This window comes from Rhamphochromis sp. 'chilingali', assembly GCF_963969265.1.
Source record: "Rhamphochromis sp. 'chilingali' genome assembly, chromosome: 2".
NCBI lineage: Eukaryota > Metazoa > Chordata > Actinopteri > Cichliformes > Cichlidae > Rhamphochromis > Rhamphochromis sp. 'chilingali'.
Window position 1 is genome coordinate 21,245,483 of NC_137930.1, and position 144,179 is coordinate 21,389,661.

At 40.5% G+C, this 144,179-nt stretch overlaps 4 protein-coding genes and 1 long non-coding RNA gene across 13 annotated transcripts; 2 read left to right on the plus strand and 3 right to left on the minus strand.

The window, feature by feature from the left end:
- Window positions 1-7,651: 7,651 nt before the first annotated feature.
- Window positions 7,652-73,897, minus strand: nup214 (nucleoporin 214). 7 transcript variants are annotated; one of them, XM_080870000.1, is made up of 36 exons: window positions 73,725-73,897; window positions 72,838-73,033; window positions 72,540-72,694; window positions 72,212-72,410; window positions 72,048-72,118; window positions 71,891-71,954; window positions 71,582-71,685; window positions 69,137-69,243; window positions 68,899-68,965; window positions 68,291-68,414; window positions 64,969-65,127; window positions 61,550-62,066; window positions 61,332-61,459; window positions 61,127-61,215; window positions 60,590-60,676; window positions 58,763-58,912; window positions 58,359-58,517; window positions 58,116-58,219; window positions 57,828-58,001; window positions 57,464-57,546; window positions 57,273-57,359; window positions 56,629-56,937; window positions 56,294-56,458; window positions 55,836-55,947; window positions 53,811-53,874; window positions 52,998-53,067; window positions 52,790-52,874; window positions 52,213-52,265; window positions 50,595-52,118; window positions 49,835-49,902; window positions 49,546-49,720; window positions 49,190-49,342; window positions 44,546-44,717; window positions 43,201-43,379; window positions 42,282-42,315; window positions 7,652-7,806 (listed from the first exon to the last, which is right to left on the minus strand). In XM_080870000.1, the coding sequence occupies exons 1-36, from the start codon at window positions 73,764-73,766 to the stop codon at window positions 7,794-7,796; spliced, it is 6,042 nt and encodes a 2,013-aa protein (XP_080726126.1). In that variant the 5' UTR covers window positions 73,767-73,897; the 3' UTR covers window positions 7,652-7,793. The 7 variants fall into 7 exon arrangements, with proteins under 7 accessions (XP_080726126.1, XP_080726125.1, XP_080726123.1 ...); XM_080869999.1 differs by lacking the exon at window positions 7,652-7,806 and adding an exon at window positions 39,647-40,743 and having other exon boundaries at window positions 60,590-60,673; XM_080869997.1 differs by lacking the exon at window positions 7,652-7,806 and adding an exon at window positions 39,647-40,743.
- Window positions 7,822-26,093, plus strand: fam78ab (family with sequence similarity 78 member Ab). The gene is given in 4 exon segments (XM_080870064.1): window positions 7,822-10,308; window positions 10,311-10,676; window positions 15,890-16,193; window positions 21,688-26,093. Coding segments are annotated over 4 exon segments (1,368 nt in total). The 5' UTR covers window positions 7,822-10,136; the 3' UTR covers window positions 22,214-26,093.
- A 1,091-nt stretch (window positions 73,898-74,988) lies between the features above and the next one.
- nacc2 (NACC family member 2) lies at window positions 74,989-107,335 on the minus strand. 3 transcript variants are annotated; one of them, XM_080875826.1, is made up of 7 exons: window positions 106,787-107,335; window positions 84,814-84,995; window positions 83,936-84,706; window positions 82,276-82,452; window positions 80,822-80,927; window positions 80,496-80,593; window positions 74,989-80,401 (listed from the first exon to the last, which is right to left on the minus strand). In XM_080875826.1, exons 2-7 carry the CDS (start codon window positions 84,923-84,925, stop codon window positions 79,878-79,880), a joined length of 1,788 nt encoding a protein of 595 aa, XP_080731952.1. In that variant the 5' UTR covers window positions 84,926-84,995; window positions 106,787-107,335; the 3' UTR covers window positions 74,989-79,877. The 3 variants fall into 3 exon arrangements, with proteins under 3 accessions (XP_080731952.1, XP_080731954.1, XP_080731953.1); XM_080875828.1 differs by lacking the exon at window positions 106,787-107,335 and adding an exon at window positions 86,045-86,521; XM_080875827.1 differs by lacking the exon at window positions 106,787-107,335 and having other exon boundaries at window positions 84,814-85,375.
- Window positions 107,336-111,637: 4,302 nt separating this feature from the next.
- Window positions 111,638-114,017, minus strand: tmem250 (transmembrane protein 250). The gene is made up of 2 exons (XM_080874945.1): window positions 113,813-114,017; window positions 111,638-113,558 (listed from the first exon to the last, which is right to left on the minus strand). The coding sequence occupies exon 2, from the start codon at window positions 113,399-113,401 to the stop codon at window positions 112,982-112,984; it is 420 nt and encodes a 139-aa protein (XP_080731071.1). The 5' UTR covers window positions 113,402-113,558; window positions 113,813-114,017; the 3' UTR covers window positions 111,638-112,981.
- Window positions 114,018-121,485: 7,468 nt separating this feature from the next.
- LOC308391657 lies at window positions 121,486-122,962 on the plus strand. The gene is made up of 3 exons (XR_013970680.1): window positions 121,486-121,573; window positions 122,662-122,754; window positions 122,898-122,962. It is a non-coding gene; the product is annotated as an uncharacterized lncRNA (long non-coding RNA).
- Window positions 122,963-144,179: the final 21,217 nt, after the last annotated feature.

Genomic DNA, 144,179 nt, shown 5'->3' on the forward strand with positions numbered 1-144,179 from the left:
GCTGAGAAACTGTGCTTCAGAAACGCAGGATGCTGGAGGGATGCTGAACTGCATGGTGTTAAGGTATCCCACATGGTGATCACGCCATTTTATCAAATGGAGGCAACTTGCTTAAAACAGGAATAACTCATTGTTTGAGTTGTAACAGACTGGACCCAGATCCAGTCACCCTTAGACCAGAAAAGTAAATTCAAACTCCAGAATGAAATCACTGAAGTTTGATCAGTGCAACTGTGTATGATGTGGGTGATGAGTTTGTGGTGTCCCTCTAACTTATATTTCCAGGATGTTGGTTTGTTTGGATGCCAAAACCGCAGTGATATATCTGATCCACCAGTCACCAACCTCGGAAATGATGAGGATCTTTCAACACACGCGCAACTCTCTTAAAAGAACCATTTCTTACAGACTGTTTTAGATATGCTGGGTTTGGTGAACACAGGTGAGAACAGCGAAGCTCGAGCAAACAATTGAATCATGCTGCACACACTGATGAAGATGGGAATCCTAATGTACAAAAAAAGACTTAAGAGAGATTCTTTAAGAGTGTTAAAGGATATGCGCCTCTGTATGATGGGAGATGAGCACAGACAAAAATTCTTTTGAATCGCCAAAGGAAATAAAAATCCCTTTGAGGCCACTGGATCAGCAGTGCATGATCACCACTGGGCTGTCCTGCTTGATAATGCAGTACTGTATTTCAAACCGATGAGGGAATTCATTCCACATTGTCGCGAAATTGATCAATGTAGAGCAGTGTCACAAACCACGGAGGCCCCCCAAAATACATGTTGTGGACACTTATAAAGCAGTGGGGTACACGCCCGCCCCCCCCCCCCCCTGCCCCCCCCCCCCGCCCCCCCCCCCCCCCAATGGCATCAATGACAGATTAAAAGTTGAAAGAGGTTCCAGACATTAGTCACAGTTAATCGTACATCTTGTGCATCTTCAATAGCTATAAACAGACATAGAACTTCTCTTTTCTATAACACCTTCCATACAAAGTAATAAACTTCAAGCCCTCTGACTCTGGTCATCTGTTGCCAAGTAGAATAAAATATAGTGAAACTCCAAATGACACATTCCTAGATTATATGTGTTGTAAGCATGCATTGCAGTTATCCTTCTATGTTCTAGTTTCCCTCAGCATGTATCACCTGGACAGTCACGCCAGTGAAGCTTAAGACCCTTAATGAACCGAACATCAACTCAAAATAAGCACAAATATGCAATGTGTATAAAATACTTCTAACCGTACTTGTAATAAAAGTTAACATAATGGAAGGATCCTCAAATGGACATCTTCAATCAACAACTTTAATGCAATATCAATACTGTAAGAAATATTATTAAATGGAATAATGCTGTAAAGAATCTTATTAATGCAGTTATAATGATGCAGGTTATATAGCAGCAATAAAAGAATTTCTGTATCTCCACAACATGCACAATATTGGGTCTCTGTCATCACACCATAACTTTGTTATGCCATATCATCATCATCATCATCAACATCATCATTTATTTATATAGCACTTTAAAAACACACCTGGTAGACCAAAGTGCTGTACAATACAAATATGCATATAGTAATAAGATAGCAGAAACCAGACATAGCAATCAAGTTAATAAAACAAATGTCAGTAACCCACAGAGTTAAAAGCCAGGGAATAAAAATAGGTTTTTAATAAAGACTTAAAAACTGGCACTGATGTAGCCTGTCTAATATGGAGAGGAAGGTTATTCCAAAGCATCAGCGCTGCAACAGAGAACGCTCGGTCTCCTCTAAAGTTTCAGCCGTGACTTTGGGACCGAAAGCAGCAACAGCTCAGCTGACCGAAGGGAACGAGTGGGGACGTGGGGCTTCAACAAGTCAGACAAATAAACAGGTGCCAGACCATTTAGAGATTTAAAAACCAATAAAAGGACTTTAAACGGATTCTAAATTCAATTGGAAGCCAGTGTAGAGAGGCCAAAATCGGAGTGATGTGATCAAATTTCCTTCTCCCAGTTAAAAATCGTGCCGCAGCATTTTACATATGGAGAGATACACACATCTCTGACTCTTTCTGGGATGTTTTGAATTTTTGGAGTTGCTATTTGAACTCCTGGTAAGAAGCTGGTTTTTATAATCATGGATCGCGGATATTCATTGATGAGTTCTTGGAGTCTTCCAGCAGAAGGCAGTTTCTGAAACTCAGAAATTCGAATGAGATCCATATCAAACATAAATCTATAAAATTGAATTCAAATTTAAAATATGGTATAAAGCAGACTAAAGACAGCCGTGGCCCATATACGCATCTGAAAATCTCCCTCCAAACCTTCACTGAGGAGCCCTTTTTATGTGGCAGGTTTCCTCTGCATGCTCTGTTCTCCTCCTGCAGTCCAGAGACATACATGTTAGGTTAACTGATGACTCAGAGGTGGCAATATGTGCAGATGTGAGCTCGATGAAGCTATGAGTGAGCAGTAAACCTATAAAAATGCAAGCCCAAGTGTGTGAATTAATATTATAAATACATAAAAAGCTAACATAGCATTAGGGTTCAGGATAGGTGTGTGGGGTACAAGCCACAAAGATAATAAGTACACCTTCACCAGGTTGTCCTTGCATGACACAATGTGGTAAAACTCCTGGGATCAAATCTGAGATGCACTTTTTGTATCCATCTGTCTGCACAGTCGTGTTCAGCAAAGTCAGATTCTCTGAGCACCACAGTTCTCTTTTCCTAAGCCCTTTAAATCGTTTATCCTGACCTTTCCCATCACAGTCAAATAAAGGTGATTTGGAAAAGGTTGGACTATATTCCACCACAGCCCACTGTGTATTTGGATATGACGTCCTGGAGTGTAGTCAAGGAGAGTCCTCTAGAGGGCGCACCTGTCTAACCTGTTACTTTTTATTAAAGCTGCACAAAGCTGCAAATGACCCCATAGCTTCTTTTCATTGCCTTGCAGTATTATTTTTATGGCCTATTGCACCGCAGTTGTTTTTAGTCCCCATGCTCATGCTTCAGTGTATAACATTCACAGTCACACACTGAAGCATGACAGCATTTTACCCATAATCAACATATATGTCCAAGAAACTATTTCTGTCTGTTCTGCACAACACTTACTGTCTTAAACTCTTGGTTAAATATTCAAATAGCACATATAGTTTCACAATAGATCCTCAGTTCCAAAAACATTAAGGTGAGAATCTGATTGATTTTGAAATCAGTTTTCATTCCTGCTTTTGGTTTCACAGCGCACTCCTTTGCATTGGTGCGGTTTCCTATAAAAATCCTCTGAGGTAAGAACAGTGTGACAGGAGAGCTATAAGGGTATGAAGTATGAACAATAGTCTGAATCGGCACATTAAAGTGTGCTTTCTGGATAAAAACTCTGTCGAGTAAGCGTAATCTTGGATATTCCTGTCTATTTTTGGTCCCATTTAATTTGTGTAAATTAAAATATTAATTTATGTCGCATATTCAGTCGTGCAATTTCATTTTATGGCTTTGCGTGATTGAGTTTATTATACTATTAAATACTTCATTAATATTTAAAGGCAGACTGTGGCCTGCCATACACCCAGAGCATTTTAATCTATAATTGTAATAATACAGGAAAAATTAATTAAAAAATTAAATCTCTTTTTCATTAAGTAATTTTAGGTTGATGGGAGGCTGTAGTGTCCATGTTATACACACTCATCAGCCACACCTTGCAAGTATTGGAATGCACCCCCTCTTTCAGCCTTCAGAACTGCTTTAATTCTTCATGCTATAGATTCAGCAAGGTGCTGGAAACAGTTCTCAGAGTTACGTCCATATCGACATGACAGTGTCACACACTTGCTCCAGATACAGGCCATTTATTTACCATTTGTTGGCTGCACATCCTTGATGTCTCTTGTCCCACCAGATCGCAAAGGTGCTCTATTGGATTGGAGACTGTGGAGGCCATTGGAGTACAGTGAACTCACTGTCATGTTCAAGAAACCGGTTTAACCCTTGGGGGTTCCTAAAAAAGACATCCACTTTGGTCCCTAATGGACATAAATGTCCATTCCCCAAAAAGTGCAATAAAAATATTATATATTAATATTTTTTTCCACTTTAAATTGGTCAGTCTTTTAAAACTACTTCTCCCTGAAATATTCATATAAAGTTTTAATTATATTTTCGTTGTTTTAACCCTTTAAATTACAAAAAAACTAAAAAAAAAACTAAAAAACTAAATATTTTCCCAAAAAAACATTTGAAGTAATATTTGATTGTTATTATAATTAGGCCTTTAGATGGACTAAAGATTGGCACCAAGAGTCATTTCGATCGCCTTTTATTTTTTTTTCCAGAACCAGAAAATGGTCTCCAGGCGGCAAATGCTGCTCGTCGAGGCCGAAATGAGTGCATTCTCCCGGGTTAACTCGCGACGATGATCGGGGCATGTTGCGTCGGACTCCTTTTTCCAGCGCACACTTCCGGTACCACGTGACAACAAATACGTCATTTCCTGTTGACTAAAAAAAAAAAAAAAAGCACCCTCTCATGGTCCTAGGGACCAAAAAATGGTCCCCCCGATCAGCGGGCGAAGCCGCTGCTGCACGCCGGAAAAGAGGCGTCATTTCCGGCAGGTCTGTCCAAGCAGCCCGCTGTTTTCCAGCAGAGGTCAAATGTGAAGCAAGGGCGCCACCCGGTGGACAAATAAAAAAATTACAACTCTAAGGCCTGTAGTCCAAAACGAAACCTAAGCTGGAGACCTGACGATCCCTTTGACCGTAATTTTTCTGGCGTGAAAAATAGCGTTTATAATGGGTTTCAATGTGGACATTTTTGTCCAAAGGGCCTAAGGTGGATGGATTGCTGTAATTTAGCCATTTTAGGCTGATTTAATGAATTGACACCACAATTAAAAAAAATAAGTAAAAAAAACATTCTTTGACAAATTTGGCTATATTCCACTCAACACAGTGAAGATGGTTTAAAACTAAAAATGAAAAAGACAATAAATGTCCTTAAGCTTGAGCTTTGTGACGTGGTGCGTCATCAGCAGAACTCAAGACTCATCCAATCAAGGAAGTTTGTTTTGTTTATGTTTTGTTTCTCCAGCCTCCTACTGTCTGGTTTCGTGAGCTTGTGTACCAGTTTCTGTTCTAAGCTGACGGGAGTGGTCTACTGCTACTGTACCCCAGCTGCCTCAGGGTTTGGCGTGTTGTGCGTTCCAAGATGCTCTTCTGTGGTGAGTGGTTATTTGAGTCATTTTGTCTTCCTATCAGCTCAAAGCAGTCTGACCATTCTCCTCTGTCCTGAACTGGCGCTAACTGGATATCATCATTTTTCAAGCCATCCTCTGTAAACCATAGAGCTGGCTGTGTAGGAAAATCCCCGTAGATCAACAGTTCTGAAATGCTGAGACCAGCGTGACTAGCACCAACAACCATGCCAATTTTAAAGTCACTTAAATTCTGATGCTCAGTTCGAATGTCAGCAGGTTGTCTTGACTATCTCCATCTCATCTGTTGTGGATGGAGGCAGTGTGCAAAATGTGTGGTGTAACTGCTGGCCAGAGGGGCCGATATGGCAGCCTCGCTTCTGTCAGTCTGCCCCGGGGCGGCTGTGGCTACAACTGTAGTTTGCCTCCACCAGTGTGTGAATGTGAGTGTATGAATAGTGGAATTGTAAAGCGCTTTGGGTGCCTAGAAAAGCGCTATATAAAAGCAATCCATTATTATTATTATTAACTGGTCTGTGAGCCCCTCATGCTTTTGCTGTTGTTTATCCATTGGCAAGTCACAGAGAAGAGTAAAGTTATAACATGTAAAGAGCTGAGGTTGAAAAAGAGTGAAACGTGTCCACTGTATATGTATATATATAGTGGGTGCAAACACCCCATCTGGAAAGAAATGGTGTAAAATGTCTTTCCAAATGAATAGCCCTCTCCGTATGACATCCCTATGGAAATCCATAACTTAATTTTCTTGAGCTGTGGGGCATTTTACAATCCTTGTGAAGTCTGAAGTAATAAAAACTACTTTTTTTGGAAAGTTGTCTTAAGAGCAGACAAATAAGCTACTGGTAAACAGAAAACAACATTTATCCTATTAATTGTAATAAATATTTTCCCCCACATTCTGCTTGTGACATATCTGCCCAAATCTTTAATCACAGACAGAATAGAGCAGCAATCCCAAACACCCACAGGCACATATACATGAAAACAACAAATTTGGACTGCTAGTGGCATCCTCTTACCAAAACTAAATAAAACACATTTACATTTTCCTAACGGTTCATTTCATTTTATTGAGATAGAACAACATAGTAAAAACATCATATACAGATCCCTGTACAGCACATACTCGCGTACACTAAACTGTTTAATCATACTAAACCAATGAAATGATGGCAGAGTTCATTCAAAGCCATAAAAAAAGGCATAACATGTCCACAGCTGATATTTCAAACCAAAGTTTGCTTCTGCTTCGTATGCATATGTTCCCACACACATGCACTTGTTTTTAGTGAGGCATAGAAATAGTTTCACTGCCATAAACAGTTTATGATCAGCTAATTTAGAGATTTTAATGAATCATTAATGAAAGTGCTGTGGAGAAATATTAGCTTTAAAAATGATTTAAACTCATTAAATCACAAATGGCACATTGATAGAAATTAAACTTGAAAGGGTAAGAAAAAAAATTCTGGGTGATAATTGTACATAAACAGATTAATTAAAAAAAACTTCAAATATGATAAACATATGAGCAAAAGAAATAAGAAATGTAGACTATCCAAACTGCCTTACTTTCATATATACTTGAATGTTACATACAACAATATAACTCCAAATTTCAGTGTTCAGTTGTGGCTTCTGTGTTTAACTCTCCTAAAATAAAAGAGAGAAAAATGAGATCCAATGGAGTTTGGTGTCCTTGATAGAAGTTAAATAATAAATGAATATGAATGAAAGTCTTTTGAAAAAATCCAAACCACTTTTCCTTCATGTACACTTTCAAGAAAACCTGTAGCCAGTCTGCAGATATTTTATTTTGCTTGTGGCTGTTAGTGTTTTGTTAAAACTATGAAGCAGTGTCATACTAGAACTTGTAAAGCGTTATGAAGGTCTTGCGAGCTTCCTGGTTTAGGAATTGCATGCAAGTCAGCATCTGGATCCGAATATTAGTGGGTTCCTGCTTGCAGCCTGCAACGAAAACCTGCTTTGCAACTTTAACCAACGCATAGGTGACAATTTAAAGGAAAACCCCAAAGACTTGAGCCTTCATCATGAACAGAAGAATGCAAGTCTTGTTGAAACAAAGCCGAGGTGCAATAAGGCTGTTCTGGCACCAAGTGTTTCCTTTAATTTGTCACCCGTCTGTGTGTTTGATATTGCAAGGTTAAACAAGCCATGTGTGCTAGTAAAAAGCTCAGAAAAAGGGGCTCCAGCTCAGCGTGCTTATGGAAATAAGAGTCTGACAGGTGTTTGATGAGAGCCACACCGTCTCCATTAGGCTAAAATGGAGCATGCCAAGCGCAAAGCCGCACACCATATCTGTTAGGTGGTGCTTGCCCAAGAGCACCCGGGACATGCCCACTAGGAAGGCCCACAGCACCAACAGGATGCGAAGCGGCACAGCCAGCACCAAGTGGGACAGCAAGAACTTGGAGACCATGGCAGCTCGGCTGGCGTGGGCAGCGGGGAAAGAGTACACGTCCATGGCGATGCAGTCCAGGAAGCTCGGTGTCATCTCCCAGGGTCCTCTCCGTTTCACCAATCTCTGGACTCCAGCCACGGTCATCACGTCAAGGATGAGGGCTATCATGAAATAAAGAAAGCAGACAGTTAGTATGAATATGCAGTGAAAGTCAAAGAAAATGGTTAAAGGAGTACCTGACTTGAATCATGGTACAAGTAAAAGATCATCGCTTGAAACCATATTCAGAGAAGTATAGAGGTGTTACTGGTGATATGTACATTGATTTTAAGGTAAATGTGATCATTTTGTGGAAAAACAACCACTGTGAGTGGTTTTACTTTGTCTCCCCTAACTGGACATCTCTAAGGTGTGAGATGATTAATGGGGATGGATGTAGCTTTTAAAAAAAATCAAATGGACATCAACTCAATAATCAGTTTTATAAAACTATTGGTCCATTTGTTAGTCTTCACATAAAACAGAACAACTGTAGTAAATGTGTAAGTAGATATTTCGGTGACTAGTACTAACCAGCGAGTAACATTTGCTTCACATGACCAGACATTCGGAGACGCCTTTTATAACTCCACAGCACTCCTCAAAAATATTTCCACTCTGACCATCAATAAAGCCATTTAAAGCCATCTTCACACTCACTAAACCAAGCCTACGCTAAGTAACTGTCAAGTGTGTGAGGTACTAGTTATACTGCTCTAATAAATAAACTCCGATTCTAGGAAGTGTAGCAGGCGTGAGCAGACAGTAGGTCAGGCTGCTACGCGCTGCTGAGAAACAGAAGGAGTAGTCAGTCTGTCGCGTATTCTAACATACACACTGTGGTTAGTCAGCTCACATGCACTTATAGTCCTGCTCTATATACTCTACATAGATGTAAAACACAGTAATGACCACAGCAAGCCATTTTTCTATGTTTGCTGTTGTTCACATTTACTTTTCAACAAGGGAGGTTACATGTATTTATATAAGGTTTTTTGTATTGGAGGGGGCGGCATGGAGGCACAATGTTTTTTGTGCCATTTTTGCCATTATTGGAAAGTACAATGCGAGAAAGACACGAAATACAAGAACAAAGGAGCAGGGGGGTGACATATAGTGAAAGTCGAGCTGGTAATCAAACTAAGAGCTTTGGGGAATCCACCTAAACAGCTAAAAGTGGAAAGATTGTTGAAATTTCCGTTGTGAAAACCAGCGATATCTCATATTTTCATCTCAAACAGACATACCCTGCGCTGCAACACTGAGATACTTCACAAATGCTTTGTCTATATGTGTTTAACATCAAAAAACACCATTCATTTATTGCTTCTCAAAAGACAAAAAGAAGGGAAGGAGGGCTACACAGGTAAGCCCCTTGAAACATAAAGCTTAATACTGAGCTATCTGTTCCATCAAGCATGATGAAAAATTAATTAGAGACAACAGCTGGGTGAGCATGACCTAATCCTGTCTGTTTGTTACTGTCACCCTGCACACAGGCCTCGGCACAGAGAGATGGTTATTCAGAGCACACCGGACTCTCTCTCATTCATCCTTGTAATAGCAGCGAAATGGATGCTGACAATAATGTTGCAATCTTACCTGCATGCTTAACAGAACCATATAGATGATAATATAACATGAAATAAACTTGAGTACTTTAAAAGTAGAAACAAAGCCGCACACACACACACAAACCACACCTGATAAAAATAGGAACATCCCCTCCACAGCTAAGACACGTCTCTGACATGTTTAATAGTCTTTGAGAAGGTCCCAGGTTGCGTGCGAGTAAAACAACTTAAAACCTAAAGGAGAAACATTTCTACGCTGCACAGCACCACGTGTTTGCAACAGTGGGCTGAATCAAACTAATCCCGACAGACCAGTCATGGCCGATTAGTTTCCCCGATAGATAAAAACAAAATATACTTTCAGCGAGTATTTAACATTAATTCCTCTTCCCTCTGTTGACCATGTTGGGATATTTTCTCCTGACAGACTTCAACAGACCAGAAATTATCCTGCAACCAACAAATATTGAGCAAGCACTTAGGGCAAAAAAAAAGTCCCAAACACAATTCAACAGTGTCCCAAATCCAAAGATTTAATAGCTCCCACTCAGAGCTCAATGCAGCTACAGCTACACAAGATTTGTGTTTCTGTTTGGTCTTTAATCTGTGTTTGGGACTGTGTTTATGTGTGCATGCCTGCACATGAACAAGCATACACACAGGTCCCCCAGACTTTCAGAAAATTCTGATCTGATGTAGTGAGATCAAAATTTTGCTGCAGGATAATATTAAATGTGCTGTAGTAAAGCTTTATGTAGTTACTGATGGAAACAATAACCCAGTACTGAGTCAGTAACAGGACTTGTAAGAGCAACGTGTGAACCCATTCTTAGGAACCTGGGCCTTTGCATTGTTTGTACATACTGTTCCACTGTACCATGACAACCCTGATTGGAAACATTGATAAACTGCTCATGAACACAAATAAAAACTTCAAAAGAGGATATTTGAAGGGTCTCGAATTGAAAGAACTTAATGTGAAGGACTCACTGTTGTCCAGCTTCATAGATGTGACGCATGGTCAAACTAAAAAGTCTGCTTCACTCAATGCAGCCAGGACACTGTGCTGTGGGACACTGTCACCGGTCCTGAGCCCTCCTCCTGCTCGATATCTACCCATCAGTCGTCCCGGGCTGAAGTGATGGTCCATAGCTGCCTGAGGGATCAGAGTGGTGCTGTTTCTCCACCCAGCCTGAACCTCTCCAGCTGCTACACAGCAATGCCTGATGACAACTTACTCCATGTGGACGGCCAAGCGGGTGTGGACCCAGAAACAATGCCTGATAACACTGCAGCTTTTCCACCACTGGTGGCTGATGACACCAGAGCGGCCGGCAACCCCATCATGAAGCCAAATAAACGGACCTCATCCCAGCGTAGGATGCTACAGTTACAGCATTCTCCTTTCTGGGCACAAAGTAAGGACTATGCACTTCTCTTGCGTAAGAACAAACAGCCTTAATCTGTCATGCCAAAAACTGATTTTCCCCAATTTGGCAAAAAAAAAGAAAAGAAAAGTATTTAAATTGTTGTAAATGACTTGTTGGTATATAATCTGTCTAACATATAAAGTTATTTTGGGTCACAGAGCAAATTCCTGTCACAAGACAGAAGCTGCAATCAGCTTTTGGCAAAGTGACTTTTTTCTATCCTGCATTTATCCGGGTTAAAAGTTTCACTGGCGTTAGAAATGTCCCTTTCAAGAGTGAGCCGGCCAAGAGGGCAACAAATATAAGATAATAGTTCCATAAAGATTTTCTAATTAGCCAAAAAGGACTGGATAGATTATAATGTCATGTCAGAATCATAAAGACGCTTTCAAAACAGGCAGTTTTTTAATTTTATATATAACCTCTTTCTTAATCTTGTTCACTACAGCCTATTTGCCATTATAAACAACAATATTACACATGAAAAACACAGAAACAGAAATCACTTTTTGGCATGACAGCAGCTAGTCTGGTAATGATTAGTTGTGTTTTATTTAGCAGCTCCCCTTTCAGGCCTCACCAACTGAGTATGCCGGATTGCCCTCCTGTGTTCATAATGCCCATTATCCGTTTTAATAAACCAAGATCACAATTTAAAACAAAAAGACCCAGTTATAGTATTTCACCAACCTCATATTTCACTGATGCTGCTGTTTTTTTTACCAATCCCTGTAATTATAAAGGCACAGAAGCAAACTGTCTCATTTTCATCAAATTTCTACTTCCGGACTTAATCATCTAATTCCTTTGCCCTCTAAATCACAGCCCTCAAAGCCTCTAAGTCCAGCAGTTACTGCCCTTCTTAACTGCAGATCTTTAATCTTCTGCCCATTATCTGTGACCTTCTGTTCTGCTAACATGTGTGTATGTAGGAATGAATGAAAGCCTGTGGGCTTGACTCTGTGTTTGCATGTGTAACCATTTAGACTTTTTTAAGTGTTTTTATCCAAATTGTGAAGCACTTTGTAACTGTTTGTTTTAAAAAGTGCTATACATATAAAGTTGTTATTGTTATGTATGACTGCTGATTTTGCCTTTGGGGGCATGGGTCAATTTGTCCGGGCTTTCAGTACAACAAGAACTTCCTGTCTACTTCCTGTTCCAACGAATGCAGACAGATCAAAGAAAGGAAGTTTCCAGGTTGAGTTTCAGCAGATGAAGTCTCTCTTTTGCTCTTGCCACATACAGTTTAACTCTATATGCAATCAGAGGCACCTCAGACGTGGTTGGTCAGTTGATTAGTCTACTCGAACTACAAACAGAGTACAAATAGGAACCAGAAAACCTGCAGTGGAAAGAATCTTGCCCACAGATTTCAGATTCATATGTTTTAATGAAGACGGTTCAGAAGGTTCTGAGTAATCATCACTGAGTGATACAATTTGACAGAAACGTACTGCAAAAGACAACTTTTGCTTGAATGATTGACTGCTTTGACAGTATTGGACTGTGCTGTGTTACCAGTTTGATTCGAATATACTTGAAAGTTAAATCCAAACCAGAAAACTGAAGATTTACTAGATGAGAAAATGATAAAGGTTACATTGCCTGCATAGGAACCTCAATACGCAGTTGTGACTTCACTAAAAAAAAAAAACTGAGACTAGGTGATATTTTGTCTTTTTCTTTCTGAATTTGCAGGTTTTCCTCTCTGTTGCTTATTGATAACTGGGAAAAGGTATCAAATGTTGAGATTCTCATTGCTCTACTATAAAAGCAGCAGTTCAAGTAATATTAAGCAGACGTGAATCAGTCTATAAACACTTGTGAAATGTGCCTTCAGAAAATGTCACCCACACTTGTTTGTCAATAAACCCCTGCACTGGGAGGACGAATACACTGAAACTCATTTGGCAAGCTCATTTCTGGCACAGCTGGCTGGTTTCAAGTGTGAGAAGGACAGAAGCGGGAAAGACACTGTGTCACTGTGGGTGCCAGGTATGGCTGCGTGGTGCATTTTGGGTACTGAACGACAGAGGTTGGTGAGTGTGGTGTGGCATTTACCCAGCAGCAGGTTGACTAGGACCTCCTGTCCAGCCAGGGTATTACTCCGTGTGAGACACACGATAGTGCCAATGATCCACGTGATGCCATGCCCCGTGAGAGCCAACAGGGCAACCATGGAGCGGCAGCCTCCCCAGGAGGACGACGTGTAGGCGCACACCCCCATGCGCTTGGACAGGCAGATGTCAATGGCAAGCAGGGAGTTCATTGCTATTCCTTTGAAGGAAGGGTTCAGCTGCATGCAGTCTTCCTCTGGCATTTTGGTGGACTCTCTTCTGTCCCTGCTGCCTCTGTCGGTAGGTTCTTCACTCTGCTGACTTGTTTGGTGCTTGATTTGACCCAGTCGCCTTGAGCTGCCTCGGCTCTCAGCGGGGGCCCCGCCGCTACAGAGGGGCTGATGGTTGAGGGACATAAACTCAGGTCTGCCCAGGACGCTGTTTCTCTCCCGCGCCCTGGATCTCACACTGGAGGGCATACTGGGGGTGTTGGGGCCAAGTTTTCTTCTGTGGCTATAATAACCGATTGCCAATCTCCAGAAGATAATGCAAGTGGTGCAAGACAGTGAAATGTCCCAGGATAAACCCCCCTCCCCTCCCTACACCACTCCTCCCCCACCTCCTGTGGCCTTAATAGATATATTTAGACACGCTGGAATGCACGTTGTCTGTGGTGTTTATGCCATGCGGGGAGGAAGAGTGTATTGAATAGCATCTGCTCCGTCCAATCCAGAGAAACACGATCTAAAGCACGGAGATAAAAATTACAACATGAACATTTCGTTACGCACCGATACACCACTAACAGGTGCCTCACTGCGCGTGCTTTTGGTGGAAATCAAGCTCAGTGCAAATTTAAAACAAAAGAAGAAAGAAAAACACTGTGTAAAGAGACTACGAAAGACACGGCGTTGTCATCTTACCGAGCGAAGAAGGGAGAGCACGGGAGCGCGCACATCTCTCTAAATCCTCTCCGATATACAGAGAGGACGTTCACGTATATAAAGCGATCCGCGCAAAATCAGAGGAAAGTTGACAATCACCAAACCGTCGACAAGAAAAGGGAAAAGACAAGGCAGCGCAGCGCAGGCAGTGTAGCGTTTGATTGTTCCTGGCGGATTTGACGTAGCTTACGCACGATTCCCGATTCAGCCTGGGCGCTGCGCTCCAGCGCCAACAGCGGAGTTCTCCAAGGTGCTTAAACAGACAGCGCCAGGACTCACAGAAACCCCGCATTCGGCTTTATTACACACAAAGACAGGGGGCAGGGCTTATGGAGGGCCACGGAAACAATTTCAAATGTTCAGAAATGGTTAAAAAAAAAAAGAGAAAAGAAAAGAAAAGAAAAGAAAAAGCGATGAGCACACAACCTACATTTTTACAGAATTTATCGCACCGATCAGACCATTTGTTGTCTGCTACTGCCACACTACAGCAAAATACATAAATAAATCAAAATTTATCAATCATTTATAATTTATTTAAAGCTGACTGTGATCCACTGATTAGTCAGTGGAAAGACATTTCCAAAAACCCCACAAAGATGATTTCATTTGTCTGTGTCCAAATTTTCAATACCACCCAAAGAGAGCGGACACGCGTCTTAAGTTACCTGTGGGGGCTCTTTTAGGCTCTCAAAAATCACTTACTAATTATATGTTATCAGTTATAATTATAACCTTCTCAAAATGAGGGACCTTTAGCCTCCATTTCCCAGCATGCTTGCAACACTCGCAGAGCGGAAGTGTCGTCAGGAAGACTACTAAAAGCTGCTTCCCAGGCAGCTCAGATAGACCAATGCGTGTCGGGGTGAACCTGCCGAGGCAGAGATGGGACGAGCGCGGAGAAATGACAGCTTGTGCAGGAATTTAGGCTGAACTGCAGCCCATCTCTCGGAGCACTGCAGCTGTCCGCTCGGTCGAACTATGTAACAGTTGGAATTTCTTCCATCAGAGCTGCATTATACATATTTTGTATCTATATATTATTATTATTATTTTTATTCAGTTTGACACCTGATCCCGTGGAATGGTCGCAAAAGTTGACCCGGCGCCGTCCTTTTGGATGTTGCGGTGCTCAGTCTCAAACTCGACCAGACTGTCAGCGCTCGGAGAAATGCTACCTCTGTTAACGGGACGCTGAAATTGTTTGCAATTGGAAGGAAAAGGGAGAGAAGGGGACGAAGAAATAAATAACGGGATCGGTTGTGGAAGGAGATAACGGAATTACCTCTGTGACCGGAGAACTGTGCGAGCCGCCGTTTACGCTGAATTTCTCCAGGATTTCGCCCCAAACAATTCAGTGGAGACTTTCCAGTGAATTGTTTTATAGGTAGACTTTCTTTCTTCTTCTTTTTTTTTTTTTTTTTTTTTTTTGCATGTTGCTTTGTCGGCTTTAAAAACGGGAAAGAAAAAAAACAGACCTCAGTTCGTAATTGTACTGCCAGAACCTCTGTTTCGCAGATGTAGCGTTCAATGGTACTTTTCCTTATGAGAAACTGAAGCCAATATTTTAAGTTTGGTGGAACATTTTACGCTTTTGTTAAACGGACTTTCGGCTGCTCCGCGTTACACTAGAGGCATTTTAAACTGTGGGCGTCCACTCTTGAAAACCTCCAATATTTGTGATTAGGATTCTCGTCACCAGCTGGACGCAGTCACAGGGTTATATCTTTTGAGTGCACACGCAAAGGAGAATCTGATGCCAAGCTGTAACACAAGTAGTTTTTTTTTTTTTTTTGCGTGTGTTAATTATTTAGCTCATACATGCCACGAACCTTTCCAAATGGACCCACTTTGCCCAAAGGCCAGAACTTTGTGTGGCAGTGTCTTGTAACTTTGGCAGCATGAAAACATCTGCGCTCGGTTAAGAACATTTCTGGTGCCAGAGCCTGTTTTGGTGAAGCTGCGTTCACGCACTGGGAAGCATGCGCTCTGTTGTGAAGATTTTCTAGGCCTGCCTTCTTTTGTAGTTTTGGATAAAAGAAAAAGAATGCATGGCTTTTCGTGAGAAACATTGCTTCATATAAATACTTTCTTTGTGCTGGTAAACCATTTTTTCTTCTCTCTGTTGGGGAAACATGATGTGGAACCAACTGTGGTGATCGTTTGCTTGTTTCCATGCGTCTTTCCTTTCCTCCAGACTGCTGGACGTTCTTGTGGACTGTGTTGCTATTTAATGCAATGGGCTGCATCCAGAGTATCAGATGTAAGCCCAAGAGTTTCCGAGACAGCATCGTCATCCTGGAGCTGAACGCTACTATCGACTCCAACCCCACCAGCATCGACGAGACATCCGGCGTGGTCTTGCGCTACCGGACGCCGCACTTTCGAGCGAACGCCCGAATACTGGTGCCACCAGTAGCAGCTAAGGAGACGTGGACCATCGGCTGGATCCAAGCCTGCAACCACATGGAGTTCTTTAACACGTATGGGGACAAAGGAATGTGAGTATCCTCGGGTCTTGTTGTTGCTTGGTCAGGTGTAAGGGATGACAGCGCGTTGAACGCATGTGGATGAGATTCAAATATGAAAAAAAGAAAAATCACCTTTGACATCATTCCAGCTGATGAATAAATATGTCATTTGAGTTAGTTTGCAAGTGGCATTTTTTGCTATTGACACTTTTGGTCAATATTGGCTCTTCTACTTTTAATTAAATGAATTTTATTCCAGTTAGCCAACTGTGAGCTTGGTTTCCAAAAACTATTCAGATTATTTTGCCATTCTAGATTTAATCCACGACAAACCCCAAAGAAAGTATCTAATGCTCACAAATGTTAAGGAACTAAATGTGCTTTCTAATGTACGACCCCAACACAGGGAAACAATCACAGCTTCACTACTTGTCTTAGTTCTGAGCAAGTTCTGAGCAAAAGCTCAGAACTTGAAACTATTTAGCTCACAGATGTGACAAAGAGAAGTTAAAATTTAAGAGACTTAAAGCTGACACTGTTATAACAACTTTTTGGGAGTGCTTACATCTTGAAAATGTGAAGAGTCCAAGTAGGAAGACTTTAATTGGATCAAAAAATCTGCCAGGAACAGTTACTGAAAGGACGTCTAGGTAAAAGGTTTAACAAGTTTAACATAAGCAAATGAGCTTGAGTTCTTTAAGTACGGGCAAAGACGAGTAGCAGAAAGAGTTAGTGCCAGCCACCCAACAGAGCCAGAACCTTAATTCCTGTGTAATTTATGGTTTAAATTGTAAGAATATCTCAGTTTCTGGTTTATATTGCAAATAATGCTAAAATTACTTCTTAGAGGAAATATTTCACAGTAGTGAAACTAGCCTACGGTTGCATGTGGTTCTCCCAGTTCAGCAAGGGCACACGTGTGTCATGCAAGCGGAACGTCACATATTAGCATCAGTTTTAAAGAACTTAAAAGATAACTGTGAGTGTGTTTTAATAATCAATAGCTTGACTGTCCCCACAACACATGGGCTTTAAGCATATGCTTGCAGGCTGCAAACACCTTCAAGAGCTTACACGTGTTTGAGTGCGGGACACTGATGAGAAATAATAGTTGCTGTAACCTTTCTGATGCCCCCTCCTTGGAGTGGAGTTATTTTTTCATCAGTCGTTATTAATAAAGCAAACATGAACAAATGCTGCTTTTAACTGTGCTCATCTCACCCAGGGACTATAAAAAGGTCTCGCTCGCTCTTTAATTAATAAAGTTCTATCTAATCTAATCTAATCTAATTTCCTTTATTTCTCAGAACGAGTGTTTACATACGTAGGGTTTGTCTTGTATCATGTGATAGGCAAACGCAAGTTGATCCGTGTGCTTTATCTGTAGACACGGCAGCAGAGGATGTTTGGGTGCTGCACGACTAAGATTAGAGTCCCGTCCCGGACACCCCACACCCCAGTATGGGCCTGTATGACACAGAGAGAGGGACAGAGCCCAATTACTTTCTGAAACTCAGTGTCACTGGGTCTTATTGGCCCTTTTATCTGGCTAGATTTTACACTTTCCATCTTTTGTCAAGTTCTTTTTTTTTTTTAGATAATGGTATACAAATACATGCTGAGAAGAAAACCCACATTCAAAACCATGCATGCATTTAAAAATGCTGAACTTGAAAAAGACGTTTTTCGCAATACACCAGTAATGAGAATGAAACATAGATGAAATGCAAATACATGTATGATCATTTAAACTAGCACCTGTAACTATCTGGTTACGCAGCATATAAGTGGTGGTATTGTACCCCTGTGTTTGTCACCTCCCACCATAAAAAGACAAAAACATAGACACTATAAGCTCGCTGTCACCAACGCCACGTTCCCGAAACAGACAGAAAACAAAATAAATGATGCTGAAGACAAACTGATGGCATTATGCTTTTCTCAAATTTTCCATAGCTGTTGAGATAATATCATTTTGGTAAATTTTGTTTTTGACATTACTGGTAATGTCTGATATCATGACTATATATAATTCCACTTACCACATTTTTTAGTCTTCTCAGAAACCACATAAGGGTACACTCACAACCATTTCATTAGTTCTACTATGCTAGTACCAGCTTGGACGCATTTTGCCTTCAGGATTGGATTGGATTCAAATTCTACCCAAATGTTGCAAAGAAATCGAGGCTCATCAGTTCAGGCAATGTTTCTCCAATCTTCTATTGTCCAGTTTTGGTGAGCCTCAGTTAGAAGTTAACAGGAATGGCACCTGGTGTGGTCTTGGCTGCTGTAACCCATTGCTGTCCATGTTCAACCTGTTGTGCATTAAGAGATGCTCTTCTGCAAACCATGATTGTATCAAGTGGTTATTTCATTTACTATGGCCTTCCTATCAGCTCAAAGCAGTCTGGCTATTCTTCCAAACTCAGGAATCAAAGAGACAAGTTCGCTCACTGCTTTTCCTTTTTTTCTCAGACCATTATCAATAAATCCTCAGACCAGCCCATCTGGCACCAACAACCATGCCATGTTTAAAGTCTTCAACGTGACTTAAATCACTTTTCTTTCTCTTTCTGTTGCTCACTTTGAACTTTAGCAGATTGTGTTGACCATGTCTACGCACCTAAAAACACAGAGTTGGTTCTGTGTGGTTAACTGTTAGATATTTGCGTTAATGATCAGTTGAACTGGTGTACCTGATGAAGTGGCCAGTGAGTGTGTAGTAAATGCACTCTTGACTTGAATTACCCTACATGACTGTAACAGATATGGTATATGTATATATAGCACTGCGCTGTATATAGGGGTGTTAGAATGTGCGCACCCAGATGTACAGCAGTGTTTACAGAGGGAAAATCCTTGAATCTCGTGCATTCGAACATTGACTTTAAATCATTGTCCAGTGTTAGGAACGCTAAGCATTTCTTTCCTGCAAAGACAAACAATGAAAGAAAAGGCTATTCCTTATGTACATTTTTAAAGGCACACTTAGGTTGTAAGAGATGAGTCTGCTACCGCTGCTGAGACTCTCATACTAAGTAGCTCCTTTGATGCTAATAAAACTTCAGTGTACTGTAATTGGACAGAACAGCCGAGGATGGTAATGCTGCTGATTTCTCTGCTGGCTTTGGATGATGTGCTCGGGATTCTGTTTGCATCCATCACTTCTTCTCCCCCGTGCACCCATGGGCTTTTAACGAGGTGCAGTTTATCGAGTTTGAACAGTTTGTGTGTATTCAGAAAAAAAACATAACAGACATGCACAAAGAAAACAAAAAAAAAATCCAATTTATTATAGCTACGTCTTGAAAGAAATCGTATCCCTGTTGAATATAGAACATAACAGTCATGGGAGGAACATTTATTTTCACAGAAAACGGTGAAGCTCGATGATGCAATTATCTTGTTGATTGCTCTGACACCCTGTTGTCTTTACTTTTGTTCCTAGTCTTCAGTCTCCGTGGGGGAGGGGGGGAAAAGAAGCATTTCCTGGGCGTCTTTATCATTTCTTTCTTTCTTTTTAAAAAATCAAACAGACTGCTTTCCAAACTATTTGCCCGCAACATGCAAACGAGTGTGAGAGCAAAGGTGCAAAAACAGGAAATAAGCAATTCCACTGCTTGCTTTTGTTCGCAGTTGTGATGGGACCTTTTCAGTGCATGGACAAATCCTCAAAAAAGCTTATTTAAAATCCTTTCTTTCGGCATAAAGCTTCAACTTTTCATATATAATTCAGTTTTAAATAGATTCTTATTTAGAACACATTTTGGTAGGCAGCTTTCAGTTTTGACATGCAGCGTACGAGGCCTAAGACCGGAAGAATTCTAGGTGAGAGGGAATCACAACTATCTTTATGACAGCAGCGGTTACAGGTTTTTTTAAGACTTGCCACATGAGCTAAACTACCTCTTCTGTAACATCACACAATTCATTCATTAGAGGTGAATAAACCAGATGTCATTTACTGCATACTCAAAGTGGGGGTTTTTGCAAAGAATTTGTCATACAGTTAAACTCAGTATCTTGGTCAAGTTGCTCAATTTTCCACTGATCCATTTCTTTAAAAGTTTTTTTTATTGCCCTTCTATCACCACGCATTCAGTATTTCTGTAATGCTTTTAGCCATTTACACCTTTTTAGCCATTTTCTCAGACATGGATTAGGCCTAAGGCTAGACTGAACGTTTAAATCCAGCAAGCTTCTCCTTTGAAACGAAGTTTTTAGTCTAACACTCATCTCAATCTATGTCTGGGAAACAGAGTCTGTCTTTATTCACGCTAACTCTGAGAGTTACATGTTAAAACTTTTCTGCTTTCCAAATATAGATGATAATTTAGATATTTGTATCTATGGTCTTGCACACTTAACATTATACAGAAACTGACATGCTCACAAGTCACGGTGTAAAAAATGGCCTAGCAGCTCTTTAAAAAAGAATGAAGAAAAAAAGAGTGGGTGAATCATTTTAGCGTGTCTGCGGTTGTGTCACAAACACGACCTATGGGAGGCCATTTGCTTGTGACAAAGCAGGCAGTGAAGGCGCAAACAGGAAGTAAGCCCTATCTCTGCAGTGCTTTCCCCAGGCGTGATCAAAGTTCCTCAGCGTGTAGATGAGCCCGCAGCTCTAGGTTAATCCTCCTCCGATACATGTGCTCTTTTTACACTCAATGAAACACAAGCTTGAGGTTTACCGTAAATCATACAGTCATAAATGATGAATTGGAAGAATTTTCAACAGAAGGTGTCAAATAATTTGAATTGAGGAAATGTGTGAGTTCATGACAAAATGGGGAGTTGCTACAAAATGTTTGGGAGGCATCGTATTAGAGGATGAAGGGATCCTTCAGAACAGAAATGCACATTTGCACACAGACACACACGGGCCTGCTATTACCATGCCTGACATGCTAATCTCACCAACCCCCCTGGGTGAATTCATAAATCACAATGTGAGGCCAGGCGTAGCAGGCTAGTAAGTCATGCGGGCTGGTGATCGCACTGTTATCTCTGTTCTGCTGAGCCTCGGTTTCTTTGAACGAAAGGTAATCTTTTTCCTGCTGCGGGCGGAAAGTCGATAGGTGGACAGAGCAGAGGTGCAGGGTCGCTTAAGTCGTTCGGTGTCGCCCGCTGTGCATGTCAAAATATTTCATCACTGTATTGGGTTCCAGCTCAGCAGGACGTTACTGCTGGAAGCATCCAACTGTGAGACTTTGATCCAATTTACTGTTCCTGTCCTGTGTTTGGTAGATAGACCGAAAAATCTATCAACTGAGGAGGCCACACTTGTGGTTCCATTTATTATGTATTTACTGTTCTTCATCATTTTTATCAGTGTTTTAAAGGGGTCAAATGACCTAAGATAAAAGGTCAGATTACTGTGCTGCGTCTTTCATACCCTGTTAAGCATTATTATATAACATTTTACATGTGCTTACATCCAGTTTTCCCTTCAAAAACAAATGATTTTAAATAAAGGATCAGTGTCTGTGAATCCTCATCTGTGCTTCCTTTCAACTTCCAGGTCAAGTTGGGAACTCCCTGATCTACGTGACAGCAAGATCCAGGCCATCAGCGACTCAGACGGCGTCAACTACCCGTGGTACGGAAACACTACTGAAACCTGCACCGTCATAGGCCCCACCAAGAAGGACAGCAAATTTGTAGTCAGTATGAATGACAATTTTTACCCCAGCGTGACTTGGGGAGTGCCCGTCAGCGACAGCAATGTGCCTCAGCTCAGCAGCATCTTCCGCGACCAGAGCTTCACGACTTGGCTCGTGGCCATCAATCAGGCCACCTCAGAGACGCTGGTCCTGCAGACGATCCGCTGGAGGATGCGGCTTGACATAAAAGTGGACCCGGAGAAGCCGCTGGGTCAAAGGGCCGTTCTGAAAGAGCCCGTGGCCCAGGTACAGCCACAGATTCTGGGAAAGAATGAGCCCATCCCCCCCAACGCCATGGTCAAGCCCAATGCCAACGACGCCCAGGTGCTGATGTGGCGGCCAAAGACTGGTGACCCTGTGGTGGTCATCCCACCTAAATACTGACCCGTTTTCCCTCTGACTTTCACTGACTGGCCTTGGATACCTTAACAGTATCATCTTCTTTAGTTTCTTTCTTTTACTCCTGCTCCTCACCAGCTCTCACTGCTTTAACTCTTCTTTTTTTCTGTCTCTATATTCTCTCATGTTTGAAAATGAAACCAGCTCTCAGAAAACAAAACAAAAGACCAGCTGTTGCTTTGAGCTACGGGCTTGAACACTTTCTAAAGGCACTTTTGAAACCGGAGAAAATGCAACTATTCTACCTTCAGACTTGGTCGGGTCTCACTGTGCTAAACTGCAAAAACGAAAGAGAGCATTTGTTTTATTTTTTTACAGTACTGTATAATTGTTTGAGCCAACCGACGTAGGGTTTGGGAGTCCAGGGCAGATTGAAGTTTTTCTATGACCGTGCGTGTGCAGGTGGATATGCACAAAGGTCATGAACAAGCATCAGTTGTGTTTTGTTTTGTTTTTTTAATTTATGGACTGGAAGAGAAGCGTATTTAATTGTATTTGATGTTATTGCTGTGTTCTCTACATGACACATTGCATTGGGTGACATACTAGATTTTAGTACTTTTTAAAGAAAAAAACAAACATGCAAGACATTCAATCCATGCTGCCTTACATTACATTGCTTTCCACTGCGAACTTCTTAGCCTTAAACAAAGTGCAATGCAGTATGTGGTAAACTCATGCCCGTTCCTTCCAGACTGTTGGCGCTGGCACGTGTGGGTTTAGGACAGGAACCACAGCACTGAGGAAAAACTCGGGTTTCAGATCTTGGCTTCTGGGTTTCATTTACCTGCTGAATCTATTGTCTTAACAAACGCAACTGGCATTATGCACAGACACAGTTACACAACTGAGCTAACTAGCTGAGCTGTGTTTCAAGTGCTTTATGCAAGAGAGGAGATGCTCTGTGCAGATGGACATACAGAGAGGCGAGTCTCATCAGCAGCCCTCAGCACACACACATAAACACAAAAACATGCAATAACAACTTGAGCATAAAAAAAACTCCACAGCTGACCTCATTTCACTTATTTTACTCAAACCTTTACTGTTTTAGCAAAGTAGCAGAAAACAAGTTCTCTTTTCTCGATATTACGCCATCTCAGGGCCCCTTGTTACTTCCTTCCCTTCTCGAATCTTTTTTTTCCACCCATCCTGTCTCGCCTCCTCCTTATCACATTGCTCACATTGAGCAATCAATATCTGTTATAAATAAGAAGGGAAATATTTTTTAATAAGTGGTCAATGAAAACAGCAGTCTGTCTTTTATTTTTTGCTCCTGCAATCTTTTTGTCATCGCATTTTTATTGCTGCTGCCATTAATTTGCCTTCCATCTAATTTAATCCAATCATTTGTCTTCTATGTTAACAGATTTTTCTGTTTGTTCCCCCCCCGTCCCTCACCCTCAATCACTTTTAATCTTTATCTACCACCAGTGCTCCTCCTCCCACTCGCTCACTTATTCACTTCCTCTCTGCCTCTTTTATTTTTTTTTTTCATCTGCTGTCGAGGCTGCAAAAGCAGAGCAGGAGGCATGCGAGTTCGATGCTCAGTTGGCATATAGATGACCCACTTCTCCTTAGCTCTCTCCTCGCTGCAGAAATGTGGGGCCCGTGTTTTTTTTATTTCACCGCTGGTGCACGACCCCCCCCCCCCCCCCCCACACACACACACACACACACACACACACACACACACACACACACATAAGGAAGTGGCTCTGGTCAGCTAAAGATCGACGGTCGATGAAACGATGCGTATTTAAGTGCTAATCTTTGAGAAGGGCTTTGGTGGTGAACTGAAACTGCTTGCAAAAGCGTGAAGAAACAGGCTAAATTTGGCAATAAGGGAGGAGGGGGACAGGGGTCATTTACTTATCAATGGTATCCCAAATATACTATGGGTTGTGTAGACAGTTTTTCACTTCCAGTTGTTCGAAGCATCTTGCAATTTCCTTCCGCCCCTCCCCAGTCTGTGTGTGTTCAGCGCCAACTAAAGAAATCATCTGCATTCAAGTCTGATCTGCTCGTGCATTTCACAAAGGTCACTGGGCTGCTGTTTCAGAGTCCAAGCATCATACGCTGTATACCACCAGACTTGGTCCGGTCCTTCAGTGGCCCTACATCAGCCACTTTCACTGAGAAAGCAGGCACACACAAACGTAAATAATCACGATCTGTTCCACATAGGAGTGGAGTTTAATTAAGGTGACGGGTAACATCTGCGTTTACCTCGAGCAAAGAGCAGGCGGCTGGGTGGAGGGGTGGGGAGCGGGGGACGCTGAATGTGAAGGTGACAACAAACCGGATCCAACTTAGATCTTTGCAGCAGCTTAAAAATAACGCTGGCATTTTCAGAGAACTTGGATGTCAAGTTGCTTCAGCTTGTGGCTTGTAGTGAAGGTGATGCCGCTCATGCTGCGAACCCACCGACCTCTCTCGGGCAATAAGCGGCCCGTCTGCTCCGCGGAAAGCCGCGCGATGACCGGTGGACACCGTGGATCGTACTCAAGTTGGACCACGTGTAATGTAATTAAGTGCTGACACACAGTCACTGACTTTCAGTGTGTGCGTGTGCTTTAATTCCCGCTGGGAGGATTTAGGCAAGATGAGGAGTTTCACTCGTGCTTATGCTGTTGTTGAGTCATGACCCTCCCTCTGTCTTTCTCTCTCTAGTCACCCATCTCACTCACACACATAAGCAGAGGGCAGGGAAGGTTGTGTCCTTGTCATAAAATGAGCTTGCCCTCACAAACACACAAAATCACCCCGAGGCGAAGGGACCAGCCTGGCTTGGTATCTGTTTGTCACAGCAGTGTCACATTGGCAGTGAGAACTCATTTATCAGCCCGGCACGTGGACCGTCTGAACACATGCACAAGCCATATTCAGCAGCATGCCTGTTTACTAGAAAACAGGAAATGCTTCGCAGCATGTAAACATTGTATTGTAATTGTATTGTATTAAGATCCGAGAGAATTAAAGTACTGGGCTCACCAAGTGGGTGCCTGCCAGCTATCAACAGCATTTATGTAATACTGAAGGCAAAGGGCACCAATTGTCTTCTGTGTGTGTCTCAATCTTTTGAGCTTTGTGTAGATGAAAATGTGTGTTTTGTGTTTGTGCGGAAACTTCAAAAATGCTGTATGTGCTTCCTTGACTAAGCCACAGAAAAACAAAACCACAATGTTGTACTTTTGCTGTACAAATAGTGAAAAAACAAAGGTGCCAAAATTGGACAAAGCCAAAACTATGCATTGTTTTTAGAGACACGTGAACTCAAAAAGCTCTTGGCACTTAGTGACAGACCTGTTTCTTTGGTTGTTTTTTTATTGAATGCACGTTTGTATTTCCAGAGAAACATTATGAATATAGCCATGCTAGTAGGGCTGTGCCAAGTGAGTGTTTCCTCTCCTAAACCCACACCCTTTACAGTTCCTGTGAGGACTGCTAGCTTTGTTTCATTTCCTTATTTAGTTATCTAGTGAACTAAATTCAAATTGAGTTCACACTCAGGACCACCTGCCTTCATTTTCCGGCTTTTACTTTTGGCCATACCCCACGAAAGTTAGTATTCCACAGGTGCTGCTCCATTGTGCTGTTCTCCTCGTGTCAGCGATTATAAGTCGTCATTTTAAATGTAGCCCAAAAGATAATAGGAGCAACTAAGTGTGTCCCTCCTTTCTTTTTGGTTTGTTTTCTGGAAATACAGCACTGAAACAGTTCAGGCCGAATGTGTTTTTTGGGAATTTTTTTCTGTTCCGCTTTGATTTTTACACCAATACTTGAAAATGGGTCAGTTCTGGTAAAATATTTAAAACTGTGAAAATGCACACCACTGGGGAAACAAACCCTCAGAAAATAAAAATATATATATATAATATAAAGAGGTCTTTTTCATGCCTAATAAAATGTAGAAATATTATGCACAGTCTGGCTTTTTTTTTTATTTACACGTGCTATTCGTTACCTGCAGATGTTGAAAACTTATTTGCAAATTATAATCTTTATATACATTTTAATTCAGTGAGGAATCCTATATAGTCACGGTAAAAAGAAAGGACACCTTAAAGTTTGATATATAAGGAATTAATAAAGGATTATCTGGTCCTTACCAGGTCTTACGATAAGGTAAATACAACCTGAGATGAACAACACACATCACACAATGTCACTTTATACAAATTTCTTAAACATTTCAATCAGGTTGAGATCTGGACTTTTTTAAGCCACCCTGTTATAGTTTTGCAGTTCGGGATTCTTGTTCTGCTGTAATTTTGCCAAGCTTTAGCTGCCAGACAGACGGCCTCACATTTGACTCTAGAATACTTTGGTTTACGGAGTTTATGGTCAACTCAGTGACTGTAAGGTGCCCAAATCATCACCGCTCCACTACCGTGCTTTATAGCGCTGATTTTTTGCGCTGATATGCTGGGTTTGTTTTCGTGTCAAATGTGGTGCTGTGGATTAAGACCAGACATTTCCACGTTGGCCTCACTTGTTCAGAGAACAATGTTCCAGAAGTCTTGTAGCTTATTTGATGCAACTTTGCAAACATAAGCTGTAAGATGGGTTTGTTTTGGAGGAACGAATCATTTCCTGGCAACCCTTCCAAACAAAAAAAATAAAAAAAATGTATTCAGTCTTTTTCTAATTGTGCTGTCATGAACTTCGGCATTTAAGATGCTAACTGAGGCCTGCATCTCTTGGGAAATTTGGTGTCTTGAATATTTTCCACTTGTGAATAATCTTCCTCACTATAGAATGATGGACGTCGAACTGTTTGGAAATGGTCTTATAACCCTTCCAAGATTGATGGGCACCAACAACTATTTCTTCAAGATCATTGCTGATGTTTTTCCTCCTTGGTATTGTGTTAACACACTCCTGAATACTCCAAAGTCCCCAAAATTCTGCTTTTATAGAGATGCATACACTGGTTCAGTTAATCAAGTGCATTTGATTTGCAGCACCTGGCCCCTACTATGAAAGTAATGCAATGCTTCTGCAGGATTTATTTATTTTTTGTTAAATAAGTAATGACATAAGTTTTGTAGTTCATCTCAGGTTGCATTTCCATAATCATAAGACCTGCTAGTATTATTCGTATTCAGTCCTCACATGTAAAAACCTTCACTTCAAAGAGGGTGTAGTTTCTTGTACTTTTTACCATGAAAGAAAAAAGAAGCTGATTATTTCCACTGATAAATGTATTGATTTTATTAGTAGACCACTGAGCTGATGGTTCCTTGCTGCCCAGCATACATTCATCCATGTGTGTCACTTCGGGGTGTTTTTCTCTATGATGGATGGTGTTTTCTTTCAATGTGTACAAATCAAAAGGACCAAGCATGCTCTGAATCAGAACAAAGAACGGCAGAATTTAAGAGCTGAACTGAAAAAAATCTTGAAAGCCTGCATGCATACGCACAAATCCCCCAGGCTTCACATACACAGCTGAGCACACAGTAGATTCTTGTAACACTGGTATGGATATTACTACTTTATGTATGCAATTATGTCACATTTTGCTGATGGCAGTAAAGCAAAGTAAATATGGGACATTAAAAAAAAGGACAAGAAGTGATTTAAAAAGATAAAGTCCAAGAATGCAGTTAAATATGGCATGGGCTCGTGTGCTCAGACAGTATATCATTTTCACTTGAATTTGATTTAAGAAAGCAGCAAACACAAATGTTTTCTGTAGATTCTTTGCAGTCAGTAGAGCTGAAACTACTGAACACCTGGGGCCAGATGTATAGACAGACACAAATACACACAAAAACCAGTGTACGCCTTTTTCCACACGTATACTGGTATTTAGAGGAAAAAGTGGGTCGAAAATGTTCTTAACTACCTCACAAATACTTTGTGTACACAGAATCATCCATATTAATATGCTGAATTTTACAAATCACAAACTGCATTGTAAATAATTGAGTGTGTACTAAATTCTCTCAAGCCATTTTGTATTTTACTGTTGTTTAGTGCATGAAGCTCATGCTTTTTCTTTTTTTTTTTTAACCTCTAGCAGGGGACTTTGTTCTCAGCCTGCAGAGTTGAGAGCTCTTTCTACAAATTGCTCTATGTATCCTATAGAAAAATCCGTGTGCATATTTCTAACTTTTTGTATGCACAATATTAGCTCAAAAAGAATTTTGGAAAGACTCCAAAACTGCATAAAACGATAGGAATATTTTCACATGAATGGTGTGCAGGGGTATACATCGTACTTATTCCCGTTGCAGATCAAAAGCTCTCCGATGCAGACTGTTTGGATTTGGAGACCACAGCTGCACACGGATTTAGAAATCTGAGATACAAAATGAATGAATAAACCCACTTTTTAAATATTTTCAGTTATAAAATATTAAGCTGGGAATATCTGTGTTTTTCATTTTGTCAGTCAATGCCATCTCTTAATTATTTTTTTTTTACTTTTCTCCTGTCTGCGTCACACAAATCTTTAAAAATGGGTCACTGTCAAATAGTTGCATTTGTATAAGTAAGAACAGCTAGGAACCTTTTTTTTTTTTTTTTTTTTTTTTTTAAAGATGTTATTTAAATAGGAGAAAAACAAGTGCACTGGTTAGGGACTACTTTTGGTTGCTTATTAATGCATATTTGGTGCATTTGAGGATTTTGCAGCATGAGGGATTGACTTGGAATAAACTATAATGCCCAAGGACAGAATGAGTGTTATGCAGTGCAACAACAGAGTTCACACAAGTGCTCTTACAAGTGGGGCTTTTAGCTGCGTCGGCTATGCAGGTAAAAGTTACTACTGGTTTCTTTCTTTCTTTTTTGTGTCAATAAGACAAATTTTATCTTCACCCTTACTCATTTATGTGTTCGGTCATCCAAACTGGAGGTATATATGCATAGACATAACCCAAATTCCAAAGGATTTCATCTTCAAAGCATATGAAACAGTTAACAGAGAAATAATCAACTTAAATTCTGACATTCAAAACTCTCATTGGATTTGGAATTATTTTTCTATCCCATGAGCACAAAATGTGCGAGTTTAGTCAAGTAATTTGTATGCAAGAGGACACATATGCTGAACAGTATGGATTTTTCCCCTTCTCACCTCCGCCACGAGTCTCACAGGACATCTCACAGCCCTTTGTTGGATTCTTTTAATTTTCTGTTCATCGCTTGTGACCCCATATCTCAGAACCACCTCTGCAATGGAGGACACTGACTGTCCAGCTTTAAAATAACAAAATATGTCCATTTACGAAACAAAATCTTACACGCGGTGTCGGGAGACTAAAGAAACGCCAGAGTGACGCGTGGAAGGCCATGTGTAAAAAAAGGGTTTTGTCCAGCAGCCTCTGTGTGTGTTCAGTTACTTGAGTCAGTTTGAGCCTCAACTGTCAATGCTATCCCGGTCGCATTCCTGAACTGCACATTCACAGCTATATTTACACGGCTCAGAGTCTCTGTGAGGGTGCTGCAGTATCCACCTGTCCCTATTTGTAATACCAAATAATCACTGCATCGCTTTATCTTTGGAACCAGACATTTCTATTAATAGTCCAACGATGCCAGCGTTTAAGTATGGAGAGATTGTCAAGTCGACCTGACGATTTTCAAACTGACTATCAGAATGGAGAAGAAAGGTGATTAATACAATTCTGAATGTGGCATGGTTGTCGTTGCCAGATGGGCTGATCCGAGTATTTCCGAAACTGCTGATTTAGTGAGACGTCCCTGCACAAACACATGGAAGTACTCTCGATGAAAATGCCTTGTTGATGCCAGAGGTCAGAGCAGAAAGGCCAGACTGCTTTGAGCTGATAGAAAGGTAACAATAACTCAAATAATGCTTTATTAAAACCAAGGTATGCAGAAGAGCATCATCACCACAGCCACCAGATCTCAAACAAATAGAGCAACTCTGGGATGAGGTGAAATGAAAGATTCACATCATTGATATACAGCGACTGTGTGATGCTGTCGTGTTAATATGGACCAAAGTTTTTGACAAATGTTTCCAGCACCTTGTTAAATCTGTGGCACAAAGAATTATAGCAGTTCTGAAGGCAAAAGAGGATCAAAGCCAGTCCTAGCTTGGTGTACATATTTATAACAACTGCACCATGTTGATTCTCATGGTTTGGACACACTAAATGCTTTTCTACTCTATTGGAACACTCAAACATGTCCTATTCACACAAAGTAGGCTTTATCTAAGGAAAAACAACCACAGATTTAATATATAATAAAAGAAAAATACAAATAAAAACAAATGTTATATGTTACTTGGGATTTTTTCCCACAAAGCTACGGCTTTACACAACAAAGGGCAACGGTTGGAGATATACCTAATATTTAAAAAAGCTCCAGGGTGAGGAGCTGAGACACAACAAGGACCCAGATATGCCAAGAAACCTAAGCTGTGTTTGTGAGCATCAATTAATACTGGCTCATTTTTAATCTATCACTTTAAGATGCGGGGTCTGCTAGCTGCTACTAGCAACATCAAAGCATATAGCTGACCCTTATGGAGGAAGCTTAATCTAGTACTTTTTAAGACTTTTCAGTGCCTGCAGGAACCATCCAGAAAATATTACGTAACATCTATTTAAAAACAAAATGCTGCAACAAAGCAGATAAATCACTGCTAAGCTTTAGCCCTGACAAACACACTGCAACCCCTACAATTATGTAAGAGATTGATTTATAAACATGTACATCTGGGCTGTCCAGCTGAGCCTTGAATGAGGACAATTACTGCTTAGCATATACCATTGTGGAATTTTCCATTTAAATTAATGATGCTGTTTGAGTGCTGAACATCGCATAAAATAAACCGGGCAGGGATACATAAGTACAGGGCAAGCTTTAACTGTCTACTGTGTAATTACAGCATGTGACAGACCCCACACCTCCAACATGTTGTAGTAAACTCGAGCAGGGAATGCATCCAGAGCCTTTGTGCAATTACGAGTTCAACTTCTAAACACCTCATCAGACATGTCCATCATTAACTTCTGTTAATATTAAAACCTTAAGCTCACATTAATAAAACACGAGACTCGCTCCGCTTTGATGTCATAATTTTTCTCCTCACGGTAGCTCAACTTCATTGACCCCAACAGAAGGCCTGGAAATCCAGTAGGTAGGTGATATAAACAACTATAAACGACAGCACATTGTGAGTGGCCTGGGCTTTTTTCTACCTTGTAGTAATTCAATTAAAATGTTCTAATGAAAAATTCAACTGATGAAACGTTCATTTTTAAATTAATTTAACATTTGCAGTTAATAAATAGACGATGCGCCACAAGATAAATGATTGAACCGCTCAGAGGAATGACTCTCAGTCTGGAGAGGTCTTATTACAAGATTGCTCATTTATAACCAGTAAATTAATAATGCATTATTTAATAACAGAAACAATAATTTATATAATGATATATATAGGACTTGTACAGTTTATTATAGTACTTACAAAAGTGAATCTTGATAACATTGTGAGAAATACAAAAGGTGAATAGGGCTTTCAAAGTTTTTCTTTGCACATTGGATAGCAAAGACAATTTTAAATTTTATCTTTAGGCATTTTGTTACTAGCAGCCTGTTGCAAAAACACATGATTTGGTCCCACTCTTCAGTTAAATCTGTGAAACATGACAAATGTAACACATTTGGACAGGCAAAGACCCAACACAGGACTTGAGAGATGCATCTGGCTCTTCAGTTGAGCCATCTACAATGAAGCCTCATCAGCAGTGTAAAGGGGGCTGTCAAAAAGCCATCCTTAGGGAAACGAAACAGGATGAAAGGGCAGAGGAATCCCAACTCACATAAGAACTGGAATGAAAATCGGTGGCAACAGATCATATGGAGCAATGAATCCAAATATATGACTTCTGGTTTAAACTGTCAGCGAAACGTGTGTTGTTTGGGGTTGAATTTTAGGTCAGTGGACTATTGTCAAAACTGAACAAATTATGTGAAAAGTGTACACATCCACCATGCAGGACCATGTGGAAAACAACGGCATAATTTTCATAGCACCACTGCCAGTCAGACATGGCAATGATCCTAAACACACCGTCAATGCAGTAACAGCAAAGCTAGATTGAAAAACACACGGTGGAGCACTATTAGACATTGACTGGTCTCCCCAGAGCCCAGACATCAACATTATTGAGGCTGTGTGAGATCCTTGAGACAGAAAACAGACCAAAAAAAAAAAAGACATCCAAACAAGAGCTTTGAATATAATTCAAGAAGCCTGGAACACTATTCCTGAAGACTTTTTAAAGAAATTACAAGAAAGCTTGCCTGAGAGAGTTTTATTGTGAATAAAATATGGGTTTATAAGATCTGCAAATCACTGCATTCTGTTTTTATGTGTATTTTACACAACATTCAATCTTTTTTAGAGCCGATTTTGAATGACTTGTGTGTCCTCTCTTTTAAAGTTCAGGTCACAGAATAACGTTGTGACCTTTGTTTAGTATTTGCTGGCAATAATTCAGAATTACATAATACCATTATTACACCGGCTGGAACAACACAACACCTTATACATTAGAGGGAATATTATTTCCTCAAGTATAAAGTTCTGATTAGAGCTGGGCGATAGAACGATAACGATATGTATCGCGATATAACTTTTACTCGATAGAGAAATTAAGCTATCGCGATAGACCTCGCCGCTCTTGTCCTCAAAGAAAAAAAAAAAAAAAAGGGGTCAGCCAATCCAAATTAAGTAGCGCAGAGCCGAACCAATCACAGCCGCAGCGTCACGTCGCGTGGCTTGTTACGTACAGCACAAGTGCCAAGCCGCACGTGTGTTTGTTTGGGAAGTAGCCAGCGGGTAATGGAGGAAATGAGTGTGCCGACTAGAAAAATCAACCGAGCGTGACCAAAGAGAAAACAGATGATGGTTCCAATGCCGGAGAGATTGTCGAACGGAAGAGCCATAGAAGTTCCGTAGTGTGAAGGTATTTCGGCTATTTCAAGTCTGACAAAAATAGAGTAGCGTGCACTGTAAATTGTGCCGAAAGCAAGTCTGGAAATACAATAAACTGGAGCATGCGTCACACTGTGCGCCACGTTATTGTTTCGGTGAAATGAATTTCTACAATACTGTTACTGTTAATTCTACTCTCTGCAGTGTTTAAATGCTTACATATACACACAGTTACTGTCCGTCCACACATACGACTCGGTTCTGCTTCTATGCCCCAGCTTTGTTTACTTTTTCCCACCGAGGCTTCTAGACTTCTGATTGGCCAACATTTCGGCACGGTTAGGAATCTAGCGCCACCTGCTGCTTTGGCATGTTCATAGCAGCGTTTTCCTTGATTTCTCTCTTTATGTGCGGACGGGATTATTTTTCAAAACGAAAACGGAAAATCTCAGTTTTCAAAAATACCCGTGTACGTGTGGACGTAGCCTCAGTCTCTGACTGGAAGCGCTAATTCGTCATTCGGCTTTTGTCAGACTAAAGTAACTGTTAAAACTGTTTGAAAAGCTAAGCTATACAACAAGGAGAGATTGAGAATTTCCTTTTAGTTCTCAGTTTATTTGATATTGACAAAAGTTAGTCAGTTTTGTCTGTTCTTCTGTTAAACAAACTAAGATTTATTTTTAGAATTAATATTTTGTTTCTAAGTGGAATTGACAATTTAGTCTGTTTCGTTTGTTCTATTTTGAAACTTAAACGCTTTAGCGGCTGCCTTTTGTGTAGTTTGCAATATTTGCCTTTATTTATCTGAAAAAGTCTCATGTTCCTTAAGTACATCTACCCTGTTGAACTTATTATGGGAAATAAATATTTAAATAAAAACAAGCTGCTGATTATTTCACATTTTACTTGTGAGCAACGGCACATTTAAATCTTACAAATATAGTTATTTGGCTTATATCGTGATATATCGTTATCGCCTGAAATGAAAAAAACATATCGTGATATGAAAAAATCTCATATCGCCCAGCTCTAGTTCTGATGAAACCAAAAAGCTCTGTTTTGGTCTCATCTGCTCAAGAACGATTCCCCAACAGCCTTCTGCTTTGTATGAATGACAGACGTTTAGTGTTCTCTTTATGATTGCCCCATCAAAACATACATTTGGTGTTTTAAGAGAGGCCTACAGCTTTTTACAATTAACCCTGGTTTTCTTTGAGATCTACACACCTTCCTCTTGAAGTGGGTGTGCCAAACATAAGATCCATGAGCCGGTATTGGCCCGGCAAAGACTAATCTTGGTTATTGGGTGGCTTTAGACAAAGGGGAAGGAAGACATTTTTTGACTTTTAACTGTATCTTCACAGGTTTTACAGCTTTTCCTGCTGATAAGGACCTCCCCCATGTCCATTCATAATAAACCAAAGTCATTAAATTATTGATTTCGATAATTTTACACATTTATGTCTTACAATTTAAGCCCAAAGAGTCATGCTGACAGGTTTCTTTCATCTTTATCATGTAGAAAAACGGAGACATGCTGCTGAAATTGCTCTTAGATGAAGATCTCTCACCGACTAAATGTGTAGTTAAGCTTTTCACATAAAAGTAAATGTGTAAAAGTAAAGATGTAAAGTGATTGACATTCTTGTCTTGGAGTAATCTGAAGTAATTTTGGGTGCCCAGGGAGAGTAACAATGGTCTTCAGGTTTCTTTTTTTGGATCTCTGACTGTGAAATGGTGAACTCTAGACTCTTCGAAGATGAATTTGTAATGTCTGCTGATCTGATGAGGATCCAGTTCACCAAAAAAAATTCTCCTGTCTTCATGTGATACACTTCAATAAAGGTGTTGAGAAGGTCATATTTTGATAGATCCATGCATATGCTCCAAATAAAAATTCCTGTAACACCAGATCACTTGCAGTGGCTCCTCAAAATATCTTAAGATTCTATTTAGGATTTTTAAAAAGAGGGTGAGAAAGACCCAAAAATAAAGAATACTTTTTGGTGGATATATTTCTAAAACATTCATATATTAAAACCGGTGAGGTCAAAATGATGTTTAAAGGGGAACACCAGAAAGCTTCACTGCAGCAGCTGTCATAAGTAGCCGTTACAAGCCTTTTGGCCTTTCTGAAAAACCTGAGTGCCTCTAACATCTGATGCAACACTGGACATCCACGATCATGTCTATTAGGTAAGAGCTTAAAGCCTTTCCTCACTAATCCACTCACATGCAGTGTAAGTGTTGAAATTGTGGTTTCACATGTTACTGATCTTTTCGGCTAAGGCGCTGGCCTGAATACTTTGGATGTACTTGGAAGACTAAGTGAAATTTGCATGAATTTAGAACTTGGAGAATTAAAAAAAAAAAAAGGAAAAAAAATCCTTTGAAGTATCAAGATAAGCGATTAAGCGATGACACAGGCCTTGCATAATCCCTGCGAATGAGTTAAAGACAGAGAAGGGGAAAAAGGAGAGGAGATTTGGAGCTGAAGTAGGGAAGTAATAAAAACAAAAAGAGATAAACCCTGAGAGGTTGGGGGGGGGGGCTCAGATATTGTTTATCACTCATTCTGTTCATCGGTGTGCTGCTACAGTGCTCAAAGCGGTTGTTAGCATTTAAGAAATAGGCATAAAGTGACCATTGCTTTCTGCCGCAACTGCAGGACAAAAACATCTGGAGGTGATGAGAGTGAAACAAAGAGTAGAGTGTTCAGTGGTGTACAAGTTGGCTCCACACACCGACGCTTCAAACTATTTAACTGTGACAACATTCAAGAAAAAATGAAAATATCTAATATAATCAGAGTATGAAGTAAAAGCTGAGCTTGTACCAGTGAGTTGTTTTTAAAAAACGCTTAATCATTCTTGCAGTCTACATCAATGACTGCAAGACTTATTTAGGTAAAGAATGAGACAACTTTCAGCTATAAGCAGAAAAAGCTGCTAAACAAGACCAAGAGCCTACAGTCACGCTGGCAGCTTTGAGAGTTTGCACTTTTCAACAAGTTTTAGTGCTTATATTCACCAACTTATTTCGCTAGCGGGAGAATTCTGGCTTTAGGCATCTCTGACAGAATGCTGTCTTTTCTTCAGTTTTTAGTCACAGGTTGATTTGATTTCAGAAAAAGTCTTTATTTTGGTTTTACAAAGTCCCTTGTCAGTAACAGTAACCATGCCCTGTTGAGTCCGTCTGGCTTCAAGATTTAAATGAAAAATTGTTACATGTACAAATATAATTGTATCATCTTCAGACATTTAGTCACAAACTAAGGCATCAGGATGTGACATTTTTAACTAAGTTTAAGGTTTTATAGAATCACAGGCCATTTCTTTAGGTACATCTTCCTATTAGGCACCTCTGTCAGTGCACCCCAGGGTGGCTGTGGCTACGATGTAGCTTGCCATCACCAGTGTGTGAATGTGTGTGTGAATGGGTGGATGACTGGATGTGTAAAGCGCTTTGGGGTCCTTAGGGACTAGAAAGGCGCTATACAAATACAGGCCATTTACCATTATTTTTTCCCCCTAGATATTTTTATTAAATTTTCTGCATCCACTTTTACAAAAGACAAATTGAACAATATGCCGTTTTCTTTTTGAAGAACATAAGACAATATGGAACATACACTCCCACCTCATAAGTATAAGAGTACCAGTGGGTGTACACACACAAAAAAAAGATCCAATCTAATAATACAAATAGTAAACCCTGGAGTACAAGATAGCAGTTCCTGAGTATACAAGAGAGATGTGCAGAGTTTCAGAACCCACACCCCTACACAGACTACATCTTCCTATTATTGGGTTGGGCTCCTTTTTGCCTTTATATCTGCCTCAATTCTTTAAGGCACAGATTAAACAAGGTGCTGGGAACATTTCTTGGGATTTGGATCCATACTGGCGCGATAACATAATGCCGATTTGTCAGGTAAATATCCATGATCCGAATCTACCCGATTCACCACATCCCAAAGGTGCTCTGTTGGATTGAGATCTGGTTATTGTCGAGGCCATTTGAGTACAGCGAACTTACCATCTACACAAAGCTACTTTGAAATGATTTGAGCTTTGTGCTTAAAGCAGCCATCAGAAGATAGGCACACTGTGTCTGTAAAAGAATGGGCATGGTCAGCAGCATTACTTGCATAGGCTGAAGCACTTAAATAATGATGAACTGGTACTAATGTTTCATGTTGTTTACACCAAATTCTGAACTGACCATCTGAATGTTCCAGCAGAAAGCAGTCTGGGCATTCTTTTCTGATCTCTGGCATCAGTAAGGCAGTTTTATGCAATGTTGTTGTTTTTTGGATGTTTCCTCTTTTTAAAACCAGTCTGTAAACCCTGCAGATTGCTACTCTGTCATTTTCACACACACAACTTCTAAAGTAGTCAGACCTGTGGCACCAATCATTTCAAGTCACATTCAAAGTGACTTTAATCACTTTTCTTCAACCTTTCTGATGCAGTTTGAACTTAGGCACACTACCCTTGACCATGTCTACATGCCTAAAATGCATTTTTATAAAAAGAAAATATCCAATAGTTATTATGAGATTTCACTTGAATTGATTTATCTTGAAATCCTAAATGTCTGTAAAAAATTTGGCACTGATCTATGGATGAAAACGTTTATGTCACTGCTGGCACAGGAGAAAATACCAAGGAATCACCACAGAGATTGGAATGGATTGAATCCCTTCAAAGTACTATCGATATCTGTGCCCTACTTCATGGCTGTTCATTGGATAGCTGTCAAGATATTTTAGTGTGGAACAAAATGTCAGACTAACACACCAACATTGCGAACTGTTGATGACAGCCGTTACAGACAGATCCCCTTTAACATAACATAATGAATATGGTCCAAGTGGTCTGTTTTTGATTGTTTCTCTGTTAAATACTGAAATATTTCACAATAGCATAGTTAAGGAATAAATCCATTGTGCACCACAAAGTCAGCAAGCATGCAGAAGGCAGGAGAAATAGGAAGTGAGGTCTCTGTTGTCTGTTAGTGGATTATTGGATTATCTGCAGAAACACGATTACCCATTAGGGCATATTGTGCATTCTCCTTCAGTAGAGATGCTGCTCACAAAAGCCTTGGTTAACCCTAACCTTGCAAAACAGGGACTCAAAACAGGCTAGCTGCTAAAATATGCACAACTTGGGCCACTTTAGTGACCGAAATCAGCAGCATTTACTGTAGAAATAGCACTCTGTTCATAGATATGCCTAAAGACTCGAACGAGCACACACCGAGGCTCATGCAGCAATGATGAATATGTGCTCAGGAGCTGCTAATCATCACTGAATGGGGGGTTGGGCTGGGAGACAACAGAGAATGAGGGTGGGGCTGGGGGAGGGATGGGTGGGTGTTTGGTTTGGACTAAACTATTTTTATCCGGATTCCATGAAGACAGCTGCCAACCTCCCGAGTGTGAGACTCTCCTGCCCTCCTTATCCCCAGGAACAATGACATTAGACACCACCTCTGAGTATTTCGGCTAGGCATGTGGTAAAATAATAATAATTACAATAAAGGCTCCTCTTTTAATGCTTTCATTGAGGCCAGTTGTGGAGTGGGTGCTGAAAATCTCATAAGCTCATCCGGTTTAGCTGAAAGCATTACAGACTTCAGGCTCTGCAACAGCCCGTGTGCTGCTGTAATCTGCCATCGTGTCCAACTATCAATCTTTACCTGAGATGTCAAAGAGGCTTCGGTGCGATCATGTGTGTAATGCTGATAATCGAATTCTTCTTCAAAATAAAATTGTAATTGCTGAATATTTTCTTTGGATCTTCATTGTTCAATTGTTCATTAACCAATTACTTGCATATAAAATCCATTTATAGCTACTTATTCTTCACTTGTGGATGCCAAAGCCATCAAAGGCTCCAGCCTGCTCTTTTTATCTATTGAGGACAGAATATGGGCTTTTCTTTTTTAGCAGGTGTCTATTACAGGCCACATGCCATGACCCTGACATTCCCATGCCACTTCAGGCCCACCAGGACTTCTGCCATCCGTTTGCAGAGAGATGCAAGATAAGGGCTGACAGAGTGACAGTGACATCCTCCACAGCCATAAGCTAACAATGTTACTCTGCTTCCTGGGGCCACATGCCACAAACATCAGGGCTCTGATACCTCCCTCAACATTTGCCCACAGCCACCTTCAGCTCCTGTATGTGGAATCCTTCCAGAAGCAAAGAAGAAAATAAGGTACATATCATGGTTCACTAATTAATGTTGTTCTTCATGCCACCCACTCGTGTTAAAGTGTAGCTTTATGTTTTCTCCTCACAATTATATTGTGGTCAGTGTACGTCAATGAACGTCACTGAGCAGAGAGACTGATGTTCAGATGATGCCTGTTTTTATACTTATGGCATGAGAGTGGAAAGTTCCTCTCAGCTATAATCATATTACAATTTGTAGACAAGTAATGGGCCACCTGTACATTACTCCTACAGAAGATGCTCATCCATGGAAACGCATGCCATTAAGCTATTGGTGCAGTTTTTGTGCCGATGTTAATGTCAGAAGATTGAGTCAGCAAAGCGCTGCAACTTTTAGATATTCTGTGACTCCAATCAGTAAGTTTATGTAGTCTGCCACTTCATGGTTGGGTTCTGTAGCTCCTTAACGATTCTACTTTGTAACAATAGTACTTGAAGTCGAATATCGCGGAATATCAAGGAGGGCCTAAAATAAAGGAATCCTATTACAGCACCACACTCTTAAGAGCCACACATTCTTTCACAAATCCTTGTAAAAGGCAGGCTGCATGGACCGGTGCTCGATTTTACACACCTTTAGCAATGGCACTGAAACCACCTTACATCAAAGATTTCTATCCAGGCAGCTACAGTTATTTTCATGGGAAAACAGAGCAAGACAAATTATTACCAGTGCTCACATTAAGTGTAGACAAAAAAAAAACTTGAAATATTTGGTTTATTCTTAGTTTTCCATGTAAAAATACACATCCGAGGGATGGATTTAGTGGGGGGGAAAACAAAACAAAAAACAATTTTTTTTAAACGTCTTATTTCAACAAGTCAAAATTTAAAATCAGTTTTTGCTATTAAATACACACCTCCAAGTTTTGCATTTTTCACACATACCTAATCTGTCAAAGTCTGCATTGGCAGCAACGTAAAAGTAGACTGGATGTTGTTTTAACAGCTTTACAAAGTTAAAGAGTGAAAGTAAAGCTCAGGGTTTTTTTTAAGTCATGTTTTCAAAGTGCAAAAATTGTACTTGTAAGGCAACAACCCTTGATGTGTGTATATTGTGACAATGAAGACAACCATACACTCTTTACTTGTAAACATGTCAAAACTTGATTCAACTGTGTCCAAGAAAATATTAAGATCACAAAAAGTTATAACATGTGTCTGCTCTATGAGCAGCCAACCCAAACACAATGCAGCCTTGCGCTTCTCCCAATGTATGGCCCAGAGAGCTTTAAGTGAAGAAGAAGAAATGTCGCAGTGGCATCTACAGTAGCTCAAGGTGGTTTAAAAGACAAAAACTAGCTTCTCCAACTGGAAAATGTTTGAGAATTTGATCTGTAAAAAGAGATCAGAGAGAGAGAGGGAGAGACATTACTGAGAAAGAGTTTTGAATGTTTAAAAAGTCAGCAGCAGGACTATTAAAATGACCTCTAACGAGCAAATCAAAACACAGACACCATGACATCTTGTCCACCCACGCACCCACCCAGTGTTCTTATAGATTTGACATCATGTCGTCCTAATTGCTTTCCGCAGCATTTTTCCAGGCAGGTTGTGAAATAAATCAAATGAAAAAACGCGTTGAATTCAGTGAAAGTGTCTGATTTTGTACTCCTGCATTTGCCTTTTGTCTTGGCAGCAATGACAAGTGCACATGATGAATGGTTTTTACATTGGAGAGAGCTGCTGTTAAGAGCCATATTTTATTGTAGGATTATGATTTATTGTTAGCAATGATTACACTTTTCAAAACTGGTTTTAGAGTTGTCAATGGAGATGTTTAGTTTTTCACAGCACAGGGTAATAAAAACACTGGAATGTTTCTGTTCGTTCTTTTTAAGGTTTAAACACAAATCCAAGGTTCCTACAAATAATTTCTTGATAATCATGAATGGATTTCATTTTAATTCAGGCTTTTTCCCCAGTGTCATTGTAGTAGAAGGTTTTTTTGTTAATATTATTAAATCAAAAATTATAACGCTTGTAGATTTGAGAAATAAAAGTAAAGGCAATTTTGACTTGGCAACAATCCTGTCTGTACAAAGAATGTAATATGCATACAGTTTTGAAGGCAGACACAAGAGAAAAGCAGAAAAGACTGAAAGAGAAGGATTATTAACAGAATGTGAATGTGTCCAATAGACTAAGCCTTGTCTTCACACACTCCTGCACACTTCAGAGTGCATTCCACTGGAACACACCCCGGGGAAACACTGGCTGCCATGTGACACATGGAAAATGAAGCGAGAAGCAGTATAAAAAGGTAGAAAGTGAAATTGAAGGATGACAGGAAAGAAGAGGAGATAGAGAAGAGGAGGTGAAGGAAAAAATAATCACTTTAATTAGTTTTAGGTTTAATTAGTAAGAAAGCTCTGCTTGAACATTTAAACCATGCACAGCCAAGTAAGGAGCACCAGCTTCACAGGGGCTGAGAATGAAAAGCCACACCCACACACCCTTCATGTGCTATAGATTTAGCAAGTGCAGCATTGGGTAGTTTTTAGAATATCTTCTAAATATGACTAAAAACAATATTTTCCTATAATAATTGCTTTCAAAATTTACTGTAAGACAATGCAGTGAAATAATGGTGAATATGAGCGATTATGAGGAACAGAGGAAAGAAAGAAGATGGAAAAGAGGAAAGAAATGAGGTTAGATGAGGTGGTATTAAACCTGAAAGGTTCTATAGGGAGCACTGCGGTGCAAGATGGAAGCTTCAGCAGAGTTCAAATACCACAGGCACAATGCAGTGCTGCCAGCGAGGAACAGAGAAATGTGGGTCTGTCTACTTATCAGTTCACATTAACACACACAAGAAAAAAAACCACACAAAAAGACTAATTAAAACTAGATGGATGGACCACACTTACTGGTTTGCAGACCCAAAGGTGTTTCCAGAGAATCCTAAAAATATAAAAAATAAATACATGATTAATTTGGTAATTGTTACTGCAAGTGGGAAAAAAAGACTAATGGAAGTCTCACTTCACAGCGTGAGTCACATGATCTGTGTGCCTATGTGTTGGAAGTGGGTTAGTGGACAGTCCTATGTACAGTATGCATATTGTGTATAGTGTGCATCCACAATACCATTAAAACTTCAGAAAAAAAATAAAGCAGAGGACTGAAACAAAGGAGAGAAATATCAAAGAAATGAGTGCATGGAAAAATAATTTGGATCTTGCATGCATGAAAACTCAGAGGGATGCACACCAGTCATCTCGGCAAAGAAACCTGTAACAGCTGTAATGCAGTGAAAGTTTATAGATGTGCAGGACAGGCAAATTCACCATACAGTGTGTTACAGTGAACCCCTTTCTGTCTCATTAGCCCATGAAACATAAAATGTATTCATCCATCCTTTGTCATCCTTTGTCTTTATCATGTTTGAGAGGGAAGTACTCCTTGGATATGTTTCGCACAAACTTGCATTGTGTTGCCAAATGAGGAAATTGACCACTTTAAAATCTTCATGTGATGCACAATCTACCCTAAAAGTGTAATTAACACAACAAAAACACTTGTTTGGTCGCAATACTCAGGAAATTTCTATTGCACAACAATAAAGCCACCTTCCTTTTTCAAGTTTGAAAGACAGTTAAAGTAAAGAAACTTGTGATAAACACTGTACAATGGCTAAAATTGTACAGTTGCTGGAAGAATGGCGCTGTTGAGTGACTCACTGTAGGGAATAAACTAGAGTGATAGCAGGCAAGATGGCAGCTGAAGATGATGAGGAAGGGGGAAAAAATAAAAACAAAAATAATTCAGGTAAAGTAGTAGTCTCACCTCCTGGCTGTGGCTGTTGTCCAAAACCTGAAAAGCTGCTGGGCTGACTTCCAAACCCAGGTCCCTGCTGGGCCAGGCTCCCGAATGATGGAGCGCTCTGACCGGCTAGCGCACCAAAGGACGGAGTGCTAGGAGGTGGGGCAAACCTGAAAACCGGAGCAGGTGCTGAGGTTGTGATACTGTAAAACGCAAAAGTTACAACTGAAAAAAAGACAGCCACACCTGAATGGGGCTGGTAAGACAAAATGCTTGACAATATTAGGTTACTGGTCTGACAGTCATAAATTCATAATTAAACACACATACATGTGAGCAAATAGTTTGTCCAAGATGTTTTTATTGGTTAGTTAAACATGTAAACAAAGCAGAACATTCAAGATAGTGAATGTGAATTTGTTTAGCTTTATTTTTTTATTTTTTTACTTGTTTGGCATGTGAGGATTGACAGGCTGGGATTTATACATTAATCCTTTCTACAGGACCCAACGCCCGCTCACTCCCAAGGGAGAGAAAAAAAGAATAAGCAAAACAGTGAAAGAGAGAGAGAGAGAGAGCATGTCAGTTTAATCTGCAGGCTTCATGACCCCAGATTGAGATTATCTGGAGGGAATAATCTAGTCTGGCACAGAGCTGGGTTTGTTTTGTGCTGGCAACCATGGTTGCTGGTATCAAAACACATGCACATGTGAACACACCAGAGGTTAATGCAAATCATTAGAGTATAAATGATAAGGAGGAGGGGAGGATTAAAAAACATAATAATCAGGAAATCCTGCCTGAAGTCAGAACTGCTGGAATTAGATTAGATAGAAATGTGTGTGTTTAAAAGTAATAAAATTAAGCCTCACTTCCCAAATTTGCCTCATATAACTCTATAGACCAATAAAAATGTTTTGTTTCTCTACACTTAAATGTTAATGGGGTTTTTAATAGTGTTGTTAAATGCTGCTTTCAGCTGGTTTGTCTTGTAGTGCTGAGAACACTGAAAGGCGCCTATTATGACAATAATAGCCTGATGACAATGACATTTTCAAATACTCATTGTCTGCAACAGTGGGTTGAGAAAAAAAACAGTTCTCTGTTACACTACTTTGTCAATGAAAGGTTGTTCTACTGAAAATATTTTCCGCTTTAATTCCGCTTGAATATCAGAGCAGGCAAAGAAAATAGATTACAGACAAACTAGATGCAGATAGAAGTTCTATAAACAAAGTTCAGCTAAAGGTTCAGCCACCCTGAATCAAAGTGGCTGAACCTTTAGGTTGCTCTAAAGTCAGCTTTAATTACACAACGATGGATTTTTTTTCCATATCAAACCTTTCAAAAAAGACTTCGTCTTGCTTACCCAAATCCTCCCATGTTGGCAGCCGCGGTGCCCTCTCCGAACACTTTGCCAGCCGATGATCCAATAGGACTGCTGAATGAAGGGCTTGAGCCAAAAGATGCTCCAGCACCAAATGCTGGGGAACCCCCAAAAGAAGGAGGACTCCCAAACACCGGAGCACTGCCAAAGCCACCTGTAGGAAGGAAATCGGATAACAGAGCAGGAAGTTACTTGGTTTCCAGCGTTCTTTCTACAAAGAAAATACAGAAGAAATGTGAGTCATGAAGCAATTTCTGTAACTTTTATAACATTATATGCTAAGTGGCTTATTTACATCAGGCATTACATCCATGTAGATGTTTTTTCCCTTTAACAAAGCTACTGCAAACACTAAAATTTAATCTAGAGTTCTTCTTGGACTCATATGAAGAAACATAAATTGAATTTAGTGCTGGCACTTCCAAAAAGGAAAATAAATTCCTAGGTAAAGACAGAAAAAGTATTTTAGCTATGTTTTAAATTTAAAATTTTTTTTAAAAAAATTGCATATCCCCCTATTGTAACTCATCAGAAGCTACCTGAGTACACGTGTGGGCATTTACAGTATTGTTGTGCACAGCCTCTGGAGCAGTAAACTGTTATAAGCATGATGAGTACTTCACACCAATTCAAAGCCTCTGATTGGCAGGAGAGAAAGAGTGTACTGAAATTACAGCCTGGCTAGCAGCATGCCCCAGTAAATAATTGATTGAGCTAATGTAACAAGAATACATTCCCCCTGCATGGCCAGTGATGGAGAATTAGTGTGCTGAGGGTTACCAATATCCCAGAGGCTCTGAGGTACAGCTTGAATAGCTGCTACTACTATGACTACTCATGGCCACGAGCAGCAAAGTATCAGCATATCGGTTTTTAAATTTACATGATGTTTTCAGACAAACTACAATGTGATGTAGACAGGGTTTCTCCTGGTTTAAAACAGCCCTCTAAGGGCGAATTTAACTACGCCTGCACTGGTTTTTATCCATAGCGCCCCAGCTCTATTCAGAAGTGATTTACACAATAAAGACCACTTTTAAATGTATAATAATGAGTTCTCCAAGAATTGACTGAAAATAATCAGCGCATCATCTCGATAGATTAAGAAAAACATGGTGGGGTTCACCAATGTGTTGAACCATTTAAAATGTTTCTCAAAGTAAGAGTGCAAAGAATATGAGGAATTCAACTTTTACAGGAAATTACATTATATATCCAAGACATGTATGAGTTTAAGTTAGTTGGTGTTTCTAAATTTGAAAGTAGGTGTGAAAGTGAGCGTGAGTGGTTGTCTCTTTGTGTTAACACTGTAACAGATTCAGGCCCTCAGGCAGCGCAGCATGGAAAGCGCACATTTCTCGGGTGGAAATCAGGAACCCTTTGAATGCTGTGATCAGTCACCAATTGATCAGTCACCAAAAACCATATCTAAATGAGGGTCGAACGCAGTGCTGCCTGTTAGAGGCTGAGCTTAATTTAAGATGCATTGAGCAGAAGTGGAAAACTATCCCATGGTCATGGTTCTTGACTAAAATGCTTTAGAGGTTCATCCAGTGAGAACAAAACACAAGGATTAATAGATAAAATACGCTAAAATAAAAATAGAATAAAAATAGGAATGCACTGAGATGTCTTTACTCAACTCGAGCTAAAAGCCAGGAAGACCAGGTGAGTTTTGAGTAAAGACTTGAAGGTCTCTCCACTACAAACAGATCTGATGTTTTGGGGTTGGCGGTTCCACAAGACAGGGCCTAGAACCAAAATGGCCTTGTCTTGGGAACATCCAAAATCATCTGATTGGAAGACCTTAGTGCCCTAAGTGGAGCGTGGATACTTAAAAGCTCAGATAAATTTGGGGGGGGGGGGGGGGGGGGTGCAATAGCATCTTAAAATCAATTCCAAAAAAAAAAAGGGACAGGGAGCCAATGAGGACAGGATAAAACTGGGGCAATGTGCTCTCACATTTTTGCCCCTGTAAGATGTCGACCAGCTGCATTTTGAACTAACTGTAAACTTCAGATAGCAGAGTGACCCAGGCCTGCAAAAAGGGAGGTACAATAGTTGGGGCAAATACAATTAAAAGCATGGATAACTCTCTCAAGGTAGATAGGGCTTGACTTTGGCCAACTGTCCGAGTTGATAAAACCCTGCTTTGACCACAGAGCTAATCTGTCCGTCGAATTTGAAACCACTGTCAAAAATAAGATCCAAATTCCTGGTAAAAGGTTAAAGGTTAAAACCCTAAAGTGCCAAAAGTGCGAGCGAGTTACTGAGCTGTTCGGGGCGACCAAAAGCAACATCCTCAGTCTTCTCCTCATTTAGAAATGGAAAGTTTTTAGGTAGCGTGAGCAGTTAAGATGTGGTTTAAATGACTCTTTGTTGTTTGCTTTGATTGAGAGACAGATTTGAAAAATAAAATTTGAATTTCTTTTTCAAAGTCCTACTCATCGTGTACCCAGGTTAAAGAGTATAAGAAACCATCTGACTTTTGAAATCAGCACTCTGCAAAGGCAATCATCCATGATGGTATAGGGATGGATTAGTTCATTTGTTATAGGAAAATTTTCACCCATAACAAATTTCTATTTATACAAAAAGCTTATTCACACGTGTTATTGCCTTTACTTAACAGACGTGATGTCACTGACACATCTTCTTCCTATGGGAGAGCAAAACCTCAGTGTCCAGACACTGGGAAAATGGTCTGTTTGTGAAGAGGCAGTTGTTAAAGAGTGATGAAAAGTTACTATATATAGTTGCTTTTGAGTGATCAAAAGGGATGTCAGATGCAGAAGCTGAGATTGGATACACTACCATGAAAAAAGAAGACACTGCAGTCATTTCATTATAAATAAATAGTTGTAGATTAAACGCATCATTTGTGTCGTAAATATGAATCGATTCAAATAAACATCAGATCTTTGAGGTCATACACTGTGACTTGGCAATGGAGAAGACTGGCACTGCATAATATTCTGTGGGGAACAATGGAGCTTTTGACAACCTCATAGTTTATTCTGTCCTCAGGGGTGAGGAGATAAGAGCTCAGATGATAAAGGTGAGAGCAATGTCAAGAACTGGCTGCCAAGTATTAAAACCGTTTCTACCGCAGTCATCTAACTATCACTGAACTATCACATCAATGAACCAGAGCCCTTAAGCCAGGGCCTGGAAAGAAATGCGAAAGAACTAATCACAGTTTCATGCTTACTCCCCCCGCCCAACGTTTGCAGCAGTAGAATCAGTAGCTCTCTTCTCTTGTCCACATAATCGTGCATCGTGTGGTTACACACGGCTTCAGTTGCATGGTTATATGTCAGTTTCCTTTGACACAGCCGACATACGGTGACTGACTTTCTACATCAAAGTTTCAGACATGCACTGGTTTGCACTTTTGTCATCGACATAGTTTCCAACCTAACTTGTTTACAAGTTCCCATCACAGAAAAAGATGGGCTACGGCTTTGAACAAACAGGTAACTGTTGTTTTACAAAATGAAATCATTATTGTTATGCATTATTTAGCTTAACAACTGGTATTTCTGGTGTGACTAACAAATGTAGAAACATTTAAATCATGATATACATAATGTAGACATATCCTTTTCTTTCAGCTGCTCCCTTTACGGATCATCTGCCTCCATCTTCTCACACTATCCCCAGCATCCACCTCTGTCACTTCAACCCTCTGCATGTCCTCCTTCACTACTTCCATTAATCTTCTCTGTGGTTTTCCTGGTTCCTGGATCTTTTCCTCCCATCTGGCAGCTGCCAATTCAACATCTTTTGTACATTATACCCACCATCCCTCTACTACACATGTTCAAAGCAACTCAGTTTTTCCTCTCTGACTTTGTCAACCACCGGCTCAACCTCACTTGTCCCTCTGATATACAAATGTCTAGTCCTGTCCCTCCTTGTCACTCCCAAGCAAAATCTTAGCATCTTCAGCTCTGCTACCTCCAGGTCTGCCTTCTGTCCTTTTGCCTGTGCCACCGTCTCCAAACCAGGGATCATAGAAGGTCCAACTACTGTCTTTTAAACCTTCCCTTTTACTCATGTACAAATACAGCCACCAGCAGGAGAGCACCAAATGATCTAGTTTAGAAAGACCACTGAATGATTTAGTCTATCCTTAATAAGTGGATAGATATTACTTGAACAGGGGAAAAAAAATACATGATGTCTTCATTGTTGTCTCTCTGTTGCCTACTGTGTGTGTCTGACAGAAAGGATCCTTCTATTGTCGATGTTTGTACTTTTACAAGAACTCCTAAATATGTCTTAAAGTTTGCACATATGTTTTTTAGCTGCAAATCCAAAATGAAATATTGACAGTTTTTAAACTCTGCTTTCAAGCCCTGTGTTCATGTCTATAATATCTATTTAAATTAACATAACTAAAAAATTCTCAGTTTTCACCAAAAATACGCTCTTTCCAAAGCAATGGGGAACAGCACATAGAAACAAGTCTTGTTTTAAAATCTCAGCAGCAATAAATCTTATAAAACGTTACCTGTGAATTACAACTAGCTATGCACAACTTTCAAAACGTGTGAAAATATATCAAGACTAAAAAGCAGGGAGTGAAGAACAAATGCATTAAAATTACAAGGAAAGCTGTACCTGGTTTTGATGGTGTAGAGAATGAGCCAAAGCCCTGGGATGCTACACTTCCAGCACCAGTGCTGAAGGTCCCTGTAGGTTTCTGCTCCCCAAAGGAGGACTGTCCAAAGCTGAAGGTCTTGGCACCACTATTACCGAAGAGACTGTTGGTACCTAGAAGACGGACAGGTAAATGTAATTACACAACAATAAAATGATCTGGGTTTATTTGGTTTGTTCTTTGACAAAGTAGTTACCGCTGACTCAGAACAAAGTCTTGAACAAAAATGATGAAAATATTTCTGAACCTGACATAAATCGGCAACTACAGTTCAAATTTTCTAGTTAATCTGCAGTTTTATTACATCTTAGCCTACCTGTCTGACCAGACTGTCCAAACACTCCAGTGGAGGAGGTGGTGCCAAATGGATTCTTGTTGGCAGCGTCCTCGCTTGGTTTGCCTCCTAGGCCGCTGAAAAATCCTCCACCACCAGATGAGACTGCTGTATTGGCTGAACTGGAACCAAAGAGACTCCCAGATGACGGCTGCTGCTGGGAGATAAACATTAATTCAAAAATTTGTCTAGAAGAAAGGGAATTCAAGAAATTTCCCAAAGTTGGTTTAACAAAAAAAAAAGAAAAAAAAAAAAAAAAGATGGGTCATACCTGTCCAAATCCACTGCCACTGCTAGACTGCTGGCCGAACACCGGGTTGGCAGAAGAGCAGCCAAAACCTGTTTGAGAACAAAAGACAAATTCAATTAACACAGACAAGATCAGATTACTGCATTTGGCCCTTGATGCCAGGCCCATTTTATAGTCATCACTACAGAGTGAAAAGTGGGACCCCCCCCATAAAGTATGAAATCAGGAATGCCAAGCTGGGACTAACTGCTGAGTTAATGCACTGACATCAGCTGTGGCATTCTCATACTGCTCTGAGAATTTATAGAAGCTTTGGGAATGGCACAACACCCGCCATCCCACTCAGGCTGACAGTACACCACAAATCTTTCCTGCAAGATGATACCATTTCAAACACAAGTGCCACATTTACCACAACATGTGGAGGTCAGCCAGAGCGAGTGTAAAACTTTGCACATCCTCCACTGCCCACTAACCTTACAGACATCACAGTTCATAAGCTGTCAGACAGTGTTAGTATAATCACTGTCAAATGTGACTGAACAGCATGCAGCCGAGAAGCTCTGGTTATTGATCATTTCATCATGTCGGTGACACAGTGTGGTCTCTGTTAGGCGGGTGCAAAATGAGAGAATTTTCAATACCAATTTCTTTCTGACATTTGGTGTCATTTTTCCAATTTATAAAAAGCCACAGAACTTACAGTAGTTTTAAATAAAGATGCCAATGATTTCTTTAAAAGCTCTGAAGTTGATCCAATCACGTCCAGAATCGGACTCACCTGACGGTTGTCCAAAGCTGAATCCTGAAGATGAGGATGTGGTGGTGTTACTCCCAAACACAGATCCCTGTCCAAATCCAGAGCTTTGGCCAAAAGCCTGGTTTGTGCTTTGTGCAAACAGCCCAGTGCCAGTGCTGCTTACTGTGTTAGCACCGCTCGTCCCGAAGGAGAAAGAACTTGCATTGGTAGCAGTAGAAGCACCGAAAAGACTTCCGCCAGTAGTTGCACTACTAGAAGTCGCTCCAAATGCAGACTGTCCAAAAGTAAATCCACTCGATGTTCCAGTGTTGCTTGCAGGCTGGCCGAAGCCACTAACCTGGCCAAACACAGATTTGCCAAAACCAGCTGATGTACCAAACCCAGCTGAGCTGAATCCTGTTGATGCTGGTGCTGGTGCAGAGGAAGCTGGAGGTGCAGCAGGTTGCCCAAACACGTTATTCACAGCAGTCACTGTTGCACTACTAACAACGGTAGAGGTTTGAGTAGCTGCAGCTGGGGCAGCTGTGTTGATAACTGGTGTGACTCCAACAGAACTACTGTCTGTAGTTGCAGGAGCGGGCTGAGTAAAAATGGAGCCTGGCTTGTCAGACGTGGGGATCTGGAATGCTGGTGGAGCTGCCTGAGATACAGGTGCTGCCTGAGATACAGGTGCTGCGGTGGCAGCAGTTGAAGAGGGTACAGTAGCAGTGGTAGATGGCTCTGGGGTGGTTTCTGTTGTGGACAGGGCACTGGATGGTGCCGGAGGGTTTACTTCTTTTGGTGCAGTGAAAGTCGAGGGAGGATCTGGGGTAGGGGCAGGTGCGGCCAAAGCAGGAGCAGGTGTTGACACTGCAGGGGTCTGGGTGGTTGCAGGTGCTGCAGGTTCAGGTATCACAGGACGACTGGTGCTCTCTACTTCAGGTTCACTGGTGGGAGGTTCTTTTATAGGGGGCGAAGCAGGTACTGAAGACTGAGGAACAGCTTTTGGTTCTTCTTGCGTCTCTGGTGCAGCTGCAAGAAGACTACTGAAAGATGAGGCGAAAGCTGAGCTGGCTGAGCTAGACTGTGGAACGGAGAAGGCTGGCTTGGCGTTTGATTCAGGAGGCTTAAACAGACTGCCTGACGGGGTCCCTTCGGACAAGTCTGGTGCTGAAGAATCTTCTCCAGATTTTGGAAGACCTGTTCCAAAACTAAACTGTGTCGCTCCCTTGCCCTTGCCAAGTCCAGTGTCCGCAAATGTAAATGCTGCCACAGCAGGTTTGGTGGAGGAATCTTTAGCTTCTTCTCCTTGGCCCACCCTTAGTCCAGAAAAAATGCCCAGAGTCTCGCCACCAGCTGTCTTTGGAGGCTGTGGCTCTATCCTCAGAGTGGCTGTGGTCGAGGTGGGTTTAGCACCTTCAACTGTTGCGTTTGGAGCCAAAGTGGGAGACCCAGTGCCAAGACCAGGGGAGGTGGACTTTGAGGTAAAGGAGAATGACTCTTCTCCAGCCTGGCCAAACACCATCTTACCATTTCCACCAAAAGAGAATTTACTTGCATCTTTCACTGGAGAAACATGAGAAAGAAAAACAGAAATAATGTGCATCAGTAATCTCAAAGCTCCTACATCTATCCTAACAAGCTGCTATATCATTTGTACCTTGTGGCATTCCAGCTCCTGGTGTAACTGAAGCAAAACTGAAGCTTGAGGACCTGAAAAAAATAAAAATAAAACACCATTTAAGTTTAAATGCAGCAACAGTGAGATGCTCATTATATTTTGTAACAAGACATATTTACGTGTGAAAAATGCTGGATTAACCAGCCAATCTCAGCAATACAGCCATGTAAACACTTGCTCACCTATTAGGCTAGATTTGGATTACATTAGAGAACTCTTTCAGTACACAACTTATGATTTTGCTCCAGGAGCTATTACCACCCAGTCAAGCCTAGTTGTAAGCTGATGGAAAGCTTTAGTAAGCGGGCCCAAATCCTTTGTGAGAGGATGCATTTCATATACACCCCCGAGTGCAGGTTACAAAATAAGTTGGCCTTTAGAGGAATGTGTTTTAAAACATTTTCTATTATAGTGTCTTTTTATGACAAAAATAATGATTTAGTCTTAATAAGTGGATAGATATTACTTGAACAAAAATAATCACAAACATAGTGTATAATCTATAAAATACTGCTGGGCCATTAAAAATATATTATATTTATAAACATCAACTCACACTGAATTGAAAGAAAAACCCTTGCTGCTGGTTTGCTCAGCTGAGCTAGGAGTAGCAACAGAAGCATCAGTTTTGGACGGCTGACCTGAAAGAAAAAGTTTATAGTCAATGTCAGGATTTTACTGTGTGTGTGTGTGTGTGTGTGTGTGTGTGTGTGTGTGTGTGTGTGTGTGTGTGTGTGTGTGTGTGTGTGTGTAACAGTGCTTACCAAAAACAAAACTGCTCTGTGGGATGGTTGTAGTCTCTGCAGGCATTTTTTGGACTCCCTGGACAGGATTCTGCCGAGACAGTTTTAAATACATGTATGAAATTAATATTACAGCCTAACTGTTAACCTTACAGAAAAACAACACTACTATGATGCATTCACGATTTAAAAAAATATAACACACAGGATTGTTTCAGGTGAAAGCTCAAGTCCACTAAGACATAAACTTAAGGCAGATATAGAGAAAAAAACAAAACAAATGTCTATAGGTAATCGTGCAGCACATGAACTTGGAGCTACACAAGAACAGGATTTCTGCGAGGAGTACCCCTGTCACCCAACTGTAATTTGTAACATCAACATGGGTGGGAGGTGGGACATTTCTCACCCATCTTGATAATGGTCTTCACAGGAAAAACTGTCAGCAAACTGTGAATTCTCACATGCTGAATGTTCTTGAAAGTTGTGAGAAGACGAACATAAAGCTATGAATATACCTTTATAATAACTTTTACTATTTAGCACATGGACACATAAAAATATACTGAAGACACTTGTTTGTGGTGGCACTCCTTGGAAAAGTACAAAACCACATGAAAGGTAAAGTTTTTTTACATGATTTTTTTTTTTCAATTTAAAGTTTTTATTTATTCCTTAAAATATAGATAAAAATGGTTTCAAATATTTCACATGCAAGTCAACTGAGATTTGTGTTGTGAAGATTATTTAATTTGAATTAATATGTCACCCAAGTAACAGTAACAAGAAAGTCAAAGACAAAATGACAGGTTGGTGAGTGATGGATTTACTCACCCGTTTGGCCTGACTGGAAGAAACTGTTGCAAAGACCTGAGATCCTGGATCTGGTACCGAGGAGCTGGGGACATCAACACAACCATAAGAGGGCACAGTTTTCACATGGCACAAAAATATTTTTAAATTTACATTATTTAGTGGTATGTTTATGGCAAGGGTCCCTCGCAGCAGCCTTTACCATATCTCTTGCCTGGTCACCCAGTTAAGCTATAGTATCACCCCCATATTACTGACTATGTTAGTGATTATTAAAATAAGAATACATCAAAAATGTTTCAACTACATGTTGATCAAGTACATCCAAGTGTCCCACACCTATGTCTAAATATCTGCTAATCTTTAAGGAATTGGTTATTAACTGATTTTCTAACTGATTCTTTTTAATAGCTACAAATAATAAGTCTTAGGTAATGCCAGTAATCTCGTTTACAGTTATACAGAGGAATAAGATAAGATAAGATAACCTTTATTAGTCCCACACGTGGGAAATTTGTTTTGTCACAGCAGGAAGTGGACAGTGCAAAAGTTAGAATACAATAAGAATAAATACAGTACACAGCTGTACAGAATAGAATAAAATAATATACTATATACAGTAGAATAAAATAGAATAAAAATATACAATAAGATAAAAATAGAATACGAATGCTATATACAACTGAGTAAAAATACAACGATGCCAGAAAAGATTATTGCACTTAGTGTTATTGCACATGTGTGGATGTGTGTGTTTGTTCAGTTAAAGTCTTTGTTGTGGAGTCTGACAGCAGTGGGGAGGAAAGACCTGCGAAATCTCTCCGTCCCACACCGTGGGTGCCGCAGTCTCCCACTGAAGGAGCTGCTCAGTGCTGTCACAGTCTGCTGCATGGGGTGGGAGACGTTGTCCAACAGGGATGACAGCTTAGCCGCCGTTCTCCTGTCACTCACCACCTCCACTGGGTCCAGAGGGCATCCTAGAACAGAGCTGGCCCTTCGGATCACCCTGTTCAGTCTCTTCCTGTCCCCAGCAGAGATGCTGCCGCCCCAGCAGACCACACCATAAAAGATAGCAGAAGCCACCACAGAGTCATAGAAGGTCTTCAGGAGTGGGCCCTCCACCCCAAACGACCTGAGTCTCCGCAGCAGGTACAGCCTGCTCTGCCCTTTCCTGTAGAGGGCGTCTGAGTTATGAGTCCAGTCCAGTCTGTTGTTCAGATGAACACCAAGGTACCTGTAGCTGTCCACAGCCTCAATGTCCATACCTTGGATGTTCAGTGGTTGCAGTGGAGAATGCTTGTGCCTGCGGAAGTCTACCACCAGCTCCTTGGTTTTACTGGCGTTGATCTGGAGGTAGTTCAGCTGGCACCAGTCCACAAAGTCTTGAGTCAGTCCTCTGTACTCCTTGTCGTCCCCATCAGTGATGAGGCCGACTATTGCAGAGTCATCAGAGAACTTCTGCAGGAAGCACTGGGTGGAATTGTGGGAGAAGTCTGCAGTGTAGATGGTGAAGAGGAACGGAGCCAGAACCGTTCCCTGTGGGGCCCCCGTACTGCAGACGACCCTGTCCGACACACAGCCCTGAGTCCTCACATACTGTGGTCGGTCGGTGAGGTAGTCCAAAATCCAGGTAGTGAGGTGATGGTCCACTCCAGAGTTCTCCAGCTTGTCCTTCAGAACCGAGGGAAGAATGGTGTTGAAGGCACTGGAGAAATCAAAGAACATGATTCTCACAGTGCTTCCAGCGGTCTCCAGGTGAGCGAGGGAACGATGTAGGAGGTGAATGACGGCATCATCCGCTCCAATGCCAGGCTGGTAGGCAAACTGAAGTGGGTCCAGTGATGAGCTTGTATAGTTGAATAGTTTGTAACACTGACCAAAAATAAAAACAAATAGACTTCTACTTGGGGTTTACTATCTTATTTGGAAGCTATAGTCTTGCCGTATTTGTAGTTTACCCTTGACACATTTTATCTGCTTTCCCTCAATTGCCTTTAAAGGAGTGGGGGTGAGAAGGTGAGAAGTGACCTTCGTTTTAGGTTTTACCTGATGTTGGAAGGAACCACCACAGGAGTCCCCTTGTCTTTGAACTCCTGAACATTGACCACCTGAGGAACAGTCTTCAAGGTGGACTCTGTCAGTGAAGTATTGATCACAGCTGGAATATAAACACATGCATATTAGAGCAATTCACAGCTGGAAAAAAAGGTACCAGATGAGACAGAAGCAATCAAACTGAATGTCTCCAGGTTTATTTAAGCCTGCTCTGTTTACATGGAAACATTTTAGCAAATTACTCTCAGGCAGGATGTGGTAATGAGCTAACAGTTACATATTATCTGTTCTTTAAGTCTTTGTCTCCCCCTGGTGAATTACTGAGGGAATAACAAAACAATATTTAAAAGATCCCCAAATGCCCACTGTAGCTAAAAACAAATGTGCACATCTTCCTCATTGTTTAAAAACAAATAAATACATTTTGACTGCTGCACAATGTTACTTACCCAACTGACTGGCCATCTGTCTGCGTAAAGCAGCATTGGCTGCAGCCTGCTGGGCAGAGATGGTGATGGGTGTGGTCCTCTCGGTTGGTGGAGCTCCATGCTTGACTGTCTTTGTGGCGAGAGCCGTGCTCTCAGCCCCGCTGAGGTTGATCTTATTTGTTGGAACTGGAATATTAATGCAGTAATCAATATCTACAAAAAATATCCACATCTAAGACTAGCGACATTACTTTATGTTCAGTAAAATATGGCATTATAACTTGAAGTCATTTATGATTCATGAATGCGTCCTCGTAATTTTTTATGAACAGCAACAGTTGGTATAATTTACTTACTGGGGCTGGCAATAGGGCTGAGTCCAAAGCCCATACCCTGTCCTGACTGAATTTTAGATAAAGGGGTGGACTGGATGGCTCCGAAGCCCGGCTGGATAGAGGGGGTCCTCACAACGGTTGGGTGGCGGGGGGTGGACAATGTTGGAGGTATGGAGGACATGGGAGGGGGCCGTGTCTGCAGCTCCTCTTCTTCCTGCTCCAAGTGAGGCGGGTGAGGCTCCAGGGACTGGGACAGGGAAGATGTTGAACTCGCGTCATCCAAGTCCTCGTAGTATTTAGGTGAAAGGAAGGCTGAGCGAGATAGGTTGGCTGAAACAGAAAAATGAATAAATACATTTCAATTCCAATATGTGAGGTGCTGCTGCATTCCACAGTATGAGCATCAGCATAGGGATTTCAATATTAATATCACTGAAATGAAGCGGGTGTTGAATTTGGCATTTGCAGTTGTGAGGAAAAAGCTACTGTCGACATGAAATTAGCACTCACATTTACTATGATTTATTATGAAACACACTAAGAGGGCTTGATTAACATCCCTTTACTTTAAAATCAGGCTTTTTGTATACTTTTTCAAAAGGCGAAATCCACAATCATTTGAACATTTAGGATAAAACTTTCATGTAACCATAAATTTCTAGTACCTGGTGCAGTTGAGCGGACAGGAGGCATCTGTCCCTTTGAGAGAAAGTTGCGCAGCTGGGACTGTTTAACTGGTGATATCTTGACAGCTGCAGAGACATCATACATACTGAAATATACTGAAAAATATACTGAAATGATTAAATATATCCTGTGCTGTTTTTATGCAGACGGTAGGGAAAAAAATCAATACCTGGAGATTTGGTCTTAGAAGGGGTAGGGTCCAGCCTGGTTTTCAGGAGAGCATCTCTTAAAGTCTCAAGGTCATTTTCCAAACTAATAACAACACAAAAACATGGTGTTTTTATCCAATAGGAGCAAATGGAAGCATGTGAACATCCATACATTATAAGGAATGCTGCTTGGAACCATTCTTTACCATACATGATGTTTAAGCTGACTAAAACCCTTTTTAATAACTTAAAAACTGACTTATAAACCATAGATAATGGTTAACTTAAAACTTAAGTCTTTCCTTAAACTACCGCACATAACTAACTCCTAATATCCTCTTAAATCCCTGTTTTTTCCCCCCACATTCTGCAGCCAGGCCTTACCTAGCTGTCGTTGCTGTCACAGGACTTCTAGCAGGAGTGGTTGTTTTGCTGTAGAGGCGTAGTGAATTGAGCTCCTTAACCAGCTGGTCCAGTCTGTTCTTCTGCTGGTTGATGATGTACAGATTGTTGGACAGTGTAGTGAACAGACCCTCACGTCCAGGCACAACCATGTGTCTGTAAAGAGATTTATTTAATAACAAATTATACTCCATCCAATTTTTTATTCTCTCTTTCTATCCAACACACAAACTGCTGGTGGGATTATCTGCCATTTTCTTTAAAACTCACTTCTGCTTTTTCTTCTTCTCCAAGTGTTTCTCCCATTCCACATCCAAGACATCATTAACATCCTCCACAGTGAACATAACATACTGGTATAGCCTTCGAATCTCCTGAATTAAAAAAAAAAAAAAAAAAAAAAAAGATCAAATATACATGATGAAGGAGATTATTTTTATAAGAATATGTAAAACCTTAAAACTGTCAATTCATGCAAACAATTTGGGGGTAATCTGTCATTTTATTTCTCACCTTGAGCTGTTCCTCACTGCGTGGGTCCAGAGGCTTTTTGTAAAGTAGCTGTCTGTAATTTCTGTCTTTGCTCAGTTCACTCTGGGTCTTGGCTTCTTCTGCCCCAGCAAAGCCTTCCAGTAGCGAAGTTTTCAGTGTGCCAATGTCACCATGGAGTGACTAAAGATTACAGACACACACACAAAAAGGCTTGAAAGGAGGTTTTAAATGATTTATCAACCTAGAGTGACACCATCTTCCAAACACTGCTTCAGACAGGACTCTAAAGTCACAGTGGTTGAAGTCTTATGGTTGCAGAATTTAAGGTTGTTAGAAATGATTTTTACTGGCTTTCTCAACATCAAATGTTAAAAGGAAGAAGAGCAGTCTGTGAACAGGACTCAGCGTTTCAATCATTGTCTTACCTCTGTAGTTTCCTTGATTTCCAGGGTGAAAATATGGAGGTCTTCCGACTCTTTCCTCAACTCCTTCATTTCCTCATCAGCACCAACCTTAAAGTCAGCTTTTGCACTTCGTGCCTTAAGGTCATCCAATTCCTTCTGGAAGTGTGCGATCTGATGGCAAGTCAGAGACATGTTTAGTAATGTTCTGCCAGACACCACATGTGGTGTCCTGAATAAAGTCCACTACCTTTTCGTAAATCCTACAACTTTGTATGTCAAGTCTTTGGAACTAGTTACTAACTAGACACCTGCACCATTAAAGCTGGTGATATAACTTTTCAACTAATGTACCTATGCCTATTGCTCTATTTATCGAAACACATTATTGCACATAATTAATCTGATGTATCCTTATAAAATAATGACATTAATATGTACTTGTTTGTTATCTTTTGTCCCTCCATATAACATTAATGTGAATAATAAGAAGGTACTTTATTGATCCCAAATGTTGGGAAATTACTGTGTTATAGCACCCGAAACACAAGAAACAACTTAGCTCAATTAAACAAATAATGTATTCATTTCTTCTTTTTCTTCAAGCTGCTTTACAGGTTCATACAGCAGATGATCTGCCTCCATTTAACCCTGTCCCTAGCATGTGACTCTGTCCCACCAACGCTCTGGATGCCCTGGATCTAGGGCTGTGCGATATGACCGAAATCTCATATCCCGGTATAAGAATTCTATCGTCCGATAACGATATAAATCACAGAAATTTAACATTTTCTGTAAATTCTGTGAATCTCGGGCGGCTCGTCTTGCAGGAAGTGTTTCCAGCTGCACGTCATGTAGCTGGAGTCGAGTGTTTTAACCGATGCATGAAACTATACATTTTTAGACACAAGTTGTAACAGCCGCCGTTTTCTTTGTGAGTATTTATTACACGGCGTGCTGCGGGGAAAAGCCTGTTCTAACATTCGAGTCTAAGGTTTATTTTTTAGCACCTGGTGGCTCTTTTTTACTTCTCATCCGTAAATAATCTGCTCTTTCACGTGATTCAGTTTATTTTGAAAAGTCTCAACAGGATCTTGAGCTTTATTGTGAAAGGTTTATGTGGAACAAACAAGCGGACACGCGATGCTGTTACCGTCGTTGTTGTAGTGTGGTTATATTAAATAAGAGAAAGAGAGAACTTTAAGAAATTAATATAGCCACTACAGTGACCATCAAAACGATGAAAAAATATTGCCGTAAACAGTTTATTTTGCGACAGCACGAAACAAACGATAGCGTAAAATGAAACGATAGACATTTCTATATCGTCATCCAATATATATCATTATATCGAACAGCCCTAACTGGATCTATAACGCTCCTCTGAGGACTTTTCCTCCTGCCTGGCAGCTCTGTCTTCAACATCATTTGAGATGCTTTGGACATGTGCAGAGGTGAGATAGTGGATATACTGGACAGTTTTGTCAGTAACACATTCAACCTGAATTGTCCCCCCTAACACTCATTTCTAATCCTCTTCCTCCTGGTTACTCACAGTGAAAATCATAGCACCTTCAACTCTGCTCAGTCGCATTTATTTATTATGTATTTGGTATAATTATATTGTAGTATTATATGTTCTCTATATAATTTATTTGTTAGTTTATATAATTAAAAAGCATTCTGATTGAGGTCCACACTTGATATGGTGCATTTCATTTTATCACTTTCTTTTCTCTACAAGCTCAAGAACCCATATATTAGAGATTTAAAGCATTCACACGACAAAACCAGCATTTCTTCCCCGACAAACCACTGCTACATGGCACGACAGTACATGATATGTCTCACCTCCTCCAATATGCCAGCCATGATGGGATCAGAGTCTTTCCTTTGCTGTAGCTGTTTCTCCAGGGCCTTCACACTGACACCGGCCTGCTTTTTCATGAAAAGTATATCAAAAGTTACTTTTCACTGTCAGCAACAAACACAAAAAACAGTCTGAACTAAAAAAAATATATCAAAATGCCTGTCATCTGATATTACTTTTAATCTGTCTGTTTCACTTTGTTTTAGTTGAAGTCTGTTGCCAGTAGCAACCAGTGACTGCACAGTTAAACAGAAGTTTGTTTTGTGTTACTTTATTTAGGATTTGTGAATATATTTTTTGCTGCAATTAGTTAATTGCTTACGTATCCAGGGCTCTATATGACAACACCTCCTTTGGGAGTGACCAAATTTAACACCAATCATCATCATTTTGTGTCATTGGTGAATTGTGATTAAAAGGTTGTTTTTTTTAATCTATCGAAAAAGTCTACCACATCACTGAAAGAAACCTATTTGATATAAGAACAGTAAACTTTCTTCGCAGCAAAGAGATCAGACCTGTGGAGCCTGGGTACGGGTCTGGACAGCAGGAGAAGGTTTCTGGACAACTGCTGGAGAGACACTGGTTTGAACTGGATGCACTGGAGCTGATACACATTTGGAACAACAGACAACATGCATTTGCAATTAAGATTCCAAGAGGACCTTTGTAAGAAAAACTACAACATAAATTTGATTACATTAAATACAACACCTTTCTTACCTAAAATAGCTGGTGGTTTGCTGGCCAAAGAAGGAGGGGCAGTTAAACTACTGGAAGTCGTGGCAACCGTTTTGGACAGTGGGGAGTTAAAGGAGAAAGGAGGTTGTGTAGTCTCCACTGTTGAAAATCTTTGGAAAAAGCAGACCAATTTTTAAACATTTAGACAAAAATCGACATCTTAGGACTAATACTGTGAAAAACACGTGATAGTTCAGTACCTGTCATTTAGATTCAGTTTCACTGCAGACTGGGACGCAGGGGTGGCAAGACTCTGAGGAGTTAGAGCTGGTGCTGCTGATGGTTTAGCAAGACTCTGAGGAGTTAGAGCTGGTGCTGCTGATGGTTTAGCAAGACTCTGAGGAGTTAGAGCTGGTGCTGCTGATGGTTTGACAGAAAGGTTGTTGAAAGAAAAAGCTGAAGGTGCAGAGGGAGTGTCAGAGGGAGGTTTCGAAGCAAAAGAGAAGCCGGATGACCCTGAGCCAAAAGGTGCAGAACCCCCCAGGGAGAAAGCTGAAGGGCCTGAAGTGGAGCAGGTAGTTGGGATGGAGAAAGTGAAGCCTGATGCTGCTGATGACACAGGAGCTTTTGGAACAATGCTGAACGGTGCAGCGGCAGAAGAAGTAGCAGGGGATGGAGAACTGGAAGCAGCTGCTGGAGTAAGACCAAGGCTTGGAAATGCTGCTGGGGCAGATGGGATTGAGGCAGCAATTTTGGGTGGTTGGGTTGCTAAAGAGCCTGTGAAAGAACATAAACAAACAAACAAAGATTACTTTTATTTGATCTCATCACATTTAAAGCAGTGTGAGTTTTGTCTACAAGCACAAGCTACTAGTTTAAAAAAAAAAAAAAAAAAAAAAAGTAGAAAGGTGAAAAAACATTTTTAAAATCACATTTCTGACAGTTTTTAAAGGTATCTGCAGAAATGACCCCTTTATGAGTGAACCTGACTGAACCAAAAAAGAAAAAGCTGTTCATAGAATAGAAGGCACTTGAGAATGTAGTAAAAGCTCACTGCATGGTAAAAACAGTTGGTCACATTTAACAAATGTCAGTGAACAACATGTGAAAAACAACCAAAAAAATTAGAGAAATAAACTCTTTACTAAATATTACTAGAACCAATAATACACTACACGGCTGCTATATTAGGTACAGCCTGCTAATCCAGGGTAGGACCTTTTTTGCCATTAAAATTACTTTGATTTTTTTTTTTTAGAAAAGGATGCCAGAAAAATTCCTCAGATTTTGGCCCATATTATTAAAATGACCAAAAAATAATAATAATAATCACACAGTTGCAGCAGATTTGTCAAATCATGATGCAAACCCTCCACATCCAGATGGTGCAATACTGGACTGAGTCACTCCTGGTGACTGTAGATTCCATTTGAGTACATGAACTCAAGAGATCAGATGAAATAAGGTGGAGATTATCTGAGTTTTGTCACATGGAACTTTGTTTGCTGGAAGCAGCCAGCAGATGATGGCTGTACTGTGGTAATAAAGAGATAAACTGGGTTGAGAATAGGGCTGTCCCAAACGATTGTTTTGATAGTCGACGAGTCACCCATTATTTTTGCGATTAGTCGACTAATCAGATCATCATCCATTGAACGTAAAACGTACAGCTTATTGCACCAGCAGCATCTGCTCTTATATAACTATCATTAGCTTACAGCTTTAAGTGTTTAAGGTATGTGGTAACTAAAAATAAAGACAAGATGATAGTTTATTAAATGTAAATGAAATTTGCAGATTGTTTCGGTGGAGTTTAATAAACTCAGCCGTCTGCTCCTTGCTATCTAAAATATAACAGGACACCGGAGTAAATTCTCGAGCATCTCACACTTCTGATAATCAGTTGTCTGCTTGACGTTTATTCAGCTGTGTAAAAACTATAACATTGATCTCAGCCAAACCGATTTACTCAGGAACAAATACTGAAAAAAGCCAAACACTAACATTTTTAAGTTATCTAAGTGACTTATATATCATGTTTAACCTGAGTAGCGAAAGACGGTGGTGGGTTTGAAAACAATCTGCCGGGAGTCCGGTGTTCTCACGGGCTCTAGTGAGCCTTGCCCCCGGCTAGCTATCGAGCTAGTGGGTAACAGACGTCTCTGAAAATGTCGGAGCGCTTTTGAAAATATGTGGTGTCTTGATAAACTGAGCCGATATTTCAAGTTTACACAGCTACATTAACATAAAATATGTTAAACGTTTATTTTGTGACCAGAAAGAATAATAAGAGTAACATTAAAACTAAGTAGCTGCCGCCATTGTTGGAAACTGAGCTGGGCCGCGCTATGAATTCTGGGACACAGCTGCTTCTTCTTCTTCTTCGGGGTTTAACGGCAGCTGGCATCCTTGTACATGCAGTGCTGCCATCTTCTGTTTCAGTCCGTTATTACACTCTTAAATCCTACTACTTATTCCTGCGTCTTTTGGGATCTTACAAAGCTTCAAACGACGCGTCGACTATTAAATTAGTCGTCGACGATTTTGATAGTCGACGTAATCGTGACTAGTCGACTAATCGTGGCAGCCCTAGTTGAGAACTACTCAAATTCCAACACTCCCATCTTAACATTGGAGCAAAACTTAAGACTAAGACAACATTTTTTCCAATCTTTTATTGTCCTATTTTGGCGAGTCTGTGTGAATTGTAGGCTCAGTATCTCAGGTGACAGGGCTTTGAAAGCGCCATGACCTTCTACTGCTGTAGTCTATCTGCGTCAAGGTTCAACATGTGCATTCAGAGATGCTCTTCTGCATATTTTTGGTTATAATAAGCAGTTATTGCTGCTTTCCTATCAGCTCGCAGTAGTTTAGCCATTCTCCTCCAACCTCTGGTATCAACAAGGCATTTTCACCCAGACAACTGGTGCTCATTTTGCCTTTTTTTGCATCATCTGGGAGACGGTTGTGTGTCAAAATCCCAGTAGAGCAGCAGTTTCTGAAAAACTCAGACCAGCCCGACACGCATCAACAACCATGCCCTGTTCAAAGTCACTGAAATCACTTTTTCTGCCTCATTCTGATGCTCAATATGTCTACATGCCTAAATGCACAGAGTTGCTGCCATGACTTGTGTTCGGTTGCTTTTTAAGTGGTTGTATGAACACAGTTTACAGCTATCAAACATTTAAAGACATAAAGAAGACATCAAAATTAACAAGAGGGATATATTCAGAAAATCTGCTTCCTTAAAGATTAAGTCAGTCATTTTGTTTAGTTTATTTAACATAAAAAAAGAATGCAGTACTCACAAATGTACTTTGATTAGTGTGTAATTATGTCTTCCAACAAACGGGTGCATTCTCATAAACTTCGAATTAATCCATCAAAATACATAGGAGTGGTTTGTGGAAGTCTCTGTGTTCCCTGACATTTTGAATACAGTGGCTGAGCTGTACATAGAGACAAATCTATGTGCATTTCAGCCACATACACAGCACGTTATAAGTTACTTTAATTTAAAAAAAACAAAAAAAAAAACAGCACAAATAGTCACTTCAAATCCCCAAAGGAGGAGCTGTAACAATTCAAACACTATGCAATCAATACATTATCAATACATTAGGACATTGAAGAAATATTTTAGGCAAACATGGTTCCAATTCACAGGTTTTCTCACCAGGTTTGGGAAGTCTTTCCCCTTCCAAGGCCAGATTAGAAGGAGCCACGACTAGCTGCTTAACCCCTGGATTGAGGTTGAGTAGAGCAAATGGACAAAGTAATCCCTCAGTGGAAAGCATTAGCATTGTGGGCGCTGGGGGCAAGGTCTTCTCATCAGCTTTATGGGAGTGGAAAGATTGGATATAAACAAAGTCAGACACTGAGCAGTTCTCCACACAATATATTTAAAAGTTTTAAGAACATTTGAGTACTAAGACAGTAGGTTCACGCTATAGTTGTCTGACTGAAGTTGGAGCTTTACGCCCTCTAGTGGTTAAAAAAAAAAGTATCCAGTCTTCATTTCAAAAAGATACTCCAGTCAGTTACAGAGACAACTGTCCTAATATTTGTAATTCGGTAAAAGAGTAAGATGCCTTTCTCTTCTCGCCAAACCCTGAAACATTTTCTGCTCCTCACACCCACTTTCTTGCCCTTTCCAAAGCCTCGCAGTATGCTGTGGGCTGCAGAGAAAATGGCAAATCATGTCTAAACCACCATTCAAATAACGAAACTGACTATTCACGACACAAATTAAAGATGCATTAGTCAGAGTTGATACTAGTCATTTCAGAAATGCCAACAAAGTACACTGAACACACAGTCCTCTTTGTTTTCTCTATGACCACGTTTTATATCTAAAAATACTGTATTTATCAAGTATAACTGTTCATGAGTGCATGAAAAAGTGTTGCTTTTTCTGACCGCGTCATTAATATCCACCGACTTTGCACCTATTTGACCCATGAGCTACATGCATGATAATCAGTGTCAATGTACACACACAAATACACACCCACACTGACAAATAAAATGCCAAGAAATACACTTGAAGAAGCAGTGCGATTTAAAGTTTTAGACAAAAAGAAAGCATACACCCCCACCCCACCCCAAAAGACTGTATCTAATGCTTTTTTGTTATGAAACTAAAGTTTGAAAGCTTTAGAGACGCAAGCAGAGAGAGGGTGAGAGGGAGCGAACAGACGGGAGAGGCACACGGTAAACCTCATCAGCATTCTGCAACAGGATTGTCTGGGCTTTGTTGTTTGTTATGGTCCTCTAGCTTGTGTGAGCCATTTTAATGAGTGCATTTTTCCCTACAGATAACTCCCTCCTACTCTCCCTTTGCTTTTCCAACCTAATGTCTAACTTTAGATCAAGGTTTTGATCAGACTACAATCATGTCATAATGTTGCTCAAATTGCAGGGGTTTTTTTCCCGTAATGGGGAGGGAGGGAATCGTAGAGCGAACAGGAAGAGATGTGACTAGACAGCAACAGCAGCTCTACGTGAATGTCTGGCAGACTGGGCCAGTTAAGATAAAACAGTGTACTGAGACGATAGCTTATCACTATTCTTTACACATGCTGCAATACAGCACTGCGGTGAATGCTGTATGCACACAGAAACCTGACAGATTTAAGATTCACTGGCTCATTAGGGGACTTCTCACCAGAAAACATTTTAAAGTTGAAACAAAGGCAAGGGAATGCGCTACAAGAGATAACACGACTAAATTAAATTAAACTAAACTTAAAAATGACCAAATTAACTTTTGTCTGGTGGCAGAGGAGACGTGCACCGTCGCCTATCTTTAGAGCGTGGTAAGAGGGCTGAATGATGTTTTTCACACCCCTGGATTGAAAAAATACAGGCCATTTATTTTACACCGCAGCTGTCTGATTCTTTAACAAGAGACTGTCACTATGTGTCTTGGTGAAGAAGAAAAAAAAGAATTAGAAACTATGCACCCACCACAGTCAACCAAATATAATGCGCCTGTCTCTGCTAAAAGAAATTCACTCGAAACTAACACGAGCCTCTGTGTTTTGCTGACTTATGGTGCGATCGAGTCATTAATTCCTCTTCCATCTATTTCCACAGTTTTCTGCTGACACAAGTTAGAAGACAGCTCACTACTGATCACCAGATTCACAGCGTAAACACAATAAATCCATGGTGAGCACTAACACTGCACTGCTTCGCCAGTGTTCAAAATGCTGCATTACTTTTCCCACACAATCCACACGTTTTTCCAACAGTGTCGATCCAAATTCTTAGAAGCTTTGACTACCATGATAGAAAATGTCAAAATCGTGATCCATGATTATTCACTAAACTTGAATGTTATCCTTAATGATATTTATAAATCTCACTGACTGTGTTGGGTCTCATTTCTAGCACCAGCACTGTGAAAGGTGTACATCTACGTGGCAAGGTGCCAGATGAGGTCAAGGTTTTGTTTTTTCAAAGTGACTTTAAGCAGAGACGGCAACATTGTAACGATTTTTTTATTTACTCATTTTTTTTAAAACCCTGCTTTAGGGCTGCTCAATTAATCGAATTTTAATCTCGATTACGATCTGGGCTTTCAACGATCATTAAAAATGACTGAGCCGATTATTAGCACCTCCCTCGTGCTTTACTCTCGCGCTGCTCCGTGTGACAAATCGAGCGCACCGCTCTGCGTTTCGAACACACGTCACAACAATTAAGAGGACCCAAGGGAAGCTCGGAAAGCTAAGCAGAAGTTATTTGGAGAGGAGAGTGACTGCCGTTGGTTGAAAAGAGGTAAAAAAAAAAAAAAAAAAAAACTTCAGTGGTGTGGAAACATTATGGGTTCGCGTAGTCAGAAGTGGATCAAGTAGACATAGTGTGTAAACTTTGCTACGGTATCGTAGCTGCACCACAGAGCAACACTGCAAAGTTCACTGAACATAGATGTTTACATTTTCCATTTATTTTTTATATTGCAAACATTTGCACTGTTATCAGTATTTGCACACTATTTTATATTATTTTTTGACAATCTTTAAAGCCATTATTCAATACATTGTTATTGTTAAATAAATATCGTCAAATAATCGAGATCTCAATTTCAGTGAAAATAATCGTGATTATCATTTTTGCCATAATCGAGCAGCCCTACCCTGCTTTGTTTTTTGGGATTCCATTGAGTCAGGCATTACAGTTGTTATGTCTGTTAACATTTGCTCAATCAAATGACAGCAGTATTTCTGTCAACAACTGTAGCACAGACAGATCACCTTTATTGTACTGTACGCAGACTGGTCATGCTTATTTGACACAGTCAACAAGTCTGATATATTCTGAAATAACATGAATCATAACCCAAGTCCTTATGAAGGTTATGCCACAAAAAGAGAAACAAACAAACAAAAACAAGGCAAAACAACAACAACAGTAATAATCTTTATATATGAAATTAACTTCTGCTCAGACAAGTGAAGCAACTAAATACATAAAAAGTCATATTCACTTACTTATGTGGATTTCCTGCTGGCTGGTGTAGTCTATAGCTAAGCCAAGGGGCAAAGTGTCTTCATTTGTTTCAGTCACTCGAAGCTCAGCCCTGCTCGAATCTTCTAGTTGCCAAACTTCCCACATCTAAAAGGGGTAAAAATAAGGCATGGTCATCACCATTTACAGAGAGTAAGTATTCAAACAAAATCCAAGGAAAATTAATAGATTTGGGGGGGTGGGGGTATTTACAGTTCCTAAAAGCATCAAGTCTAATTCACTAAAACGTTGAAGCACTCAGATAAAATTATTGGTTTACCTAATTGATAAAAATTCAGCAAAAGCACAAGCTTGCTCAACTGTCACCAAAAAAGTCAGGTAAGCATTGGATATTTGACCTGGTGGGAGCTTAGCTAATCTAAATTATTTAGAAGGTAAGTGTTGTGACTGACTAGAAGCTGCTGTAACACTTATGCAACCCTCCTCGATTTTTTGGAAGCATTTTACTTTAACCGAGTAAAACAAACGGATGTAAAGACAAAGTAGAAAAATGACAATACATTCAAGACCACTTTCATTTATCTCTACATTTAGACAAACCTAAAACGTTTTCACACATTTTAGCGTTTACCTTATCGTCTTGTCTGGCAATGACGCTGACCTCAATGGAAGCTGCTGATGCTGCAAACACAAGGTCCCTGGATGAAAGAAAAAAAATAAAAACAATGAGACAAAGCTTCAATTTACCATGACCTTAACATCAAACAAAGCACAAAACTTTCAGGGCATAAACAATGAGTTTTAGCTTATAAGTAATCAGGCTTTCAGGTCACTGTTGGAGCAAATCTATCAGTTGGGATCAGTCTTACCAGTCCTCTACGTGACTGAGGAAGTAGTGGTGCTGACGCTCCGTACAGCTTCCAAAAACAAATTCACCAAAGTTCAGAAACTTTGGCTCCACTTTCTCATCCTTCTTCTGTAAAATAAATAAATAAATAAATAAATCTAGAGTAGAGAAGTGGCATACTTCAGTAGCACTGTAATTTATGTCAAAAATGTAAGCTGCAGAAAAAGAACCACAATATGCATACAGTAATTTATGTGCATTAACCTGTCAGCTAGTGACATCAAACTGTGTCTCAGGGTTGGGGGGGTTTTTTGTGCTAAATCTGCTTTCTGTTAAACAAATTTAAGGGGGATGAGTGGGCCTCAAGAGTCTTGGTATACAGACTGTAAAGCTGTCTAACACACATACAAGTTTGAGTTTTATAAATAAAACTGATTGGACATTAACACTGTTAAAATGCCTTAAGCTACCCATGGGAAACAGGTGCAGCAATTTATTGGAACATCTGCAAACAGAAATGGAAATACAGCATATAACAAACTTTGTACAATTTTAACAAGCTTGAAGGTTTACAGTTTGGTATTACCACCTTTATTCTTCATCACAGCCTGAACTCTCTGATGTAGTCTTTCTTGTAATTTCTTTAACCTCCTAGGACCTGGCGTCCACAATATGGACATCACATTTTGGGTTGTCTAGACCAAAATACTACATTTTGCTCTACAAGGGCCTGATATCCATTTACGAGGACATTATACTGCCACTGTTCTATTGAATTTTTAAACAAATATGCTCATATGTGGATCTCATTTTTCTCAGAAACAAAAAGTAAAAAAAAAAAAAAATTTAAAAAATTAAAAAAAAAATTTAAAAAAAAAGAATCTGGTAATTCTTTGTTTTTACATTCATCAGGTGCCAATCATCCCAAATATCAAAGAGAAATTAAAAATGCATGCCATGGAAGAGTTCGGGTCTTAGGAGGTTAAGTAGTCGCTTAAAGGCCATTTAAAGCTCTTCTTTGGATGTTGGTTGCGTTTTGTTAAATTGTCTGTTAAGATGATTCCACACTGTTAATGAGCACTGAGGAGGTCAATCCATGACTGATACAGTGTTGCCTTTTTCAATTTACACAAACAAACATTCCTCTGAAAATGGTCAGATACAAGGACTGGACAGGAAAAAAAAATTGTGGAAAAGCAGCCAATGTCCAAAGAAAAACCTTGAAATACCTTCAGAGAGCCTGCATAACGCTTTCTCTGTCATTAAAAAAAAAAAAAAAAAACTACAAGTGTAGCTGACTGGGAGCAAAATATGAAGAAATGACTGGTGACTCAATACTTTTGCACAGTAGTGTAAATATGAAAAGAAAGCACAAAAGCCCAATTATGGTCAAAGCACTGGTCACTGCATGCACAGCTGTGATGTCATCAGAGCACCAGAACTACATGCACTGAAACCCAAGGGAAGCCTAAGAAGTAAATAAATAAATATATCACAGATTCATAGGAATAAGCAAGTTTTTTGTTTTAAATCTTTGTTTCTACCATCTGGAAATCTATGTTCCTTCACAGATGTGTCATAGAAATGTCTCCACTGACTGACCTGCTTGCACTGACATGCCTCCAGACTGGTTGTGCCAGGCATACAGGAATACTGTATGCAAAAATGCTGTGAAGTTTCTTTTGGTACTCATGGCTGCCAATGGCAACCATTGAAAACAATCGACACTGTTATTCTTTGCTTTTTTTCTGTGGTCATTTTCTCTGCACTGAAACATTTCTGTATTAATCCCTGTTTAATTATTAAAACCTGTATAAAGCTCTGGAGGCATAAAACACTAATGATGAACAATTAGATGTTCTGATGATCAGTTTGCTGGATCATTCCTGCTCTCTTTCACTTCATGTGGGGATGATGTGAATATTTATGAATAAAGATGACTGTGATCAAACGACTTGTAGATTTTCAGACTTAAAAGCAGCTCTAATGAATTCCTAACCATAATCTAAATGTATTTACTCCAAGCATAAATACACAAATATATTTGTAAACAATGTTTAAAAACTGCTGTGCATTTATATTTTAAGTATAAGTTGAATTGTTACAGTTTGAACCTGGATCATCTTTTTCACACACTTCACAGATCAATAACTAATCTGCTAGATACATGTGTTTAACTCTGTTACTTGCATTGTTATCACTGTCAAGTTACTGATAAATAAATAAATTTTAAAATTTACGTGATAAAACTTAGAAACGAAAGCAAGGAAAATTCAAGATGAAAATGTGGATAATAAATTTAACTCTCCATAACTGAGCTGCAGTGATGATTTTTTTCCCCCCGATACCCATGAATGGTCTTAACTGAGCTTCATACTATGATCAGCAGTTCGACCGTAGAACCAGTCTGTTAAACCTGATAAACCCAGATAAAAATCAATCATAAAACGATGCCAGGCATACTTACAGGGAGTGAGATCAACACTAGCTCAGGGGGGGTCTCAAGTGAGCCATCTCCAGCAGCATATGCTACTGCAAACACATAGGTTTTCAGCCACAGCACATCCACAGCTGTGAGAGACAAATAGGAAAGAGAGACAAGACATTGGAACATCAACAAAACAGCAAGACTCAGCTCCTCCTTTTCCTATACAACTTGAAATATTTTATGGAATCACTGCAATCTATTACTAATCTATCACCACCAAGATAAAAACCTTAGTGTACGGACCATTTTCATAGTTTAATTTTATATACATAGGTATGGCTACCTTACCTTTTACAGTTTCGCCAGGGGTGAAGAACTGTGGACATGGGATAACTTTCTTTTCCTCCAGTCCCTTTAGAACAGAGGAGAAAAATCTGTTCCTGTAGCTTCCAAAGACTGTTAAGCAATTTGCTTTTAATTCAAAATTCTTCTTATTATAACTTACTGGTGTATATTGTGTGACTGTACCATCCATTTTTCCAGCTGCAACTTGCTTTCCCTTTGGACTCCAGCAAACTGTGGTAAACAAAGCAAGTAAACAACTACTGAACCACATCAGCGATATGGACTGCAGATAAATTTACCAATTATGTCAAGAGTGTCACTCACTGCAGGTAATTCCACTTGAAGAAGGCAGCCTGGCCTGCACATTGACACTGTCAGTAACATCCAAAATCATTATAGTGCCATCAGAGAGGCAGACAGCCAACACAGACACCTGCGCAGGATTCCACTTCAGGTCCTGCACTAAGACGTCAGGTGCTACAGCTGGCTGGTGCGATGCAAATGGTAGCTTCTGTAGTTTTCCCTGGAAAAGCAAGGAATGCAAATTAAAACAAATATCAGACAACATGATTACATTTACCAGACAAGGTGAAATTTGGCAACCGGTGTTCGACTGTGTTAACACATTAGGTAGACAGACTGAAATAACTACCTTGTTCATGAACGTGCGGACATCATAGAATGTGAGCAACAAGCCAGCTTCCTCAGACATGCCACACATGGACAGTGTGAGCTCATCACAACTGAGAGCCACGTGGTGCAAAATTAGTTCCACGGTCACTTCAGTCAGTGCTGGTATTCCTTTGACTAAAATAGGGAGGAAGATGTTAGTGGACAGTGAAACAGCAAAAATTATTAATGACATGAAACATGTGGTGTATCTGTCATGACAACATTGTGTTTTTAACCTGTCATCATTGCACTATTTAAAACTGCATGTGTATTCATACCTATTTCGTTGGAGTTGCCATCACCTTTATCAGCAGCCAGAATATCTCGAGTTAAGTACACCTTGAGAGTTCTGTCAAGCCCCACAAAAGTTAAGCCATATTTATTTGAGATGGCAAGGAGGCTGGATCTGTCTTTTGGCAAATCTTCGGTGGGGTCAAACACTCTGACTTTCTTCATCTGACGAAACTGAAAATCCTAAAACGAAAGGCAAACACTTTCATTTCATGGTGACCTGTTATGAACTGTTAACAACTGTGGGTCCACTTCGGTAAATGCAAACGCAGCGTCTTCGAGACAGAATAATACACACTTTAAATAAACATTGTTGACAAGACAGCTGGTGAGCCTGAAGGGTGATCTCAAAGCCAAAATGTTTGTAATGCCTCTCAATTAGAACTATGCTAACACGTTACCATATCGTGTTAGCAATCGGTGCAAGGCTTGTTGTAATGTTACAGCAATATATAAAGCTTAAACAAAAAAAATGCAATGTGTGTTAGAACACGTTATTTTACAAATGCATAATTTAATAGGACGAATCCACCAAACACAGCGGCGTTTAACTTTACAAGCACAACATCACACCGGCTACGGTGCTAACCCTAAGTAGCGGGCTAAAATAAGGCATGAATAAAACTGCAGTAACTACTTTTAATTGAAACGCTTTTAAACCGCTGTGAAAGTCTTTAATGTTTTATCGTATCAAAATAGTCATTACAGTTCAGTAAATATCGTGAGGATAAGGATACCTAAACCAGAAAACATAACCCACGACAAGTGGCTTGTTTAGCTAGCCAGCTAGCTAAACTAGCCACTACATTAAGGGTGAACTGACACGGTAACTTACACATGCTAACCTGTGAAGTCAACTTTACCAGAGACATACCTTCATTTCCCTCTCAGGAGGGGAGTCCGCATCGTCACTCATTGTGAAATTTTGAGGGTTTTTCTTCCAAAAGACCTGCTGTGTTCGTTTATTTCTTGCTAGTATGTACCACAGAAAGTTTAGGTTAGCTACATCAGGACAACTAAACACACGCCGCGCGATTTCTCCGTTGAAAGAACAAAAACCAGCTAGGATGACGAGTAGATACCAGAGCAGCTTGAGAGAACACGAGCTCATACAGTCGAGTATGTTTAAGAGTTGCAATTAAAGGTTGAATTATCTAGATATAATTAAAGGTATATATTTTACCCTTTTAATAGTAAGTAAAAAAATGCATAAAAGTTGTGTTTTTGTGTGTGTGTGTATACAAAAACATAACTTTTATGCATTTTTTTACTTACTATTAAAAAGGTCCCACTTTTTACAGTAATAGAATAACATTTTTTCCACCAACAAAGTGATTTCCATGAGCCATTAACCCAAACTTATAAGTGTTGGCTAATAGTTAATCTATAATTCTACTGTTCGAAGCTTCAGCATAAATTATCTAAATGGACTGGTGGCTATCAGGGAATGGAATAAAAGCCAGCAAAGGAGAGCTCTGATTGTCCTTTGAGGATCCTGGAGAGCTATCCTTGAAGACTAGTTCAAGAATTTACAAGAGTTCAGGCTGTGTTCGAGGATAAAAGTAGTTATACCAAATACTGACTTTCAATCTTGTTAGAGTTGAACACATTCTTTCACCTCACATACCATATAATCATGCGTGTTTCAATAAACTGCTGCATCTTCAGTCTTTCTCATTTTCATAGCAAAATAAATTTTAAAAAATTGAAAGAATGAGGGGTAGCTTAATAAGAGTCCCCCCATACATATATTTATATATCATAGATGAAATGCTTAGGTTAATATGGTTGATTTGGATCGATCCAGTGTTGCCTGCAATTCTAAACCTGTGCCTTCATGAAATAAAACTGGCTGTATACTGTATGTTACATTCATCTTTGAAGGAACTCCAGTGACTCATCCAGCAAAATTTAACACCATTTTAATGACACAAGAATTTCACAGCTCGGTGGCACAGACAGTGAGAATTATTATTGTCACTAATTTGTCTTCTTTCTGCTGGAATCTCATTACTTACATGTTTGAAGCCATGCAGATCTACAATAAATCGCAACTTCCAGAGAAAAATATATTTCAAGTGCATCCTTTTGTAGGTACTTTGGCAAATGCAAAGAGAGACAAAAGACAGTATATGGTGAAGTAAGGACTTTTATTAGAAAGCAGATTTTTCTGTATTGCATTTAAAGAAATTGGGTACTCTTGGACTATACAACTTAAAACTGGGGATGGCAAATATGATGGGAATGAAAGGTAGATTACATCAAAAGTGGCAACTTGCATTTCTGTTGTATATATTATTGATGCTTGAGTCAGAAGGCGCATAAACATCTTTTTCGTTTGAAACATAAAGCGGCATCAACACTGAAATTGTCCCATCCCAGTTTGCCTGATCCAAACCCAGCTGATAGTGAAGAACATTACCATGATCGGTGTAGGGTTGTTGTCCATCAAAGGGGGTTATCAACAAAACCTGGGCTCAGGACCACGTCCAGAACATGCTTACCAGAGCATGACAGATATGGTCCGTGTCCAGCTCTGTTTGCAAAGCACCAAAGTTTGACTCAGTCCTGGTTTTAAAGACACACACTTATAACCAAGAAGGCTGGAGATAACATCACCATGTCCCTCCACTCTGGAAAGGAAGCTAGCACAGACCGAAGCAAGCTGAAGAAAGACAAAGCAAACAGCAAGAGCACATAGCAAGTCATACCATATGTCCCGTAGTGCACTTTGGGTCTCGTTCCTATTCTGATTGTCAGCGCTCTGAACACATGGCTTTAAAAGTTGCATTTACTCCTCATTTGCCTAACACCCGGTTGCTCTCAGTGTTTTTCCTTTCACCTTTCCAAGTAGTTCTAAAGTGCTGGCGTTATGTACAAGGACACGTAAATACACAAACAAACCTTCAGTGCATTTTCTTCTGAGTGTGCTGAGCTGTGAACATACTGAACTGTGTACTTAGTCTCTGTATTCCACTCTTTGTCACTACTTTGCTGTCATTAATACAAGAAATTCAGCTTTATGCAAACATTCAGCGAAAGGCCAGGTTGTATAATAAAAAAATCCAGCCCTGCTCACCACAGGACACCTCGATCTTTGTTTACTAACAGTTGACAAGAGTTATTCAGCATAAAATACATGGTGCATAAAGATCAGAGGTTTCATTGGGTTGCGGTGAGTGTGCGAATGGCATGCATTTTATGGTACAAGTGTCTCTTTGCATATAAATGTATTGTTTTTCATGATGAGCCAGTCACTGGAACAAAAAACTACAGTGTCCGTGTGGGGGTGAGCAGAGCCCGATGCAAAGTGAGGAAGAAGTTATTTGCAACAAAATACCTTCTATTCAATAACCATCCAAGAAAAACAAAAAGTTTGATATAAATGAGAAACACGTCCGATACATGACATACATGTAACTGGACTTTTCTCTTTTGGCCACGTCAATCTTCCCAAGGGTTAGCCATGACATTCTCCGTTTATAGTGCAACATCGTTCATTTACCCTGCACAAGAAAAGGATCAAACCCCAAGCGGTCTTAAAGGATTATTGTTCTGTTTTGGGTTTTTTTGATGGCTTTGTTTTGCAGCGGGGCAGAAAAAGTGAATGAGCTGGTCAAAACCAGCGCGTGATAAGGAAATCGTGCGTAAAAAAAGAAAGATCCCCCCCCCCCAAACAACAACAACAAAAGCCCGCCACACCTTAAATGTGACTAACTGATGAACAGGTTTGACTATACTTGACTATACTACGAATGAGATTTCATTTGAATTTCTTCCAAGGGTGTTCAACCAGATTCCTTAAGAGCTGTGCTGTAAATATGTAATACTGGGCTGGTGAGCCAACATGATGGAAAACATAAAGCAAGAATGTAAGGTGAATAAATGACTATGTCATTAATATCATTTATTAGAATAAAAGATTACTAGTTTTTAATTTTAAACTCAAAAATGGCCAAAAAAAGTGTTATCTGGCTATATTTAGTAGATCCTTGGTCCTGTTTGCTTCTGAACACAAAGTAATGGCACACATCCACACCCACACATTCACAGTCTAAGGCACTGCTCCACACCCCTTTAATACTACAGTGGAACACATCCATGTTTCCCACCCGTTATTATTTACTGCTTTATTTTAATTGCAGCTGATTTCATATTCCCCATGTATTTAGTATCTCTGCGAAAGTCCTCCTATTCAAAAGGATCAAAGATTTATTTTACACAAAAACACACAGAGAGAAATATTAAATACAAAGAATATCACACTCATTGCCCAGTTTACTAACTGAGTAGAAAGGTTTCTCTCTCTCTTTTTTTTTCTGAAGCTATAACAGCTACTTTCTATATTTTCCAAAATAAAGGCTACACATATTCATTTCTCAAGTCTGTTACTCTGACTGGCATAACCAGAAGTGATCAGACATTTAAGTGGCTCAAATAGACAACTGAATATTGTTTGTTTTTTACTGCGAGAAAAACCTGTAAGAATAATAAACATATGATATGAAGGTACAATTTGCAAAATCTCTGTGTTAAAAAAACATCAAACAGAGGGAAAAAAAGCCTGCACTGCATGTGAACCTTGCTCAGTTTTGCACATAACGATGTTCACTACACTGGAAGACCTGTTCGCAGTTTGAAAAATAAATAAATAAAAAAAAATAAAAAAAATCACTATATCAATAAAGCTTTAGGTTTAAACACCACCCAGCCTCACAGTCGGTATTAATTTTATATTATGGCATATTTTGAAGAATTTACTATACTCAAATCAAAGCTTGGACCCTCACCACAGCAGTGCTACAGATTACATTCATCCATCATCCCAGCCATCGTGTCACAGTCTTGTTTTATCTACGGCAGATCGCACTTATTCCCAATGAAAATAAACGCGCTATGAACCTTTTTGTTACTACCTAGTGCAATCGTAACCCTGTGTTTCTTGTGCAGGGCCATCTTAAAACTTCCCCTAACAGACGCTGAAACAAGAGCAGAAACAGAGACTACTCTGGCCCCGCTCATGAAGTGGCATAGCATATATTTTGAGAATAGTATTAGTACTAAGCCCGGCAGTTCTTAAATTAACCTATCACAACCCACTTTCCCCCAAATGTTGGTGGCTTCTCTTTTACTTAAATGAACGGTCTTTTCTGTGCTTTCGTTTGCTGATAGGGGGGAAAAAAGATACAGGGAAGATCTATGCATTGCACAATGAAGAAAGGCTGTGTGGCAAAAAACAGATATCAAAAGAAGAAATCAGGTATGACGAATGCAGGTTTAAAGTCCCTGTTGGACATTGCTTTGCTCCCCCCACCCCCCTTCCAAAACGTAGAAACAGTCATTGTCAGAGAGACTCGTTTCAGGTGTTGTCGTTACAGCCTCTCAATTAAAAAGGTCCACGTTACCTCCCTCAGCATCTCGGCTCTTTACCTTCTTTTGAGTGCAAATGCAATAAGCCAGCATAAATTGCTCGTATAAGTTTGATTCAATAATTTACCCACCCTCCCAAAGAAAAAAAGAACAAACAATAAAACAAACAAACAAACAGCCAGGTAGGAAGCAGGACTGCGTAGTATCGGTGCATATCACACCACCACCACAACATTACCGAGGTGGAACAGTGCTTCTCTCTAACATTCGTTCTTCTACTGCCCAGTGTAGTGCACTTCTTTACTACTCCATATATCCAGTCTTCTCTGCTCATGGGCACAGCACACTCTTTAGTTTAAAACAAACAAACAAAAAACAAATAAAACAACAACAACAAGAAATTCCAACTGTTACTGTGTAAATCCTGGGTCACAGCCGGATCAGTTCTAACATGCGTCAGACTGCGGTCAGGTCCAGCGGAAAACGGAGAGAGTCCTCTTTGAGCATTAATAGCGTATCTCCAGGCAACGGCAGCTGTTATCTTATTTCAATGCAGGTTTGTGGCTTTGTTGGCGTTTTTTTTTCCGAGAATTCTTTGTATCCACTGTTTGTATGAATGCATGCAAGCTCGGATTTTTTCTTTCTCTCTCTCTCTCTTTTTTTTAGTGCATGTTCATGTTCAAGTCTCTCTCTGTATCTCCACAAGAGAATGATTTTTACCCAGAGTTAAAAAGCACTGTTTTTATAGACCATGTATTCTGAATACATTGGCGCAGATATTCAAGGCTATTATCCACGGGTTAGGAAATATGTCTTATCTGTATGCATGTGTGGTTGGGGAGGAGTGGTCTGGAGCAGACACAGGCATCACATTGACAACCTAATTCAACATGTCATGGGCAAATATGCGCGAATAAACAACTCCATGTGATAGAGTTGTTTTTAGACTGTGGACTATAGACATGAGTGCTTAAAAAAATTTGATCATCTAAATGATGGGCCTATTTAATAGGGAGAAAACCGTTTTGTTTAATGGAGCTACCACAGTACATGGCCTTAAATTGCAAAACTGTTGTTGTTATACATTCATACACGTTCAAAATACAGTAAACTAACATAAAGGTCAACATTGCTCTTTCCAGATCTGTTTTCCCCAAGGTTACGCGGGTTAGTTTCTGATGCAGCTTTCCAAGAAAATGGAATCATTTTACAAATCAGTGTACCACACCGGCAAAGCAGCTGTTGCTTTTGTATTGCACTTGAATGATGAATCATTTCAGCCATTTGTTCTGCTACCAGGCCTTTGTAATAATGCTGCGGATGCCAAAACACTGAGTACATACTGAGTGTACCAAGAAACGGGCGGAGCAGAAAGAGTCGACTTTCTCAAAGTGCTAATGCCATGCCTGTGTCTACTTCTAAGAACAGTGTTCTGCTTCCACTAGCGGCAATTATGGGAGCACGCAAGCACACGTGTGCGCATGCATGTGCGACAGATTCCTGTATAGTAAGATCAGTGAGTGCGGCTTCTTGTGCTGAGCGAAATTCCCGTTGAGGAAGCACAGAGGAGGAAGAGTGGCGGACGAGCTGTTGTAAAAGAGCAAGCAAAGAGAAGAGGCTGTCTCTCACAATGTAAGAGACAGCCTAAAAAGGACATTCACTGTCCGTTCACCCTCGCACCGTGTCCAAAATTTTCTGCTTCCTGCTCAGCCGGCGTGTCGCCACAGTTGCCTGCCTCGGCTCCTGGGATCGCCCCCAGTGATCTGTTTACACCCTCTAACCTAGCTTCATCCTCGTCTTCCTCCTGTTCCTCTTGGACTGCTCCTTCGCCTTCATCTTCAGCTTCTGCTCCAGCCGCCCCAGACCCGGGGCTGCCTTCTGTCAGGGGTGGGTGAGTCCTGAGAGGGTCCTTACGATCAGGATACAACCTTTGCTCTAAGGTCTTGAAGTCGGCCTCAAAAGTGAGGGGTAACCCTGACTGAGGGGCACCCAGCGTCAGACCCAGACCTATAGCAGCGCTCATGCCCATTCCTGCACGGTACACATCCATGCCATCGGGCAGCATGGACTTAATCTTGGGCAACCATCGCTTGCGGACCCGCCTCGCGTTTGTGCACATGTCAGCAGCAATCACATTCATTTCACTCTCCTTGAAGTTAGGGTTGAAATTTTGACAGTAGACTGTAAAAAAAGAAAGAAAGAATACAGCAAAAGTCAGCGTGGCACAAACTGCCCCTCTTTGAAACTTCCATTACTTCTATCAAGTATGACCTACGTTTGACAGCGTTGAGGACCCTGCTGTCCAGGGGTTTCCTGCTGGGATCACTAGTAGAAGAGCGAATGCCCGTCCCACAGCTATTGGCTAAAGTGTTTCTGCAGGGATGCAAAGTCAACACCAGGGGGCAGAGTCAGCAACAGGCACATACAGTAGATAAACATGGGAGCACACATAACAAACCGCATTGCACAACATGGCCACAGATGGAGTGTGAAAGTTGGTTTGTGACAACAGCAGTAGTGTTGGAGTCATACACAGAAGTCAAGCCTAAGAGTCGAAATACTTAAACAGTTTGTTCATTATTTGCACATTTCTCTGCTCACCTGTCAAAGAATGTGGCTAAGAGACGGCGGAGCAAGACTTTGTGTTTGATGCCGGCACATAGATGACAATTCATCAGCTGGCCTCGAGTCATGAACACTTGTGTACCTGTGTGGGAAACAAAGAAAAAAAAAATCTTGTGTGAAACACGCTGACATTACAGCATTTTCCTTTATCTTTGAAGGCCCTCCTCTCTGCTTCTTTTACCTTTTACTCCACTTTGAGGCCTTTTTCTACATTTGAAGTCAAAGTTTAAGGAGATCTTTAATGGACTTAAACAAAATGGAGTCAGAAATTAGAGAAGAGGAACAGACGGTGACAAAAGCAGCACACTATTAAATGACTCCGTTTTGCTTTCTTTCCAGCGTCATCCCTTCCTCAGCAGTGCATGAGCCCTTACACCAATCGAGTTTTGGATTATTCACCACGACTTGCGCATTATTGTGCTCAGCTCTCTGTGAATTACGCTGGGAAGTACTCAGATGTCGTTCTTTTGTCTGGAGAGATTCGGCACCAAATCGATTTAAGGTTTTCTGTCACGTTCCTTTGTGGAAGCTGTATTGCCTACACGGTGAGTTGTACCTGTTCTCTTTGAAGTGCCAAGAGCGTGATGTGGGAGCCAGACCAAAGAGTTCAATTTTTGTCTCATTGTACCAAAAAATAAAAAATAAATAAAAGAACTTTTCCCTCATACTCTCAGAGCTCTGTAAGGACCATTTGGCAAACTCCCGGCAGGCAGTCATATGCTTTTTACTCCAGAGTGACTTCTGTCTAGCTACTCTTCCATAAAGACTGATGATATCTGCAGAGATGGTTGGATGGGTGCAGAGATGGTCCTTCTGTCTCAGCCTTAAATCTCTGCAAAGAAACTTGCAGCTTTATTTTAGCACTTTCAGTCTGACAGACAGAGACGTGGCGCCGGCTTCCTGACCCTTGCCTGATCCGTGGATTAACATGGGTCAGACTATGTTTTCCCAAACAGCCTTTTAATTAGGAATATGAATTCAATTAAACGGCACTGAGTTGTAAACATAATTTAACTAAACAGTCTTAATCAAATGTTTTTAGCACTTATGCATAGTCAAGTTGCTGTGAATGAGCAGTAATTCTCTGGTAGGAGTCTCATATCGGACAAAGAGGGCTGATTACATGCAGTTGACCCTTACATTCACTATGAATGAAGGTCACAGGGCTGTGGGTAAATTCTCTAATAGATGGTGCTCTTTGCCCAAGTCTCATTAAAAAGATTTCGGTAACTTTAAACTTTGACAATGAGCTCTCCATCCTTCTGAATTTATGACTTTCAATTCATTTAGTTAAATTCATTTTTAAATCCAATTTCGATATCTTCCAAACTCACTTGGTGTGTAAGCGAATCCTTGGAAATTCTGCAGGGGTAAGATGTTAGCATCTAAATGTGCTGTGAGTGACTTGTGATTGCTTTGTGCGTGCCTACCCGCCACCAGCTCCAGCTTCTCTCCAGGGTCCCCCTCAGTATAGAGCTTAGGATGGCAGCGGTAGCCTATCTGGCTTATGAGGCTTGCAGGCAGCGCCACAAGGTCCCTGCGGATCAGCACGCAGTTGCGGTTCTCCAAGGACAAGGGCATCGACGCCATCTCCGGCTTGTCTTGGACTAAAAAAAAAAGAGATAAAGAACCGAAATGCAAACTTTATTTAAAATCTCACATCACAAAAACACATTGGTATCCGTCACTTTACTGGAATAAAAACACCCTAAACAAAGTTGTTTTCCACGCCTACCCCTGTGTATCCACACCAAAATAGAAGCTATGAAATTTAATTAGTAAAGCAGGTTGGAGTAATCTCATACAAGTTTGTTGTGTTTCATGAATGTTTTGGAGCATTGCAGATGCATCCTAGACAAGTCACTGTGCAGCATCAGCATCTTTAGTTTTGGAGGGGGGGGGGACATATCCAGAGCTGAGTGTTGGGTTCTTATTCAAAAACTCTTTTTTTCACCCCAAAACCTCTAAGACAGCTTGTGAGTGTATACACATGCATACTCGTCCTGCACGCACACACACATGAAACAAAAAGAAATTAATCCAATAACTGCCACACGCATGCACATAGCGAAAGGTGTAGATTAATCAATTTGTATGTGCAGACACATCTGCGCGCGTGCACACACACACACACACACACACACACACACACACACACACACACACACACAGAGGAAAGATGTGCATGGTTCTCAAATATCCTACAATGTCACCCTGGGGTGCTCTGACTGATTGCAGATAGAATGGATTTCATAAATATGTGAAACCCTAGAATTTGACAAACCTCCCTTTGAGCTGCAGGATGTGAAGAATGAAGGAGAGCGAAATCTGTGTGTATGTGTACTCATGTGTGAGTTTATCACTATCCATAGGTACCCCGTCGGTGTGTTTATGTGAATGCAAACCATTTACACCTGCATGTATTGAAAAAATCTACACCAGTGTAAAAAATGTGGCAGAAAGCCATAATGAAAAGCGGTACGGTCCGGCTGCTGTAGCTGCGATAAGGAAGATGTTGTTGGTCACGAAGCACTTCAATCATAACTCCATAAAGCTATCTTTAAGCTGAAAGAACCCCCCCACACACACATGCACACACACAAACACACACACTGGAAGTACAACAACCTGCTTTTTAAAGATGCACAGGACACACGATGCATAAAAGATTAAATAAGGTAATTGGGATGAAATGAATGTGCATCAGGTTCTAGTTTTTTTGTTTTGTTTTTTTAATTTTTTGCACAACCTGTAACAGATAAGAGGTCTGGATAAACCCCACATTTAGTTTCTCCAATTCCTCTCAAGTTTTACTTTGAGATCGCTCTGTTATCAAATTAATTTCCTCCATATGAGCCGAGGGCAGCTGAGAAAGTAATGCACCAAATCAGACTTGACATGACTACAAATTTAAAGTTGCCATTGAGACTTTATCAGAGTCCTGGACTTTGATAGTATGTGCTTTAAGGATCGAAGTGCTGTAAAATCAGGGGGTGTGTTGTAAGCACAGCTCCTTATGGCATGCCACTGTTGTTTCATATACTAATAAGCATTGTTAAGGACTTTAGAAACATCTAACACAATACTCACTCCCGTAGGGATTGGCTGAACGTCCATAAAGATGACTGTAGGTCTCCTCTGTGATCCCATCGTAGGGCTCCTCCTCAAACTCCTCATCCTCGTTCTGGTAGGACGTGGGACTGTCGGTTGTGGGCAGACTGGAAGCTCCGGGGCTGGACCTGTCACCGCCGGCTGCTCCTCCTCCTCCAGCTCCACTGCCACTAGTCCCCTGGAGGCTGAAAGCAGGCATACCAGGGATAGGGGTCCCTCCAGCTGTTGTGTAGAACAGCGGCCCGGCCCTCCCCAGTCTACTTCCAAGCTCTGAAGGCGAAGTCTTACTTGGCGTTGAAGGTACAGTCAGGGGCAAGGGCTCACCTCCTTCAATTTTAATCTTACGCTGCGGTATGAGCAGAGTCGAAGACCATCCCGGGGTCCCTAGAAGGGCAGCCACTGCCAGGCCGTTGCCATTATTACAAGGACTCTGTGGCTCAGATACCGTTTCTTCTAAGGACCCCATTGTCTGCGAGTCACAGTGAGGTGAGTTTGCCTTAAACATTAGGTCCATGCCTTTTTCAACTATATGCTGAATTTGGAGGTAGCCAGCTGTGTACATGACCACCAGCTGTTCACTAGCTGCCATTGTTAGCTTCCCTGTGTAGCAGAAAGTGAGGATCTGCTCAAAGCAAGCAGGTGTGACTGAGGAAGGCAACTCAAACTGGGTCTTGGTGGAGCTGCTGAAGAGGTCACGAAAGTAGAGGCTGCTGGCGGCCAAAACAGCCCGGTGGGCTTTGAAAGCCTGGCCTGGTTGAGGGAAAAAGAAGTTGAGAACATTGACGAAGACAGTTAGCACTTTGTACAAGTTAATCTGTGATTAACAGAGCAACATTAACATTTTTCTGCCAACTGACCTTTAACCAGTATGGATACATCACAGTAGTGTCCCAGCAAGCGCTGCTCATTAAGGGAACCCAGAACCGTAGCTCCAAAGTTTGGGATCTCCACATGGAGCAGCTGGGACATGATGGCCACAGAGTGGAAGGAAGATGGGGCTTCAGATATTCACTGCAGACTCTGCCGCCGAGAGAGGCATCTGTAATAACAAAGCGGAAGGAATCCAAAAAAAAAGGTATGGTAAATGCGTTGGAGAGGAGAAAGGCACTGACAAATGAAGGAGCAAAAAGCAAACGCGTGAAAGATGAAAAGACATGCCAGAGGGAGGCAGAGGGGCGAGAAGAGAGAGATAGATCCTCTCAGGTTGTTTCTCTCTCTTAGAAAAAGCAAAGAGTAAGAATGAAAATAGAGTTGTGATGAAGTGAGAACACGCATACAGTTGAGGGAGAAGTGAGAGGTGTGCGAAAGAAAGATGGATATGCAGAGATAGTGGGTGAGAGAGTCGAGGCAGGAGAGAGAAAGGAGGAGTCACTCCACAGAAAAAAAGAAAAAAAAACACGAACACAATGCTGCGCCTACTGTGCATAGAAGGTTGTGAAATACCTTTAGGCTATGTTGTTTTACATTACTTAAATTCCAAGAACCTTGCACTCCTTCCATGTATTGCTCTTAATGCATCCAGAACAATTTACCCACAGCATGGACTTTGACAGCCTGTACGCCTTAACTTTTCTCAGAAATAAACCCCACACTGAATGCAACCTGTTTTTCATGTCATAGATTTTCCTGGATTTCGCTGACACCGTGGCAGTTGTTCTCTTTCTCAGATCTAGCTAGACAACAATCCAAAGAAAGACAACTTTAAAAAACAAAACAAATAAAAAGTCCTTTTCAGTAACACTCTCCAGATATATTTGCACCTTCATTCCAGCCCTGAACCTTTTAGAATTGCCTTTGTCTTCCCACCAACCCACACATACGTACATATACGCACTAGTTTCATTATTGAGCAATGCTGCAGAACAGTTTCCAGGAATACAAACTGAAAAAGATGTCACCGCCTCTCTCTCTCTCTCTCTCTCTCTCTCACACACACACACACACACTCTCCCACTTCATGCACTCCATACAGAAAGGCATGCACTGTGGCTTACTTACATAAAAGCCTGCATGCATGAAGACACACACGCACATGCAGTAAAAGCTGCACAGGGAAATTACTGTGTACTCTGGCACGCAAGCACTCACCTGGAGAAACAAGAACATGCCTTTTCCTCTGCTAACAGTCTCTCACACATGCACAAATGCACAAAAAGAGTGCTCACTCTGTTATCCCAGACAGTTCTGACCTGAGTAAGCCAGTCTTCTGGTTAAAGCACACCATGGAGCCTTGACACACACACACACACACACACAAAACACGCCAGCAGCAGTCAGGACCAGGACAGAAGAGGAGCAGTTAAGAGACGGAGGGAGAGCACTCAGATGTACTCCGTCTGGTCGACTCTTTCTCTCACTTAAAGTGTCATTCCTAGTGACTCAAAGATGATTCTCTCTGCTGACTGACTTTTCTCTGTCTGTTTTCTCTCGGTCTATCTACAATCTCTATACCCTCCAAAGCCCTATTCTCCCTGCTAACTGTCTGCTCTAGCACTGTCTCAAAGCCTCCCTCTGCCTCGTCATTATCTCGCTCTCTCTCTGTGTTTCTCTCCCCCTCTCCCTGTTCTCCAAGGGTTGAATTCAACAAGTGCCGCTGTAGATAGGGGGAGTGTGTGAGTGAGAGAGAGAGAGAGGGGGGGAGTGAGAAAGACAATGGGGGGGGAGAGAAAGAGAGGCCAGAGCAGAGCAGAACCGAGCAGAGCAGAGCGAATCAATGATGAAAGGAGTGGGAGGCTCAGTGTGTGCGCAAGCGCACGCCCGTGCATGTGTCTGCGCGCGTGTGTCTGATCAATGCAGTATCTATACGTCGCAGGGAGTGGGAGGGAGAGAAAAACACAGGCTACAGTTACAGACGGAGACAGAGACTGGGCAGAGCTAAAGAGAATCAAGGGAGGGAGGGCGGGAAGGGAGAGTTGAGACAGAGAGAAAGTCATTTGAGGACAGTACGAGTAGAGAAAGACAATTAGGTTGAAGCAACTTCTGCTACTTGGACACAGACATGTATATACAGTCTAACAGAATGAGGGGGAGAATGACTAAGACGAAAAAAAAAGAGAAATGAGAAGCACATACAGGGGTCACATCCACCATTAATTAAGGAGACATCGAATAGCGAAACTTGTGAGCGCCCAGTTTGACGCAAGTCTGGAAAGAATGCGTCACATCTCAGTAAAGCAGAGCTTTATTAAACTCGAACTATAGCGTGCACAATGCAGTGAACCTTAAATCCTTCTAAATGTAGAACTGAAAAGATTGATCGAAAAACAATCACCAGTGTCAGGGTATTTCCCATTATTCGTACCATCTTTGTAAGACAATAGTTTAAAAAAAAAAAGGAAAAGAAAAGAGAGGCTTTACTTTTGAGCAAGTGTTGTGTATTTTCTCTGAATCATGCAAGGACATCTCTGCCAAACACCTACACATAAACAGAGAGAAGTGCTGTCTTCACGCAAGACTATTTTGTATTTCTACATGAATTGATGAATTAAATGATTAATTTACGCCTCCGCTTCGGTGGCTCGGCTTGTTCAGGTGACATTTCTCTGCTTTCTCTTGGGTACTTTTTTTGGCCAGCCCATAGAACGCTTCCCTAAATGTTACTTGATCTGTATGAAGGAGGACAGGAGCCAGATGTCACTGCCTGCGACAGGACAACCGCTAAAAGAAGGACAACAGCTACCAGAGAGGATAAGTTCCAGAAAGATGTGTGTGGGAGGGTATAAATGCATAACGGATGAGTAGGAAAATGGGTTGTTGTTTTTTTACAGTATGTGTGTGCATATAAACACACGCACACGAACGAATGCTGTGTAATTTTTACATGTCAGAGTAAAAAATTATAAAAACAACAAATAACACTAAGGAGACAGCTTTCTCGGAGTGCCGTGCTGTGTTATAGGTGACGAGACATGAAGACATCCTTTCAGCGCATGTCGCTTATCTTAAAGAAAAAAACAAAACAAAAAAACATCAAGCTGATGCTGAGGTTTTCTGAAAGTGAGCACGTCTCTCTCCCCCCCTACAAAAACTATCAAGGCACATTGTGCTCAATTCTTTGCCAAAGAAACCTCAAGTGGAGAAAGTTGTGCTAAACTGAGCAAACTTTTACTCTTCAGTTGCAGCGGAAATATGAAAGGGAGGATATCACGAAGCGTTGAATGCAGTGAGTCAGACTTTGGTTTACAGAGCTTTGGCCCAGCAGTGCGATATCTGCACGGCACATATAGGCACACATGAGTGAGCACACACAAAAAAAGCACAGTGAAACGCAGGAGAAACAAATCTGCAAACACTCTCCTGCTTTCTTACACACACACACACACACACACACACACACACACACACACACACACACACACACACACACACACACACACACACACACACACAGGTAATCTCCCTGTGCACACTCAGCAATACACATTCTGTTTGTTTGTCTGTCTGTCCCTCTGTGAACCTGCCAGACTGCTTGTCCACCGGCCCATCCATCCACCGGTTATTGTAACTACTGTGTCCTTACATCGCCTCTTGCGTCCCCCCCGCATCCCCACCGCCCTTCTTTCTCTTCTCTATCCTTCCCGCCCTGCATACCACGTACCCACTGTCTCTCTGCCAATTAATGCACACAGGGCTGCATTGCAGTGAGGTTGGCGCGTGCCACGGCAGCAAGCACAGTACAGAGTCTACAGACATGCATGTACGTGCCAGCCAGGCAGAGCGGGATGGAGAGGAGGGGGTGAGAGTGAGGGAAAAGAGGAAGAGGGAGGGCGGGTAAGTGGGTGGGTGAGTATGGGGAGGGGGGCGAGAGAGTGAGCGGAGAATATGTTGAGTCAGGCAGACAGGACGGTGGAGTGCCACACTGCACATATACACAGCCGCATGTCTGTGAAAATGTATGCACGAATGAATATGAAACAAAAGGCACGGCACACATACATGTGCATCATGACAGCCCAAAAGTATGCAGAAATGCAAATGCGCACACGCACACACACGCACTCGCACACAAACATGCATGCAAATTCCAACCTCCTTATGGCTGCTTTATATATAGACTTTGCACATCACTGATGAAAAAAATATAAGGCACCGACTCCCTCAACTTGTTTGCCAAACGAGTCACTATGTGTGTGTGTGTGTTTCTCCGTACATTGTGTCCTCATTTGCTACCGTATGTTTGCATTTCCATGTCAAAGTTTCCTGCATACCAAGGCGTGTTTTTATAGTCATCATAATATATCCGACTGTGACTTTTGGCACTTCATATCAGGCGCATGTGTGTGTCTGTGTGTGTGCGTGTGAGGCACAGTTTGTGAGTTTAGATATGAGATTCGAATGCTGTTCTGATGGCGCTTGTCTGTTTTTTGTTGGAATGTGTTACATCCATTTTAATCAAGAATTCATACCTACGCACAGTGTTATTAACTGTAGCAGCAGGTCCAGGCATATTTGAATAATATGAAGAAATGAGACGATTCGCCAGATGGCAAACAAACACACACACACGCCGATTTTAACTACTACTTATACTAGAGCTCTCTACCAAATGACAATGCTGTAAGATTCAAACCTTAAACCATCAAAGTCACAAACAACCCTGAATGCACTAACCCTTTATTACTTTGTGGAACAGTTTAAGCTTAAAGTGAAGTTGGTTCACATGATGCAAGTCACAAAAATCCTCACTTAAATACGTTAGCCGGCATCATCGTCAAGGCACAGAGAAGTAATACCATTGCTAAACATGTTTTTGGAAGTAAAGAAATTCATTAAAAAAAAAAAAAAAAAAAAGGAAACTCAAATCAAAAATTTGAAACGAGCCGAGGAGGAGCACATCCGTCCTCCATTGCTTATGTTGCCACTATACAATCTCAATATGAACAGTCCCCTCGTTATAAATATTCAGATCCTGCAGTTGTTCTCATGTTTAAAGTGTACCAGACAACAGATTCTATCCACGTTGAGACAGCAACGCTCCCTGGCAACAGTTCTACCAATCGGGAATGAGCGGGTGTCTGCCTGAGTCTGTCTGAGTATCATTATGGGATGTCGAGAGAAATAGAGAGAGGAAGAGAGAGGCTGCTTATCACTGCTTATAATGCAACATCATTCTCTGTGTACAGACCCCGCTGGGTGAAGTTGTCTGCAAATAGTCAGGATCAAAATCATCTTTTCTTAAAAAGAAGAAGAAAAGAAAATCTCCCCATGATTCATGTAGTTACGTAACAAAGAGACAAATATGAAATGATTTGTTGTGGGCTGAATATTGTCTGGTATCTTTCCACTTGTACTCACTCAATATGCACTAATAACGTAACTTGTGGTCTGACGAAGGAGAAAATAGCAGTGAATTCCAGTTTTTAACTGCAATGTTGTCTGCACAGAAATGATAGTGTGAAGCAAAAAGTCCCACAGAACAAGCCATATGAGGGTGGGATGATGTAACCAAATATAACATATCACAATTGTTTGGTCAAATTAAATATTAAAAAGTACTTTTTCGCACTTTGCTTTTTAATAATCATTGTTTTGTTTTTTGGTTGGATGATTTTGTATTCAAAGTAAAGTCCCTTTTACACTGGATTTGCTGAACACTACCATGACGGGAAGAATTTGAAGTATACACACATTTTGTCACTTACAGTAAAGATGCACTAATGTGTCTAAAAAGAGAAAAATAAATCTAATAACTGTTATCATTACTAGATTTAGTGACAGACAGACTATTCATTTGGTCCCCTATCCCTACTCACAGCATTGCTTTGACAAAAGCAGTCATTTATTTTGGTCTGCTAAAGGCCTAGAGACCAGTTGGCAACCATCTGCCAACTGGTCATGAGGGAGATATGTGTACTCTCCAACCAGTTGGTGGGTGGTTGCTGGAATTTGATGGTAGTTGCTCTGAAACTTATTGCTAAAGCCCCAGTGATGCCAAGAGATATGTCACTGGGAACAATGTGTATTTCTTGACCAGTTGCTGGTTGTTGTGGTACATGGTGCTGCTTATAATTATTTTATTTGCTAGCACACTGCTGCGGTTGCCAGTGAAAGATGCCGACATGTCAGTAAACACTCTGCAACTACTCTCCAAGTGGCAAAGAAACATTTTCCTTCAAATTAAAAGTTGTGCCTTTCGAAAATCCACATCGCACTTTAAAGTTGCACTGCTGCTCATCTAGTAGTTAGCAAGTGTCTGCAGACAAATCGATGTCTTCCATGCAAACGGCAATCTGCTAATGATCTTAGCAGTCAAAACCAGGTCTTTGGTCCAGCACCCAGTTTTCGATTTCATCTAGCAACAGCCAGCAACTTTCAGCAACTGGTTGGTACATTTTACACATTTTTCCCCTGCACCTGGAGGTTGCCAGAGAGTTGCCAACCAGTTTCTAAGCCTGTGTAAGTGAGGCCTTAATTAGCTAAAATCTTTCCGCCATCTTTCCACCACAATGCAGACATTTAATGGGATGGTAGAGACCAAATTCAAAGCAAAAAGGTGAGACTATTCTGAATCTTCTGGGGTTTTGGAAACACAAATATATGCTGACAACTGCTGTCAAAAAGATCAGAGCCAATGCAAAGCAGCTGGAGCTGGACTGAACAACAGGAGTTCTAGGTAATGAGGTGTGTTCAAAAATTTTCACATATGGGTCTAACTGTCAGTTGTTTAGACTAGAGGTTTTAGAAAAAAACATACTGCCCAAAGGGTTGTTGTGGCTAGCATTTGTTGAAAAATTAAGTACGGGTAAAATCGGTAAGAGAGACAAAATGAAAGCATCTACGGATCAAGCCTGCCAACTGCATTCCCGGCTGCTACTGTATTTAGTAGATACTGTTTACTCTCTTCCAGAGTCTAACAGCTAAAGGGTCAATTATGATAAGTACAACTCCATCCATTATAATCGACTCTCATCAAGGGAGGTAAACACGAACACGGACACACCTTCGCAGAAATGTACATATCTTAATCATGTGCACCGCTTCAGGGGAAGATGCCAGCGATGAATGAAGTTAATGCTTACATTTCCCAGTGGTTGAGCACAGTATTAAGGAAAAAGCTTTGACAAATAACTCCTGTAACAGGGGGGGGATACCTGTAAGTTTAGCCTGTAGTCGCTGTGATAACCAGACAGACTGAGGGAAAGAAAGACAGAGAGAGAATATACAGTATCTGTGTGTGTGTGTGTGTAATCCTCCTGAGGCAAAGGCATTGCTAATGGACTCCAAGTGGCTGTGGGAGGTAAACAAACAAACAGTAGCAGTGGCTACTACATCACACCAAACTCTGGTGACTAGCACACTAGACCGGCTGTGTATACCAAACATCAACCCACATACCCTTGAATATACATGACTGCATGGACTGCTTATAGATATATAAAGGAGTGCTTGAAAGATAAATATGGCAGACTGACGGGTACATAACGGCGTTTTAGGTTAAGAGATGATAAAAGGCCGGGGGGTGAGGGGATAAATGAATAAAAGGGGAGAGGAAAGAGAGAGAGAGGGAGAGATAGAGCGAGTGTGTGAAAGATGCAAATAGAAAAGAACAAGAGAGAAGTTGACAAAGCACAGTCACAGGGAAAGAGAGGAATAGGGAAATGAGCTAAACTGACAGAAATGTAAAGCTTGAAAAGAGAATGTGTTCGAGTTGACAAGAAAACTGCAGAATACTTGAAAAGGCATACGAAAAGTTAAAAGTTGGAAAAAAAGCAGCAGACTTGATCATCTGTAATATTAATATTCCCATTTAAACTGTGACAGCCATAAAGCAGACTTAGCATATTGTGTAATCTCATTTCATGCGCTTTGGTCCCCGATTTTTCCAAGCAGGGCAACAGACAAAGCCAGGCCATATGGATAAACTGTCACTTTGTTCCAATCCAAAGAGATCCGACCTTCGCTCAACATTACTCACTCTAAAATGTCAGCTTCACGGTATAAGCTTCCCAGACTGTCATTTTCTAGCAAGGTAAATCCTTAAATGACAAAGAAAGGGAAGAAAAAGAGGCAGGTTGGATTTTTTTCCAGTTAGAATAAACTCATATTAGACAACCACAGGAGCCCGCGGGCCGTTCCAGTTTAGAGCAACATATAAGTGTGACGTTAGTGTGCTAAGGAAACTATATTCACGCAAGACGGAGATATTTTGACCAAATACTGACACAAGACCAAAAATTCCCCCAATTTCCAACTTAAAAGGAAGCTACGTAAGCAGCACAGGAAGAAAGTAGGGAAGAGAGAGAGACAGTGAGGGCGCGACAAAGCAAGAAATGATTCAGTGTGAAATTGTTAAGTCACAACACTTGAATGTGTAAACGCTAGGATAGAGTATACTGCGCTTATGACTATCATGTGATATCTCTGTCTTTGGGATAGAAACCCTTTACATTGGGAGTGGTTTGCAGCTGCAGTGTGTGACTGTTGGGACTGTTTTCTATGAGCCCGAGGGACGTCATGTCACACTGGCACAGACTGATCTCCTGCCAACAAAGTGTCTGTTTTGATGGGCTCAGGCAGATTTTTTTTTCCCTTCTCCTGTCTTGTTTGGTGATTTCATCGATTGCCAAGACGTTGCAGGAAAAATGTCAATGGACAGAGAACAAAGTGACTTTGGTGTCAACCGTGGAATGCAAATCATCTCCAATTACAGCTTAAAAACGCCATTAGAGACAATCGGACAATTACTGCTCAGAAAAACAGTTTTTTTTCTTTGATTGAAGGAAGGGTAATCTGACTTTTTGGGGAAGCAATAAGTCTAAGTTTATAAAGTTATAACTCTAAAGTTAGTTTTCACATGAAGGGAGGACCTGTTGCTGGGCAGCTACCACACCGAGGTCCACAAAGGTCTACGAGTGAGTAAAAACACAATTACTTTTAGCTAAGTATTCCTAAAACTTGCAATATCTGTGGATGGCTTAGTCTGGCTTTATCAGTGAAGCAGCAGATTGAAAAATACATTTTTTTTTCAGCGTATCAAGGTAGATGCGTGTGTTGCTGCTCAAGCTCACAGAAGTGAATACCAAATAAAAGAAACACAATTTGTCCTTGGCCTCGCAATAGGGATGTTGTAGCCCTGCCATGTGACTCTGCTTTGACAAGGACATCAGTTCACTCTCGGGACAAGCGTTTGTGGCATCTCTAATGTGCTCATTTACAAACTATAACTGTGCCATGGCAGGGAGTGTACTGGCTGAAGGAGCTAATTGGTTTTATAGCTGATCCCTGCATCGAGAGCGCTTTGATACCGTAATTTATTCTTACAAGTGCAATTACAAATCAGGTTTGCCACCGTTGCTGTGCTAGCACTTCTGGCTACAAGGCACCAGATAATTGAGTACACTGGATTTATGCAATTGCCCTTAAGTTAGTTAAAAACGGCAGCACCATCCCCCTCTGGAGCATGTGAGGTTATTGAGTTTTTTCTTTTGTTGTCAAGCTGACCAAAAGACTTGTGGTTATTGACATACTGCCTGAGGATAGCTTCGGTATTTCCTCATATATCCCGAAATTCCGAAAGTTCTACTTTAGAGGTGGCATGGGAACAATTTTTATAGGCCAATACACATTTAGTATTCAATCATCAATATCAAACATATCTCATTTCAAAATCAAATGTTAACATATTTGTTTTCTCCTGTCAGTTCTTAATATTAAGGACATTTTCAGGACCTTTTAGAGGGAATCTATTATGCAAGCTTGTATATAAGAAGCAGCATAATTCACTTTTGCCCACCTGGCCAGCTGTCTTGCCTTAGATACTCTTTGGATATTCTCTTTAGCTTGACCATTGTCTGGGGATACACTGGCCATAAGATGTCCTGCTGAGTGTCACCATCTGTCACACAAGCTCTATTATTAGGTTAGATTTCACAGGAAGTCTGTATGGTTGTGAGTCTATGCGTATCTTGCCTATGCATTTGTTCCAGGGCATGATTTGATTTCCATACTGAAATGAAAACAGCAGGACATGAAAGATCATGACTGGCGATCCTGAACATTTTGAAAAAGATCCTGAATGAAGGGATGAGAGATATTATTTTTATTTCCGGTTTGTTTCCACATTTTGTAATAAAGGTAATGATGCTAATTTTTTTTTCTTTTTTCTTTGCTCAATAATGCTTTAAAAAAAAAAAAAGTATCTGTAGCTAAAAAAGTATCTCTTAGATGACTGATTGGTACTCCTTTACTCACTGCATATACTGCAAACAAAATTAGCATACATGTGCAACTCTGATGTACACACACTGGCCACTTTATTAGGTACGCTTTTTTAACTGCTCATTAACACAATTATTTATTCGGCTAGTCACGTGGCAGCAACTCAGTGCATTAGACATGGTTAAGACAACCTGCTGAAGATCAGACTGAGCATCAGAGTGGGAAAGAAAATGTCATTTATGTGACACGGTTGTTCTTACAATTCATTTCAGAGAGAAATTTTGACAAAAAAGTCACAACAAAAGTCACCTCAGAAATTTCCAGCGGAACAAGGCTGAGGGAGCGGCAGCTATCTGCCGCAACCGGTTGCAGGTGAGGGTAAACAAGAAACAAAAAGCAAAACAATAGGGAGACGGGACAGAAGACACAACAGTTTATAAGGTTTAAATAGAATTACCCCAAAAAGAGAAAATATCCCGTGAATATCTTGATGATTTTATTAAAGATTAAAGAATTTAGACAGTTTTTAACTCTCAGTGTTCGTTTGACTTTGGGACCAGAAATGGATGGAGTTTTGGACCCAGATTACTCCGCGAAGCTCCTCACTACGGCAGCCGTAATGCTCTGACAATCCATCAAGCAGTGCGGCTTACTAAAGTTGTACTAAAACATTTTTAACAGATTTCTGCACGCCAAAATTGGTTCAAGGTCAGTAAGCACAACCAGAATTCATACATAAGGCACACTCTCGATTTATGAGGAAATTAAAGGATTTTAAGTGTGCTTTATAGTGTGGAAAATACATTATACAGAAGAAAAGAATATATCGCGATATATATCATTACCGCACATGCTTCAAATTATATCGCGATATGAATTTTAGGCCATATCGCCCAGCCCTAATTCACAGGAAGTAAAGCTGATAAATCTGAAGTAACTGTGTGATGCTTTCATGTCAACACAGACCAAAATCTCAGAGGAATGTTTCCAGCACCTTGCTGAAACTATGACACAAAGAATTAAGGTTGTTCTGTAGACAAAAAAGGTGGGGAGGTGGTGGTGGTGGGGTGTCCAACCTATTATTAGGAGTAGGGATGAGTACCGGTGTCCGGTGCCATGATGGCACCGGTTCTGACATAAACGGTAGTAACCAGACCGAAAAGCAGCGCACATTTCGGTGCTTTATTTCGGTGCTTTTTTTTCCTGAGCTGTGATACACTTCTAGCCAATCATTTTACGTTTCCGAGGATAGTAGGCGGGCCCAGGTACGTATGTTCTTTTAGAGCAGAGCTACAGATTAAAAATGCTCAAGGCGAAGCGGTCAAAAGTCTGGCTGTACTTCACAGCAAAATATGCAAACTCAGCAGCCTGCAACAAGTGCTTTAAGCTGATACTGTGATACTGTCAAAGGAGGTAACACCTCGAATCCGATGAAACACCTGGCGACGCATAGCGTTTTTTTTAAAAGCCAAGAAATGCGCTGTATTTGATAGCTTGCTGCGAGACCTTACACCGAGCACATCTACTGCGGGTGGGTTGCCTGTTATCGGACCCGGAGTTAGCAACATCCCCAAAAACACGAAGAGGAGAGTCCTGGCCCCTAGCCCTGCCAGTGTAGCAGAAATGATGAGGATGATGCAGCAGCAGCCGTTCTTCTCTGCGTGAGTCGCTTAATGTTGTTCGAGTGTAATTTACGTTGAGTAGGCTAACCACGTTATTACATTAATGCATGTAAGGTGAACTAGCAAACATCATCATAGCTACATGCGGCTGTCTTCTTGTTTGATGGCAGATACTCCCTTCACCCTGGCCAAAAAGGCTAAAATGACCAAAGAAAAAGTGGGAAACAGCTAAACATGAGAAGTTTTTGGATAAAGTTTGTGTTTTTTCCATTGTTTAAGCACTGCTTCCAGCCAAGAGTGATACCATATATGCCCCATAGCTGCAGAAAAGGCTAACATTGTTATCTTTTTACAAAAACCAGCTGAACATGAGAGGTTTTTGGACCAATTTTGAGTTCTCCATTCTTTAAGCACCGGTTTGAGCACCGTTTGAGCACCGGCACCGTTTCAAAAGTACCGATTTGGCACCGGTATCGGATAAAACCTAAACGATACCCATCCCTAATTAGGAGTTAGTGTGTACCCAATAAAGTGGCCGGTGAGGGTACATCACTTGCAGATGTTATTTTTTGGTGTCTGTTCATATTCAATCTGTAGGCGTTTATCTTGTTTTTAACAGTAATTCAGATAAAAGTCAACATCTCACTGACTAAATAAATAAAAAAACCACATATATTATTATCATCTTTGTCTCCAAATATTCTTAGTCAGCAAAGCCAAATGGTTTAAAAAAGGAGTTGTATTTGTTGTTTTAGTTCAAGGAACTCCTTTTGGTTCTACTGACTACGATCCTTTTTTTGGCCTTCAGGGCAGTAGCAGATACAAATACAGTGTTTGAACTGATGCAACAGAATCAATGAATCTTTGATCCAAGCATTGCTGAACACCAAGATCATCTGAAGATAAATGAGAAGCAATGTGGACATATTTAGGGTCTGCTATTGACATTACAACTCGCTATCCAGACTCTAATTTAAGGGTTGAGGACCAGTTCCAGATTTCAAATATGAACTTGTCTGCAAGGGTCTAAATAAATGTTCTTTTCAGAGGTTATAGCAGGCTGGTTTTTAACTTGCTGGAAACAAGCGACATACTGCATAAGACAATTTCAGTGAAAAGGTTCTGCACATATTAAGAAAAAAAAACTGTGGATAACAGCTGCGTCAAGGGTGTCAATCAAACAGGGGCATGCAAAGTGAGAGAAATTTAAAACACACGCGATCAGGTCTCTGGAAGGCTCTTCACACCTTTAAGTGTAAAAGCGGTTGTTTTTAAAAAAACGAAAAAACCTCCTACCTAGTAAAACCACCACTTTTTTAAAACAATTTCATAAAAAATTGTAATCTACGAGGGATCTTCGATAGCAGAAAAAAAGAAAAAAGTTCCCAGCAAACCAGCGAGTCACAGAGTGACAGGAAGAGAGTGACACAAAGGTAGACAGAGGGTTGGAGAAAAAAAACAAAAAAAACAACAACAACAAAAAACCCCAAAACACAGCTTCTTGATCACACTGCTCTGCTGTGTCTGAGCTGACTGACTACAGTGGCACATGTGTGACATCAGAGAAGCCCAACATGGCTGCCAGAGGAGCCCAGTGCAATGCAAAAATGAGGACGCATCTTTCAGCATCAGTGCCCCACTGTCTACACACAGGAGTATACAAACTCACACATGCACACGCAAACACACCCACGCAGACGAAGGCATACAGAGAAAGCAGTCCCTGCAACGACTGAGTGCCCCAAGTACATTTTTCAATTAGAGCAGACCGAATGATAACTTTAAAAAAAAAACAACAACAACAAGAAAACCAAAAAACAAACAAGAGGCAAAAATAAATATATAAAGCAGCAGGGGACTGAAATGCATTTGATAACAGAATCAGGAAAGCCAAGCACAGGCCACAGGTCATGCCAAAAAAAAAAGTGTATCACAAAAGATGGTTTGGTCTAGCAGCAGCAGCACACGTTTATTTTGAGATCTTATACGCAACCCCCTCCCCATCCACCCTTTCCCCAACCAAACATCTCTCTCTCTCTCACACACACACACACACACACACACACACACACACACACACACACACACACACACACACACACACACACACACACACACACACACACACACACTTTCCTGTGACCTAAGAACCTTCCAGTGAGCACCATACCAAGCCTAGCACACATGTGCTCAAATAGCATGTAACCTTGGGTAACCTCATCGCACTAGTAAAGCACTGAAGTGGGCTGTGGCTGATCCTACGCTTGTTTATCTCTGTCTCAGGCAAGAAATGAGTAAAGAACGTTGAAATAACCATCTCGCATCATGAAAATCCCCTGGAGTTTACATAATGTGTGTAGAAGCATAGGTGTTGGCCACGCAGATATAGGAAATGCGCTTACATCATGTAAGGTTTCCAGGAACCGATCAGTTTGATCTGCCTTTTGATGCATGGGTCCTTTGCCATGCTGTTATATAATTCCTCGAGACAGCGTTAAGAAAAAGAAAAATCATATCTGGAATTTTTTTCTTCAAAATACTTTTCTCTGTCTGCCCAGTTATTCACAATGTTAATGGACATGAGGCTTGTTAATGAGTAGAGAGTGTTTCTCCTCCTTAGATCAGCCTTTCTCAAACTTCACAATCCTGCAGCCCAGTTAGAAATCTCAATAAACCCACCAGACTAGTTGCGTTTTAGCAGTTTTAGTTTGATCTTTAACTGGCTTGCTTGTCGAGAGCGATTCTTCGTTAGCATCTTTCCTCTCCCCTTATTATAGCCCCCATTTTTAGCTCTTTCCCTGTCAATGCTCACAAAATACACACACACACACACACACACACACACACACACTTGTAGATCACACAAGAGCAATGACGGATAATGTGTAACAAAAACCCCAGGCCTTTGTTTTATTAGTTCTGAAAGTAACAACTGTATCAGTTATATTTGATTGTAACTTTTATCTTAAACCGTTTTATCCATTTGCAGCAAATGATGTCTTGCAGCCAACCTGCAGCAGCTTTAAGAGAGCACGCTGTGAGAACCAATGGGCTTAGAGCATTTGCTTTTTGCTGAGGTTTAGATAACAATCAGTGAAACCACTCTGGTAGGTCGAGGCTATACATGCCAGAGTCTTGCTTGGCAAGGCCAAAGATGAGGAAATAGTCACCTTGACTCAATGAACATTTGAAAAAAAAAAAAAGTCAAGCTCTTATATATATCTCAGCTAATGTGCTGGATGATGGTCCCATGTTTTGTATGAACGGAAAACAAGCTAAACATGATGATGATTGGCCTTTACGGATGCAAAGGGATGGCCTTTTCTTTTGGACTTTTAAAATGAAGCCGGCTATTTCTAACACTCCGTTTCCCAACACTGGCTAATCGTTACAGTCATTGTAAGCACAAGCCAAGAGGAATTCCTAGAGTTGACACAATCTTCCCCTCACCTTCAACCAGTCCCAGCAGATGCCTGCCCCTCCCTAAGCCTGGTTCTGCTGGAGGTTTCTTCCTGTTAAAAGGGAGTTTTTCCTTCCTACTGTCTCCCAGTGCTTGCTCAAAGGGGGTAATTTGATTATTAGGGTTTTCTCTGTACTACTGCAGCATCTTTACTTTACAATATTAAGCACCTTGAGGTGACTGCTTTTTCGATTTGGTGCTATATAAATACAACTGAACTGAATTGAGCTGAAACCCTAAAAAAAAAAAAAGTCAAGAAATAAAAGTGGGTTTCTACATCTTGCCCAATGTCGTGAAATCATCAGGTAAGTCAAGTTGTGATTTAGCAGTAATTGCTTGCACATGTTATCTTTGGAAAAGGGAGGGAGTGAGGGTGGGCTGTGTTGTGAAAACGACCCGCCTCGGATTGCTGTCTTTTTCCACTGGCCCCTCCCAGGATTCGGTCCCGACTGTTAAGACATGAAGAGCACATGCAGGACAGGTCATCACTACAGAGGAGGGGGGTGCTTTCCCCCTCGCTTATTACCTTGCGCTCTAATTAGCAAGCTTTGTTTACAGGCAGGAGTCTTGAGAGAGGCTTGAAGTTTGCAGCAATTTAATTATGCGCAGCACACAGTGAAAGAGCATGGAAAATTGTGTGTGTGTGTGCAGGGTGGGGGGCTGCGAGGATAAATGCCATCCACGGTGCTCTCTCGCTGGCTCTCCCTCTCTCAGTCTGGTCTACTCCTGTGCGAGTGTGTGATTCTGTTGGGTTTATGCATGCGACTGTGCGCGCGCACGTCACCCTCTGAATTACAGGTTCAACTTTCACAGCAAGTCTAATGTACCCTCAGTGGGAGTCTGAGAATCTGACAAAATTGCTCTAATCCTTTTCAATCCTTTTTTTTGCTACTGTCTCCGTCTCCAGTTATAATGAAGCACTTTCAAAGAGAATTTAGGGTCGGAGGTTTTCGGGGTGGTGGTGGTGGGGTGGCTCAAAAAAAAGTTTGAGATACTGTAAGCGAAAACATACAAGTGGTCTCGCCACACAAGCCTCCCTACAAGGCTACGCAGCTTTAATGAATTTTGAACGGCCCAGCGCCACAAGTGAAGTGAAAAAGTGCATCCACTATGAAGTACCATCAAGGAAAAAAAATCAGATTCTCCATCCTATTTGAGAATGTGATCCCATGACCGTTTCAGAAACACATCCTCGTCATACTTCTTGGTACTCCGTAATTCTCTGCCATGGCTACGTGCTTCTATTCATGCTGAAAATACTTGGAACAATCAAATGTGCACATGCTCCCTTTCGGGTTTTTTTTTTCTCTACTCAAGAACAAATGCACACACACACATGCACAGTCTCTCTCTGTCACACACACACACAGACACACACATATACACAACACAAGCACGACATTCATGCCATGTGATCTTGCTAGGCATTATGCCAACGGCCAAACATGTCACTTACAAGAAATCTCTGAGACACAGAGAGGGAGAGAGGGAGAAATTGTGCACATTTGTCAGTTTGTGAGAGCTCCTTGTCAAGTGTAAGTACAGTGCATACACAGGGAGCAGGAGATTTAGCTGCTACAGTTATCTGCAAGTGTAGTGCGGTGTGGGGGCAGTCGATTCTGAGAAAAAACCAGACACGTGATCTCTGAGATCTAATGTGGAATTGTTCTAAGGAACATGCCATGTTTACTGTTCATTGTCTAAATTCTTGGAAGGCTTCCTGAAAAGCAGTTAGTGAGCCAGAGCAGCCCAAATCACTAACATTTCAAGATTCCTAATGGCTTTCGCTGATCCTCTCTCCCTCTCATTTGGTCCCGCATTATTTCGCCCTGTGCGAACATGCATGTTGTGTAATTTCACAGGAAATGACAATAGGTGTGGAAAAATGTTCTCAGCTGCATTATTACTTCTGTGTGCACTTTGAGAATAACAAAATAAATTTAGTACAGTAATAGAGCACAAAAGAAAAACAAAAGAAAGAAAAACGCCACACATACCTCCAGAAGATATATATTATCCGTCAATCTGTTTTCCTCGAGAGAGGCAGGAAGGTTGCCAAACCTACTGGTGTTTTCCAAGAAAAAAACTTGGCCTCATTACATATGAAATGAGCAGGAGATTCGAGGAACTGCCCAACCCTGTTTAGTGGGTTTGGCAAATACCTTTTGTGCTGCAAACGTGTGGCACTCTAATAGTTGAGCTGTAAAACAGCAGCGGTGAAGCAAGACAAGAAATGTGAACCTTCTTGTGCCCACTTTAGCATGAAGTCTAAAGGTCTTCACATGCACTGGGAGCGAACATAACGAGAAAAACAACTTAAGCAAACGCCTTTTGTAGCTAACAGCAAACACACCGTAATGTATGAAACTCCCAACTTCACTCTCTCCCCGATGAGGAAGTATGCGGACAAAGCCTGGTCACTGGGGCCAACAAATTTGCTTAGCATTTACCTGCTTTTCGTGAACTCAGAATGTATACTTCTAGTGTTTATTTGTGTCATTCGAGTCTGCGCTGACTGTGACGGCACGTTTTACTCTCACTATCTGCGCTAGTTGCGCACATTACATAAACCCTGGCTCCATCGCCTTGCTGCCATTCTGTTTAATCCCTAAAAGAGAACATAACCCGCTTTCTTTTTAGCAAAAATAAGTTGTCACATACACATGTGTTTACATACCCACAAGCTATGAAGAAGAAAAAAAAAAATCCTGTCCCTCGTGCTTCTTTCCTTTAAATTAGGAGTGCCTGTGAATGAGCCGTGTTGTTTTCCAGCCGGTCGTGATGTCAAAACGGGCTAGGCTGTTACACGTCTTTGATGGAAGTTTCACATCTTATGGTGTCATCTGATCCAGAGTGGCAATACAATCAGTGCATTTGGCGGATCGCACCGGCGTGTCTGAACAAAGTTCACACTACGTATACACGTAGCTTTACAAATCATACATGCCCTGCCTGTATTTTTAGAATTTCCACGTCTTTCCCCAATTCCTGTTTTTACAGGCTTACTTTTATTATTTGCTTTGACTTAATCACCCATGCTGCTTTTGACAGCTGTATCAGGGCAGAGCTAAAAACCAGAGGGATGGCACACTGAATGAGCGAGTTACCATGTGGCAGTTGCCTCTGCAGAAGTCAGCGAATGCTAAGTTTCCTCTACTGTATTTAAATTGTTTAGCCGTACAGCACATTTTATGCCGTCATCCTAGCTGAGGTATAATTTGCATTTGGAGTGTGCAACGTTAATTGAGGCTTTACATTTGAAAGCAGGAGCCTGCTAAGGTCCGCCAGCATCAAGGGTGAAATCTTAAGTCAGACAATGAGGAAGGGGTGCAGTCTAACATAAGATGCATCTAACTACTAACAATTTACAGGCGATTCCTTTCCTGAGCAAGTATGGATAAAACTTACCAAACAGATAGGGAATCTGAACAAAAACCAAAAAAGGGGGGGATTAACCGGCCCCTAAATAGACCACTGCTTTCCCTTACTGAATCAGTGTGAGGGACTGCTTATTTTAAAGCACTTACTATTAGCATAAGGACATTATTTTCCTCACTTACCCTCTACATGCACATCTAGTTGGCAAGAAACACCAAAGTCAATTTTACAGTGTTAGCAGTACTGGGTTAGGGAGGAAGGAGTCATTTTACTCCAGTATTCTTTAGAAACACCACAAAAAGGAGAAACTACATGGCAAAAATATTTGCATGTTCCCCAGAAAGATCCAAATACACGCATGAATGTTAAAGTCTGAGCACAAACAAGCTTACCTCCACATTTAATTCATGTCACCATGTGCTGGTGTATGTAGATAAATTCAGCTAAAGGAAAAATGTATATGTGACCACCCGATGCGTATCTTTCCCAGAATTCCTGAACGCTTACTAGAAATGCCATGTCTTCACAGTTACTCTTAACTGTTTAAACCTCAGTTCCATGAACAGCAGCCTACATGCCTGAACATACCAGTAGGAGCAGGTTTTTTTCGTCCATCAGGGTTTAACTCGAACAAGTAGCATGTGTGTTACCAAGAAAGCACAGAAGTAACCTATGAGAATACAATGTATGACTGTTGGTATCGCATACCATCAGCAATGACTCATGCTTGTCTCAGGAAAGGAAAATCATAGACACATAAACACACTCCCCACACAAGTTTACACGCATATACAGAGGAAAGTGCACCAAGCATGAGGGTGAACACGCGCACACGCACACAGTAAATGAAGCCGCACTAGAGATGGTTGCTGATTTTTCATGTAGTCGACAGTGCCCTTGTTTAGTTTTTCTTTATTAAAGCCAGGGTACAAATCTGCAGTTAAGATGATCTTTAAAGCCAGCCAGCGTGCTACTGTAAATTACATTTGGGATTAACCCTACTTAAATATTTGCTGTGTAAGAAATAACAGGGGAAATCACCTCCAGGTGGCTTTCTACGACTGCTTTACACACTGATCAAGTGATGAAGTTAACGCCACCCCCAAATCTCTTGCAAATCTACAGAAGAATTTACTGGGAACGTCTACTTTGCTGCAGAGGACCTTTTAATTTAAAGGTCTGACAAGCGATGAGGAAAAAGTCTCACCGTTTCCCCTCTCCTTCGGCCTTTTCTCTGCCAGCGTGTCCACATCAGTTTTATTTATTGAATCTCTCTCGCTGTCTCCTTGACACTCCCTACCCGCACAGCCCCCGGCCCCCTTGTGGAATGCTGTATAGAGAGAGGCCTATGGAGGAAGGGCATCCCGGGACACAGCTAGAGCACACACAGAGGCACACACACATACATACACTAACCCACTCACTGACACACGCAAATACATACACACTCTCTCTCTCTCACACACACACACACGCATGCACACATACACACACACACAGACAAATACAGCTGTTGAGAGCCATCAGAACCCTTTGGCAGATGCCCAAATCAAAGACCACTGGTGTCGGAGGGCCTCCGTTCACAGAGAAATAGAGAACGGGGGGGGGGGGGGGAGACTCCCATTTTCCATGTATGTTATCTTAAAGGCTGGACATAAAAACTTGTCAGCGTGAGCTAACATTACTGTGAACCGATTTCCTCGTAATGAAGGGAGGGTATGATGAACTGCCCTCATAAAAATCTGTCTCTGTGTTGTCTTAGGGCAACCAGGTACACCTATGGATGCATAATGATTTAAAAGGGCAGCTTAAAATTAGTGCAATGCACCTTCACACCTTCTTATATCCACAGGTTATATATTTATATATACACAGAAACAGATGGGTGTTAAAACATAAAGTTACACTGCAGTTTGAAAGGGTTCATTCACCTAATAACCCCACCTGAGTGTCACCTGTTGAGGACATGGAAGCTTAATATGAAGTAGGCTGCATTGCTTAACTTGTTGCCACGTTACCATAAAAGTACGATAAAATGTATCTAAGATTTTTTAAAAGAAGAAAAAAAGCATTTTGTCTTCTTAAGAAACAAACAATTGACTCACCAGTGGACTAGACAATAATAATTACAGCGACAGAGAGAAAGCGTGTGTACTGGGGGAGGAAAAGTGACAGGAAATGAAGAAAACTACCACAAGCTACATGCTGGGTAGCCACACACTGCACCCATGTACACAAGGAGAAGAGAGAGAAGAGGGGGGTGGTGTTGTTTTGTATGTATAGCCAGATGGCTCCTGCTGGGGGTTCAAGTAAGGTAAATGGAACCACGGCTGACAGATTTGATTCAACAGCATGCACAAATAACATATAAACATATATTTTTTTTCAATCCATATATGCCAAACATAAACTTCAGAGCCCCCTCATCCCCACCTTTTTTTAACAGCCATGTACTTTTCTAAGCTAGCCAGTCAGCCAAAGAGGCCAAGTGTTAACCAGACTGTACCCGAAAAATAAACCCCCAAAAAGAAAACCTTGAAACAACAGTCATGAAAATGTAAGCTGATATCCTATAGATTTTTTCTTTAGCGACTACAACCAATAAAATCATATCTGCAACACCAGTACCTCGATCCGTCCTGTGATTCACAAATCTATAGCATTACAATAGATGCACTATGGGTGGAGATTTATCTTTTTTCCTTTTTTTTTTTTACCTCATCGTGACGCAAGACCGATAATAGCTTGCCACTTTCACCACTCAGTACAGTTGAAACTAATGACAACACCAGTTCCTGTGGTTAAAAGCAATGGCCAAAATTATCATTAGACTGCAAATTTTGGGTGGGTTTTTTTGGGGGGAGGGAGGGGGGGGGGTGTAGAAGAGGTTAGGGTGAAAAACTACAACTACTATCAACCTGATTAAATTCCTTCAGAGGCGCGTGGTACGGTTACACATTTTCCGACTGAAGTTTAAGGCGCTAACTTAGTTTTAGGTGGCCGAAATAACTGAAATTCCGACTGGCAAAAATAAATAGATAAAATATTTTTTAAATGTAGCTATGAAGAGAGAGGGGGAAACGAGGGAGTACTGCATGGTAAAACCTATGCGTCATACGAATCAGGCTCAGTAAATATAAAGCCAAGAGAAAGAGAGAGAGAGAGAGAGACACACACACACACAGAAAGGGGGGGGGGGGGGTGTATATTTACCCGATGCGTCGTTATTCCATAAAATCAGCTGGCCCAGATGTGGCAGGCTTTTTCTTCTTATAGCCTATAAAGTTTGGAAGGCGTTTGTTTTTTGTTTTGTTTTTAAAAAGAAGAAGAAGAAGAAGCAGGCCCCGGTTCCTTTCGTCCGCTGGCTCACTCTTTCACTTTATCTCCGGCCGCTCGTTCCCCATCTCTATCCCACTCTCTCTTTCTCTGCCCGCTTCTGTCCCTTTGCAGGAAGTAAACGCAGCTCACATGAACAGTATACGGACTGCATTCAGCCTGACATCATGCAGCACTCGGCAAATAGTTCTTTTTAAAGACACAGACATTTTTGGACCCGCCAGGTTACTGTAGGTACTCTGTCCTACTGTAGTCTACGCGGCAAACGGGCAGTCGGCAGCAGCGGTCGGTCATATCGTGCGCCTTTACGGACACATGAACTCGCTGCACTCTGCGGGCTTTAAAGGTGTAGACTGCTGCGGAACACTTTTTAACGAGATCACCGGACAGGTTCGCGCGCCTCCACCCCGCCACTAACGTGTTCCTGAAAAGACAACACACTTGGGAGCACATTTGGGGGGCTATAAGTAGGGCAGGGGAGGGTTGCACGGCTCAGTGAGACCCCATTCGGTGTCGTCTACATGTGTGGTTACTTCACGTGTCATTATGCGATGACAGTCCGGGCTACATGATGCGCATGTGTGCCGTTCTGCTAAATTATAAGCGCCAACTGCTGGCGGTGTGACCTCAAGTCAACTTTTCTTTACTGCAGGCCTGTATCACAGTGTCACAGCACGATAAATCACTGCAGGAGCCTCCAGTCTACCACATGAAATCGCCATATTCGTTTATTTAGATTTTTTTCACAATGTTATACTATATTTACCTTGTTGATTTGAGTTATTTTATGATCGTCCAATCACATTTTTACTTTTCACTTGTAAATTTACACACTGCAATAGCAATTAAAATCAGTGATTTTACCGGGCATTTTAGTGATTTTAACTGTAGTTTATACATACACACATATATCAGGGATGTCAAACATAAGGCACAGGGGCTAGAACTGGCCTGGCACAGACTACAATCCGGCCCACTAGACTTCTTTAGAAAATGCAAAGGACTGCATAGATTTTGAACTTTTAACTGTATTTTCACAAGTTTTACAGCTTTTCCTAATGATAAAGACCCCACACCGATTGCCAAGGACATTTCTGTGAGTTAATGAAAACTTTATATATTAATTTATAATTACAGGATAGTATAATTAGTCTGTGCAGTGATCTACCAGAACCCTTTATGTGGAAAGGGATGAGGATGAGTTTTCTTTCACATTTTATTTTTAGATAAACACACACACACACACAGGTACATATATAACCTCATCTAGGCATGAGCACACAGCCACCGAGACGTGCACCTCATCTATACACTCCACAGACATGACACACATAACCTCACACAGGCACAGCAAACACAGCATAGACACAGGCCTGAACACACATGTGAGCCAAGCACATACCGATGGACGTATGAAGAGCTTCTATCTTTGGCCATGTTTGCAGGGTCAACATATAGTACTGTTTTTTCTAATAAAGCTGTTATTGTATGTGAGCATACATGACAGATTTGTTTCTGTAATGGCACCAGCATCACTGGGAGAGTACAGGTAAGGAGGATCCTAGCAAAGAGGAGGCTCTCTGTGAGATAACCTTTTGTGGTACCAGATTTATGGAGCAACAGCGGGTACAAATGTAAATGTGGAGAGGCTGTGTCTTTTGTATTTCCTCTGTAGCATGAGAGAGATAACCCACACATGAATAAATATCTCAAACTACTTGTAACTATCTTTTTCATATTCTCTTTCCTCAATTCAACCACCATCATTTAGTTTTATTGATCTGGTCCACTTCAAAGAGGGCTGTATGATGTAAAATGAGTTTACATTTACTTACAAAATACATATGAGTCAGTCGTTCTTCTCCCTTTTCAACCAGTTAATTAATTTTATAGGTTGGCTGGATTATCTTTAGAGGTCAGAAGACAGAAAAACAGAAAATATTAATGCAGTAGTTGTACGTGTCTTTGTGAAACTGGATAGAACGAGTGTAGATATCTAACTGCTGCCCTCAAAAATGGATTTGTCAACTTTAATAAACATTAAACTATAATTTTGAGTAAAATGCACCTGAAACATAGAAAACCAAAGGTTTATTTATTTCAATAATAAATCATTAAGGAAAATGTGCTTGCTATAACCTGAAAGAATACCAACCAGGCACATTTCATTTGACCAGATTCCACTAATTGTAAAATCTTACACTATACTTATATAACAAAAACGTACACTTAATTAAATTAGTCAGCACTTGGGCATTTTTTTCCAGCTGTATAAATATCTACAGGTGTAAATCAGCTTACCCGTTCCCCATTTTTTGCCCATCTCTATCAACCCAACTCTTTATGTTTATCCATGCAGGCATTTTGTAAATTTAACATTTGATATTTCTTTTTATTTTCACTTTCTTACGGGATAGTATTGTATGTATTTATATATAGATATAGATATATATACCAATTTGTTAGGTACTCCTGTACAACCACTCATTAATGCAAATGTCATTAGCGAATCACATGACATGTATAATTAGGCATATTAAAACTGAGCATCAAAATAGGGAAGAAAGGTGATTTAAGAGACTCTGAACATGGCGTAGTTGTTGGCTAGTCTAAGTATTTCAGAAACCGCTGGGATTTTTCCATATGACCATTCCTAAGAGTTTACACAAATGTTCTGAAAAAGAGGAAATATCCAGCGAGCGGCAGCTTTCTAGGTGAAAATGCCTTGTTGATGCCAGAGGTCAGAGGAGAGTGGGACAGACTGCCTCGAGCTGAGGGAGCTGCAACAGGAACTCAAATAATCTCTTGTCACAACAAAGTTCTGCAGAGGAGCATCTCTGAATGCACAACACATCAGACCTTGAAGCACAGAGGCATAGACTAAACAGCAGAAAATTGGAAAAATATTGCCTGGTCTGATGAGTCTCGATTTCGCTTTGTAATTTAGATGTAAGAGTCAGAATTTGACGTGAACAACGTGAAAGCATGGATCTATCCTATCATGTATAAATTGTGGTGGTTTAACAGGGCAGTGGTTATTTTCTTGGCAATCTTCCGACCACTTAGTACCAGTTGAGCATGCTTTAAATGATGCACCCTGCATGAGTATTATTGGTCATGATGTCCACAGTGTATCCATTTTCTGCTGGAAGCAGCTTCCAGCGCTGTCAAAAGCTCAGATCATCTCAAACTGGTTTCTTCAACATGACAATGAGTTCACTGTACTCACTTTCATGAGCACAATAGAGCAGTAGTCATGACTGCTGTACTCATGACAGTTGGAGAAATGTTTCCAGCACCTTGTTGAATCTGTACTGCGAAGAATTACATTTTCTGGTGGCAAAACGGGGCCCAACCTAGCACTAGCAAGATTTAGCTAGTAAAGAGGACAGTTAGTGTAAGTATTTAAACGTATTTCAATTAGTTTCCTTAACAATCATTGCTACATACACTAACTTATTCCATGATGACAAATAACTTAGTCCTGTGTTATTTCAGCATAAGGGTATATACGTTTATATATGTTATAAAAGTCTGTGGTAGCACTTTAATATTCCTAAGGTTAGGGGTATAATGATCTTTTGTTATTTAAGCACACACCTATTGTCATTCATTTTTACAAGGACTTTTGTTTTTCCCAGTTGTGGCTTTCTGCCCAGCCAAACCAGTAAAAGCCCTAAGTGTAGCCTAATTAAATGACAGCTTTTGCTGTTTGCTCCAGTAAACTGTCATTTTGCAAAGCTGAATGTTGAAACACGATATTTTACTTTCTGCACCGACAACAAAACCCGATCTTGTGTTTCGTACGCATTTCCATATTATCGTTTCTCACAAAGGCCGGGTTAAAAGTTCAAGATAAGAGCTGAAAAAATAGAAACAAATGCAAATGTCGGCGAAACTGAGAAGTCATTCAGTCTAAGCAAAAAAAATAAATAAATCAGCTTTTCATACAGAATGAAGAAATGAAACTGAACAGTGAATGACTTAATCATCAAGCCCACCTAAAGAGTATGTTGGCATCATGGGACAATTCATATTCTCTAGTTCTCTGTGTAATTCGGGCTGTCACACTGACCTGGCTCAGAACATGAGGCATATGATGTGTTGATCCAATGAACAAAAGCTTATTGTTGCTCTGATTAGCCATTTATAGGCCTTGTGGGTCTGAAGCATGTCTCAGTCAGCCCACCAGCCACTGTGTTGAAAGTTCAAATCTAAAGTTGGCGCTCTGTACTTCCAGCCTCTTTTGCATGCTTTCCTAATCATAGCTATCCAACCTGATGCTTGTGCATGACAAGAACAAAAAATAGTTAAAATCTTCAAAGCAAACCCAGGTTTAGAATTAAAGTGCTCATTTCAGTGCCTTCATTAGTTCCAGTAAGGCATACTTCACGGTATGTGAAAATGAGGCTATATAAGGTGATTGGGGCACAGCCATCTCCATTGTTATGCTTGGCACAAACAGCAGGATCTAGTTGTGGTTGGTGTTTGCGTGCTGGAGGAAGCTAAACAGAGAAGTCTGTCAGAGCAGCTCCAAGACCATGTGAAGAACGACTGATGGAACACTTGACCCAAAGCCGTTTTCAGTTTGAACTGTCACACACTCTTATGACACAGCTCGAGGCATGCCGTCATGAGTGTTAGACTACACAGTAAACACATTCATTTGGCCATGCATTGTAAAGCACAAACCAGCTCATGGAAAAAAAGAATTTATTAAACAGCTTTAAAAAAAAATGTTTGTGACTCAGGCTATACCCTTTGCCCTATTTTGCCCAAAACATATAAAAAACACAACAAAAACTTTCTGATGCAGCACATTCAAGGCAAAAAAACTCCCAAAACATCTTACCTGATTTTAATTTGGCCACTGCCATCTCCTTGTTCACCTCTCCATCACTTACAGGACTTCTGCTATTTTCAGATTGCTCTCTGGAAGTCCTACGTTTTAAACACTTGCCCCCTCCACAGGCTTTAAACTCGCGCAGAAAGGGAACGTCAATATCTGTGTCATCATCTGTCATCTAGCTATGAGACCAAGTCTGAAGGCTGGTTGCAACTAGGAGCACAGGTGTTGCTTATTTCCTGTCGCTCACGAGGTTGTGCACCATCAGTTCGCCTCCTCTCCCCTCCCCCAGGAGTCAGACTGTCTAAGGGAGGACATTCAGCACAAGCGACCTCAAAGCTGGGGGTTTTTTTTTGGTCATACCAACACAGTTGTGGCTTTCCATCTGCCCTCCTCACCAGATTTGGATTTTTATTACTTTGAACACTTCCTTAAACTCTAACTCAGAGTAAAGCGTCACTGTTTTGACACAGTGAAGAAGATCCAGTGCACATCCCAGATTCGGGCGGGAACAAGACTTCCAGGGAGCATTCTAAAAATCACAGGAGTGTGCAAAGGCTTCAAGCACCAAATCAACAGACAGTGGCCAAATTTGAATCCAGGGAAGTTTTTTTTTTTTTTTATTCATCAGGTGGAGTCATTTAACTTCTTTTTTTTTTAAAAACTGTGCTTTCTATTTTACATTGTATTTTTATTTATACACAACATCATTTAAATGCACTGATTCATACACAGTATCATGACATCCTCTTTGTGCTCCAGCATGACTTTTTTGTGGCACAGATCACTGACGTGCATCCACAGTCACGATGCACATCAGTCATCTGTTAAGTCACTCCTCCATGCAACAGACTTTAAACAAACACATTCCTAGACGAGATGTCCTTTAAAGTCCATTAAGACGGTTTACAAATGGCACAAAATACAACAATAACTTATATAAAGTCACAAGTCTCACTCTCATTTTTGACATTTCTAACTTCTCTGAAGTATGCAGGACTGACATTTTTTAAAAGAACAACTATTTAACTGTTTAAGCCACGCAGGCTGGTTTAAAGATCGCATCAATGCTTCTGATGCTTCTTATTGGATTGTAACCTTATCTACAATAAACCAAATGAGATTTTGCGCCTTTCTGACTACAGCAGAGTCAAATATAAAACAGAGTATTTGAGTGCAAAACATTCCTATCACATGCCACATTTCTCATGTTTCTCATGACAGAGCTACATATCCACGAACACCATTAAGCACCAGCCGAGTCCCCCCACCAGAAACATGGTGATCTGCATGCTGTATATAATCAGGTCATTAAGCACACCCAAGTCCAGTCGCCGGTGCCCCAGCAAAAGCAGGATGACAGACAGCTTGTATTGCAGGCGCAGGAGCACACGCACGCTGATGTACTGCAGGAAGAAGAGCGCAGAAAGCGACACCCAGAGCAGAGAGGTCAGCAGGCTGCAGCCAAAGTAGAGCAAGAAGCGGAGGAAGCTGTACATGCAGCGTGAGCGCAGGTACAGGTCAAAGTTATTGTACTTAGTCCGCACTAGCTTGGAAGTGTGTGCCGACCCACAGGCTGAGTGCATGCAGGTGGTGTGGGGGCCATGGAAACTGCGCACCCGCCGTGGGATGGGGATCACAGGCATGGATGGGCTACAGGAGCCCAACAAAGTGCACTGGAGTCCTTGATCCAGATGTGAAAGCTGCTTCAGGGGAGGCAGTCAGCTTCATGGGGAGGGGATCCAGGGTGCTCGCTTCCCTCTGCTGTCAGTCAGGGGTTCTCTTTAAAAATGGAACAAGGCTCTGTGGAGAAATTAAGATGGTTAACATGCTTTTAAATACACATTCAAACGGCACACACACCTACAAGAAAGGCAAGCTTATGCAAACAATACCCATAGATATGCACGTTGAAAAAGACCTATGTATATTTAAAAAACTTAAGCTAGTGATCATTTTTGGATGATTAAAACATAGCCACAGCATAGTATATGCAACCCCAAAGCATCCTTTCTTCATATTGTGGTCTAGAGCTAAGTAACAGTGCAGAATCTTACATGAAACACCGAGACGTCTTCCTCCACAACGAAACAAAATATCAAGGCTGTTTGACTCGCATACGTCCAGAGGATTGCGTCACATTATTTAAAATTTCCAGCAACATGCATACAAGCTTTATTTTCCTATTTTTTTTTTCTTTCTCAAGATAAACCGTGAAGGCGGCAGCGAGCCGGCGCGTTTACGTCCTGTCGCAAAATATACGAGTCATCCTGCTGTGACGGCAGAAGCCGACTTAAAGGGGAAGTGCTCCTCAAGAAAAGGAGCTTGGTTTAGATTTGTGCTTGTTTGCTCGTATGTAACGTTCAGCTGCTTTGCAGTTATTTTAGCAACCGCGTATTAGGCAAGTATTACGTATGGTTTGCGTAATATGTCGACTGTAGATATGTGTGTAGGCCTACTACAACTCGAAGGCTAATAGTATTAGTTTAAGCTAACTTCAAGGGTCAGAGTTTCACAACCATTTGGCCTTTAGACCACATTTCTTCAGCATGAATAACGTTTAGAAAAGCAGCACACAGTTCCTGGATATGTTTCAGTCCTTACAGTGTGCAAATAAGATCCAGGAAATATCACATTACCATTTTATTATGTTTTTCTTTCTTTTTTGTTGTTGTTTTGCCTCTGTACACCATCACAATGGATTGTAAATTAGCAATGATAATATGTGATTGAAGTGCAGTGTTTTGGTTTTAATTCAAGGTGTTTTTTTATTTTTTATTTTTACATAAAATATATATATGGAGTGGCCAAGTTTAAATTTTTTTTAGTACATCCTCAAGAAGTGGTCAGCAATGCCTAAAGGTGTGAAAGATCACAGAAGGTAACTACAGTGCATGATGACAGAATTCTTTCCATGGTTAAGGAAAACAACTGCACAAGTCAAGAACTCCTACAAGGAGGTAGGCGTATGATTGTCAATGCCTAAAGTCGAGAGATGCCTTCATGAATGGAAATACACAGGGTTTGCAGCAAAGTGCAAACCACTGGTTACACTCAAGACTAGGAAGGAAGTAGGTAAGATTGTATTTGTCGGAAACGTTGTCAGCACAGTTCTGAAAAACAAACAAACAAACTTTGGACAGATGAAACCCAGAGTAACTAACACCAAAATGATCATAAGAGATAAACATTGATGTGAGTTTGGCCGATTAAATTCGAGCATCTGAAAATGGAGGACTGTGTATAAAACTGGTTGCAGTTCTAAAAAGTTCATGCAGAATTTTGCATAAAACTCCTTGAATTAACACGTAAAGTCTGCACTTCAATCACAGTCACATAGTGTATGATTTGAAATCCACTGTGGTGGTTTATAGAGCAAAACTGCAAGAAATGCTGTATCTAACTGTGTGTTCACAGTCACCTGGATGTCTCATTAATCAGATCCGTTCACAAATATTCTGAATTCCTTAAATCTTGCCCTTGACAAATGCCCCCCTATTATAATCAAAGTTATAACAATGTGAGTAATGTAATGTCAATGAAAATATAAAACTGCAAGAACACAGCTAGTGCATTAAAAAAAGCATTTTCAGCCTTTCTGAATACTGCTAAATAATATATATATATATATAAAATCACAATAACATCTGATTGGTGTGTTGTTTACCACACCAAATGAAATAAAAGCTACCATTTAGGACTGTTGCATTAGACTGCATTAGTTTACCTTGACCTATTAAACCTACGTGTGTGTTAGAGAAGCCAAATTGGAGTCCTGTGACTTTCGGCCGTTTTAGTAAAAAGACGCTGTAAAGGGCAGTCTGCAAACCAAACACACTGTTGCTATGCGTGTCCATTTGGACGTCCTCATAAGCTGTGTGCCACATAAACATGGTCAAGTCTCTCTGTATATCACGTAACCTTCACTGGGCAGATTTATTGGTCAGCCCAAGGATTACATCTCTGGTATCTGTCAGCAAGCCAGATGGCAGCAGGTGACCATAAGTCATAATAAATGCAGGGGTATTTTTTAAATTTTTTTAAAGGCGTTTATTACAGTTGTTAATAGGGATCTGGGTCACTTTGCTAAGAATTTAAAGGTGTATTATGCAACATTAGAAAAACAAACCTATAATATTTAATCAAACAAACATTAAGCTGTCACCGAGGCTGAATATACGAATCTGTGTGCTTTTCTTTTGCATTATGATTGATTTTAGTAATGAAATCCATAGCATAATAATTTGAGTGGTAGCCAAAGTCTGAAGTCAGCTCTGACCTTACAAATTTAACGGCCGTATACTTATTAAAATTAGTATTTTCTGTGCTCACTGGCACAAAATGTTATCGGAGCGCTTTCCATTATAAGTTTGTAGTGGTTCTCTTCACTCCTTGAATCAAAAAATGTCTCTCGCCGATCTCCCTTTCCCCCAATTTTTCTCTGTATTACTTAATAAATCTAAAACGGCACCATACATTTTACAGCACACTCTTCAAGGTGCCATGGTGCGCATATTTGATAAAAGTTACACTGTAATTACAATAAAATCTGTTCTTATCAAAACCTGCATTTCAGTTGTTGTGTATAATCTCCGTCTGTATCACAACTGTGTGTGGGCATAGATAAGTTAGTGCAGCCTTTAAACCCACTCATATTCTATATGTTGCAGACAGTATTGTTGTATTCTACAGATGCCTATATTGCTTCCTTCAGTGAGATATTTACCAAGAACGTTTTCTCTTAAAGAGCTCTTAAAAGCTCAGGGTCGTTGCCGTAGCGCTTATTGGAAGCGAAGCTTTGAATGCTGCATTTCATCATCATTTGCTCATGTAATCATTAGCGCTAATGTATAAATGTGACCTTTGGCTTAGCGAGAGACAACTTCTGTGCAAGCTTCAGGTGAAAAACAAGGATAATTCTCATTTTTAATAGAAAAAAAATGTTACCCCCTGGAAATGTGAACCTTAAATCTGCATGTTATTCCCATTAGGGATAGAGGCTGAATCCACACTTTTCTTCATGGACAATTTTATCACAACCCAGTCATATAAGTATCCAATAGTTCGCCTTTAGCTGTACACGCTTTTTAAAAAAATTTTTATTATTTTTTTTACCAAGCTTTGAAATGGGTCTTTGGATCTCTTTGGGGACAAAACCTGCAGCACAGGTTATTGGACTGATTCCACTTGGTGAGAAACTTTCCTGCCTATCTTTCTCCCTAACTCCTCTTGAGACTTAAACTTTTAATGCGCTTTGGTTCTCTGGTTCTTGTTAAAAGATAAATTGTGAACATTTAGAGAAAAAAAAAGGTCTTGAAAGCAAAGAGACATATCCTGTTCTTGGGTATAAATAATACTGGCCCAGTAGAAAGGGACACGTGTGAAAACTAAAGTGCAGAATAAGATAAATATGAAAACAATAAAACTTTCATTAGTGGAAAACCAAGTATACTGCATCTTAAACACATTCACTAGCTCTCAAAATCTTATTCAGCTCACTCTTATGCAATTTACATTTATTTTTAATTGATATCAGTCACTTAAACTACAAATCAAACTAAACAGAGCAAGCAGAGTTTTAGTTTGGAAACCGTTTTTGATCATTTTACATAAATGTGTGTCACACTTTTCATTCCTTTGCTTTTATTTTCTGAAACATTTATTCCTTGTTGGATGAGACTTTTCAGCTTGGATTTCAGCCGAAGAAGGAAAACATTTTAATTTACCACCACTGGAGGGAGCTATTTCTCCAGGTTTCCCCTCGCATGGCTGACTAAAGGGCACGGCACTTAGCTATCTCTTCTTTTCCTCCTCGAGGCTCTTCTGAACAAACCCACCTCCTATGTTATTGCCTTCTTTCATAAATTAGTACATTTAGTGCCATTACAGCTGCAAATGCCACCCACCAAATGGTGCCAAGTTCAGATGTTGGCTTCCCCCCGCATCTGGTTAATAACTTCCCATGTGCTGAGGAAGCTCCGATGTATCTTACCATTACCAAGAAAAATGATGTCAATAAAGTAGATGCTACTGATTTAGGACATTCCAAAGCCTCTGTAATGTATGTTTGCTGCATTATGGCAATGTTACTGACTCATATTTTTCTCTTCCAAACCACGAAGAAGAGGTAGAGCGCTGCCTCTTCTTCACGAGGGAGGTTAGTCAGGGGTAATATTCTCTGCTTCCCCCCCTCTAAGTTTACAAGTACCTGAGGGATGGTGCTTTTAAAATGTCCTCGCTCTGGCTACTCCTTCATCCACTGACAAACTGCAGAAGGCCCAATCTACTCTGTAATTGCATCCTGGTGGAGTGGAAAAAATAATCCACAGCTGAAGCTATCCGCCCTCCACCTCCCACCCTCAAAACCTTCCACCAATACACTGCCTCTATGACCCAAAGAGTGTCCAGAGTAAGCAAGATTAAAGGGGCAACATGTCAAAAATCCTCTTTGACTTCTTGGTCTAAATCAATTAATTCATTAACTAAGTAGAGGTCACAGCCAATAGTTTGGGCTAAGACAAATTAAATCAATTAGTCGGGCTTATAAGATGAGGAAGACTTTAATTAGTGAAAGTTTAATCAAAGCCATTTTTTTGCACTGTGCTGTGTTATGAAGAAGCTCATTGGATCTTCTATAGAAAGATCTATTGGGCCTGTCAGATGAAAGTTTGGCCACATATTATAGACAAAATGTGTGTGCAGTTGTTCCTTGGTCTGAGGATGTGTTTATGTTGAGTAATCATTTAGTTCTAGAAAAATGCAAATCATAAATAAATAAATAAATAAATGTAATAAATGAAAATGTGATAAAAGGCCCTAACAAACGACCGACTTCCAGGACAGTACAGGATGCCAAGCTTCAGCGAGAGAGAGAGAGAGAGAGAGAAAAGTAACTACCCAATTAAACCAATTAAAATAAAACATGACACACGCAGCTGGGTCACACGGCTGCTTCCAAGTTGCTTTGCTATATAAAGATGAATTATTACCATTAAGCAAGGAGCTACAAGCCTGTTCGGTGTTTCATCATCTCTTGTGCATGTGTGTCCCTTAAGTGCATGCATCCTTTGTGTCTTTCATAATCCTGTCAAACCATCTGTTAGCATTAAAACCTGCTCCTGTTGCGGTACAGATTTATTTGGCCAGATATTACTTTGAACTATTGTATCTCAAAGTTGTGTGAGTTGTGTTTCGTAACCACTGGAGCAAACATCCAAAACGCAACCACTAAAAAGTTAATGTGTCAGAAGCAGTGTTTTTGTTTAACTTTGACACCTTTCTGTTGTCCTGTCCTGCTCTCTGTCCTCAGACACATGTGGCTGGATTGGTCCAGGCTGGTGTTAATCCTTGGCATGTGTGTACTAGGCTGGATTATGAGCGGATGTGGAAACATCTGTATGGGTGACTGAGAGGGTCAGGAGGCTCAGACATAGAAAAAAAGGGCTCTCTTGCATGTATGATGACCTGCAGGGGGCATGGTGAAACAGCACCAGAAGTTACGTCAGGTGTGTGTGGAGGGAAAGTGAGAATCAGATTGTAGAATCGCTTCTGTGTTAATTAATTATTGGGACAAAAATGACAGCGTGAATGAAAACTAATGTACCATGAGGAAGGAGTTGTTGATCACCACAACTGATAAAAATATAGCTGACTGCAAGGGCAAAGAACAGCAATTCCTTAAATAGCTACCTAAGGCTAGGTTCAGAGTCCATGTTATTATCCATGCATCCATTTTCTAAATAGCAATAAACATGTCTACAACTGGCACAAAAATGGATTTTGTCTCTATGAGTATTTCCCACCTTTGTAATAACAGTAGAGTTTAACTCACTAGTCACTACACACTGGCATTATTAGTCATGTAGTTTTTTTTAGGTGGCTACTTTAAGCTAATAGCTGTTTGCTAGCCCATGCATTACCTCAGCTAATTCAGATAAGTAGTCTGGACCACTCCACCATATTTGTGAAGTTGGTACCTTTTAGAAAATACAAATAACACATACAAGGAGGTGTGTTTTACAGTTTTGATGAGTATAATTCTTGCATTTTCTTATATTGTAACTTTGTAATGAACATGCTATCAGTGGATGCATCTTGCTAACCAAATAAGATAGCATTAGCTGATAAATTAGCATCCTCAAGTCTAAAAATGGTTTTGATTGTCCTCCCACTGTTTCTATTTTGCATACTTGTTGTGGTTTTGTGTTAACAACACTTTGTCAATGCTTCTTACTCTAAAATAACTAGATGCCATTGCTCTAAAAGTAGGATCAAGGATTCTTGGTGTAGTGGTTGTTGTGGCTACATTCAGCCTTTATTCACAAGCTGAGAGTCTAATTGAAGGAAAAAAATCTATTTCACATACACAAATGCTTTAAAGTTTTAGTCAAGCTGTACAAGGTATAGTATAAATAATATTTGGTTCTAATTAGAGATAGCACGATACCACTTTTTTATGTCCGATACCGATATCATAAATTTGGATATCTGCCGATACCGATATCAATCCGATATAGTGTGTTTTAATCAACAAAACTGTTTTTTTAAATATCTTGCTGCATTTTGTATAAGTTCATACTCAAGTTTAAAACAACAACTACACTAAAGCTATTCTGTTATACCTGTATGCAAAAAAAAATATTTCATAGTTCAACAATACTGATCAATCTAATAAACTCAAACCTACACCATCCTCCTTATTCTGGTATTTTAAAGAGTACTTAGCGTAAATATTAAGCAACCTAACTAATAGGGTTCCAACTCCCAGCAACAACAAAAATAAATAAATAAAAAATAGGGAACCACCCCTCACGCTCCACCTCATGATGCTTAATCGACGTAATCAACCTTAATTTGATGCAGTGTGAAAAAAAAATGCAGAAAAGCCGATCAGCTGATCATTAAGCAGTTTCATGATTGAAGTAGCAGCAAGAAGAGGCAGTCGCTCCATATATCGTTTGTTAAGCTTAACGCAGGAATGCTTTACAAACATTCAGAGATGGACTTACACACTTGCTTTACTTCTCTCGGGATAACTTTGTCGGAGATGAAATGCCGGGTTGCTAGCGAAGCTCCACATGCTATCCAGACCACCGACAGGTCCCGCATGCCACAGCCTCTCTATCACGTGAGGCATACTGCTCCGACGTGCTAACGTTCTGAGGTGAGTTACGGCGTGTTGCAAGTTTTGTGAGGTGCTTTTGTGATATTTAATGGATCGGATTACATTTTTTATTTTTCTCCGATATCCGATCCAGTAATTTAGGTCAGTATCGGACCGATACCGATACGTAATATCGGATCGGTCCATCTCTAGTTCTAATGAAATGGCTGAAACAAAGGAATCGTTAGCTAACATGATGTTAACTGTTATCTCGTCATGAGATAAGCAGCTAGTTTAGATGATATTATGAAATAAATTTAGTGGTGTGGTAGCCCAGTGTTGTTATGCTGAGTGAACTAACAGCTGCTGTGCACTCTAAGAAATGATACATTGATGTTGCTAGCATTATGTAAACGTTTTATGTTAAAATTAATGTCACAATTGATTTTTAACTCTAAACACAAGGATATTGTTTTGATTTTAATTAATAACACAATATTTCAATACAACAAAATGCATTACATTAAATTCAACGTAAAAAGTTCATTTAAAATGAACAGCACTTTAATTTGAAGAGGATTGTCCTAACAGGCTCTCCTTACTTCTCAATTTGCACATGTGCAGTGTGGAAGTTTGAACAACTGCCATTTTCAACCGAAACTTGCATCATGCTCAGAAGCCTGGATAAAATCCATTGCCATTTGAGGATTATTTGGTAAGTACAACCATTTAAGGATGACATATTTGGTTAATGTGTACTAAATGATAAACATCCGACATTTTCGGGAGTACTTCTGTATGTTTTATTTTAAAACAAATGATGTCTGGTAATTTTTTTTTTTTTTAGCATTCTAGCTTGTATGCCTCTCACAGGTGTTATTAGTCAGGCATTTAACAAATATTATTGGGCCCACTTTGGTGTAATTTCCCAAAATGTTTTACGATTCATGTTAAGCTGCAACTTGCCTACTAAGAACTGCAGCTTTAAAATTACTCCCAACATCTACCGCGCATGCTCCCTGGTGTCAGTAATGAGCACCAGGAGCGCCAGCGATCCGATCCGTTTGAAGAATGAAATATATGTATAGTGTATTTTAGAAACATGCATCAAATAAGTTGCTACATTGTTTGAAGGAATTCTACCCCGTGTTGATATCTGGTTTAGTGTTAATATCAGTGATTAAAGTGTAAGACATGCATTTATCTTGTGTCATTAAAATGCAGCATTATGTGTAATACAGCTATATGTAATGCATTTAACTCCTTGTATCAGTTCCATTGATTATCAAAGTGACAATTTGTGTGTTCCCCCTTCATTTTATGTTGGTCAGCTAGTTCTGTCTGTCAGTAGATGCAACAAAAGTGGCTCAGATGTGATTGTGGTTACTGTTATCTTTTATTGTAACTCTTGTTATCGTAATAAATACCAGAAAATATTGTGATAGGATTTTGAATCCATATTGCCGAGTTCTAATCTTCTATTTCATTTTAACATTTTTAGGGGTACAATTAATAATTATATTGTTGAACAGTCTAGAATTGATTAAAGCAAAAGTGAAAGCTTTCATGTATTGTCAAAAATGAAAAGCTTCTAGTTTTGTGTTCATATATTTGTTGATCTGACTCAGAAGAATCAGTGCCTAACCAATCATTAACCTCACTGAATGTCACTAATGTGAGTTGTCAAACATTGTTTAATTACTCATCGCTAATCACTCATCTGTTAATATTTTTGACTTTGGTTTGGGAAGAGGTGGAAAAGAACCAAAATCTTGTCTCACATTGAGTTCTTATCTCCACCAGAATATCAGCATTGATGTTCGACGGGAATGCGTCCTAAAAACTATCTGTGTCTACTTAAATAAAAAGCCAGATGACCTGTTCAAGGAATTCTTGGTAAGTTAGAAAAGGGGAAAGATCAGTTTGTTTGTTTGTTTGTTTGGTTTTTTTAATTTGGGATAGTAAATTGAAGGTGGGCTCATTTGTTCATATGTATCTATATGCAAGTAACTTTTTCCCCCCTTTGTTTTCATTTTAAGGATATGGATCTTAGTGCAAGAAGAGAAACGGAGCAGCTGACTTTAGGAGTCTGTGTTGTCAGACACGAAGGAGCAGACTCTGCAGATACACCTGAGGACATTGGTGTCATCATAGAAGGATACACTGTGCTGAAAGCTCTTAGTGATGTGGCAAAGGGGTGTGCCCTCCTGCTTGGACTAATCTACAGTCTAAATCTGAGGTACCCAAAGCACCTGAAATACATATTTGAATTTCTTCAGAAGGTGCTGATGGAGTTGGATGGGAACAACCTATCCATGAATGTGCAAGTTCTGAAAAACAAACTGCTTGAGTGAAACAGCCTGCACTGAACTATAGAGGACACTGAACTGGTTACAAGATTCTCAAACCCATCTCCTTGCACTTTATAAACTGTTCAGTTTGAATTCCGCAAGAACTTCTGCAAGGCCTCATACTTTTTGGCATGCTTTGTTCATGTTGAACTTTTACCACCATCCAGCTACATTGAACAAGACTGCTCCTAAGTTTGGACTTCATTTTAAGTTTTGGGGAAAAAAAAGGTTTTTTAAATATGGACAAAAATGCCACTAAAGTCATTTCTACTTGTTTATAGGACTGTATTGTGAGTTTTCCATTGTACCCGAAGCAAGTTTAAATTAAGTCATGTTAATGTTAAAAATGTTGGAATCACAACACTTTCCAGTTTTAATAACTTGATTTTAACATTCTGCATTATGTCTTCCTGTACTTAATATGCACTTGCATATATGTGAAGATATTTTTGTTTAGGAAAAAGGCATTGATCTAGAATTTTGAACAGCTCAAAGTTTGCTTCAGCACATTTTACACCAAGTGTTATTAAAGTTGGGTTAACTGAATAAAATTGTGTTTGATTTATTCAATTTACTTTAAATAGAGTAAGTAATTTAATCCTATAGTTTCAGTAGAGCTCGTTTAGGGTTAGTCAATTTATCAGATGTACTTAAAATTTGTTGTTCAAATTAAATGTGTCATACATTTTAGATTTCACTAACCCAGTTGTGTGGAACCGGTTGACATAACTGGGTGGAGTAAATGCAACATCTTATTTTATAGAGTAAGTAGGGCTTGTTTTGGTTGAGTAGATTTTATTTAGTGTTGTCAATTTAAGTCAACATGTTAGTTAGATCAACATTATGATATTTAGTTAATACAACACCATTCTTGTGATTTGCATTTAATTAGCCAAAGCTTGACAGATGTACTTAAAATTTGTTGTTCAAATTAAGTGTATCATACATTTTATATTTCACTAACCCAGTTATGTGGAACCGGTTGACATAACTGGGTGGAGTAAATGCAACATTTTATTTCTTAGAGTGTGTGAACTAACAGATTTCTGGAAACATCGGGATAACTGTAAGAGCCAAAGTGAAAAAAAGGATGTTTTAATGTTGAAATTTTGCATATTACAAATCAAACTATATTACCAGTTTTCTACCATACACATCTATTTAAAAAAATCTGTTTTTGTCCTCGCTCATCACAAACCTTCAATGAGACCACGTCCTTGGGGTTTGTGTTTAGCATATAGAGACATTTCTATCTAGCTTGTGATGCACAGACATAAATATGCATGGATGATTTAGAGAGCAGGGGAGACTGGAGGGATTAGACCCGCTTCACTTCATACTGGGAGAGTTTGAGGAAGGAGGAGGTTTACATCAACAAGCCCTGATTTATGTTGGAGAACAGATGGCAGAGAAATTGCTCTGTTTGGAAAAGATGTGCAGTTCATTTCAGCTGATATGAGAGAGGGAGGGAGAGAGACAGAATTGATTGGCATGGACAGTGAGGGCTGAGATGCTGATGTAGGGTGAACTTTACTTTTACTTAAAAGCAAGTTAAACTGGGAGCTTTTCTTATCACAAGGCTTTTACATTCGCCACAATATCCTTGATGATTTTGTGATGGCCATTATTTTACTGAAATGTATCTATTTTTATAGCCAACAGTTGACTTGTAATGGTTGTGTGAACCCTCTTGGCTTCTGAAGGTGGACAAAGCAGAAATAACATAAGAATGACTGGTTTAAATAAATGATTGGTAATTTTGAGCATATGTTGAGTCCCTTTGTTTACGTCATAATTGATTTTTAGTCAGGAGAACAGTTTAAAACAAGAAAGAAATAACGAAAATTTTAAAATTAGCCAGAAAACTGGTTGGATTTGATTTCACACTGTGTGTCTACCACACCCATCTTCAGCTTTTTTTTTTTCAGGCAACACATGCTTAGAGTTGTATGGCTGCAGACTGAGGTTAAGGTTAAGGCTGTTAGGACACCATTATACATTTCGCACTGGTCTTTTTGCGTGCTGCCTTAACGTCATCACGCAATGACTTATATTTATGCTCTCAGGTGGAAGCTGCTGCAGAACTCCCCTAAATGATAGGTGTTGCCACTAAGACAATACCACCACTTGAGGACTGATATATGAAAGGAAAAAGTTAAAACAGGATTACGTTGCAGAGTGTTTGTATTTCAAAGTTTTTTCCATAAAGTCTCGTGTTTTCAATCTGTTGTAACATCTTTCTCTGTGAATCTCTTAAGCTTCTCTAATGATACATCATTAAAAGGGCTGTAAAACCTAACACAGCCATGCACTTGTGTCTTCAATCCAGCTGCTCTAGCAGTGGCACAACATGACAGATTACAAAAATCAAGAAGTGCATGTCCAGATAAAACAAAATCAAAATGCCTGTCATTGAATTTATAAACAGACACATCCTCAACACACTGCTGTATCAATCTGCAATGATGAACAAAAATCATCCACAACATACCCCTTTATAGGAGGGGACTCAGCTCAACTGATTTCCAGCTGGTTGTATTCTAGCTAGATTCCTATATAAATGCAGAGGTGCTGAGAAGCTATGTCATATTGCAGTTAAATCACTATGAAATTCCTCCACAGTGACGTAGTTGCCTCTACGTCACTATTTGCGTGTGAATTTCTTTTTCAAAATTATGAGGTTCTGTCTGGACTCTTAATCTAAGTAATTAATGTAGATATTTGAATTTCTTAGTATGTAGATGGCAACAGATTTGCAATTTCTGTCAATTTATCACAGAACTAATAGAAATTAATTGCTTTAGTTTTCCCTAGTTTGACTGTAGTATAACTGCCACATGTCTCCTACCTCCTCCTTGCCTGCTGTTTAACTCTGTTTACTGTGTGCTATATGGCTGTTATTTAATCTGTGGGGATCGCACTTCAACAATGAAGCTTTCCTGGCACCAGAATGGAAAGTAGAAGTGTCAGAAATAGTCATATGGCGGTGGTGAAGAGGTGACAGTCATTTTAAACTCTTGCTACAGGCCATCTATACTGACTCTTTAGAACTGTCTCCATTTGTTACCCTACTTGAGTCAACAAGCCTGTCCACCACACATCGGCATCTCTGATGTACACACTGTTGTCAATTAAGAATCCATACACTATCATTACATCAAATAATTGGAAACCTGATACAGTGACCACATACTGGATCAGATCAATACAGCTCCCACTTCCAGTCAGCAAATTTGGACACACCCAGTCTAAGAATTTTACTATATAATTGATTTATGGAGATTTAGTCTACAGGGACATATCGATCCAGATGAGGTAGCTTGGATTGTATGTGGGGAGTCATTATTATTGTTATGATTAATATGAACAAACACCCATATGCCTGGGAATTGTTAAAAAGACCAAAAAACATTATGATTTCAAATCAGAGGAACAGTCTTTGGCCATAAAGCAAACTGCCATAAGGCTTCTTGATTTTAACAGGCTTGCAAAGAGAAAAAGGTCAGCACTAATGAGAGCCCCTGAGTTGGGGATGTGTCGATACAGACAAACTGAGATGGGTTAGAAACCCAGGATGTGTGATCTGACTGGATGTCAGCCTGTGTTTGCATGTTTTTGTGTAAACAGACTCACAAATATATGGTTCAAGTGAAAGGAAACTAGTAAAGTAATGCTCGGACCACTAGCCACCATTAGCTTGATTGGCCTGAAAGGTCATCGGGGTCAATTGATGGGTCAATCACATTGTCGATTTGATGACCCAACCACATTGGCTTGGCAAACAGAGGGCTGGGTGCTGGATACACTTGCTCCTTCTCCCTTGGCTTGAGTTATTGTGCATACCAAGGCTACGATACATTACTGCAGAAAAATCTATCCGATCACTTATGCTGATTTACGTTTGGACTGTGCTGCCTTGTCAAGCCTCTTGACCAGCTCGTGTAAACATTTTAATGCAAGAAGATTTATGCCGCAAATCATTTCACAGTGGAAAAAATACGAGTGCATGAGATGTGACATTGAAATGGCGTGTTTGTGCTGGATTTTTGAAACCAGGCTCAGTAAGTAAGAAATATTATATTTTATGTGTGAGCTTTCTAAGATAGGTTTAAGAAACAAAACAAAACATACAACTATCTCTAACTTCACTGATGTATCGGTTACTGCCAGGCCCACATGTGAATTGGACCAAAACGAAGCCTAGATAGAAAGGACAAGATAAACGCATCGGTTTTCTAAGCCCGTCTCCTAACCTGTAACAAAGTGCCAGGAGTCCTGCGTATCTTTATCTGCGGCCCATTAATGATACAGCAAGTACAAAAGTACCCCAGCTCGGATACCACTCTTCCTTTAACTGGCCAAACCCAGAAAGCCTGGGCTATCAGAAAGAAATACCTCCACCTTTTTCCCAGTGACATGATGCCAGGGTCAAAAAGTTAAGGGTCATGAAACCAGGTGACCTAACCCAAAGCTAACCTCAACCTAATACTGCAAAGTCTGATCTACATGTTGTCTACACCCATTCTTAAATATCTGGTTCACTGACTATTAAAGGTCAGTTTCCTGTTTGCAGTTAGACTTATAATATAGGTTTAGAGTAAAAACTACATGAACATAAAACAAATCTAGTGAGATAAAAAACATGCATGCAAGTATGGACTATGGCACCTTTACGTTCTTATAAGCTTAGCATTAAAAATCAAATGCTGCAGCTGCTTGTTAATATAGATGTTTATACTATATGTGTATACTAATCCCTCAACCTGGCTGGAACTGCTTATTTTCTTCTTAGCTGTCCACACCTCCCACCCATCTCCATCTTTTGCTCCAGATGTAAGCAGCACCTCATATTTCTTTAGTTGCTGACTCATAAAGTCAGTTGGTGTTTATGGGATTCCCGCAAACGTGTATGCCATTTATTGAAAGACAGGTACAGCGTTGCATTTTATTCCTTAGCATATGCTAAGGAATAAATTCTGACACATAGTAAAAGCAGTACTCACTGGTAATAAAACACACACAGACATAAAAAGTATAAATGAAACAAAAATCAGGTTAAGGATATCAGTCACCAAGTCTGCTGTTTTTACAATAGCTGTTCAGCAGCGCTGCAGATCAGGTGTCCAGCCTCACACACGGTGACCCCAGGTTTGCAGGTTTGCGGTTACCTCAAACTCCTCCAATATTAAACACAGACATCTATTATCTGTAACTGGTCTCCATTTACACAGGAACACATACAAGATAATGCAAGATACACGTGCAAGTGCGCACACACAAGTATGTGCCTTCACATGTGCATGTGCGCTCTCTTTGGTCATGCAATGTGCATGTGTGTAGGTGTGTACATGTGAACGAAAGACAATGAATGTGCTCAAAATAAAATATTTAGGGGAGAGAAACACATAGCCTGTAAAGTGCCTGCGGTAAACATCATCAGGAGGAAGAGGAGGAGGAAAAAAGATGAGGCAGGTAAAGTGGAATTTTGTGGTTATGCTGGAAAATAGGCAGCATTTATTTGTGAGAATTCCCACTTCACAGCAGCTTTTAACTACATGATTTATTAGTAAATAAATTTAGGCTTGATTGTGGATGACAGTGGTTTGAATTGTAGTGAATTCACACTGACCCTTTATTACATTTGTCAAATTCTGTGTTTCCTGTATACCACTCTTTTAGGACATTTTTGAGCTTTTTATAATTTCAATATTCCCCCCCCCCCCCCCCCCCCCCCCAAAAAAAAAGGCCCATAGCTACTCACCATCATGGACAACTAAACTGGACAGCATGAGGAACCAAACCAAACAGTCCATGCACGACTCCAGCAGTACACCCAGCAGCCTGACTCATCTTGCAGCTGACTCCTGCACAGCTCTCAGTATCTTCTGATTGTTTCAGTCTGACAGCATATGTGACGTCCAGTTTGGTTTGGTTAAGCCTCTGAATTGTTTGGCCCACGTGAAAGCAGCTGAAATTAAAAGTAAAAAGTCGGAGAAGTCATCATCTTCTATGTTAATTTGTTAATTTGCTAAGCTGTTGATAGCCAGTTGTATGCAGTATTGGACTAGACTTCATTTAAGCCACACAGCAACCTCATATGCTAAAACAAATCCAATGCTGATTATTAGGGGCTTGAAGACTTTAGTGAAAGGTGGGATATACTCCATATGTTGTAATAAAAAAAAGACGAAGAAGTTAAATGTTGAGGTTTTCAGGTTAGTAAATTTTTTGAAGCCCTTTAAGCCTATAAATTATGAGTACACCTTGGTAATTCTGTCACGGTAGTCCCTAATCCAAAATCTTCACCCACTCCTTTGGGAAAATCTCTTGGTCTTTGGCTTCTAAATCACATTGTTCATAGCTAATTAGGTCTGTAACTGCTTGCATGCAATTAGGTTTTAGTTATTTATCCTAGAAAATACCAACTTGTTGCATCTAAAAACTGTGCTAAGATGCTATAATAGCTTGTGGAACCACCCTCAGCCTAACTTGAAGTAATCAATTTCTGTATGACAGTCTCTCAGGAGCACCCTTCTTAACAATGTTGCTTCAGTTCAATTCATTTTTACTCACATAGTGTCAAATCACAGTTGTAGTCACCTCAAAATACTTTATATTGTGAAGTTCACTGAAGTTTGCAGGTTTTATTTATGCACAGCACTCTTAAGGGCACTCAACAGCATTTTATTGAGGCTGAAATTTGGACTTGCCACACCTGGATTCTTTTTACACTACTCTGTTGTAGATTTGCAGTTGCACTTGGGTTCATTGTTCTGTTACATGGTCCAATTTGGACCAAGCTTTAGCTGCTGGACATATGGCCACGTTTGACTGTACAATACTTTGGTATACAGAGAAGTTAATGGTTGACTCATTGACTGCAAGGTACCCAGGTCACATGGCTGTAAAACAAGCCCAAAGCATCACCCCTCCACCACCGTGCTTGGCATTTAGTATGAGATTTTGTGCTGATGTGCGGTGTTTGGTTTCCATCAAACACGGTGCTGTGGATAATGGCCAAGCATTTCTGCTTTGGTCTTGTCTGTCCGAATGAAATTGTTCCAGAAGTCTTGTGGTTTGTTCAGATGTAACATTGCAAACCTAAGCTCTGCTGCCATGTTCTTTTTACAGTGAAGAAAATTTATCCCGGCACCGCTTCTAAACAAACCACGCTTTATCAGTCTTTTTCTAATTGTTCTGTCATGAACTTTAGCATTTGTTATGCTAACTGAGGCCTGGAGAGTGTGAGATGTAGCTGTTTGGGTTTTTTTGCAGTTTCTCTGAGCATTACACAGTCTGACCTTGCTGGGATGACCACTCGTTGGAAGACTTTGGCATTGTGTTAACATATACTACAGCCAGCAAACTGCCAAAACGTCTGCTTCTATAGAGGCGCTCACACTTGCTGATGATCTATTAATCAAGTGCATTTGATTCACAGCTTCTTGCTGCTACGTACCTTCTTAATTCATTTGATTTTCTTTTCGCTATTTTTCGCAGGACTGGATCAAGTCTTGTGAAAACTGCTTTCTCTTTTTTAAGCATGTTTTAAGCATGCTGTTGTTTGGACTGTTTTGTTCTAATTAAGATATTGTAATATGAAAAGAACATCAATTTTCTCATTTTATTATTTTATCAGCTTGTACTTTTAGTTTCCTGAGCGTAGACAACTTAAAAAAACTCTCAGACTCCAGCTCTTTCTCTGTGATTAAAGGTTAGAGCTACACATTTTTTGCCTCCAGAAGCCACATTTTCAGAGCTGTTTACCAACATGACAATTAGGTCTTTCTCCTTGTATGTTTTCATGCAACTATAGTGCACTTCAGAGCTTGTTGTGACTTATCCTACCCAGGTGGGGTTTTGTCTCAGTCAGCTTGGTACAAAGAGCGTTTAGCCTCTCCTGAATAATGAGAGCATCCGGCAGATGGGGACCTAGGGATCGAAACCTGAGAGTGACATTCGACGCATGCACACACACACACACACACACACACACACACACACACACACACACAGGGGATCTGGGGACTAAATGTCTTCAGGTGGTTGGTGGCCGTGGCGTTTCTTCTGGACATGTCACCTAACCCACAACTCTCCCTGACCCCTGCTGGGTTTCCATGTTAAAGACTAAATGGAGCAGAAGTAGTGGTTGGTATAAGCATATTCTCTCCCCTGGCGTTGAAGTGAAAGTGTCTGCTCTGGTTGAAACGTCTTGATATTTTTCTTATGCAGTGTGCAGACATCCAAAATTACTTCACGCAGCAAACTTAAAAAAAAAGAGGCCTAATGAAATATACAATCAATGAATCCTCACGGGGAATTGCAAAATGAAACCTCCTTTTAACATTTTATACCTAAGTATGCCATGCTGTGGTTCAGCATTCACACAAGTTCATGTCCCAGCTGTCAAGCAATCAGAATTACTGTATATTTGTTGGCCACATCTACGACTCGCCCTGAATGCGGTGCTCAGTAACTTATTGCCCCGTCCCTAACCTTTATGGGCAGAGGGAGCATCCATCATCTTAAAGTGCGATCTATTCCGGTCCACCTTCAGCCGAGGTGAAGGGGTGGGGACCGCTGAGCCAACATGTGTGCCGGCACAACTTATGGGCTGTCAGCACAAAGTGCAGAGCCTTGCCGGAAAGTGACAACCGCCGAATGACTGACAGTGACATTGCACCATCATCTCCGCTCTGCATATGAGTGTGTGCTTACGTTTGTGTGCTTGCTTTCCCGTAATTAAAGTTATATTTCTGCCTTTGCCCCAGAGGATCTTTTTAATTTTTTTCCTGCAGTCTTCAAAGAGCAAAGACTGCCACTCATCATTATGATGCCTTCATTACTGCCACCTGAAAATGTGACTGTGCCATATTAAACAAACCTTCACTGCGGCAGTGTTGACTCTCATCTTTTCTCAAGACGGCGTTTTTATTTGTACGTTTCAGCGTGGCTCTATATTTTTAGATCTTATTCACCCAACCATGTTCATGTCTTTCCTGTTGATGCCTCAGAATTCTCTTGCTGTCTCGGTGCTATAACAGTCTGCCCCTGTCTTTTCTCAAATTTTCTCCTACGTGACTCCTCCTCCTCCTCTTTTATTTCTCATTTTTTACCTCAGTTTTTCCTCACTTTCGTGTATTCTCGCCTCTCCTTTATGCCATGTGCTCTCTCACTGCACCCCCTCCCCCTCCCCCCGCCGACTCTCCTCTTTCCCATCAGCACCCAGGGACTGATGAATGCGTGGCCTCCTATTGATCGCAATGGGTGATGGATGATGGCTGGGAGATGAGTGATGGGGTGCAGGCAAAGGTGCCAATAAGGGGGCAGCCAGAGGGTGGGGTTTCCCCTACTGGTGTTAATGGGAGAAGACTAGGAGAGACGGCCGCTGTAGCAGCCGCCCAGCTCCGCCTTTTCAGCCCCAGCTACAGCAAGGTGCTGTGTTTTTACTCTAGTTTGCATTTTCTTTTCATGCAGCATCTATGGGTCACACTTTTATGTGTATTGCGCATAAATGCACCCCAAGCTCCTACATGCATGGTTTGTGCAACTGCCTGAATTTGCAGAAAGTGTGCTGAAATGTGTTCTGTTGGTAGATGGAGGGTAAGGCTGTTTAAGTGTGCATGTGTGTGGGTGGGGGGCGGCGTATAGGTGGGGTGGAGTGCCCAAGTGGTGGTTAGCACGAAAAGATGATGGATGGCAGGGCAGGAGGGGAAGACTGCTTTGCAGCTTCAAATTGATATCCCAGCAAATGTTTTTGTCTGCTGTGAAAAATGGTGCCGCAACTCTCATCTCCACTCCACTCCAAGCCCACCCCACCCCCAGCCACACACCCCACCCTCTTTGGTCTCTCTCTCTCTCTCGTTCTTCTGGGCTTCTCCCTCTGCAGTGAATCATGCCCTGCAATCCATTTCTAACACCCCGAGCTTCACTCCTCGTTTCCAAGTATTCTGACAGCACCTGATCACGGCCCCGGCTTCCTGGCTTTCCACTCACATTGCATACCTGGCCTTCATTTCCTTGTTGCCATAGAAACCCTGCCTCAGTTTATTGTTCAACACCTCTCATCCTTTACCCCTTTCTTTTGCTGTGCCCCTCCTGGCTCAGCATTAAGACCAACCGATCAGAGTGGGCTATCAGTTGTGAGCTATTGCTCCAGCTCCTGGGAGGGAATGAAAGAAAAAGTAAAAGTCCTCCAGAGAGACAGAGATTACTCTCTAATTGAGTTGGTAAAAGAACCACAGAGTTTGGGAAAGCAATGCTATACAGAATCCTTGAATACAAACTTCTTAAAATATGACTTAAAGCAATTGCTTTAGGTGGTTTGCAAATGTGACATTTTAGAATAAAGATAAAAAATAATAATAATGACAAGATGTAGTCAGTAAAGTATTGAAATTTAATCTATATCAACATACTGTGTGGACAAGACTTTATTTTTTATTTCTTAAGGATTCAAAAAAAAAAATGTTAAAAACAAATCAAAACATTCCAACAGATGGTGGGCAATGTTTGAAAGTGCTCTAAACTTGGTAGTTATTTAGTAAAAAAAAAAAAAAGTGTTCAGGATGAGGAATGAGAGTGTAATGTTGGGAGAAAGGGATGACGGAGTCGAGCGATAACGGGGGAATAACCGGAGAGATAGGGATGAGCTCACTTCTTTTTCTGTGCTTAAGGAGAGAACCATCTGCAGGAGAGATTGTGGCTCAGATTAGGAGTGAGGCGAGGCTTCGGTGGAGAGGATTACGGTGGCGGAACAGAAGCAGCACTAATAGAGGACAATCCAGCTGCCTGGGACGAGCTCTGCCACCCACCCGGGGAAAAACAAGGAAAAGACAGACAGATATTGGGAGATACAAGCTTCACACTAAAACATGCTTTAAAAGTAGTAGTTTTTAAATTGCTTTAAAGAATTTATTCTAAAATCTTTTGAGAGAAAGACACCAGATTAGGAATGATATAAATCCGTTTTTGGTCATCTTACCTTCAGTAATGAATCACTGAAAACCATGAAAACAGAGTTTATTTGTGAAAATCAGAAAAGGACAAAACATATGTATATCATCTTTTTTTTTTTTAATCCAGTGATGTAAAGAATCACAGAACAGCTGAGGTTTACTTATATTTATATACCCTAAATCTGAGGTTAGAGTTCATCTATCTTTGGCTCCAAGATAACTCTAATCCTAGTTCACTAACTCGGCTGCCTAGTGAAGGGGCCAAGAAGCCTACTCCCATAAGACCAATCTCTCTGACATCTGGGCCTCTGCCTTTCCCTGGGCTCCAGACAGATGTTGGATGACTGTTAAGCTCCCAGGGTTCTTAGGAGAGGAGAAGCGAAAGCTGACTATGGTTTAGCGGTACTTAAGAAAATAGCTTTGTGCCAGTCAAACATGTAAGTATGACAAAAGGTTAGAAAGGCTAACAAAGCCTAATCAAATGTAAACTGAAGACATACAGAAAGAGCATGTTGATATTTCAGTATTTTGCGCCTACATAGCTTGTAGTTTTGGGGCGTTAGCATGCTAATGTTAGCTGTTACGTCAAAGGATAAGCATTTCATCACATTCCCTGGACAAAAGTGATATAGGCATCTGTGTAAGGGGCAGAACAGAGAAGCAGAAAAACTGATAACATTCTTTTCGTCTGCTTGGCTGTTTTTTAAACTACAGAATGACCTACTGTGTTAAAACATTTAGTCGATGTAAATGTGCTAACCCTATCAGGGATGTTTTCCTGCCTCTGCTATCTTTAGCACTCTTCTCCAGATTGTGGGGGTTTAGATGCCTTGGTATTCAAAGTCTGTACAGATTTACAATCAGTGTGTAATTAACACATCACTGGGCACATGGCACATACAAACACAGACGCAAATTCCACAGTAAGTTACACTTATGTGCTTATTTAGCGAAACACACACAGTCATACACCTGTGTATATGTTTACTGTAATTCTTTTATGGTATGTATTTAAACCTTTAAATGAAAAAAAAATTATCAGATTTAATTATTTAATTATCGTGGAAAGTAAAAATCACAGTGTTTTAGTGCTCATTAAAATTTTAAGCTAAAGCTTCTCTTCCTTGCCACAAGGGGTCGCCACAGCAGGTAGATCCCTATGTTTTCACTTCCTGATCGTGTTCTGAAGGAATGCACACTAATAGTAGTGCTTGTATTCATATACAAGTATTAGTAATAGTGCTTTTTTAACAATTACCTAATGAAATTTCTCTGAATTAAATCTGCATGATCATAAACTCAGTTATCTGGCATTCATTGCGTCTAAGATGAACCTGTGATTATGTGACTGGTGGCTCCTTCCACCAATTTCAGGCCTTGCATCAAGCATGTCCTTTACTATTGGGTCTAAGCCTTGTAATCTTATTTTCTGTATGTGCTCAGCAGTTTAGGTTGGAGATTTTAGCCTATAAACTTTAAAAAGTGTTTTATGAAAATACAACATTTAAGCCTAAATGTACTGTAAGTACTTTTATCTGCCCCAGCCCAGCATAACATAGCAGGCTAAAAGATGTTGAAAGATTGCGAACCCACCCTGTTCACCCCATAATGTCCAGTTGTCTCTCTATAATGGCCATGATATAGTTTGATTGTTGGATTAAACACTTATCCCTCCCCTCAGTCTGCCTTATTGATTTTCCTTATCCCTCCACCCTCCCACACTTTCCTCTGCCCCCCTCTTAAAGGTGAAGTGGACGCGCGTCCTGATAAATGGCAGAGGATTGATTCGTATTTAATTAACAATTTGCAGGAGACTCTCTCTCCCTCCTCGCTTGACTCCCCATCCCTCCCCTCTCTTTTTCTCTCTATAAGGCCTCGGACGGCTTGTGAGACACGCAATGAGGAGAGGAGAGGTGATGCATGGATAATTTATAGTCTGATCGATAAGTCCTGGCCTAACATCTCCACTACCTGGATATGAGGGCTGGAAGGGGTGTCAGGCTCCACAAACGGGGGGAAAAGGTGAATGCTCAAGAAAAAAATAAAAGGAAAGACTCCCAGACAAGAAGAACACGGTGAGAAGCAGTATAGACTTCTTTTTCAAAGACTAAAAGTATAAAGTAAATGACAATCCAATATATGTTGCAAAGGAGAAATAAAAATAGAGAAATAACAATTGCAAGCTCAGACAGCTCAAGCGAAGTGTCTGGTGTATCAGAAAGGAAGTACCAAAGGAAAACTTGTTTGAATTTTAACATCCTGTTGATGGAAGAGATTTATTGATATGGCCAGGAGGCATCAAACAAAATCATTAATGTTAATAAAGATAATCACTAATCTGCACATGAACATAAGAAGATATACCAGTAACTGCAAAAATTAAACACCAACCACATAGAAGTGTACTTAATTGTTATGATGGGGGAAGCTTTTGAGTCTGCATTTTCTAAAGAAGAGAAAAACACAAAAACTGCAGGAGCAATGTATGATTATTTGCAAAGAAAGATTTAGAGAAAGATCTAATACACCAAATATATAACAGATTGTTTTAGTTAAGAGGTAAAAAAGTTCGAAATGAGTTAATCATAAAACGATTTCTAAGTCATCAACCTTTTATTTTGGTCCAGTTTGTTTTCATTCTTTATCTTTTGTGACAGCAGATTTGATATCTTTAGGTTTTGGTGCGTTGGGTAAATCTAAAAAGGTGCTCTATGGTGTCTCCAACAGTGTATTGTGATAATCTGATCTAATTTTTGTTGCCTCAATTTATCCGCCCACTGAATAACTAAATTGTCCAAACAGCCTCCAGTCTATGCCAAATCCATGGGCGCTGTTGTTCCGTCACTCATCCATTAGGGGGTGGCGCTGAGTGCACATTCTTTTTTGTTTCTCATCAGCTCTCCACGCACAGTCCTGAAAAGAAAAAGGAAAGAACACAACAACATAACAAACCCTCCTTAAGCTAATTTTAAAAGCCCATTGTTGTCATGAAACCTTCAATATAAAGCACACAGACTAGTATGTGGCAGCATGGTTTGCATAACTCAGGAGAGGAAATAACATTATTTACAAAAAACACCCCCCCAAAAAATCCACAACCAAGGTGAGAAAAAAGGCAATTAGTTAGTGCTGCTGCCCCCACGCTTAGGATAACTGGCTCTGGCACTGGACACCAACCCCTCTCCAGTCCAACACACACAAACGCACACTCACATACACACAGAAGCACAAGATGGGCCACTGAGTGGGCACCATGTGTGATGAGACCACAGCATTTACAGCCCCCCACATAAAAGTGTTTTATCACATATCTTGTAATGCAACACATTAAGGGCTGCTGTTGTTATTCCCAGCAAGGTCATTTTTATCTCCTTCCCCGCCCGCAACCCTCGATCTTTGCAGTCTATCTCCCTCTCTGTCCCCTTGTTGCTGTTCTTAACACGGTAACTGCGATGCACGGTGCTGTTATTATACCCATAAAGGTGTGAACATGGGGAAAATATACGCATGGAGCAATGGCAGAGGGCTGCACATTGACAAGGTTATCTGGAGCAGTGGTTTAACTGGGCGCCCGTGTTTGTGTACTTGTCGGATTCTCCCCCCTTCCTCCTTTGGTTCAGCTGATATGCACAGTCCAGTGCTGGAGACATACACGCGACATGTGTGTGTGCAAAATCTGCACTCTCTGTGTGTGTAATCATTGGTGGGTGCTGTCTTCTGTGTCGCCGCTGAACTGCTTTTGAGCTTATCTTTGGATTATTATTGTGCCAGACCTACTTTTACCTTCCATCACTATTTTTGATCTTTCTTTTGTTCAGATTTTTCATACAGTCATCATCTTAATGAACGCGTATATATATATTTTTATTATTGTTATTACTATTCCCTCCCTTCCAAATTTAAGTCCGCTGGCTTTTCTGGTAATCCCATCAGTTCGGCCTCACCCCCCTAACCCAAAACTCTCCTTCAGCTTCAGCAGTAATAAAAGAAAAAGAATAATCCTGTGTTTAGAAATATGAGATTTACTTGTTGGAATCTGGCGAGCCATGTTGGATTAAGAAGGGCCTGGGCTGTGCCCCCCTGGTGATCATGCCCCTGGATGAATGGAGAGGCTAGTGTGGAAAGTGTAATACTTATAGACAGTGAGGTCTTCAAATTTAAAGTCTTTTAAATATTTCTTTAATTTTAGTTCAACTCCTGTGGGCCAAAAAATGTGCAAATAATTTTAGCTAAAAAATACAAATGCATGTCATTAATAAAAGGAGACAGTCAACACACACCAGACAGATGCGTCTTTGATTTCTTTCCTCTTGCACGTGTGTGTGTGTTTCTATGTTGGTGTGTAAGTCTTTAAAAGAGAAAGTGTGCGTGTGTTCATGTTATTTATGGCTGTCTGGATTTGAGATGATAGAACTGGAAATTGGGTTGCTTTTTAATTTTTTTCCCCTTCTCCTTTTTTCCCCACCCGTTCTTTACTGCACACTGCTCATTTATTTAATACCCTCTAAAATGTAAATCCGTATGCACACATGCATCCCGGACAAAACCCCAGATGTGAATTTTATGTAAAACGTACCCATAACTCTCGCCTATGATGTAACGTATGGCTCTGTGTAATTTCATTACGTAAAAGGGTTTTTTGTTTGTTGGAGAGCGGGATGTGTGTGTGTGTGTGTCTGCACGCAAGTGGACGTGTGGATGAGGTTTAGGATTAGAAGAAGAAGTGATTATTAGCAACGCCGTATGTTTGTTTGCGCCCGCCTGCGCATACTTTACAGGGTCGAGGGTGAATGTGTGTCAGCATCAAGATCTCGGAAATGCAAAGTGGACAGAGGCATTAAATAAAGAGGAGAGCTTTTCATTGGCATTAGAATAATCCAAGCAGGGTTTTGTTTGGAGAGTTTTGCCTTGCGCCCCATTTACATATGAGGCCAAAACATAAAGGTCAAACACCAATAATTTCTAATACTCTAAGTAATGTGAAATATGTGGTATGACCTCAGCTGTGATAAACCGTCCGAGAAACATAAGTGAAGATTAGAAATGTGGTTTATTTCGTTAAGTACGTTTTGTTATGGGATTTAATAATACCATTTCGAAATGCCGAGAACTGCATGCAATCAGTGTTGTGTGTTTTGTAGAATGACATATTTTTAGTCTCGCTTAACATGGCTGTGTTTACTGTAATAATGATTTCATACACCGCATACATGCGTTTTCTGTGTTTAATCCTCTGTATTTGTTTTTATTTGTCATGTACAGAACGTCACAGTGAAGCAAAGATGCAAATGCAAAAGAAGAATGTGCTTTCAAGAAAGCTGCATGAAATTCAAGCTTTTGTAAGGCCATTAATAAAAATGAGGAAAACTTGTGTGTAGATGAGTTCGATTAATGAATCCTTCAGAATTTACCAGTGTGTGTTTATCATGCCTGCCCCTGTGGGTGCATGTTATTATCTCGTTATGCTATTCTGCTTCTCACACGCGGGTCTTTTATTCAATTAGTGGAATTAGAGTATGAAGGGAAAACAGCAGTTTAACCCCTTCTTGCATTGTTAGATTAAAGTGTTTGTTAAAACCTGCTCATTTTGCATCTTTAGAAAAAACCACTCTGCTTTTGTCCCCTTTATGTTTCATTATGGCATTTAAAAATACCATCTCAATGTCTGTGAAGCACTTTGTTGTACCTGTGACTTTTAAATGTGCTATAGAAATAAAATTGAAATTGAAAATTGAAATTGAATGTCAGCAGCTTGCCTAAGGACAAAACCCACAGCACAAACATCAGATCCGAACCTTTTCTTTTATTAATAAAAAGCCAATCTATAATGTGGAAATCATGGTCTGCTGGTATTGATCGAGGTTGCCGGGTTAGTGCGCTGTGTGACAGTGAGACCAAGAGTGTATTTGTACATAAATATTTGTGGGGTGTGTGTGTGTTTTATGCGTCTCTTACTGTGTGTGTAACCTGTACCAGACACTTCAGTCTATTGGATTGAGATTCATTTGCTATTTAAGGGTCAGGGTTTAGGCTGTGTGTGCGTTGCATGCCTCGCTGATCAATACTATTGCCACACATCCTGCCTGACCCTGGCATTTTGTCACAGTAAATCCCCAAGATCCCTTTTCTCCTGTTCACCCCGGCCTCTCCCCCCTCCTGCCTTTTTTTGCTCCTTAAGTCATTTAAAGAAGTGATGGACTCAAGGGGGAGCACTTTGAAAGATCTAAATACATTTAATGTAGCAGGGGATGGCTGTTTGATGGGTAACGCTCAAGATTCAACCGATGGCCTTCTCTCTAGAGGGATGCACTGCCGAAGAGATTTTTGAGTACGTCATTTTGTGATGACTTGGTTTATTTGATGGGAAAACTTGGCGGGTTGATGCCGGCATCAACTGCACAATGAGCATTATTTATTTATTTCATTTAACGTGTTTTTACAAGAAGATTTTTAGTTTTTCAGCTGATATGCAAAAAAACCCATGACTAAAATCACTAAAACCATTTCCTATAAAAATTCATCCATATCCTGGCCAAAGATTGACCAAACCAAACCAAATATAATTTTTTAAATAATGAAACCAGAGTTTTAAGTTTTATATACTACATACTGGTGTATAGATTTAAGAAAGTGCTTTTTGTATTTTCACTTTTTTTTAAACTGATGTATAAAACCGTCGTAGAAGTCTATGCAAATGTGAATATAGACAAACAAACACAAGCAAGTGTCCTTCAGACATCCTTAGGCATCCTTCTTATTCTATGCAAAATGCAAAGAAGATGCCCTTTCACCTCTCATCTCGCTGCTCTACATACTTTTCTCCTTCCATCTCCCTTTCCTTCCTTCCCTACACCCTACCTTGGTGGCAGCCGTCACACTGCACAGACGTGTGTGCCTGTCCGCTTTGATATAGTGACATAAGGTTTCCTGATGACCAAGGTCAGGGACAAACAATCTATTCAATCCACTCATTATTATTAGTGGTATAAATAAATTTGCTTGGAAGACTGCTCCTTGAACTTTGAACCCTTACCCTCGGCTGAAATTTATCTTTCCACCATTTTTCCCTGTTGCTTGGTGATGAAAGGTGTCTTTTCCTCAGCCCCTTTATCTCCCAGTCTTCTGCGGTCTCTGCTCCACATTGGCAACAAATCCATTAGCTGAATGAGATGAATACTGCAACTCTGCATATGCAATATTCAAAGGTAATGTTTTTAGACTAGATTAAAAAAAATAAAAATAAATTATATATATATTCCCATAATTTACTCTAAATCTAAATAAGTTGACAGAACCTAAAAAATAAAGCTGTTTTTATTTGACTAAGCTGATGAATCATAAATAAACAATTATCTCCAAAACATAAGTGTTTGGATTTTGTGCTAGATGTACTTTTTGACTTGTGTGTATTTATAGTGTAACTAATAGCAATGTCACCTATATAACAGGGTAGGACTGTAATTTCAATATTTGAGCAGCTATCACTTACCCAAAATAAATAATACAATTATCTATCTCATTGTTTATTTGTTTTCTATGAAACTGCAGTATTCATCAACAATTCAGCAACCCACTGCACTCATGTTGTCACAATTATTTTAACATTTAGGTTAATATAACAACTTGGGCAACTTAACTGAACTCAACATAATAACTTACCATTTACAGATGCAACACACTAGCTTTCCCAAAACACCTGCATACGAAACACTACAAAGTATTTTATCAAAAGGTTACAGGAATGATCCTCTAAAATTAGGGAATTTTACTGTTTCAAATTTTTCTAATCTCATTTTCAACATCTTCTCATGCACCTCTATACCAGTTTCAGCATGGCTGCCATAGACCCCTTCATAACATGCATCCCCTTGTGCCTCTACTGCATGTGCTGAATCACCTTCAATGTGTTTAAAAGTCGGTCATAATATTATTATATTTTTCAGTCCCAGTAAATATAGAAAGTTAAGATTATGTTGGTGCAGCTAAAATAATAAATGTAATAAAAGTCCTATGTAGCACGATCTCAGTCAGTTCTTCTGAATTTTCTCCAACCCACAACTCAAGACATTATGAACAAATGATGAGCGTGAGCCAATCTGGCTCATCATCTTACTTCCTGGATTTTTCCCCAGGAAGTAAAAACTGCTTGGTTGTAGCCAGCGACCCAGCTCTCATCATGCCTGAAGATCCTTCATTTGAAACTGGGTTGAGTTTGAAAAAGAAGGCGATCTTTCCTCAATATGATGACCATTGTGAAATCACAGAGCACCAGTGCAAGTACTGAGAACAGGATTTACGGAGAGCTACCTAAATATAGCTTGCTGGAAACAGTCTGAATTCGGCCAAGAGAATGACCGTGAAGGGGTGATCAGCTAACAGCCATCAGTGTGTCTGCTATAATCTGAATTTAAATTATAAAACACAACCCCCAAAATAATAATAATAAAAAAAGAAAACAACAGACTGTATATAAAAGATGGCTGTAGCAGATGGCGCCTTAAACCTACAATCATTTCTATAACCGGCAGGAGGTTGCAATACTTAATGTGCCTAATTACTTTGAGCATTTGAATTTCCAGTTTTAATAAATGTTAATGAGTCTAATGAAATCATACATTGACAAAACAAACAAACAAACAAAACCTTATAGCTAAAACACCACAAACCCAAAACTTTTATAGTCTTCTTTAATGCCATTATAGCACATACAATGTTCATATGTATAATAATCTAAGTCCTCCCAACATCGACATTATAGATGCGGTAAAATCTGCAATCGGTGAAGGTGGTTAATGTAACATTATAAGACAATATATAACAACATTAAAGCTCCTTGCACGTATACTCTTCCGTAGTGTCTACAGCGCACATCCCTCACCATGCTTTTCATTACTTTCCAACTTTCACCCTGTAAAACAAAAACCTAGATGTTTCAGAAAGGACGGCATGAAGAGTTGTACACCATACTGTATCCTGCTCCTGTATTAACAATAGTTCTCCCTCTTGTCTTTGTCCCTGATCTCTCCCCTCCCTCCCTCCCTCCCTCCCTCCCTACCCCCAGAAACCAAATTATAAAATCATCGAGAGCATGATGAGATTGCTGCTCGGTTATTAATCTTCAATAAATACATCTTGACCCAAGGATTAAGTGTATGCCCTCTCCACCCCCTTGTCCTCTCCACCCACCCACCATCACCCCGCGCCACACCCCCACCCCCCACCCCAGCACACACCACCCTCACTCATCTCTCCAGAGATCCGTTGACATGAATTATGAAAAAAAAGAACAGCCAAGGGCTGAGAGAGAGAGAGAGAGAGAGAGACAGGAGCTGAAACAAATGTTCCAACCTGGATTGACTATTGGGCGAATGATGGCAGCGACCTTGGAGGGGGTCGCCAGGCTCAAGTGGGATTACTTCTTCCCTCTGGGAAAGACAAATAGCATAGCTGGAGACGTGCTCAACTAGAAACCTTGGCACGCAATAAGTACAATTTTCAGATGGTTAAAACATGTATGCTATATGATATTAGAAATAAAAAAGAGAACCTTACCTCTAATGTGTAAAACCACCACTAAACAGGATTTCTTTTTGCTAGAATGATTATGAACAACCTGTTATTGCTCTATCATGTGATGAATATTTCTAAGCAGTTAGGCTTAATGAGGGAAGACGCGACTCCTGCATTGCAATTCTGGCCACAGTGATTACCTGATGCAACACTTAACATAAATGGGCATGGTGAGTTAGGTGACTCTTAGTTATAGTTAGGATTAGAAATTCTCTAAAAAAGTGAGAAAAATAACATCGATTTAGCAAATTCGCTCTTTATTCACTCTGCAACTGTCAACTGCAGTGACATTAAAGGAACTGACTGGTCAAGACCAGTCTGTCTGTAGACGATAATAATGAAGGAATTAAGTTTTATTCATGCTGCAGGAAAAAATGAGAGATTAACAAAACAGGAGGCTGTCTCGAAATCAGAGTATAAACTAGAATATTGTGCAAAAGTC

Bases quoted from the DNA above. Each gene is read 5' to 3' on its own strand.
- tmem250 (XM_080874945.1), bottom strand. From the start codon at position 113,401: ATGCCTGTGATCCCCATCCCACGGCGGGTGCGCAGTTTCCATGGCCCC.
- nup214 (XM_080869997.1), bottom strand. From the start codon at position 73,766: ATGAGTGACGATGCGGACTCCCCTCCTGAGAGGGAAATGAAG. The intron at 58,518-58,762 runs GTAAGACAATGA...TGTAATCTTTAG, and splicing joins AAATCAAGGAAACTACAGAG to TCACTCCATGGTGACATTGG. The intron at 53,068-53,810 runs GTGAGTAAATCC...CTGTCTCGGCAG, and splicing joins CTTCCAGTCAGGCCAAACGG to AATCCTGTCCAGGGAGTCCA.
- nacc2 (XM_080875826.1), bottom strand. From the start codon at position 84,925: ATGTCCCAGCTGCTCCATGTGGAGATCCCAAACTTTGGAGCTACGGTT. The intron at 82,453-83,935 runs GTGAGTATTGTG...TTTTTTTTTTAG, and splicing joins TTCAGCCAATCCCTACGGGA to TCCAAGACAAGCCGGAGATG. The intron at 80,594-80,821 runs GTGAGCAGAGAA...GCATCCCTGCAG, and splicing joins TTAGCCACATTCTTTGACAG to AAACACTTTAGCCAATAGCT.